At 36.9% G+C, this 144,179-nt stretch overlaps 1 protein-coding gene across 1 annotated transcript; it reads right to left on the minus strand.

Moving 5' to 3' along the window:
• Positions 1-3,561: 3,561 nt before the first annotated feature.
• Positions 3,562-48,895, minus strand: NXPH1 (neurexophilin 1). Its single transcript, XM_026843167.1, has 4 exons — positions 47,251-48,895; positions 26,763-26,921; positions 9,354-9,471; positions 3,562-8,855 (listed from the first exon to the last, which is right to left on the minus strand). Exon 1 carries the CDS (start codon positions 48,893-48,895, stop codon positions 48,062-48,064), a length of 834 nt encoding a protein of 277 aa, XP_026698968.1. The 3' UTR covers positions 3,562-8,855; positions 9,354-9,471; positions 26,763-26,921; positions 47,251-48,061.
• Between the last annotated feature and the right edge of the window lie 95,284 nt (positions 48,896-144,179).

The following is a 144,179-nucleotide window of genomic DNA, read 5'->3' on the forward strand; positions in this document are numbered from 1 at the left end:
AGCTTCTGGTTTTTAACACTTCAAGAGTTGATGTAGAAATTTTCCATTTCAAATCAGATGACCTATAACAAATACACACAATCATTTCTTCATCATCCCCATTTATTTTTCCAAGGCATACAGCATCACTAGTTGGTACTGTTTCCTTTTCTTATTTTTCTTTGTAATTATTCAAATAGTTTATTTCAGGCTTTATTATCACTCTTTTAACTTAATTCTTTTATATTTTAATTCTTGCCTAATAATATGTTGGTTTATATTTTCTCCTCTATTGCTGTTTTAGCACTTTTCTTGCTTTTTTCTTTCTTTTCTTGACACCTTACATCTTACTTTTCTGCTGTTTCATCCCAATAATCTAGAGCAAGTAAAAGATTTCTTTTTCTTTCAACAGAAAATTAACCCTATTACCTTGTGGGCTTTGCCAAAAAAGATAAAGACGTTTGTCAGACATTTGTATACATTCTTTTAAGAAAGCATATTCTGTATATTAACTAACAGATACAGTAAGGCATGGTAGTTGCTAGGAGAATTTTTCACTACAATAACAGAGCAAACAGTGATTTGTTTGAATATAATTTATAGCTACCCTGAGGCCACAGTGAATTATGCATCTTCTTTTATTCACAGAAAATCTTCCAAATGTCTACTGAAAATATCTCTTCTTACACCTGTGTTTTTTGCTGTAATGTTTCATATTTTTAATACAGAGTAGTAATATGTTCATAAGAAAAAAATTACATACTTCAGGTTTGTTTTTTTTTTTTTTATAAGATAGCATCCACAATATGCATGATTTCCTTTATAAGAACACTTGATAAAGTAGCCAGCTTCTAATCACACTTAATGACTGCTAATATCTAATCATTGTGTATGGACAGTGTAGAAGTGGTAGAATGTCAATTCCTCCTTCCTTTTCACCAAGAACATTAATGACATTTAGTAAGCAATGAAGTATTTAGGAGAATAAGTGATAAATTTTCAGAAATTGTACTTCTAACTTCCTTGTGTATTTTTAAAATCTGCACTGTGAGATGTTGAAAAGAAAACTGGAGTAAATTTTCATTTTTTCAGTTGGATTCCTTTCACAAATAAACTCCCTGGAAAGAGAACTCTAATTTTATGTTGTTCATCCTGATCATAAAGTGGAGCATTAGAGTATGTCACTTGCTCAATCACTTTCACATGTACAGTGACTTATACCTATAAGAACACTTATCAGAACTGACTTACTGATATCATAGACCTCAACTAAAATTTCTGAGAAACTTCACATCCTTCAGGTTAAAGAATGCAAATTTACAGAATAATGTTTTCATGTACACATGGAATCAATTTAAGCAAGTTTCAAAGGACTGTAAATTATCTGAATTTAAAATAAAAGTCTTGTGTGAATCACAGATATGGCTTCTAGTAAGTCTGGTCCTCTCAAACTAGGAAAGCACTGGAAAAACAAACTCACAGTAAAGAAATTTTGTTTGTTTGTTTTGTTTGACGTCTCTAGAGTATCATTTGTGCAATACCCAGGAGTTAAGAACAGTCAAGTTCTTTAGCAGGATTAATTTCAGTATTTGTAATTATAACTCACTTTCATGGTATTGATTGTAGAGATTCAGGTACTTGCATCCAATGAAAATGTAACTGTGTTTTATACACTGAGACAAAGAGGAGACTGAAGACAGTGGTATTTTTGATGGATATAGACTGTGATGTCTAAGGCAATGAGTATCCAGACTGACACTCCAAAAACTGTGATAAAAACTTACAGTAAGAAAATGCCTTATTTTAAATGATCAAAGAATTTATCATTGGTGAAAAAATGCACTTTTGACCTCATACTCACAAGCCTATACTGTCCTCAAACTCATGGTAAGACATAAAAGGCAGAGGAAAACCAAAAGCTTATCTGAACTTAATGATTCATTTAAGTCATAGAGCAAGTCAAGTATTATAAGTTATACTAAATACAGAACAAGACAGCAGAAGATAATAATAGCTTAGGAATCTGATTTCTATTTTAGAAGGCAAAATGGTCTCAAACATGTTTGGCAAACCTTGAAGAAAATCCATAACCATACTGTGTAGGTTGGATAGATGATTCCAGTGTCAGACTGTGGTGGCTTGACCCTGGCTGGATGACAGGTGACCATCAAAGTCACTCTATCACTCCCCTCCTCAGATGGACAGAGAGAAAATATAACAAAAGCCTCGCTGGTCAAGATAAGGGCAGGGAGATCACTCAGCAATTACTGTCACAGGCAAAACAGACTCAACTTTAGGAAATTAGTTAAATTTATTACTCTGTCAAAATCAGAGTAGGGTAATAGGAAAATAAAAACTAAATCTTAAAACACCTTCCCCCCATCCTTCCCTTCTTTCCGGGCTTAACTTTACTCAGGATTTTCTCTATGTCCTCCCCTCCCAGCAGCACAGGGTGATAAGGAATGGGGGTTGTTGTCAGTTCATCACCCCTTGTCTCTGCCACCCCTTCCTCCTTAGAGGGAAGACTTCTCACATTTCTCCCCTGCTCCAGCGTGGGGTACCTCTCACAGGAGACAGTCCTCCATGAAATCCTCCAGCATGAGTCCTTCCCATGGGCTGCAATTCTTCATGAACTGTTCCAGTGTGGGTCCCCTGTGGAGTCACGAGTCATGTCAGCAAAAATGTTCCAGCGTGAGCTCCTCTCTCTGCCCACATCCACAGATCCTGCCAGGAATCTGCTCCAGTACGGGCTTCCAACAGGGTCACAGCCTCCTTTGGACACATATATCTGCTCTAGCATGGGATCCTCCACAGTCTGTAGGTGAATATCTGCTCCACCATTAACCTCCATAGGCTGCAGGGACACAGCCTGCTTCAGCATGGTCTTCAGCACGGGCTGCAGGGGACTATCTGCTCTGGTGCCTGAAACACCTCCTCCCCCTCCTTCTTCACTCACCTTGGTGACTGCACAGTTGTTTCTCTCACATATTCTCACTTCTCTCTCATCTGGCCACAGCTGGTGTTGCACAGCAACATTTCTTTTCCCCTTTTAAAATATGTTACAGCAGAGGTGCTACCATTATCCCTGATGGGCTCAGCTTTGGCCCGCGGTGGGTCCGTCTCGGAGCCGGCTGGCATTGGCTCTGTCAGACACAGGGAAAGCTTCCAGCAGCTTCTCACAGAAGCCACCCCAGTAGTCCCCCCCACTATCAAAACCTTGCAACGCAAACCCAATAGAAGAATTTCCTCTTCAATCTTTTAATTTAAAGAAGGAAGACAAACTGTTACATCTAAACATTTCATTTTTTTCCACTGTTGCTTTGATTTTCTTAACTTGTCTTGTTTAGATTCTTCAAAAGGATCATATGACCATCAGTACCAAGACAAACAAAGCAGATGAGAATGTGGCTAGAGTGACCATGGGTGAAGAGTATAGAAATATGGAGCATGGTGACAGAATGGCTTAAACTCTCCTAGATAAAGCCTCTTCATCTGCCTGTTTATGGAAAAACAAAACGTCATCTATGTTTTCAGGACTTGCTTAACTTCTTGGGCCTCTGGTGTTGGGTTTTAAATCCAAGAACACTTCAATTGACTCAGAGTTTAGACTTGTTACTCAAGAAGTTTGCAAATAACAGTTATTTTTTAAGAAAAATTGCTGGTAAATATCATTCAAAGGCATGAGCACTGAATAATATGGTAGTAAATTATTATTTTAGCCTGTGGTGACTCCTCACCAAGCCAAAACTGAGATTTCCGAAGGGTTTGTATGGAAAAAATAGAGAGCCTCTCCTCAGAAGAGGCAGTAGTTAAGTGCTGCTCCCCTGGGATATCAGAGTTGCAAGTTCAAGTCCTTCTTTACAAATGAATCAGAGCAAAGATCTGAGGTCTGTTTTTTCATACTGCCAGTGCATGGCTATCTGTTGGCAATGACAGGATTGTGGGGTTTTTTTTCCAGTTTTGACAGAAATTAAACACTGAATAATAGAAATCTTTCCTGATTGAAAAAAACACAGGCGCTTTCATGTGGAAAGTTCCCTTTCAATGCCTCAGCATTTTCTACTGAAAACCTCTCATTTTCTAGTGTAATTTTTATAAGCTCTGTAACTTAGTTCCTGGGGTTTTCAAACCAATAAAATTTGTCATAGTACATTGTAAAGATCTTCCTTAATAAGAATATCCTTAACGTTTAAAAAAAAAAAAAAAAAAAAAGCCTAGAGCTAGTGATACAAGATACTTCAACTATAGCTTATTACATAAAAATAAAATCAGTCATGACTCCAGTTTTTCTACATCTGCAAACTAAACCATTACATGGCTCAATGTTACCATTAGGTTTTAGCTTTTACTAAACAAATATGTCTAGTCTCTTGTTCTTTCTTCATTTCTAGGTTATAGCCAGTCTTTGATTCCTGAGTTGTGTGACAGTGTTATACTGTGTATGGATTGTCCTCAATTTTATCTAGAAATTATTTTTCTGCAACGTAAATTTTCTTGTGTTTCACAAGAGAATCTTAGCAGGCTCAGAGGAGCTTATAGTAGCAACTGGTTTAGAATATGTTTTTCTTGCAGTTTTTGCTGATTTGCAATATAGGACCTTATGGTACAAGGTCCAAGGTGATTCAGGGGAAAAATTTTCAGACAGTCGCAAGTGTTTTCCAAGTCAGTGGTTGACTTGCTCCAGTATATGGGAAAGTTTTAAACATAGGCTGAGACACCCTACACCTTGATCTCTGACACAAGAAGAAAACGGGAAAAGTTTTGGCCATCAGTTGCTGAGGAATGTAAATGACGTTTGCAGTTTTATTACTCACTTGATTGATATATCTTAAGTAAAAGCACTCTGGAGCACTCCTGTTAGGTAGTGATATTGGGTAAAGTAGCTGTTTTGCATCTCCCCAGTTATCATTATGTTAATTAAATTAATAAAGTTACAGCCTCTAGCTGTAATCATATTCTTATGTGTGTATCTTATTTGCCTGAGGTGCTTGAATCAACACACTGGTCTTATCAAGTCTGACAAAATACATATTTTGTTACATAATTGCCAGTTTAAAGGGAAGTTTTTAGGGTTTGGGATGTATTCAGTTACTGGTACATTGAAACTTATCCATTTTTAGGAAATATACTAAAGAGATATGTACATAACTTTCAAAATACAACTGCAGTCCCCACATACAAACTCACGTTAAATCAATGAGGACTTTTTACTGAGCCCAGGGTAGTGTAGACAATCATATTTCTTTCTAAACAGTATTTTATAGGTCATTACATCAAATGGATTCACCTGTACCTATTTAAATTAGATTTTCTTTCTCTAAATTGGTGAGAGTTTGCCAAATAGCCTAAAATTTCTCATCTCCACACAGTTTTCAGAGCAATCTTTGACTGTATAATTAAGAGGGTTTTTTTTTTCTGACCTTGCTCTGAATAATGATAGTATGATTGGATTTGAAATTACAATGCAAGTGAGAAGAGAAAATTTGCTTAAAACTGAGGCAAAGAAACACATTTTATAATCATTTGAGAGTTCTGAATTAGCCTATGGAATCCAAAAGACATTACTGAAACCTAAGAATAAATCAGTTTATCACAGTTTCAGTTACAGTTTGAAAAATTTTATATTGACATAGTAACATGCATAAAAGAAACAGAAACATAGTTTAGACATAAAACAATTTTTGAGGATATCTGAAACAAAAGACTTGATGAGGAGGTTAATCCAGATTATTTCTACAGTATTTCTTGCCCATCTCTCTGAGGCATCCAATTCCAGACACGATCTGAGACAGGCTGTAAAGTAAATGTCCTTTTGTTTCTAACAGGGAATATTATTGTATGGGGCCAATAGGATTAACATCTTAACCTTTCTAATGATTACTTCTTTATTTGTTTCTTCACCTCACTGCAGACATTCAGTCTACATGCGAATTAGAAGACTGCAACCATCAGACTGACGAATACACTCAATGTAACATTAATCTGGAGGCTTGCACTCCCTTCTGGAAGGCCACACATGCCTTTTAGTGTGGATGAGACAATGGACAAATCAAAGGGACAGAATAAGGGACTGGATGCTGGTTTGAGGGTATGGACAAATATGAGGTGAAATTCAATGTTACTGTGGGCCCTTTACATCCATAACTGATTTGGCAGTTTTGGGAAATTATATGAAAAGGGGATCTTCAGTGGAAGGGAAATCACTTAAATCACTTGTGGATTAAGTAATGTTAAGCATTCCATACCGGGAATGGAAAGTTAAAATTCAGAAACCAAGGGATAAATACACAAAAAATGTTTTCATTAAAAAAAAATTCTCTCATTATTTTGGAACTAAACCCTAAAGATAGCTGACTCATGAATCTCTGATTTGGAAAGGCAGTCTATGTTTGATTTTTTTCCCCAAAAAATATCCCATAGAATTTCAATGGTGATATTCAGTGAGGCTCCTCCATGTTCATATGTGAACTACTGAACATAACAGAACAATCAATGGATAGACTCTCATCTGCAATCAGACTCTCTTTCTCTGTTTAAAATACTTTGGGTTCTAATAATAATTTTCAGACCTGATACAAGAACTGGAAAAGCTCCCAACAGTTAGGGTGGACTTTTCATCAGGTTTATATGCTTTTTTTTTTTTTTCTGAAAGAGAAATTATATCACATTTTCCTCTGAAAAGAGTTCATTGAAAATGATAATTACAGTAGACTTGATGATATAATGAATACTTTGGCAACAGTTTCTCCCAGCTAGTGCCTTTTTTCTCCATTCTGCAACTGCAACCAGCAGTGGTTTAACTATATTCTAAAATTCAATGGTTTAGCTAAACTCCTATATCATCCAAATTTTGCCCTGTAATCTCATTCTCAAAACTAATCTATCATTCTCTAATGTATGATTATTTCATCAAACTGGGTCTGTTTAATTTCAACCAGAAATGCTAACATGTCAGAAAAGATTAACTCAGTCCAACTCATTTTCAAAACTGTCACTGACTTATAAGTTCTTTGTTGGGTTGACATAAAGTGCATGAAGTCAATAGACATTTCCACTTGAATGGCAGCTGGGGCAGACACCGCATGCATACTGACGGTATGAGCGGTTCCATAGTGTGCAGTCTGTTCCAATTTTACTATAAGTGCCTCTTTCTGCATCCAATTCACCTAAAAGCCTCAGATATCAGTAAACAACACAAATGTTTATGATAGCCTATTGTATAGTCATAAGTTTAACAAAATCGTCAAGGATAAACATTTACCAATGTCCTCATCCTCCTTAGATTTAGAGAACATAATTATGGTACAAACTGTGATGTTTGAGTCAGTTTTCACTTTATTTTTAGTTTGGGTTTGAGAATTTTAAGGAGAAGTTTCTTTTCAGTTCCCTCTAGTTCAGCCAAATTAGCAATGCTAGTTCTAGTACAAATCACAAAGTTTAGGTATTGATTTCACAGACACCTCAAACAAGATTTTGAAAAGGAAAACCTATTAGGAAACTTAATCATTTGTAGTAAAATTATGTTAGCTACTACTTGGCAAGATTGCTTTAGAACTAAGGCTTTGAAGCCTGTCACAGGTCTTAAAAATAAAATTGCTTGAGTAGTTGAGGAGAACTGTATTAAAATGCAAATTTCCAGCTGTTAATATTTCTTCAAAAACCAATAATCCCTCAAGGCCACCAATATGTCAAATACTTAATGGAAAAATATCCCTTAGGCAGAATGGCCTTTCTAAGTTGACTTTTGATTAAACTTAAAATACGATATAGCAAAAAAACTTAAAATCAAAAAGAGGATATAAATATAGTACTAGACTAAAATGTCATAGAGAATGCAATTGGAGGGGCAAATTTAAGGTCACTAATTTTTAAGTAATTTTCTACCCTTTTTGAGGATTAGCCAAGGATATAATTGCTAATATAAGGTATATCCTATAGCACACACTTACAAATGGGCCTTGGAGGAACAGAAACTAATATTTTTTAAAGTAATACAGATGTAAACATAAAGTTGAGATATAGTTGGCATGTATAGCACAGAAGTCAGTCTCCACTGCCAAGCACTTTTGCTTCTATTCTGCTGTACAAAATCCGGAATTTAAGGCTCAATATTATCAGGTGAGAATACAACAGATCTTAATTTCCCTGGCTACTGAATTCCAGGACTTTATGTGTCTCTGTCAAACCTAGGAGTCAGATTTCCTTTTAAAAATCCCATCTGAATCAAAGTCTAACCCTGTTCCCATGGAAAGCAGTGACAAAATATTAATGTAAGGAGGACTGAGACCTCAGTCTACTTAAGTCGCAGTATACTGTGACTGAGTACATCAAAATTTTGAGGAAATGAAATTGTCATTTAAACATCAAAACAATCCCAGAACCAATAACTGCTAGCATCTTGAATTACATAATTCCTAAGTGTTGTCCTATAAAACAGATTTATGGAAAAGAAATAACAAAACGGCTCTTTACTGACTAGCATACTCTGTGACATCTGTACTGCTGTAATATCACCTTTTACAATGAAAAATTTGTGGCAGCGAGGTAAAAAAGCATGACAAGTCCACACTGTTTGTAGTGTTAATGAGTAAAGAGAATGTTTAGCAGCAAGAAAAGACAACTCTAGGTGCCTGAAGCATAATCTAGTCTCAGTTCATCTCTAACATACTGCACATTTGGTTTTGAATAAGAATTAGACAAGTGTTTTGGTCAGATCTTATGTGATCATGAAGAAGCAGCAGCTGGACTCTCAGCTGGTGTGAAGCAGAATACTACTACTGATATATCTTGAAGATATGAAAATCTACATCAGTTAAGGACATGACATTGCTTTTGATCTTCAGAAATGTGGTATCATGTGGTATGATGTTCTTAATCTGTAATATAATTCCAAAGAACATTTTTTCAGTACTAAAGCTATTTTATAGTTCTTCAAAATATAATAATCTGTATAGCTTCATTTTAACTTCTGAGGCTTCAGTCACCAGTGCATTACACTAGTGAATGTGAACCATCTAACAGCAATGAAATTACCCTGAGGAAAAAAGTATGAGGCAGGAGCAATATAAAGCCCCTGTTTTTAAATAGGAGTGGTAAAAACTGTAGTTTGTACAGATAGAGAAAAATGTCAAGCAGACATTTCTTTTCTTCTGCAAAGAAATACGAAGAGAAAATTTAGTTACTGGTGATGTTTAACCTGAAATTTTAAAAAGAATGGGTTCGTTTCAGCTCTAAAACATTCTAGATTCTATCAATGTACCCCAGAACTGCAGGACTCAGACATGGGTATGCCTGGGTGAAATCTGAGTTTCACAGAAATTTAGGACAAGTTTTCTCTGACATCTTTTTTTTTCTGGATTTCAGCTGGTACTTACCAAGGATCTTTGGCAGATTCCAGGTTCAAAAAATGTTAACACCTAAGCGGGGCATATAGCAAGTTATATATATAACTCCAGTCTCTATGTGCATCTGCATATTCAAAACAAGAGGTCTCTAGAATGGTTGAGGGAGAGAAGGAAGAAGGGATGAAGGAGTTATAACAGAAAGTGTGAAAAAAGGGTAAGAGATAAGCACCTGTCTGTAGGAGAGGGTTCCAGGGTATGTGTGTCAAATCAGTAGGAACTCTAGTTCTTAGCAGCCCTGATCCATAACCTCCCTGGAAAGTTACCGAGGTACCATGAATTCTGTATTCCTCACAACAAGTTCTTGGCAGCTAAGCAAGCTAACTAGATCTCATCTGAAGGTGTCTGACCATCTTTCCATATAACCTAAACTCCAGGATTCTGGATTTTAAACTGAGTTTAAACAACACAATGCATTTTCTTTCAGTAGTTAATAATCTAACCTAATTACCTTGAAAGACACTTCAAAAAAAGCACCCATCCTTTTGAAACCCCAAGGATTTAGTTTTTGGTGAGCACCTAGAGCAGATAAAGTAGAAGCAGACAAGGACACTTCATGTGATCAGCAGGTTTTCAGTTTGCTGAGTGTCAAGTTCATTTCTGTAAAAATAAATTGACGTCTAAAGAAACAAGAAATAATATTTCAGTTTTCTGATGTCCTTTTAAAAACTACTGGTTTTTTCAGACACAGAGGTCACTTACTGGGTGTTGAGGACACCACATTAAAGACAATAACCAGTCTTGGTTAGGACCAATGATCACATTCCAATCTGGGCTATGACCAATGATCACATTCCAATCTGGGCTGTAACCAATGATCAAAATGTGCTTCCTGACAGTGTCTCATAGCAACATTTGTCAGAGCATCAAAATAGCTATACAAACAGTTTCATTTGCACCAGCTGGAGGATACATAGTAGCACTTCTACATTTTCAGTTTGACAAGTCTGTGCTTAAGAAAGGGTAGAAAATTAAAACAAAATATAGTTATTATAGAAAGACAATAAACAAAGATTACTTCACTTACAGTATTCAGCATGAACAACTTGAAAAATATTTCAAGTACATTTCAACCTAATGTCCTGAACTTGTCTTTCAAGTTAATTTTACCAAATCAGACTGCAATCTTAGCTGTACTTCCAGCCAAAGTACATGTCATCAAGACCATGTAAGTACAGTCATATTGTTATCCCAGCTTTCCATGGTATATAACAAAGCTTTGTTATAATTCATTTTTAGTTGTTTGTGAGTCAAACTTAACAGCAATAAGTAGTTGTGATGAGCATTGTGAAGCTAAAGATGGAACCAGGCTGTGTTCTGTATTCAGTTCAGGAAGCTTTATATCCCTTTCTCTCCATAACTTCAGGTAAGAAGAAAAGAAAGCCTCTTTCAGTATTACCCATATTCAGAATTAAATGCTGTCATACTTTCATTCATTTATTTTTCAGGTTGCCTTGTTAGAAATTTAAGCTCGTGAACAGGTGATCTATGCATTAGTGTTATAATTTTGTTTTATCATCATAGTTATTTTGCCTTTTCTTATCTAGCAGGAGATTCTGACAATATTCTTAAAGTTACCTTGTACTGAGTCTATTTTCTGATATTTCTCTTTATTTTCCCCAAGGCTCACTAGAACTTGAATTTCCATTTCAAATAAATCCAAAAACCCTTATTTCTCTGTTGTCTGAATAGGGTTTTTAAAAATTAATTATTCTTAACATTTATTTTTACATTTAAATGGACAATTGAGAAGGCATTATTTTTTCTCATTTACCTTTCATCTTTGAAAGACAGATTTTTGTCTTTTTTTTTTGGGTTTTTTTTGGGTTTTTTTTTTTGTTTTTTTTTGTTTGGTAAAGCATTGCCAGATTCTTAATGAATTTCCCAAATGATAATGTTGTTTGGGGGTTGTTTTTCGGCTTTTGGGGTTTTTTTACATTTAAATGATTTTTTTTCCTTTGTTATCCAGTTATAAATCAGATGGCTTTGTTATATTGTAGATAATTGTTTTAGTATTCACACAACAATGGAATCAGGAAGGTATTATGCAGTGGTTTACATTTAGACATATGGTATTTTTAACTACAAATTTCAAAAGAGCCTTATCTTAAGTAGCCGAGAAACAATTAAAGTTTCCATCAGAGAAAGAACATGCATAAGTTAAAAGTAATGAGTTTCTGTAAAACATATCCCAACAATCAGGGTTGTCTAAAATTGAAATCCTTTGGCAATCATAAAAATTGTTTAAACTAAGAGCTTTGTTATGTTGTAAAATGAGATTTTATCATCAAAGAAAGACAAAAATAAGAAAGAAAAACCTGGTAACTGATTTGGATTTAGTATCAAGTAATAACAATTATTCTGAATGTCCCCCTTGAATTATTGTAAGTAATGGAATTTTTCTTGTTTGGTCTGTTGAGTCACTTTTGTTTGGTTAGGTGGGTAAGATTATACTATCTGTGAGATCAACCACTATCTTAAAAGATTAATTATTTTCTTTGTCATGAGCTTATATTTTGCTTGTCTTTTGACCAAAGCAGTAAATAGATTTATAACCTGTCTTTTTCAACTATAGTGGTTTGACCTTGGCCAGGTGCCAGATACCCACCCAGCTGCTCTCTCATTTCTTCTCTTTTCACATGCCCTCTGCTGAGGGAGAAAAAAGATGAAAAAAATCTCGCAAGTTGAGATAAAGATATTGACATCACTTACCAATTATGGTTATGGGCAAAACAGACTTGACTTTGGGGAAATTAATTTAATTCTTTGACAGCTGAAACAGATTTGGCTAGTGGAAAATAAGGACAAAAATTAAAAAACCTTCCTTCTATCCCTCCTTTTTCTTAGGCTCAACTTCACTCCTTCATTCCCGACTTCTCTACTTCATCCCTGCCCCAAGCAGCACAGGTGGATGAGGAATGGGAGGTTACGGCCAGTCCATATAAGTTCATCTCTGCTGCAAGCTAGAGTTTATTAACACAAATCCACAAAAAAATCATTTGAATTATTTTATTGATAGGTATTTTTGCATCTTTATTAAGATTTACTTTCTACAATAGTTTTGCACAAGCATGCAATAGTAGGCAGTAGTTTCTTGCTGTTACTGAAAATTAAGGCCATGATATTGAATGGATGAGGTGACAAAAGGTCATATCAACCATAAACAGAAGTGTCAGAAGAAATCTGATTCATTTTCCACCTGTTGGTAAATTAATAAGGCCCATTCATTCATTTGCAGTCAAAATAGTAGCCGTAATACTGCAGTGTCATAAGCAGACACTACATGCATTTTACATAAGTATGTGAGCAATGTGACATCAAAGGGGCAAAGATGTGTGCAGTTGAATGTGGGAGGGATTCAGGTAACAATAAACTGTAAGTAGAGAAGAAAATGAGTGCAAAAGACTGTAAATAGGGAAGATATAATGCCAAATACAACAAAAGGATACTCATATCTAATTTATTAAACGATTGTTAAAGACTCACAGTTCTCTGTAGTGATGCAGTGATAATAAAAAAAAAAAAAAAATTAATGTGTAAGTATTAAACTTTGGCATGAAATGGGAGGTGGGGGTGGTTAATGAATGAATTTGGTATTGTTATAGCTATATCTACATGTAGATATCTTCACTTATAATAACCATCATGGAATTTGTCCATCAACATTTTTTAACATGAAAACTTTAAAAATCTAACATACAACCATTTCCAAAATTTCAAAGCATCACTATACAAACTCATAACAAGTCTGTTGAAATATGGGGAAAAAGGAAAGCCAACATTACTTCAAAAGTGTCTCCTTAAACCCCTTGCTGAGAATATCCTTCAAGCTAAGCTAATTTACCAAGTCAGAAAAGCCAGCAAAAGGAACTTAAACAAGGGATTTTTTTTTTTTTTTCTCTCTTTACCCTAACATGATCCTATCACCTGCGCTAGCAAATTGCAGTCCCCCAGCAGGAGAGAAGCTAAAGACACAGTCCCCTCAGTGTTCCTTCTGTACTGGGAGAAGAAAGGTATCATGGAGAGAAGAATACAGAACTTCACATAAACCCACCAAGTATGAAAAGTCTAAAGGATGAAGCAGACAATAGGAAATCTTTTTTAGGAAGGATGGTGTGGAGGATGTTCTGTTTAGTATCTTTATCAATGATTTGGACCAGGGATCAAGTAAGTGCACACGCAGTCACTGCAAATTGGGTGGGAATGTTAATCTGCTTGAAGGTAGGAAGGATCTACAGAGAGATCTGAGCAGGTTGTATCAATGGGCCAAGGACAACTCTGTGAGGTTCAACACGGCTGAGTGCTAGGTCCTGCACTCCATGCAATACTACTTGCTTGGGGAGAAGTGGCTGGAAAGCTGCCCAGGGGAAAAGAACCTGGGGGTGTTGGTCAACAGCCAGCTGCATATGAGCCAGCAGTGTGCCCAGGTGGCCAAGAAGGCCAATTGCATCCTGGCTTGTATTAGAAATGCTGTGGCCAGCAGGACTACAGAAGTGACTGTCCCCTTGTACTCAGCACTGATGAGGTCACACCTCAAATACTGTGTTTAGTTTTGGGCCCCTCACTACAAGAAAGACATTGAAGTGATGGAGTGTGTCCAATGAAGAGCAATGAAGCTGGCAAGGGGTCTAGAGAGCAAATTTTATGAGAAACAGCTGAGGGAATTGGGGTTGTTAAGCCTGGAGAAAAGGAGGTTCAGGAAAGACATTGTTGCTCTCTACAACTAAATGAAAGGAGGTTGTAGTGAGGTGGGTCAGTCTTTTCTCCCAAGTAACAAGCTATAGGACAAGAGGAAGTGGCATCAAGTTGCACCAGGGGAGGTCTAGATTGGATATTAGCACAGATTTCTTCACTGAAAAGGTTGTCAATCATTGGAACAGGCTGCCCAGTGAAGTGGTTGAGTCACCATCCCCAGAGGTAAAAGACATGTAGATGTGGCACTTAGAGATATGGTTTACTTGTGGTCTTGGTAGTGCTAGGTTAATGGTTTGATTAAATGACCTTAAAGATCTTTTCCAACCTAACTGATTCTATAAATGCATGGTCATCAGCATATCTCTCTGATGCTAACTGAAGGGCTTGTTTTCAGAGGACTCCCTGACAAGTGTCTTCAAGAGCTAGTTGTGACAGAAAATTCCTCAATTCCACCCATCCACCTTCAATTTCCATTATTACACTGGCAGTTTCTGATGATGATGTTCACAGTCTGGGACAGGGAGTCAGGGTGCAGTCTCCAGAGACCAAAAAGTCTCTGCATTTCAACTCTGTAAAAATTTCCATAGAAAACACATATGATGCACTCCCAATGTCTTCTTGGTATAGTCAGGTCTCTCTGGGAATGGGGAAAAAAAAAAAAAAAAAGAACAACAACCAACCCACAAACAGAATGAGCATCTGACTAATACAGCGAGTTATATGGGCAGGACAGGAATCATGATACATCCTGTACCTTGGGATTTATCTGTAGGAGTTGTATCACTTGTACTTCACTTCATAAAGCAATCACAATAGGAAGAGCTGTGTGTCTTTACTATTATCACAAAATCTAATGCATAGGCAGTTTTGGTAATCTTATGTGTTGTGTAGTATTTGGGAAGAAAGAAATAACCAATGTAAGAATATATTTCTACAGTATGTAACAGTATGTTATGTAGGAGAATTTTTACGTAAGAAAGTTCTGTTACTTTAATTTTCCTTTTAAAATACCTTATATTTTGATTTGTTGTTCTTTCAAATGACTGAAAGTTTTTTTCTAAGAGCAGTATTTAATATAAAAAGAAAAATAAAAAGTGTGAAAAACCAAGAAAAACAAAGCTAATGAGTTTAATGTTTAGTATGCTGTCAGCCATTTAAGGCTTATGTTGCCACAACTCCAGCTAGCTGAGCACAGCAGTAGTTATGAGGAGTAATGAGTTTGCTAGACATTTTGAAATTCTCTCCTGCTGTGTGCTGTCAGTTGAAAAAGAGGGAGACAGTGATGGCCAACAATTTAAACACAATGGATTGACCATAACTGGCACCTAAAGAACAATAAAGCAAAGACAATGTGACAGGATCTGACCAACTAGTTCCCTGAATATGACAAGGATTGTTGCATTTTAAGTTTTGCTTGAAAAGCAAAATACATATATAGATAAAATATCCAGCAAACAATTAGAAATCACCATATCCTATTGGAAAAGCAAGACAATTTATGAGAGTATGATGAATGCTAAAGATGGTAACACATTTATTCATTCTTTTCTGCTGCTTAAATTAGAGGCATTTCTTGATAATTTTGAGTAGCAGCAATAGAAAAAGACACATGCCAAATATATTTCTCTAGTTTTAGTGACACTCCTGTGAGAGACCAGAGATTACTTTTCTTCTGCATTTATCCCCTCTGCAAGATTGAAACCTGGATTTTTAGAAAACAAAGTAGATCTTCATAGCTGCCACCATGCTGTACAGTTAGGGTATTCATTATTTTCTGGTAAAAAAGGGACTGGACATCAGATTTTCCACTCCAAAAGAATAAGCGCCTGCCATTTGAAGTTAATTAGATCAACTCTATATGAAAAATTTATCCTGCTATAACTTTTTTTTTTTTTTAAGTAATATTTTAGTGTTGTCAAAACAGAAAAAAAAAAAAAAAGAAAAAAAAGAAAAAAAAATCACAACCATTTTTTTTTAATTTCTGTTCCAGTGAGTAAGATAAAATATAATGCTCTTGCATTATGGAATTGAGCCAAATCAACTTCACTTGAGTTCAGTTCTACTATTTAGCAGGAGCAAGTGAGCCTGGAGAGGGCTGTAAGCTGCTCTTTATTCAGGGTAACATTCCTCAGCTAGAGGACTCATGGATGGGGAGGATTTATCTCCCCCCTAGCAAGAAACCCAAATCTTAGTTTCTGAGGCTGACCTAGTCACCCCAAGATCCTGCTATAGTCAGTGGAGATAAAAAAGACACCTCTAGACAAACATTTATCTCCCTAAAATGGGTGCAAGGTGGATCAGAATAATTGTGAGTACCTCTTGTGATTTGTATTTGCTATAAAGGGAGTCTCAGGTGTTTAAATCTGACTTAAACATCCAGTTTTACGACATCGAAATTTTGTGCAAATATTTTTTTTTCCATAAATGTGTAGGTCATTTGAGCATGCTTCTATAAATATTCTATTTCACTTCCTTTGAGATAAAAAGACAAGGATTTTTTTTCTAAAATCCCATTGAGTGTGATTTCAACAGCTCCCATTTTCAAACAGCAGAACCAGGACTAAATATATACAATTTGTATCATCTTGTACAGTTAAGTCATGCCATACAAATAAATCTAATACTGATCATGCTTGACAATACACCTCTGTTTATCTGTAATACAAGAAATAACAATTTTCTAGTTTCTCTGGAGACTACAACAGTGAGTTATTGCAAGGCATATTCGGAGAACTGAAAGTCCACAGTATTATGAGCTGATCCTCTCCTAGGCCCCTGGGAGCCACTGGAATTAGTTCACAGATCACTATCTTGATCAAATATATATCTTAAATGCCTAACTCTTCTCCTTTTATTTTAAAATATTAAAAAAATACAGGGCAGATTTACTTCAAACTAAGAAAACAATAATTGGGCATGCCAAGCTCAGAGCTTCATCTGCTCTGTCTTCATCAGGCTTCCTGTCTGTAGAAGAGCTATGCAAAGAAGCTTCTGGACTACATGGGTGATGTACAAAGATGTGCCAGATTTGCTTAAGGAAGGTAGTGATGGATCACAGGATTCAAATGTCTATGTCCAACAGAAGCACAGAGACACAAAGTCAGTGTAAGGACTAAGACCTTCCTTCCCAAATCCATTGGATGTAACTGTACTCCTACTTAGGTGATACAGTGGGAAAACGTGGTTTTGTCATATCCCTTAGACATATCATGCAACGGGGTGAGCTAGTATCACAAAAGCAGCAGTGCATGTTGTACTTGTCTGTACACAAAGGGAACTGTAGTTATGTATTGGTCACTTGTAAGCTCCCAGTGTTACAGCATTGAAGCAAATGCTGGCATCTGACTTTCCCAAATAACTCCCTGCCTGCTTAACACGCTGTCTAAGTACCACAGAACGACCGCAGGCTTTGCTACTAGATAAGGATGGCAGTTTACAGCAAGAACAGCAGTAGGTTTAGGTTACATAATCCACAGCCATGGCTGTAGCCTAGACAGTTTTGTGAACTGCATATAAACCTCTCCTGGTCTCACATAGTTAGTGTCCTTGCTGTTCACAACCATTTCAGAAAATTCTTCTACATGTAACACTGTCACCTGCTGTAATGTCTGAACTATATCATCTTTTCTGCTACGTGATTATTTTTCATGTCAAATTCCAGGTATAGTTCCTGCTCCTTGAATGGACAACAGAGGAATTTAAGCAGGGGACTTCTAAGTGAAAAACAGGGGGAAAAAAATGTTTCTCAGGTATAAAAGGCAATATTCCTGTTGAAATTCAGCTCTAGCTTTTAGATTTAGCAATATTTTAATGGGAAAAAATATTACTTTTTAAATAATAATACAATAACACAATAAGGGGAACAGATTTACCTCAATCAGTCAGAAAAATATTCCAAAGCATTTTTCCATACAAAGGGAATGCTGTATTTCACAGCTTGCTTTTATCATTCAGAGAATAGTATCTCTTATTAAACAAGGGAATTCAGGGTATTTGCAGCAGTTGTAAGCAGCCTGTATACTTTGTATTTAAGCACAACTGAGTTCTTGAAGAAATATTTTTCACTTTTGGGAATAATATGAAAGAAACACTGGGTGTTAGAAGGAGGCACAACTTTAATGCTCCAGTTTTTGAAAGCAAACTCTTAAGAGGTAAATCAAATTTGCAACTAGATAAGAATTCTGTAGTTAAACAAATTTAATGTCTGTACCCACATAGAAGTCAGTGCTATGATAAACTCGTACTGAGTGACTAGAGCTGCCAGGAGCTGGTTTATTCTAGTCTGGGGACGCAGCCACTGTTCTGACATTGATTTTAATTGTATTTTGAAGACAGTAAAGCTTTGGGTAGCTATCATTTTCCACAACTACCAGTATAGGACAGATATTTTACTCTTAAGACTGAATAGGAAAGCAGCATGATCTATGTGCTTAGGGTCTCCAGAAAGGCCTGGCTTTTAGCCTGATCATGACCTTATTCTGATATGTAACAGGATACAACTCACTTGTTGTCTATGTTGTCATGATCTGTCCAGATTCAAACATCCTCAGGGAAGTTCTTCAAACTACATATAAATGCAGAAATTAATTCCAAATTGCTATGCTTTTGGTGAGTGGCTAAATCTTAGAGCATACTGACTGCATACTTGGAGGTCTAATTACATACACCTAATCTGAATCTTTATTCAGTTTCATCCATGAGAAATTTTTGTGATGGTACTGAAATGTCTCCACACAATAAAAAGCATTTATTAAAAATCTGTCTAAAATTCAATAGCCATAATTTTATTGTCTGTACTATCTTCCACTCTAAAGGTGATTACCTAAAGGTAACTTCCACTCTAAAGCAGACATAAATGAAAATTTCTGAAAGTTGTATATCACTGTCACAAGATACAAGATACATAAAATCGAGAAAAAGAGAATGATCCATGCCTGGAGAAGCAAGCAGGAAACTTAGGATTCAATTCCTTGCTTTGCCACTGACTGTGTTTAGACATACCAATTAGATTTTCTTTTTGACCTGTGGGTCTTCCCTGAAGGGTTAATAATGTTATTTCCCTATCTCACAATATTTGACAGATAATCTGCATGAGACTGAAGCATTTGGCTACAAGGCTACCACTACTGGTTGATGAAAAAGCATTCAGTAGAGGCTTCTGTTATGGATTCCTTTCATCAATGCCTTTACTCGTAGCTTTTCATTTATATCAGCCTAATCGCCAGACCACACAGCTGCACAAAGTGCAGCCACCCAACGATCAAGAGCTTTTGAACCAGCTTCCACACTTCAGTTCATACAACCAGCTAGACCAGTGTTGAAAGCTTTTTAGATTTTTTTGGTCTCAAATTCCTCTCATAAATTTTTGCTTCTTTTCTGTCTCGTTCCTCCTCCCACCTTTCCTTCCCATTTCCGATCCTGAAGCATACTGAGCTACCTCTTATAACACAGGCTTCTCAGACCTTTCCTAATTGGCAAAACCCTCCTGGGAAGATGACTTTTTAGCATTTCAACATCTCATATTGCTGTGATCTTTTCTGCATAAGAGCTGCCGACACAAATGATTCACATTCAGTTTGCCAAATGAGATGACTAATGGGAGTGGACAATGGATCTGCAGATGGACTTTTTTTGTCTCATTCTACTCCATGCATGTGCAGATATATCACCATTTATTTGACTGTCATTTTGTGGGGGTGGCAGGAGTTATTTATAACATTTTTACACATTCAAACTAGAAAATAATCCTCCTATTTTCAAAACTGTTATCTCTCAGAGATTACATATCCACAAAGTCATATTAAATTTTAGTGTATGGTATAAAGGCTTTTTCTAATTAATTCAATTTGGTTATGCAGATTTGGTTCTGTCTACATAATTTTTTCACATAGCATTTTTAATATTAGCTCTTTTACAAAGAGATTAGACTTCAGAAATTAAAATAAAAATCTATGCGAAAAATAGGATGACATTGGTCTGGCTTTAACCCTAACATCTACTTCTGTAAGCTAATGGCTGCTGAGCAGACTAAGGTTCTTAAGTTGAAATGTGACTGCATAAATCATGCAAAACAATTCAAAGTTTCTAGACATCAAGAGGCTTGCAGACTTGAGGTGTGATTGAAGAGGAATAATGTACTTTTGTCAGTGAGTTAGCCTGGGACTGAAAAATAGACTAGCTGATTGAAGGACTTGACCTAATGATCTCATTCTTTTATCTCTACTCTGTCCTTGTTTCCAGTCCACTCTAGATCTTTGTTCTCCATTTCTTAGTAGACAAAAATTTTTCCTCAGTTCCACTTATGTAAATGAATTTCACTGAGACTGTCAGTTTTGGTGAGATCACTTATTATGGTGCCCTTACTATTTTCAGCTAATGTGACAGACCTAGCTACAGGTAATACAGGTATACCTTTGGCATAGAGAGGACAGGAAACTTTTTTCCAGAAAATTCCAAAGTACTTAGATACAAATCTGCTTGACTAGAATAATATCACTTTAGGGAAGTATAGACAAGACTTCAGAGGAAAAAAAAAAATCCAACAAAAACCACACAACCAAAAAAAACCCTAACCAAAACCCAGCAAACTACTACACCAAAAATTGTTTGTACAAACAAAAAAACTAGTCTCAAATACCAAGAAAAGTGAAAAATATACCTACTTAAATATGACTTTTTAGATTTATCTTGACTGCATCATGTGATAGCAAGTTTACTGTGTTTTGTATGTCTTAAATCATTCCTCATCAAGAAATGATCATTATGGATTTACCAGGTCTTTTCCCAGATCCTATCAATTATACTACAAAAAAAAATGACTGTTATTAACTAAAATCTGTGCTAGAGTACCTGAGATTTCTGTTCATGACCTAGACGATGTTGTACTCATCTTGTTCCAGCACAGAAAAAAAAAAAATCTGAGCCTGACACCTGAAATAAACTATTTCCTTCATTTCACCAAACATTCTGTGTATTTCCAATGCAGGTAAAAAACATTTAACAACTTAACAAATATTGGAATAAAAAATAATTTTGAGGAATGAAAAATACAAGATATATTTCTTACATCTTTTATAAGTTACCTTATCAATAGTTGTCATCTTTGTCATCAGAGCAGAAAGATACTCTGATTTTAATAATATTTATGAGAATAGCATTAGAATAATTCCCAAGTGATTTCAGATTTTGGTGTTCTTTCAGAAAATGCAGGTTTAATTTTGAATTGTTAACAGGGAAATTAATGAAGACACATAACTTAATTCATATATAACTGAAAATGGCTGCTATTACATACCTTCCAAAAGTACATTTCTTCTAAGACACTCTATCACAGAAAATAAAGAGATCACTTTATAATATCTTTCTATTATCTGCATTATCAATCATTTGCCATGTCCTTTGGCTGTTTAAATATAAGAACAAAATCATTGAACTACTGTTGCTAAAGATAATGCTTCTTGAAATTAAAGGAATAGTTTATTCTTTATGTTGTCATTTTCAGAGTGCAGCAAACAACTGATTTATTTTAATATGCATTCATAAAACACTGCTGTAATTTTGTAAATGTTATTTCTCTGTCTATTATATTTGTCTATTATATGTCTCTGTCTATCATATTTGTGTTACTTCCCACACAAGAGGGCATCCATAAGGGAAAACAAAACAAAACAAAACCGAACAAAAACAACCTGTCTTACGTTGTTTATTTTTATAGCTGATTTATTTTTTCTGGAGATTTAATCAAAGTTTCCCCTCAGAAGTCTAATTTTTGAAACCAAATTATATCTTACTAGCTATTCTAAAATACAATTAATCAGCAGAAGACTGATTTTTATGTTTAATTTTCTAGCTGAGAAGGGGATTTTGTAAGGAGAAATTCAGCCAGTACCAAAAGGTTTGCAAAAGTTCTGCACTCGTTATTTGTGTGCTCTGTTCAGGCTGTAAGTTAAATTATCAGTGCTGCTTGCTCAGAAGACTTTAACCCAATTAAAAAGCCCTTGACAAAATAAGCTACTGCATTTCAGGCTCAGCCTCAGGAGAAAACATCAGGGTAGGGACATGACACCATGGTCAATTAACATGATTTTAGATATGTTAGCCTGGCTCTGCAGTGATATTAACTAAAATCAAGTGAACTAACACAATTAAACAGAAGAGCCTCTTTATCCATCCAAATGTACCCCAAAGACTAAGAAGGATGACACAATGCCTGGCAGATCTTTTCAGTGAAGACACAGTAAAACCACCATCTGGAGTAGCATTGCATCCTTAGGTATAGCTATATATTCAAGTCAAACCTGAAATCAGTCCTAAATGTTGCACTAATCGTTTGTGTCTCCTGTTTCTCTTGCATAGCTCTTTACTATTCAAATGCCTTAAAGGTGCAGTGAAATATAATCCCTGTCCTGATATCTTCTGTGATCTATCTACACTGCACACTCAACAGGCTAGTCCTGGTATGGAAACCATACAGCTCTGTTAGCATTGCATGCTCCCTGTTAAAATGACCGCTTCCAGGAAAAGCTTCTTTGGGTTTGGGGTTTTTTTTGCCAAAATTTTCTTTTTATTTAAACCATTTTAATCCGTCTCTGGTTTTTATTCCCCCAAGATAAATATAAAAGATATTTATGTGCCTCTCAGGCTTCATCTTCTATACCACACAGGCCAGACTCTAAAAATCTGCAGTAAGGTAGACTTCTGATGCATTTGCTCATCCTAATAGCCTTCTCTGTACCTCTTCCAGTACAATTTAACGATTCATGAGAACAATAGCTTCAATGTTATACTTTGATTTAAAGATTCTGATTCTTCCATGAGGTTTTCTGTCTGCAGTGACTTCACTAACTGGCATTCTTAACCGCTCAAAGTTCAACCTACAAAAGTCAATACTTCTCAAGTTTATCCAGTCTCCCCATGCATTCTCAGACCGAGCCATCTTAAACAAACTTAAAAACCATCACACAACACCTGCGGGACAACCAGATGCTCAGGCCCAGTCAGCATGGGTTTATGAAAGGCAGGTCCTGCCTGACAAACCTGATCTCCTTCTACGACAGGGTGACCTGCTTATTGGATGAGGGAAAGGCTGGGGATGTTGTCTACCTTGACTTTAGCAAGGCCTTTGACACCGTTTCCCACATCATTCTCCTGGCAACACTGGCTGCTCGTGGCTTGGATGGGCACACGCTTCTCTGGGTAAAAAACTCTGGATGGCCGGGCCCAGAGAGTTGTGGTGAACGGAGTTAAATCCAGTTGGTGGCCGGTCACGAGTGGTGTCCCCCAGGGCTCGGTGTTGGGGCTACTCCTGTTTAACATCTTTATTGGAGATCTAGACGAGGGGATCGAGTGCACCCTCAGTCAGTTTGCAGATGACACCAGGTTGGGTGGGAGTGTTGATCTGCTCGAGGGCAGGGAGGCTCTGCAGAGAGACCTGGACAGGCTGGAGCCATGGGCTGAGGCCAACTGGAGGAGTTTCCATAAGGCCAAATGCTGGGGGCTGCCCTTGGGCCACAACAACCCCCAGCAGCGCTACAGGCTTGGGGAGGAGTGGCTGGAGAGCTGCCAGTCAGAGAGGGACCTGGGGGGGTTGATTGACAGCCGGCTGAACAGGAGCCAGCAGTGTGCCCAGGGGGCCAAGAAGGCCAATGGCATCCTGGCTTGTGTCAGCAATAGCGTGGCCAGCAGGGACAGGGAAGGGATCTGACCCCTGTACTCGGCACTGGTGAGGCCGCCCCTCGATTCCTGTGTTCAGTTTTGGGCCCCTCACTACAAAAAGGACATTGAATGACTCGAGCGTGTCCAGAGAAGGGCAACGGAGCTGGTGCAGGGTCTGGAGCACAGGTCGTACGGGGAGCGGCTGAGGGAACTGGGGGGGTTTAGTCTGGAGAAGAGGAGGCTGAGGGGAGACCTCATCGCCCTCTGCAGCTACCTGAAAGGAGGGTGCAGAGAGCTGGGGATGAGTCTCTTTAACCAAGTAACAAGCGATAGGACAAGAGGTAATAGCCTCAAGTTGCATCAGGGAAGGTTTAGACTAGATATTAGGAGGTATTTCTTAACATAACGGGTTGTTAGGCATTGGAATGGGCTGCCCAGGGAGGTGGTGGAGTCCCCATCCCTGGAGGTGTTTCAGAGTCGGGTCAACAGTTTTGAACTACACCATAACACTCAGCTGAGTGATATGGTGTAGTTCAGAACTGTCAGTGTTTGGTTAATGGTTGGACTAGGTGATCTTAAATATCTTTTCCAACCTAGATGATTCTGTGATTCTGTGAAAATTCATTTCAGTATATTATCCTTTTTTCTGCTGTCCTTCGATTTTTTGTTTCTCTAAAATATTCCCAGAATCTTTTATGCAATGTACTACTGAGATCACATCAGCAAGTCAGTAATTTTTTTAATAATTATGGTGCTACATGTGGTAAAATATTTTTAATTCTTTACTTGATTTTTATGGATTTATTTTATGTTTAAATCTAAAATTTTTCTCTTGTGCAATATGCATTTACTCCATTTTGGAGATGATATTCATTCATATAGACCTGAATTCAGTTCTTTCCTATAGGTCTTTATTTAAGCTATCAATACAAGATAGTTTTTGCATTTTGACTGCAGATGCTAAGGTTCCTCTGAGATTTCTCTGTCCAGATTACTTTCAGACTTGAATGTTCTCCTTTAAAATTATAAATCATAAACCTGTTGTGTTTTTTGTTTTTGTTTTTTTTTTTAATCTTACCATTATTATTGAGTCATCTTCTTTTACTGACTAGCTTAAAAGATCTTTATTACTTATTGAAAGGAAATAGCATGCCCTTTTTTGTTGTTTTTATGATTACTCAGTTAAGAAATCTAATAATATCACATGTGAAAATATATGGGTCTGAGCAGTCCTTATTCTCCTTTCTCTAACTGGAAAGGTAATGTTTTCTGTTGTTCCCACTGAATGTTATATCTTCAGCCTAATTTGACCCCAGTCATTTGCCAGAAACCTTGAATGTTATTATCTTCCCCCAGCCTTTTGTATTGTTTAATCTTTTAAGATTTTGGCAAGCATGTTTTAATAGAATGTGTTTTAATTTCTTGAGTTAAACTGTAGACACAGAAACTGCCATTAGGAGTTTGGAATGTCCATTGTAGGGTCTTTCATCTTCTCTAATTGAATGTACACTTTCAGGTTTCTGATAAAGGTTGAGATTAACATGGAAAACAAAAACGTCATCACTCACGTTGGAAGTTATTTGACCACAAGAGGTGATTCTACAAACAGTTCATTGAAATGCGAAAGCAAAAGTGGAATGTTCTTTTTAAAGGTATTGACAGACCAAAGATACAAAACTAATTTAGTACACCTTGTATAGAAAAGCCTCGTTCATTGTATAGATCTTAAAGAAAAAAACATAGCCAATTTATATGTGAGAACAGAGAAAAACACAAGAACTGCACTGAGCTGTGGTTTTTACAGTGTGATATTGACAACACTAAAAACAAAGTTGTCCAATGTAACAGATGACTAGAGTAATGCAGATGGAGATAAAATTCAAGTACTTTTACAGCATTAAATAAATTCTATAGTTTGTATCCAATGTTAACATTCAGAACCCTTGAAAGTCTTCATGGTTTATGAACCCAGTAAATGAAAAAACTGTAGCTACACTTTTCTCACAGATGAAATCCAGAACCTTTGGATTGACATGTAGCACTTTTACCTGCATCAGCTTGTTTACATACTGACATGAAATAAACCTTCTAGCCAGGCACATAAAACAAGGCAAAACTTCTACATGATTTGTAACTACCAAGTTCTCTGTATGTGTGTGGCAAGCCATGAAACTATTAAACTTTTTCACCCCTATCCTTTCAATTTTTTCTTCTCTCTGACTTGTTTATTGCATTCATTGTGCCCCATCTTAGATTTGATCCTGACCTCTTCAAGGCAGAGATTGTTTTCTCTGTGTGTTTTGTACAGAGTGAAAATTGGTTTGGACATCAAGTAATTTGTTTCAAAAAATATTTGAAATAATTATGAATTGATTTGGATAATCAGTGTTAGATTGTCTGTTAGTGAATCAGAAAGGAATAACTATATTTGCTGAACAATCATTTTAGATTAAGATCTGAAAAGATTTGGAAGGGTATCTGACCAGCTCAAGCAGTTTGCAATTTGTCTCAAAACTCTCCAGAAGGAGCCTTATAGAGGAACTGTGGCAAATGCTGTTTCTTACATCTAAGAAGAGTTTTTCCATCATGTAAGACTTCACAGACTTGTAATGGCTGTCAGCCATTCAGGTACGGATTTCACCTCTTTCCTGTGACTCAGAATAATCTTATAAAGATCCTTTTGTTCTTTCTGGATGGTAATCATAGCTGTCAGCTATGTTACTCTCTGTAATTTCATGGCTTTCATAAGTATAAGAAGCAATAAACCAAAAAACTTTCCATTCTCACTATTATGAACTTCTCCCTCAACTCTTCCTTTACTGAAAAAAAAAAAAAAACAACAAATATTTATTTTACCAATATTTGACTTTTTAGCACATTGCATTCAATGTCAGTATGAACCTCGTAACAACCAGGTATACACAGGCTCCACAAAAGCCCCCCTTTGACTTTTTGGTCAAATAATATAGAAATTATATTTTCGACAGATTTCTGTGCAAGAATGTCATGACTGTTTATAAAAATTCAGCTTACTGCCACAAAAGGAACTGAGCTTGTTCAGCCTGGAGAAGAGGTGGATTCTGGGGGAACCTGAATGCCAAAACCTACAAGGAGGGCATCAAAAAGGGCTCTTCACAGAGGTACATGGTGGAAGGATGACACAGACATAAGTTGAAATAACAGTGGTTCAGTCTAGATGTAAGGAAATAAAAAAAAATATCATGAGGGCAACTAAGGATTGGAATAGTTTGCCCAGAGAAGTTGTACTGTGTCTAGCCTTGGAAATTTTAAACAATCAACTGGATAAATCCCTGAGTATCTTGGACTGAGCTCATAGTTAAAGATGAACAGAAAGCTCCTTCCATCCTGAATTTTCTAATGATTCTTTAATGCTATATCTAACAGAAATATGAAATATGATATAGAGCAATTTGTGTAGTTGCAGTGTACTTGTAATTGTATGGAGATACAATAGTCCTGTTTTTATCCATGGAGAAACATCACTATATGGGCAGAAGAAGAAAGTTCTTATTCAGATGTTTTAATGGTTTGCAACAATACCTAACACAGTAGGGGACCAGGTCTGTGGAGTTTAAGTGATCAAGTAGCACAGGTCATTAACATACTGCACCAAATATTTAAGTATTTTGACTTATTTGCAATGAGATGACGTTTAATCATTGTAAATGTACTACTAATCAAAGATAATTTCACCATGTATTTACACATATTTCCTTATGATCTTATATACCTAAACACACACACCAACACACAGCATAAGACAAAGACATTAAATAACTGAAGCAACCATTTCATAACCTACAAAAGAGTGACTTACCAAGATGCAGTCACAGGAATTTCAACATAAACATACAGGTAAAACTACTTATATATTTCAACCTGTCAGAGACTTCACTAGAGAGATTTAGCATAAAAAGCATCTGCAGAAAGTGTCAGTACTGTTGAAAGTTATTTCATGAACCTGGTTATCACTTCTTGGCAGGCTGCAGAGGAAAACCACTTCACCATCTTCCTTATACACACTTATCGAAGTAGCCAAGTTTTAGTGAAGAAGAAATATCACTCCTTCTCTATGAATGTGTATAAATAACTTCTATATGTATGTATGGGTACACATGAAGAAATAATAACTGGAAAACAGAAGACTGAAGAAATCAAAATGGCATGCTGAGGTGTAGTATGTAACAGTCTCCCAGGAACAGGTATGCTCCATGACCAGAGGCCCTGCTCAATCTTTAAGAAATGATGAACTGAGAACACCAAGAGTTGACCAAATACATCCAAGGCTACAAGGACATGCTGGGATCAACACCTGTGTATCGTGAACCACATTCAGACAGGTGATGAATGCAAGGACTACAGAGTTGCTCACATGCCTCATAAGAGAAGGGACCTTGAAGGACTTTTGAAACACCTATCTATAAGCCACTGATCTAACTGATTTCAAACTTTTTAAATAGCTGGAGCCCGGGCCTTGCAGAAAATGCAGCAGAAGGCTAAAATTAGAGGACTGGAATGATCTTAAATAAAGGTGGCAATGAAATTTAAATATCTTGAATCCACTGTGATTGGTAATGCCTAAGACAACATTTATGGAAACGTTACTTTTGTTCCAGATATTCTTCATTGGTTTATTAAGCCTACCACATCCACAAAGAAGGAAAATATTTTTCAACATCTTGACATTGAATATGTCATTTTGTCTTGTCCTAGATGTCTCACTTTATTTACCATTTCCATAAACAGGAGATGACATCTCCTGTCAGTTAAAGTTATAACTTCTGAGGTCCAAGATAGGCAGAAATTACCATTTTGTTTTACACTCTGATTTTATATTATTGCTTTGATTTGTAATGGACTGCAATTCCATTTGCAGTCTGTACTATCTTTCTAGGGAGATCAATTAAAGATAACCAGACAAATTCTTGATTATATTCAGAAAGTCAATTTTAATATTACTTACAAGAGGGGATTGTAATCTTATCAAAGATGTAATCTCTCCAGTTTTGCTTTTGCTTACTGGGAGGTTTAAGCATTGTAATTCAAACCAAAGTGATATGGAATATGAGCAAAGTTCAATTTATTGGTGTTCCATCATATAAGCTAAATAAATAACAGTGTAATGAAGAAAAATCAAAGCTACAAAAAATATTTCCATTAAGCTGCCTAGAAATGCAATGACATTTCTGATAGCATATTCTAAAAGGCAGTGAATCTTAAAGCCAATATAGAGAGTGAGAGAGGAATCAAAATAATACCAATTTGAGAGAAAAATACAGTATCTTCCTGGATACAGAATGACTTTGTACTGTCTTTATATTCAAAAGATAACATATTAGCCTTGGAAGAGAACAATGAGGTAGTTTGACTTCACTAACTGCTGCCTTCACTAAATATGGAAATGTCAAATACTTTATTTTCACACAGCATTTCATGAATGGTCAATACTAGTAACCTCCAACACAGTTTACAAGGTGGGTGTGAGACCCTTGCCATACTGAAAAACAGACTCGATATCAGAAGGTATAATTTTATACATCTAACTTGAGACTTTTGTATATAAGCTATTGAGATACATAGATTATATTTTTATCAAACTTTCATTTTGTACACATCTTGGGGCACTGAAAATCAGAAATGTTTGATATTGAACAGATGTAGACGTTTTAGGTCTGCTGAAATGAGTCAAATTCTGCTGCAAACACATATTGAGGATTAAATAAGATTCAGATAATAACGTAGCAACTTTCAGAATGCATTGCTAGTCATTATTTACACATAGGTCTAGATAAAGAAGGCTAAGAGAGGATGGAGTAATTTCTTATACTCTGGAGGCCTTATCCATATAAGGCTAGTGCCACTGAAGTAAATGGAACCACCCTGGCATGTAAAGGTACACCAGAGTGTAGTACTGTCTGAGGTTAAACACAAGCTTTGATTTCTGTTTGTTTTTCCCTGAGTGCAAGACCGAGTTCAGCTGGTTTGAAATTAAAAAAGAAAAAATATGCACAACAATATTTAATTATTTGGGCTTAGAAGGTTAGACAAGAAGTGAAAAAACAGTGCATTTTGTCTACCTTTGGTTACATTTTTGTAAGAATGTAAGTGACTTCAACCTTGCAGCAAAGAAGACTAAGGGTCCTGGGCTTCATTAGGAGGGGTGATGCAAGTAGACCAAGAGATGTGATCCTTCTCCTCTGTTCAGCACTAATGAGGACACACCTAGAGTACTGCATCCAGTTCTGAGTTCCCCAGTACAAGTGACATATGGACATGATGGAGACAGACCACTGAAGGCCCAAAAAGATGATTAAGGGACTGGAGCATCCTTCATATTAGTAGAACTGGGCCTATTAAGCCTGAAGAAGGCTCTGGTGGTATGTCAGAGTGCGTAAGTATCTGAATGGAGACTGCAGAGAAGACAGAGCCAGGCTCTTTTCACTGGTGCCAGTGACAGGACAAGAAGCAGTGGGCACAAACTGAAACACAGAAGGTTCTGTCTGAACATCAGGAAACACTTTTACTGTGAGGGTGATGCAGCACTGACACAGGTCACCCAGAGAGATTTTATAATCTATATCCTTTATAATATTCAAAAGCCATATGGACCTGGTCCTGGACAACGTGCTCTAGGTGACCCTGCTTGAGCAGGGTTGGACAAGATGATTTCCAGGGGTCCCATTGATCTCAACCATTTGGTGATTCTGACTCTGTGACTCAGGTATCTCACATTCTTATTGGAAAGCATCTAAAGTATTTAAGGCCTTTCAAGACCAGTTTTGGCAAATACAGGCTTGTGAAACCAGGGTGGTGGGAGGAATGACAAAACGGGAGTCACAAAAAACTGGGCTCACAGTTCAGCAGTATCATCCTTTGGTGGGCCTGCAATGCCCAAGTTCAGCTACATCTGACCTCACAGAAGTAACTTGACATCTTGAAACTTCATGATGCTACAAGGTCCACATCTGCTGAGCACTACTTCCGTGAGCTACACTGACCTGAAAGCCTAGTCAGCCTAGGCTGCCTTGCAGTTAGGCCAGAAGACATCCACAGAAGCACCTAAGGACATGTTAATTTGTGGCAGCAGAATCCTTTATACAAGTCTTTAGGCCTCATTTTTAGAATGATTTAGGGGTCTTTTAGCTGATCAAACATGCTCTCAGTAGTCCTAGGCAGATTTGACTAAGCTACTACATAGGTTTCCAGGATCTACCACATAGAGGGGGAGCAGGGAGTGGAAGGACTAAGGAACTGGATCTGATAACACCAAGACAGATAACTTGTCCCACTGTGGTTTTCACATGAAATTAGGCTTCTCAATCTCTCTTCCCATTTACAATACCCCTTTCACACACAGCTGGTGTCACTTGGTTGTTGTTTATGCAGATGTTCCAGCTGCTAGGGACTTTAATCTGGCCCTTCTGTTACAGAGTTTACAGGATAGAAACCGTTAGGCACTTTATGTGATTTACATATCATTCACAAATTAGATATTCCCACTTCTGTAACAGTCCAACTTCAAGGCCTCAAGGCTGGAACTACAGCTCTGAACAGCTAATCAGTAAGGAAAATTGCAGCAGTGCTTTGGTTGCTCTGAAGCCGTCAGTTGCAAGAGACTAGACACATAACTGAATTGGACACCTGGGAAGTTAGGTTGTGGTTATAGCTGTGAAAACAGCAGCAGTGCCAGTACGATGAATCTAAGCACCAATCTGTTGTTCTGGGAGTCTGAATTACTTTGAAAAGCCCTAGTAAATTACTGTCAAGGAGACTTAGGGCTACAGCTATAACTTGTGATGGGATGTTTCACAGAGGTCCTGAGATAGTCACATCAGTATAGGTTCACTCCAATAAGTGTATTTACCCTCTCAGAACGGGATGGTTGCTTGGACTAAGAACCCTGATGAGACTGGTATAGCAGCTGCCAAATGGGAGAGCTCACTTTTCTGCTCACAGGAGTACAGGGTAGATACCCCAAAACTCCCATGTCTCTCGGTGACTTATGAAAACTGGACTACTCCTTACCAAGTTATTTTAAAGTGGCATTTCACTTCTCTTTCTCAATTTCCAGAATAAAAATAATAACTATTCCACCAATAAAGAATAGATGGCAATGGTGGAGTTTATGGTACATTCAGGGTTTATGTTTCCAAGAGATGTCTGTCTCTCACCAGGACTGTCTCTCAGTTCCCCAAGCAACAAAAACCGAAACACTTTGTTTAAAGCAATACTGTTGAAAAAAACTGTTTTCTGATTTGCATCTATTCCTCATGTTTGTAGTAAAAGACTCTGAAATGCTGAACCCCCCAGTATCAAATTTTAAAGATGAACCAGTATTTAATAAAAAAATACTTCACAATTTTTTTAACTTACAAGAAAAAAAGTTTTGTCTACCTGCTACATGTAGAAAATCTGACATATTTTATACTAGCCTTGAGGTATCAGTAAATGCCCCATATTTATTTAGCAATATTAAATAAAATTTGCCAAACAGCAGGGCTAGCTACAAAACATAAGGCTAACTGACACTTTTTTTCTTCCTAAAATTAGACTTGTAATTCAATTATGTACTCACAGGGGGAGAAAATGGTGCATGTTCCAGCCAGCAGCCCCCATTGTCCACATGTGCATTCTCAGATCAAACAGATCTAATAATTCCTTGTTAAAGTCATAATTTCCCATTAGATGAGCAACTGTGGCTGGTAAAAGGTAATGGTTACAGTGTGTTACACAATTAACACAGTGTGAAATGAACTGAAATATGTTTTATAAAGATGATTTTCAATGGAAATGGAGTATTTAGACACTGTGAATCAAAAATACAGACCCAAATGTGGGCTGTGCTGAATGCTTTTACAAAACTGACAGTATACTCACTCACGGCAGCTCTTCTACTACACATTAATATTAGGATGCTGTCAAAAAAACATATCAAACGTTCTTTAGGGCTATGAAAGAGAAAACTTGCATTAGAAGAAAATCACTTGAAGTTGTCTGGATATACCTAAATGATTGAAATGTTTTCAGGCTTTGTAATGGTTTCTGCCACAAAATGTACTAAAACTTCAGATAATCTCAAGGACTGCAATGGGTAATAGACAGCAAGTTTAGTGTAAGTAGAATTCAGAAAAGAAAATTACATTGCTCTGAAAAAAAAAAACAAAAAACCAAACCAACAACAACAACAAAAAAAAACATGTAGAAAAACCATGAGCGAGCATTTTACCATATTTTCTACATGATATGTGCCAAATTACCCCAGAATAACTCAAGTAGTCAGTGAACCGCAATATCCAGCAGTTCATAGATACAAAAGTTGATTGGCATTTCATGCAGCTTCTGTATGTCAATAAAGAAAGCAGGTCTGGTAGCAGATATCTGATCTGAAAAAAAAATAATAATTCTGAGTCCTTTCATGTAGTCGAGCATTTTTTACTACATGTAGAGTAGATTCAACGGCATAGATTTTAAGGGAATTAGTTTATTTCATATCTCACCTGAGTAATGACACATTGCTGGAAGTTGATAGAAAGGTGCTCTGGAAGATAATGTTGCAAGTCTGTTCTTCAAGTTCATAAATCCTTAGGGTAAACATTTTAAAACTTATGGCCAGTCTCCATGGGCGGCCAGTGACTGTTAAGCACCAGCTTCAAGCTGGAGTCATGAAAGCTAACTGAGACTTCAAAGCCATTTAGACAGGTCTGTGTATGGTTGTGCCCTGCTAACAATCCTTGCTTCTCAGATGCGTTTACTGGTATGAGCCAGTCTGAACAGCTCAGAGGACTGGAAAGGGTAATATACAAGTGGTAACATCTGACCATTTAGACAATTCCTGAGGTACTGTTGTACTCAACAGAGCAAATATCTAACCTTGAGGTGGCCTTTAGGAGTCTTTGGTGGCAAGAAGTTTCATGTTATCCAGGTGCAAAGATATGGTAAAACATGTCAGAAAAGGATTTCAGAAGACTGCCGTATCCTGTGGTAGAGAAAATCAAGCTGAATCTGGAATATGGGCAGTAGAGCTCTGCACAGTCCCTTACTGCAACAAAACTCAGTTCAGCTTCCAGTCAGATCAGGGCATTTAGTAATTAAGTTACAGAGAAAAAGAAAAAAAAAAAAAAAAAGACACTCAGATATGTCTTCCTCTTTGGACAGGAAGACCTGTAAGGTGAAACCAAAAGAGGCTTAGAAACAAGGGTCTATCTGCACTATATGATGGAGCTTAGTACAGAAATCTTCCCTGTAAATACTGCAGGTTTTATGATCTTTTTTTCTTCTATCTTGCTCTCATGCTGGATTTCTTTTTCACAGTTATTCTACTGCTCTCTCTTGAGTGTTGCATTACTATATACCCCTATGCTTGTCCTTGAAGCTTTCATTTTACAAGCCTACAAGGTATCAGGTGTTTAATGAGACCAGCTCAGAGTACACTTATGAGATATACATTTTGTCTTAGCAATAGGGTGCAGCAGCACTTGGTTAGTTTTGAGATACTAGGCAGTATCTCCATAGCTCCTTTTCTTCCTCTTCCTCCCTAACCTTCCCTTTTATCATCCATAATACCCATCTTCAAGCTCCTGTCTCAGTTTAGCTAGTTTTTGGCACAGGGACTGTCTGTATTTGTGGTTGCACAATGGCTGGGATCACATATTCAGTTATGTAAACAGTAAGTTATAAACAGTAAGCAATAAATAATTATATGACAAATGTAAAAAATCAAGAGTTCCATTCCTCTTTTTGCAATGGTCTGAAGGGAGATAGAACTTTTTGTAGGACTGTACCTGCTGCAGTATCAAGACCACACTCTTTATGTTTCCTGGGAGTGGGATGAAGAGGTGTTTAGTTTTGAAGATGAGGAAGACAAACCACCAAGTAATATATCCACTGACTAGATCTTGCCTCTCAGAAACAGAAGAAGGAAAGACTGATTCAGCTATCTTGTCCATCTCATTGAGAAGATTCAGTAATTTTAGTCTATGTGACAGAAAGACCTTTATGTATTCTGTGACGTCTTTGGGTTGTAGTAATATTCACTAAAATCCTGACAGAAAATTCAGTGATACCAATGTGAAATTTGTCACAGATTTCAGTGGGCTTGAAGTTAGGTATCACATGAACAGTCAGGTATTTATCTGAGACATCTCCAAAACTGAATAATTCAAATCATGTCATTACTTTTATTTAAGCAAAGAATAACAGGAAATACAGACCAAACACTCATCCAAAATGAATACTTAGAAGACTTGAATCCCTCAAAGTGTAAATTTGACCTTGTAACTATGATCTCTGTGAAAATGATGCAATGTGACTTGCCTGAACAGTGAAATGTTAGAGCATGATATCTCATTTCATAGTTGAAAATACACACAAAAGAAAATATCAACTCTTAAATATAACACTGTACCCATTTGCAGATGATGTTCAGTTAGGTTGCTTCAAATGATTGGCAGGCAGACAGTTTACAGTCAAATCTCTTAGAACCAGCAATTTATTTTCAGTCTCCAGACCTTCCAAACTACTCTTCATGATTCAGATTGTTCCTGCATGATTTTTTCAATACACTAAGGTCATCTGATAGTTCAAACCTACAAAGAACAGATTGGTAATGATGATGGTCTTCAATAGCTCTTTTCACAAACTTCAAAACTATGACCTGTAATTGTAGATTTAGAAATGTCATCATCTCTTAGCAGAGTGGTTTTTCTTCAAGTGGAATACGTGCAATAAAGGCCCTTACATAATTGTCTAGAGTAGTGGTGAAGGGGACAGAAGAAAGTGTGAGGATCTTCCCACAGGGCATGCAGAAAAGGCCATGGGTAGGAAATGGAGGTAGTACTACCTTTCTTGAACAGCAGGAAGCATCATGAGTGAGAAGACACTATGGATGCAAGAGCTGATATGGTGCCACACAGAAGAGGTGTTCAGCAGTCGTTGTCTCCTGCCCATAGCATAGTCCTTGGAAAGACAGGGTTCCATACTGCCCCCTGCTTAGGCTGATGGTTAACAGGACTAACAACAACAAAAATATAAATAATTAAAGAGTGGAAGAATCCACCTCTGGCAGAATTTCTGGAGGAAATGAGCCCATTTATGCTGGTCAGGCTGTGAAGTAACTGAGAATAATTGGTATTTTAATTCTAGCAGTGAACACTGCAAATAAACTCTGAATATATTGACTAATCAGTGAACAAGTAAATAGAGAGAGACACTGCCCTCCACTGCAATGTAAATCATTTTTACTCTGTTTAATTAAGCTGTAGAGGTTAGGTTTACTGAAAGACAAATGCACCTTGAAGACCATCAAGCTTGTCCTTATGACACTGAACACAAAATTTTACAAAATTCTTGTTTAGATGATGACTGGCCTTGAATATCCAGACCCCGTTCCTCAAAAGACTTCAGGACAAAATCATATTTGTTCAGCTGTTGTCTAACAGGAGAGGAGATAAAAACTACACTTCCCACAATTTTTAATAATAAAACTCCGGGACACATGAAAGCTTCTAAATACTGACCACAATTAACATTTGAATACCTGTCTTATGCTTCAGCCTGAGACATATCTCTTCTTGAATCCTTGGACGCATTTGATTTGGTAGGCGTTTTCAGAGCACACAGAACAGAAAAGAGGATTCATAGGCTTAGAAAATGCAACTACAGTGGGGAAGTTGACAGTGTAGACAACTGAATTCACATCTTCCACTATCTAGGCAAGTGTTGTAACCAGATAGTTCTCACAGGGATAGTGAGGATGAACCCTGTTTGATTCTCTGAAGGAAAGAAAGGACTGAGGGCTGATTCAACTTACACTGCAGTTGTCATGAGATCTGATTCAGAGAAAAAGATAAGGCTGTTTGCAGACAACAGGCCAGGAGAAAAAGAAACAGAAAACCTCTTTTACCAGCAATCTGCAGAAACAAGACCCGTGTTAAATGAAATCACTCCCATTGAGGCTCCACAAATTTGTTCAAGTATTTTTTTACTGCCAGGCTTGAACTGACTTTATTTATCCTGTGAACTTACCTCCCTCCAGATGAAAAGCTGTGTAACTGCATCACCTCAGTATTCTTCTCGCTTTTAAAACCATTCACAAAGGTTTATTAGCACAAGAGTTGTTAATGCAGCTATATGGTTACCTCCTCATATCCATTCCAGTCAGAGCACTGGCAAAGTCTGTATCTGCCTGCAAGTAACCAAATAAATCAGCACCTTTGTTTTCACATGAAACTAGTCCACAAGTTATGATAGGACATTAGAAACAGGTGAAGAGAAAGCTGACAGCTAATAGCAAAACAATGTAGCAGTAGGTGAATTTTGTCTTCTAAATATTTGTAGTTAAAATTTTATAAAGAAGTATCAAATGCAGTTTAAAACTAAATGACCAATATTTAATGATGTGCAAAATGAAATCAGATTTATAAAGGTTAAAATCCTTGTTTTGATGAGGAGATAGTATTAACATATAATGCAACCTTGCATAGGTTCTCTTAGGCATGGGGTACCCATTAAAATGTAGGAACTTGTCTTAAACAAAAGCCGTTTCCCCAAACTAGAACTTCTGATCCAGGATAAATTGTATTTTTAACACTTACATACTAACAGACTAGAGGTAATGGCTACTTGTAATCGATTAGAATCTGTCAGCATAAATTCCAAAGAAACTACAGATATCCTCTAGAGATTTCATTCATTAATGTGAGAAGAACTTAGACCTTTCTTAAGTGCTGCTAGCTCTTTTCTGCTTTGACTTTATACACAAAAATCTACTTACGGTTTACATTTTATGACCTTCATTCTTCCCAAAAGCAGATAAATGAAAAAACTACCTCATTGCCTCAACACATGAAGTTATCTTTTCAGATGAATAATCTGGTGAGTCTTCTGTTTAGTCCCCAATTAATCATTTTTTTAAACTTGTGTAATTGTAATCCAAAAACTGTAACTGTAAAAATGCCATTTGATTATTCTGGCAATGTTAAGACTCCACCTGTGCCATCTTGCAATGATTTACAATATCATTAAAGACTATGAAGAGCTGATGTTGTAACTTTGAAAGGAAAAAGAGGAGGAGAGAGATACATTATTGAATACCAAAATCATCTTGATAAATGGGGGAATGGTGTGAAATCCATAACAGGAAATCCAACAGAGAAAAGTGCAGAGTACTACACTTGGGGCTTGTCTACACAAGCAGGTTAGTACAGCAAACTAAAGCATGAATTTACAGTACACTTGCTGCTGCATACAAACTTGTCATGTTGACATGCTTGCTAAGCAGTAGGTATAGCTCTGCATGGTGGTGTCTATTCCACATGTTGCACAGAGCTGACATCAGTGCAGGCTACAGGTATCCACAGGGGAATCTGGCATAGAGAAGCCAGTGTGCTGTAATTTTTTACCCTATCTTACTGCAGTTTACCAGTTTAAATACTCTCTTAGGCAGAGAAAATCAAATGCACAAATAGAAAATGTAGAATTACAGGTTAGCCAGCATTACTGCAAAATCAAGTTGTAGTCAGCATAACCAACGTAGTCAGTAGTGATAAACAATTGTAGTGATAAACAATCGTAGTGATAAACAATGAAAAGTAATTATGATATTGGTATTGCATACAACACCGTTTCTAGTATGCAGAAAGAAATAGAAGAGTATTAATAATATTCTCCTTTGCTCACTGCTGGTAAGACATGAGCCAGAATACTCTGTTTTATTTGGCGTTTCACACTTGAAAGGGTAGACAAGTTTTAGAGCAGTCATAGGAATTCAGTCAAACATGCTATATGAACTGAGACTACTTAGTCTAGAAAAACTATGGATGATGGCTGAGTCTGGTAACAGCCTTCAAAGATGTAAAAAATGCTATAAAAAACCTGTTTATTTTTTCAGTCCAAAGGAATTTGGAAGGAAATAATTGTTTCATTTGCAATGGTGATTTTTAATACTAGCGGTTGGGAAGCACTGAGGTACACCATCCTGAGGGTTACAAGAGCAGGTCAACAATAGGAGCAAGAAGAAATGGGTTTATTATTTTCATTTCTAACATCAAGAGCAATAGTGAGAGGGAGAGAGAGAGAGAGAGAGAGAGAGAGAGAGAGAGAGAGAGATTTCAAGAGTAGCTTCCCTTGGGAAAAGGGCACAAGAATGTATAGCATGAGAAATACTGCCTGACTTTGGGGGCAGATTACCCTGAGAGAACAAGGAATCAAGCACACAAGATGGATAGTCCTAAAATGGATTCGTAGTTTATACAAACAACATCTAAGTATTCTTGAACTTTTTTCTGGGCAGAAGCTCAGAATTAGACAGCTTTGCAACTCCCTTTCATTTATCTCTTAAATGTATAGCAGTCACACTAAATTATAGACCTTGTAGTGGCCTGTACTTGGTTCAAATACACTCTGCAATTAGCTGCAGGGCAGCAACACCTGTTGATTGAAGCCTAAAAGCAAGTTACTAGGACTCTTAATTTTATGCCTGATCCTTTACCATCCAGTTTTCTGTGTTTCATCTAACTTATCTTCCTCATCTTCTCTATATGTAAAAAGACATTATATATATATAATACTTATCACTGGAAAAAAGTAATAATTAAACATGATGTTTACAATTATATGTAAAATTATTCTTATATTTCTGTGTTGTTTTATTATTCATTTGCTTTCAATTATTTAATTGGCCTTCTATGTGCCTCTTGGATATCCATATACAATTTGCATCACTGAAGAGGTTCTATATTTAATTTACAACTTGCATCTTATAATGGGTTCAACACATCTTACATAACTTTAAAAAAGTCTTTGAGTTGACCACATTTCTCTTCCACAAAGACAGCAGATGGAAAAGATCTAAAACAGGGAGATGAAACATCAGGACATGCTAGAGAATGGGTAGAGAGTAAGTTTAAAGTATGATGACTGGATAAACTAAAAGTTCTGGAAATTTGCAAATTCAAAATGTGAAAGGGGAAATTATGATAACAGGAAGTTAATTGCCTTCTCTTGGCAATGAGCCATCAGATGTTCTAGAGTATAAGAGTAGCAAAGGGTACACAACATAAAATCTTTTTTAAAATAATAATATCTGGGGGAGAATGAAAGGATGCAGAAGGAATAGATTAAACCTACAAGCTGGTAATTCCAACTGCATATTAGCCTGCTACCTGGAAAACGTACAAGAAATAACAGGAAACTAAATGGAAATAGTGTGTATTTACTAGCAACAGTGTGAAACTCTGTTATCGATTTGTTCTAACTCCAAGCAAATCACTTTGCCTTTTAGTGATATTTAGACATTTACAGGAAACAACTCCTTTATATCAGTTCCCAGCCCTATGAATAAAGTACCTATTCATTTTTTAATGGCATACTTAAATCTTTACCTGAGGATTAATTATAAGTACCACTACCACTTGTTACTTAGTATTTCCAAATGAGTTAATGCAATCATCTCATTAGCTCAATTTTAGTAAAATGTGCAATTAAGTATCATCTCATCCACTCCTATTCATAAAACACACTACTGTGGAGCACTACTCACATGTGATCTAAAACAGGCAAAATTACTTCAAACAAAAAGTAGAGTAAGAATAAACACATCAAATGGGGATGAAAGTACACCAGAAATCAGTCAGAAAAGAACCATAAACTATTTCTTTTGTATTACATCAGAGCATTGATCTTGAAGTAGGTCTTAATAATTTGCTAATGAAGTTCACAGGTGATTCTTACATCTGTGAGGTTAGAAGTGTATTAAAAATGGGCCTAAATAGGTAGACCTGCAGAGAATAGCGGTGTGGGAAAGCAGCTACTAAGATATCTGAAGACTACTATTTCGAACTCAAATGGTAAATGAGAAAGAATACTGGAAAGCAGTATAATTAAGGCTTGACATTTTTATTAGAAGTAATAGTGAGCAACTCATTAGAAGGTTGTGGGTTTTTTCAGTTTGAGACCTGAGAGAGTCCATTGTAACTATCAATGTGGAATAATTTTGTTAGAAAAAGGTGGTGAGGCCCTTTATCACTGGAATTCCATCTAAAAGATAGCATTCATTTGTAGTCTTTAATAGAGACTGAGGAAATGGGGGTTGTTCTGAAAAGACTAAGACAGTTCTTCAGGAATGGCTAATGAAAGTCAACTTTACCGGTAATATTTGTGCAATTAGCAAAAATCATCTAAAGGGACAAAATTTGTAATATTCCCATGAATAAATGCAAGGGATACTTTTTCCTCAGTATGAGGAAAAACCTTCTTTCAGAGATTTAATTTCAGTAGCAGTATAGTCTGCAGGGAAAAAAAGTAGAAACATGACCAATGCTTGTTCAACAATGGTAGAAAAAATTTGAGAAAATAAAACTTCATTGGAAAAGGGAGATATTACTTAATAAAATATTTCTCACTGTAACAATTTTGATTAAAGACATGGTGGCCAATAAGTCTCTGATACAGAGAGGAGATATTATCATCCCCTAATATGGAATGATTCTGGAAAATACTTGTGAGTTCCTGAGAACACAGCCCAAAGTTTGCATCAAATATCCAATAAGGATTGTTAATCAAGTTTTCCAAAGGGCTACAGCTAATTTATTGAAGATTATCAGGTAAAAGTTTTCATTAATTGATCTTAAGTCATGGAAGATTCATTTGGAAAGCTTCTTGTTAGTCTCGTGGACACACAAGTTGTGTTGCTGATGACTGTCAACATTATTAACAGGGCATGACCCACAGGTCATTAGCAAAATAGAGTGGTGTGCTTAATGTCACACACCTATAAATCAGTCTGTTTCATACAGTTTATGAGTGAACTCCACACTTGGAGGGTTAAAAGGAATGATTGCTGGGTAAATGCCTTTCCTATACCTCTAGTTTTGGAGAGAAAGAGAAGAGAGAGAAAGAGAAAGAGAAAGAGAAAGAGAAAGAGAAAGAGAAAGAGAAAGAGAAAGAGAAAGAGAAAGAGAAAGAGAAGAGAAAGAGAAAGAGAAAGAGAAAGAGAAAGAGAAAGAGAAAGAGAAAGAGAAAGAGAAAGAGAAAGAGAAAGAGAAAGAGAAGAAACACAAATTCAAGATCACCACAGTACCTTGCCAATCAAGATCTATTATTTCTGTTTCATTCACCATCAGCAATAACAGCTCTAAGTTCTAAATGTAGCCAGTAGAGTCCAGAGTATTTGCCACTGGAGAGAGTATGTTGTAGTTGTTGAAACTACCTTGTAAAAACTTCCAGCTTTATTCTCAGGACCTCCCCACTCTATGACTAATCAAAATACTTCTACCCAAGAAATTCAAGGATGTTTCATAAATATGGCATAATAAATTTCACACAACTATAGCTATTTAATATTGTAAGAATTAATATTACTTTTTTATTCATGCTCCATATGTGACCTCATTATTCTTCAGGTTATCTGTTTTTAAGTAGGCTTTTGCATCTCATTTTAGATTCATTGTGACATAGACAAGGAATTGTAGGTCTCATGTTATTTATGCCTCTGCCCGCTCTGGTTTTACTTATTTTTTATGATGAACAGATCTGTAAGTACACTGGGCTTTTCCCAGGAATTCAGTAGACCTTCCATAAAATATTGGACAAAGTATCTGATTTACTTTTAAAATGGTTAATTTCCACATCTTCACTGATGTGTATGAATAGTTTCAACTTCATAAAATTTTTTTGTCTCTCTAATGTCCTGTTACAGCAGGCAGACGTTCATTTCACAGACCACTAAAACCTTCCCTCATTGCAATATCTCTACTTGCTACATGGTTGAGGTACACTTTGAACTAGGAATAAATCTCATACATGCTCCATCTTCTCAAATCCTATCCTTGACAATAGGACTATGGCGCTCTCAGAATTAAAGTTCAAGTGAATCATTAGTTCGCTCCTGATCTAAAGCACCTACAACAAACTACATTTTTTTCTTTATCCCAAATGCAATCTAAGATAAAGGATTTAAAATTATATATACCATACACAGGACATCAGTCCAAGCTAAAGTTGAGATCTACCAGCTGTGCCTTTCAAACAGCATAAAAAATTGCATAGACATATTCCAATGACAAAATAAACTCCTGTACAAAACAAAATTATTTCCTTGTTAGTTTGGGTGATGATAGTACTTTAACTAATTAGCAGGGAATATAGAAATCAATTAAAAGATTTTATTTTTAGCCATTGGATGCATCAACCCTCTAGGAGGGATCATACTACACTCAGTAGATCATATGAGATCATAGAGCATATTATCAGGTGAGTACTACCCAAGGAAACACAATATTCCCACAGTCTTTAAATTTATAGTATCTTTACAAGTGAAAGTTTAATTTTAATAAGTGCTCCTTTCACAAGCAGCACAAAGCGTTAACATCCATAGATATTGAGTTTTTGAAAATTAATCTAGAAAATTAATTAATCTGTGGAATTTACATAATTTCAGTAAAATATTGCCTATGCTTAAAAAAAAAAAAAAAAGAAATAAAAAGAAAACCACTTTTTATTAAGCAAGTTTGTTTTTCCACTGTCAAAATGTTTTTGGAAATAGAACTCATAATCATACACTGAAGTGGTAACAGAATAACTCATCAAAGAACTTTAGTATATATGATAATCAAGGTTTTCATCTTTTAATACATGTGCAAAATTAATCAGTTGCTTCCTTACACATGAATTCCAGACTGATACAGTGGATTCAAAAGCTTTGCAAAGGCTTAGGAATGTTTGTATTTCATTGATATATTTGAGTATTTAAAAATAGTACTTCTTCAGAACTGTGAATATTTTTAAAAACAAATAATTTCATTAACAATATGCCTCAAACTTATAAATACATGATTTACAGGAACTCTGTTTCGAAATTTGGGAGTTCTTGGCATCAAAGCTTTTTTCAATAGGTATAATATACATTTTTGTATTATGCAGCTCCTAGCACAACAGATCTTTGATTTAGCCATTTGAGGTTTCTGGCAATGTTAGACATATAGTTAAGTACAGATTACTAGAGACAAGATTCTCTTCCATTTCTAGATGAAGCCAGATACAATTTGACCACCTCTGTCACAGAAGGACATGGAGGACACATACGATGCTAAGACTGTGGTTCAGTGTCTTCTGATCAAGAATAATTCTTCAGATCAAATGCCTATACTTTAGGTTGGTTTTGCTCTAAAAGCAGCAGATATTTTGTAATCCCTGTTTCCTCCACAATTCTCTAACACATCATTGTCAGAGTAGTTTATGATATTCCTACAGGATTCCAAGTTACAGCATAGGATTAAGAACACATGAGGATGTAATGATTTAATCACAGTAAAACTGCCCTCTGAGTAAACCTCTTGAATAGTATTGTTTAAATCTCTAGGCTAACATGCAATACAACACTTTCATTCTGCTCTCCTATAAATGGAGTTTGAATTTTTCTTAGTTCATTTTAAATTAGCAAATTTTGAGTTTCTGACACATTTTTTAAGTAAGGAAAACTTTGAAATACAAGGTATTTGTAAAGATTAATTTATTAGTTTGCTTACTATCCATGCATACTTGGGAAAGGTAAGAAAGGGATAAAACTTTAATGGTGACCTCATAAGGAGGGAAGAAAGTATATTTTCTGCCCCAGGCTGAAATATTTTGATAAAAATAACAACTGAAAGTCTGTTTAGAACTTTGATCAGTGATTTTTTTCAAGGTAAAACTACCTACCTGTTTCCTATATTCTGGATTCCTTTTCTCTGAAGCACAGAAGCTGACACATAAATTCTGTCAGTGACAACTATCAGAGGCAAGTTTAATATATTGATCTTTGCTCAAGTGCATAATCTATGTATTTTTGCAACAGGATAATTGTGTTCATTAAAATATCCCTATTTATGACTTCTCTATGTAGTGAAAATAAGAGACAAAACATGCTTTAAATGTTTTTTTTTGGGGGAAAAAAAAAAAAAAAAAGCAAACAAAAACAGTCTCTTCATTTCTTAAAAATAAAGAACTCAATCTTCTTTAATCCTAAAAATATACCTTTAGAGATATACATCTTTATTATATCTAGAATTAGTGACTTATAGTGAGGCAACATTCGCCAGGCCTAGCACTCCATTAAGGCATTGTTCATATGCCAGACCCAGATACCCAAACATACATTGTTTAACGGAATTAACACATTCATGTTCATTAAATTCTTTTCTGAAATGGCAAAACCAAAGACATTCTCAACAAAGTTATCAAACACAAAATATTTCCCAAAGAGATTGAATGAAATGCAGTGAACTAGCACCTAAGTAACACATTATAGGTTTTGATATTAGATCACTGTTTCACAACCAGATCACCAGAAGAACTCTTCCAATTTCAGACTCAGGAATGCTTATGAAGAATAGCAAGTCCTTCAAAGGTTTAAGACTAAAAAATAATACGACTGACTGTGAGAGAGGCAGATAAAGTAGCAACTACCACAATGAAAAGGATCAGAACCACTGCATGACAAATAATTCCTTTTCTATAGATGTTAATGATAAAGTACCAACTACCAAAATTAGAAGGATCAGAACCATTGCTTGATGAGTAATTCCTTTTGTATTGATGTTAATTGAAATGTGGATAAATATATATATGTATATGAAAAGAATGCATGCACTTCATGTATTTATGGGAAGTTTTAAACAAAAAAAAAGAAAATAATGAAGCTGTACCAATAATAATATTTCACATTAATTTTTCAGAAATATAAATGATAACACAAAGCATGTATTATTCAATCATAATACAGATTGCTAAAATTGCTAATCATATCTAACACTGAAATTCTACATAGTATTTAATGGAAAATTGTATTGAGCTCAATAGCAAAATTCCCATTGACTTTAATAGAGCCAAGATTTTACTTTTGGTCATGGCACAAATTACCTTATGGTTTATATTTAGAACAATTACTTTCCATAGAACACAAAGAGGAAAAACTACCAGTATAAATCACAATTCATGTCCAAGAAAAATAAAAATGTATCTCAGTATATTCCTGAATGAGATCAGAATCTGGACTGTATGGCTTGGAAAATTTCTTTCTCCAAATCTACACAGGGTCCAAGGTCACAAGTTTGTCCTGGAAAATGTCATATATAATGACAAAATTTCCACAAGTATATCTATTCAAAGAATCCAAAGCAATAATTATATGTACATCTCCTCTCCTACTTATACATCAATGGGAAAATATTTGCTTGTCAATAATGTTATCTATTTGCTTTGTTTCATTCTCATTTAGATTCTCCACATCTCAGCAAGAGAGGTCCACAATGGGAAGTTGTTTCAAACTTCTCACTTCTTGAAACATTAGTGGAGTGTTTATTGGGACTTTGGAGAAGCTGTCCATGAAGCTGTGCATTTGGAAGCTGACCCATATCTGCATTCACAGTTGTGACACAAGAGCACAGAACCTGGGGGCGAGGGTGGAAGGGGAAAGAAAGTATTGCCCGGAATCATAATTCTGAAAGATGTGAGATGAAATAGTTCTTCTTTGGGTAGCCTTCTTTTAAACACGGACTTGTTATAGTTGCTGGTTATCTGGATGCTGGGGGTAAAGTGTGCCACTACACAGAAAAAAAAAAAAAAAATAAAAAAAATATATATATATATATAAAAGCTATGAGCATTTTATTTATAGGGAAAAAAATTCCCTTGTACCATAAAAAGGGATCTCTTCATTCCATAAGGAGAGATCCATGCCTCAGAGGAGGCTTGAATTAAGGCAAAGACAGGCCTGTGTACGCACTGAGTGGCTTTATGTTTCCCCACTTCTAAATGATAATGAATCATTTTAAACAAGGTCCTGCTCCTGTAATTTCTTATCCGAGTGGAGGTTTCCACTCAAGTTAGCAAGACCCTTCAGTAACAAGATCTGGTTGCTAGGATAGGGCCCAAGAAATTTTTATCTATTCTACATATATGTCTATATGTATTTACACACGCACACACAGACATACATATATACACACAAACATGCACACACAAAAATTTATAAATATATGTGTATATATATGTACATATACAAAGAGACAAGATTGAAAACCATGTCAGACTTGGAATGTTATCCGCTTGTCAAAACCATTTAAACTACTATCTACACAGTACATATTGAAACTCAACTTTAAGATTTTTTTATTTTTATGTACACTTCATTTTTTTTCTCTGGAAATAAAATATCTAAATACAGACAGACTGTAATGTTGTATATGTATAGCTTTCAACAATACTTTAGCTGAATAAATGTTTTGTACATAGTTCTGTCTTTTAATGAAGTTTACAGTTACATTGATAAAATGGATTCCTCATTTCCTTGATTGTTTTTAACCAATAACAAGCAGAGAGACAATTACAAGTTAATATTAATAAGCAGCTCAAATAACACTGGTTAAATTATGTACAATACAAACCATTCATACAAATGAAGACTAGGATATTGAATTTGTTACAATATTTTGTAATAAAGATAAGACAGCCACTTATAACTTACATGTTCTCCGTCAAGCATTTTCCTTCTTAGAGATCAGTTGGAGAGCTTTTAAGTAGCTTAGCTGGCCTAAACTCAACCAGGTCTAAAGAATCAGAGCTTAAGAGTCAGAGAAACATGAAACCAGAATGTCTGCCCACATGTAAATTCCAAATGTTTGCCCATCTTTACTAGTAACAGGCTCACTCCATGGAAAAAGAGCCACCTAACACCACCTCGAATGTGCCTACTGTTTGCTGGAAAAAAGTCATGATGCTTTGCTGTGTTCATATGATAAAGAATACTGAACTCCAGACATATATTTTTCCCATTTTAACAAGTATTTACTCCTGCAGTATTATTTACCAGTACAGCTACTCCAAGTAGTAGAATGCGTGAGTGGGGATTATTGATTGGAGTATACTCAAAGAACTTTCAAAGAGATTTCCATAACAGTCTGTGTTAGAAACCATTCTCTGTCTAGTTAATCCATTTTGCTTGATGATAAGTTATCCTGAAACCTTAGATATCAGACAATGAAAGCTCTCTTAACAGGAATCTCAACATATGTGAGCTTAAAAGAGTGTGTGTCTCTGTGTATGTGTATGGTTTTATTTCAAATCCATAGTGATTTACAACTAGATTGATACATGGAGCTGTCTGGGAAAAAATTACATTAGATTGTTTTCCACTAACATATTTGTAGCCATTTGACATCATCAGCAGCAGGTAGACACATTCCAGGCAATAGATGTGACCTTCCTCCTTGAGGTTACAGCCCTGTCATATGACCTCTTTTATTCCCCAGGCTTCAGTCTCAGATACGTGTTGGTCCTCACCCTGATGGGAAGTAGGGTGTGTCACTGTGGTAGTTGTAATCAGGACACACCTTCTGTACTAGTTTATAATCTGTACTATAAAAGGAAATGTAAATACAGATTACTTTAAAGGGCTTAGAGCAGAGCCATGACACATGGCTCTGGGTCTGCTCCTGGTAACAGGTTTTTGAAGGATCATAGTTGCAGAGTGTGTTCTTGGTAGCCTTGTCAACCTTTTCATACTCAATTCGACAGTTAAAGGACTTGGAATCTTTGGCATCAATCACCGTCTGTTGTGCCAAGTCAAATTCCACTATTTTTGTAGGGGGCACTAGGCTCACAGATACATTCCCTTGACCAGTGGAGTTATGCCTGAAGTAAACACTAAACGTCCCATTGCCATGGTCAACGATTTTCCCCGTTATTAACAGATTTAGCTTCACAGTCTTGATGTTGGAATGAAAATCGCCCCAGCCAAACATTTTCTTAAATTTCCCAGTCTTGACGATGGGCCGTCTCTTTGCTCTGGGCCGAGGCTCTTGCAGGTCTGTGGAGTTCCTCAGCCAGTCCCAGAGATCTTGCTCAGAATAAGTTTCTGGGGCATCGTATCGCAGGTCCAAATCTGTATCATTTTCCTTTCCATGAAAAGTCTGTGACAGCAGTCGGCTGATGGACAAGTCTTTGCTACTTTCTGTCCATATGTGCTTTAGTGTGGATTTGGAGCTTCCTGATTTTAGAAGTTCTGTTTTTCCTCCATTTGTTAAATTTGCACAGGTAACCTGAAAAAAGAAAGAAGGTAAGAAGAAAGAAATGGTGAGATATGTAATACAAAATCTATCTCTGTAATCCATCACTCCCACCTGAGAACAAAATGATCAAATTTCAAAGTCATAGGGATGTTTATTTTAGAAATTATATCTCTGTATAACTTAGTGAAACAAAACAGAAACATTTATTTTCCTCTTCTTTCCAAGTAGTTATTGCTTAAACCTCTTTTGCCAGTGTTTTACACTGGCCTTGAGATTCAATCCCAGTCATCCACAATATGAAGAATATTCACATATTCTTCAGCCTGAAATCTACTTCTGGTATGATGCCTGTAAGTTTTAAGTATGTAATGAAGTACTGCAAAAACTACAGTGTACAGCCATGTCAGCCTCTGTCTGTATGTGGCTTTCACTGACCATTTCTCTTCTCTGGGTGAAGTACTCTTGCTTGAATGTTCTCTTTGCAAAATGACTGTCTTCCACCATCAGACTCACATTCATTTATTTTTGCTGCCCCTGGAGTCCAACTGTCAGGGTGCTGTCTTGGTGGTGCCAGCCTGACCATGGTCAGAGTCCACATCATTATAAATCTAGTAATAATAACACAATTTCCTTACTCCTTTCGAGTACATAGTGGTCTATATTCTTGACTAGGACCTCCAGTCACAACTACAATATAAATAATAGAATAATTAATTTTTTAGTGAGTTTTGCGTCGACGGGTATATATACTGTGTGCTGCACCTCAAATAATGCAAGAGAAGTAACAGGGGTTTTTTATAGTCCCTTACAGATTAGCTACTCATTTGCCTTGTCTGTATCTAAGTATGAAATACATTTCTCCTTCCTCACTTCACTTCTTTTTTCACACTTTCCTCACTAAACCAAAAAGTGATCTGTGCAAGACAGAAAGCTATTTGTGAAAAAATAGGGCAAACAATTTAATAGTAAAAAAAAAAAAATACAATGAAAATAAAAGTAGTAATAATAAAACCCTGCAAAATCACAATTTTAAAAAAGACAAAATCTTGCACCAAATTCTTACTAAATCAGACATATTTTTTTCACAGAATTTAGAGTCAGAGCAATTTGTCTTATTTATATTTTTTGTCTTTGCCTTAATTGTGTGGAAAACAGAGAACAGATGCAGCCTCACAGCTGTCTAACACGCAGCACTGGTACAGAGCTCTGACAGAGCATAGCAGGGAGGGCTGGAATTGGCAGGGGGCAGCGGATGGATGGAAACGGACCGACAACACCCTCAGTCTCATTCCCCCTAAAAATTCACACCAGCCACACTGCCACATTTTTTAACATTGGAATTGCTCTGAAGAGGCCATCAAGTTTCTTATTTCCTTTTTCATGGCTACATAGGAGATTCTAAATCTGCCTGCTTTATTCCTCTGTGTTCTGGCACTGATTTATGTGCTTCTATCATACTTGCAGTTATATCTTTCTCTTCACTTAAATATGAATTAAGTGTATTCTCAACCCAGGAAACCCACTGGAAACCAGCTAGTATTTAAATCATGTCTCCTCCCTACTGGTACAACTGGAGATATATGTCACAGAGGATATCTATCACAGCATGCCCTTTTCATTTCCTAACAATCATGGAATTGAAGCATGCTTTCATTAACCTCAGTACTTTTTCAAGGTCAGTTGAAGGCACATACATAAAATCAGTCTAAATTGTCTTAATACATTGATCAGATAGGAGATATGCCCCCAGCCTTTTACAGTAAACAAATAGGTAAATAAATCTGTCACATCTCACTCTACGCCACCACAGTGCATTTCACATTGGTGGGCCAGTAAGGGTAATAGATAGAATATGGGGTTTATTTAGGATTTTGCCAAAGAGATTACTTCCTCTTCTTTTCAATGGAAGGAAGGATTAAAACACAGACAAGCATCTCAAATAGCCAGTTTGTAGCTGCATCTTAGCATCAACACAGTGAGCCAGGAGAGAAACTGTAATGGAATGCACTGATGGTGCACTGGTTAATGAAGCAGCAATGAAGATGTCACAGGGAGAGAGAAAGAGACTCAGAACGTAATTTTGCTGTGGCATATGGGGAAGGAGTGCAAAATAAGAAAAGAAATGTGGTTAAAAGGAAAAATGTGCCTGTCTAGCATGAATCTGTCAACCTGCTATGAATCTAAGCAGTTAGCTAGCAGAGCTAGTATACCTGCAATCTGTAGGTAGGATACAGATTTCTTACCAGACTATATTTTTCTTTGCTCACAGCTTGTTTTGCCTTTGTTTTCCTTTCTGCATCCAGTGATTTAGATTTCATTAGATTACACTACAAGTTCCATGTAACAAGATGTAAAGGTATAAAAACCCTTCAAAGAGAAGGTGTCTTTTTTTCAGATGTATAAAACTGAACACTCAGGAAAGGAAAGAAGTATCTTCTGAAATGGTTGCTGACTGATCCAATACATGAGGTTATTTGAAAGCCAGTGTATTTCATGGAAATGGATGATTCAGATTTCATGCATGCCATATTGCTACATACCTGATCTAACAAATATAAATTATGTTAGTGTCATCGATTTTGTAATACCTGAAAGATTTCTGGTCCTGCAGTTAGCCCCAAGACCTCTGCTTGTGTTCAGTGTGGGTAGCTAACTGGCTGCATTCATGATTAAAGGCCTGAACCTGCCCTCCCTAGCCTGTGTAAGCACTAGAAAAAACAGCCCATGAGGGTTAATAAAAAAATCTCAAGAATTCATTGTTCTTCACTAACATTTTCCAGCCAACTGCTTCTTCATATACTGTTAGTATACTGTGGGCTATAGAAAGTAGCTGTATGTATCCTCAGAGACTCACACACCCTGTAATACAGAGCATTGCTGTGTAATAGAATTTCTGCAAATGCAGCAGTTATTTTCACATGAACTGATTCACAATTTTCTTCCATCTCTCTTCTTTCCAACACAAGACTGCAATAATACAGGAAAGATCATGCAAATCCATGAGATTTTACGCTTAGTAGTGTGAAAACTAACTTACTGAAACATGAAAAAGAGCCAATTTAAAATTGCTAATGGTGAACTAATGGCGAGCACTGAGCAGCCCAAATTCTATGGTGGCTTTTTTGTTCTCTTCCTGGAGTACATTTACGCATAATTCAGAAACTTGCATCCTCTACCTTATCAATTAGTTCACTACAATGAGAGTTGCCGCCTTTTCCACAGCCAAGTACCACTACTAGGCAAAACACTGAAAAGCCAGGCTCAGGCCTGGCTAAGATAGAGTTGATTTTCTTCATAGCAGCTCATACAGTGCTGTGGTTTAGATTTTTGACAGAAACACTGGTAACACACTAATGTTTTAGCTCTTGCTGAACAGTGTTTGCACAGCATCAAGGCCTTCTCGTTTCTTCCTCAAGCAAATAGATTCAGAGGTGCACAATACATTGGGAAGGTTCACAACTGAGCAGATGATCTGAACTGACCAAAGAGATTTTTCAGACTACATAATTTCATGCTTAGCAATTAAAAGTTTTAGGAGGGGTTAGCCATCTTTTGCTCAAGAACTGGCTGGGGATCCCATGGGAGGTGGTGAGTGTTGTCTTTTCATCACTTATTCTGTATTGTTTTCTTCTCTCTTCTTCCACTTATCCACTTATTAAACATTTCTTTATCTTGACCCCCGAGTATTCTTGCTTTTATTCTTCCTTTCCTCTTCCCCTGTCCCAATAGGGAAGGAGGAGAAGTGAGCAAGAATGTGTGGTGCTTAGCCATCCACTGGGGTTAACCCACACCACCACTACAGTGCAATATATCAATGTTGCAAAAGGGCTGAGGAGGGGGATTTGCTCTGTGACTGTATAGCTAGAAGACGTTTTGAATGATTATGATATCAGAAGTGTCTATATAGAACAATAGTAAGGAGGAAAAGGTTTAGAAATGCTTATCCAATGTTACAAATGTCAGTGGAAAAGCACTCAGCAAGCATGGCAGACTGACCTTTGGTTCCAGTCTTGCACTTTTAATGGAAAGTATAAATTTCCGACACCTAGTAAAGTTTACTGATATCAGAAAGATACAAGGAGCTGACTGTCTGGTATCTCTTTTCCAACTAATAATGACAAATTGTTATTCCATTATTTTTTTTTCTGCTTCTAGTAAGGAGACAGTGATTTCATTGGGAACAATATCCCAAAATATCATTAAAAAAAGACACAGAAATTAATCTCTAATTCACTTTTTACTACATTAAAATAGAATACTCCATTCACTCTGTATCCTCATTGTTGAGGATGAAGAATTTTCTATGATGATATTCAACATCATTAAATGTATTTTAATGAATATGTGTAGTCTATTTAGGACTTCCTAAAGGGTAGGCAGTTTATTTGCCTCAGAAATTCTGAAATTCTCTTTCATGACACTGAGCCCCAAATGTTTAGTCAGGCCAAACCTGAACATTTGGAACAGAGAAAATAAAGTTGGAAAGGAATATTGGGAAGCCATGAAGGCCTCCAGTGGTGATTTAGGCCCTCTTCTTGGTGTAAAATCAACCATAGGTATATTAACATTAATTTAAGACAGATCAATTTGAGACTTAAAAAAATAGTTCTTCAAAGAGCTACAGAATGCCTCTTGATTTCTCACTCTTTTCCTTTTATTCTAGCTCTATTACAGTTCATTATTATAATTACAGTATTGATTTAGAAATTATGCATTTATTCCTCTGAATGTATGACTACTTGAGGGCAAATGAAAATGTAAACAAACAATCTAATACTTAAGGTAGAAAATCTCTCTCTTCAAGTAAATATCTAATCAAAACCAAGATCATTTTTGCTGGTAGGGCACTGTAAGAATTTGGCAGCACTGTGTTTGCATATGCTCTATATAAAATAATACAGAATTTTGTTTCCTTGTTCCAGATATCTCAGATATAGCATGGGTAGGAGAATACTGATGGACAGAACTATAAGATGTACCTTTATCAAGGCAGAGCAATACTCAGAAGATTTTAGCTGGATCCATTTTCCTTATATTAATCCTGTTTATGTAACCTGAACCTAGTTTACCATTCTACTTTGATCAATTTTTCTTCCTGTAACTGTCTACACACTGTACAATGCTACTAGTGGCACAGAAATATTTTATTTAGTAAATAATTTCCAGAGAAGTCAAAGCTTCACATATTCTATAGAAATTTGACCACAAACAAAGAAACTGAGAATGAAAGTTAATGGAGATATGATTATGACAGAGGCAAGTAAAACACAGTGAAGGACTTGGACCATTACAAACTGACACTTTGGAAAGGGAGGATAAACATGGAAAACCACATACATTAATATTTCACAGAAACAGACCTCTGGTTTTAACTTACAAGCCTTTTTGCTACATAACATGAAAAGAATAAAGTTTTAGATTGGTCAATCAAAAAATGCAAACTTAGATGAATCTGATAAACTGCACATTAAACCCTGATCTACCATGTCAAATGAGAACACATCAGTGGCTATGAAGGATCAAACCAAAGTCTCATTTAAAGAAATTTCATGTCTCTAATAGCAGCTATAAGAGATGGCTGAAGAAGAGCAAGAACATGGCAAGTACGTGATAGTCCCCTAATTTCTTCCCACCTGTCAAATATTGCTAGTTTCCTCTGCTAGATATTGTTTCTGTATGTTTTCCCTTTCACTAACTCTCAGTAGGTTGCTTATTCTGTGCATTTGTCCACTGTGACCCTTTGTAAAATTTAACTTCCATAGCATCCTTCAGCAATTAGTTCCACAGCTCTATTCCCTCTTGCTGTTTGTGTCAAACCTGGCTCCTGCTGTCTTCTTTGGGAACCCTTTGTTCTATATCTAGCTATATCTATTCAAAGTAGTAAACAAATGTTGATCACTTTTCCAGCCTTGAGTACCAGCTTTCTGGGTCACATGAATAATCCCTTGTACAGAAGCCACTGTATACCTATATTTTCTAATTTCTTTTTTGCCCTTCTCTGAAGCATCCTCAATTCTACTCCCAGTTCTATCTTTAAGATGAGGAGACTAGAATGGCACACAGTAGCAGAACCATGGTCTTGTATGTTGGCAAATGTCCTTCCATTATTTGTTCACTCTTTTTTCTCTACTAAATCACAGTATTTTATCTGGTTGTGATCAGTAATGAGCTCTGAACTAATGCTTGCATGGAACTGTCATAACACTAAAATATCAATCCTATGTATATATGAAGCTGGGATTTATTTTTTTCCCCGTGTGTTTCACATTACATTTACTACCACTTTCATTCCATACTTTATTGCCTGTTTACTAATTCTGATGAGATCTTTTTGCCATTCCTCACTCTTGGCTGTTATCTTTTCTACTCTGAAATATTTCGTCATCAACAAACTTTCTCATTCACCTTTCCCAGGCTGTTTACAAATATACTGAAAAGCAGAGGTCCTTGCACAGAGCCGTGAAAAATTCATATGATGACCTCTTTTCATTATGGAGCATAGAAAAATAACCATCTGAAGTTTTCAACAATATTTTGTAAAGCAATCACTTAGGATCATTCATTTAAGCACAAAAAATTAGAAATTTTTGTCACACAAAAAAACAGAGGAAAGGTAATTTTTTACTGTCTTTAAGTTGGGATATTGAACAATATACGCTCTTAGTGCAATTTTTGTGTAGATCTACCTTAGGATTCATAAAAAGCAGCTTAATGCTATCAACTGTGTTCAGCTCAGCTTTAAATTCTGTATTTTTCTTGGTTTAATCTATGACCTACCGTGCTTGTTCCAACTGGCCCTTGTTAGAAAGAAGATGTGGCTACCTGAGCTTTTTTCATCATTCACACAACAAAGGTTATGCAAGACCAGAAGCTGATATAAATTCAGCTGATGACAGCTGATATAAATTCAGTGAAATTCAACTTCATTGAAATTAGAGTGCCTATATCTGTTTGAGATCTAACTAAGAATCAAAGACTAATTAGAAAATTTGTACCCACAGAAAGATGAAGGCACTAATAAAACAATAGAGACACTGCTTTGTTTAGAGACATTATAATTCTTAACAGTTGCTGCTCTCAGAATAAAGATATTGCAGTGGGCTGCTCCAGAAAAGAAAATAACTAGCAAATATTACAGTATTACAGTGCTCTTCTACACAATGTATATTGCTTGTTGTAAATAAGTCTGAAAACTAGGAAGTCTCGAACAATTTTCAGCAAATGCAAAGGTGATAAAGCACTTCCAGTGGTTGGTTTCCAATGAGAATACTTAAGAATTACCATGTCAAATTTTTCTTTAGCATCTCATTTCCTCTCCCTTTGTGTTCATGTTGAACTGTGGTCTAAACTGACACTGCCACAGGTCCTGTGAATGGTAACAAACATGAAAACAAGTGGCAGCCTGCCACCACATGTTAGGAAATAGAACACATTCTGTGCCAGCCCAGCCCATGATCTAGGGTGAGAATCACCTCACTGATACCCTCATTCACCTGGAATTCAGGTCTCGGGTCTAAACTATTTATGTAGGCTTATTTCATAAGAGAGAGAGTGAAACAGAATGAACTACCTCCTCTGTCTCCACGAGGTACTGATGAACCTTCAAGGACTGAATAAATGCTCTTCATCTAGATGCCTAAGGGTAAGCAAGAAAAATCTGACCTACAGTGCATAGTTTGCCCTGGAGAGAACACCATGGAGAGAACACAAAGGCTGAAGGCAGAAGCAGCACAACGGTTGCTCTATCTAAATGCTTTCTGAAATGCTCTGGTCACATGCAAGTCCACTACTCCTTATACGTCTGTAAGCATGCTCCAGCTTGTGCGATGTTACTCATACATCAGGGTATGCAGACTTGCTAGTATTGCTCCTCCTTTTGGATATAGGAAATTTCCTGTCTGGAGGTTTCCTTTCAGAAACAGTGTAGGCTTTTACTATTCTGTTATCTTCTGGGTTTAATTGTACAAATAATTTTCACAGGTATTTAAAATTTGAAAAACTAGTCTTCTGTGAGACTTTTCTGTTCACTAGTGACTACAAAAATTGTTTCGTAAGCAGGCTTTAAACAGTGTTTAGTCATCTAAAGATAAGCACTTGAAATCAATCAGACTTAGACTGTAATTATGGAGATATTTCTTCTGGTAGCAGTGCCCCCACTGATCATGTTCTCTTTCTCCTTGTTTTATCTGTTTCACTCTGACAGAGCTGCCCTCTCAGCTGTGGCAGTACAGCTCTTTTATAAGAACCCATGACTATTTTTTCCTTTCATAACCTTCCAGAGTGGAAATCAGACTCAAAATTAAACATCCAGGCTCCGCTAAGTGCCTGGAGAAGGCTGGGAACTTTGAACCAGGCACCAAAACCACAGATCCATGTCAGGAAGCAATGAAAAGCCAGCCCTAAGAAATGTTCCACCATTTTTCTGGAAAGCAGGGGTGAAGACAGGCATTGCTGTCACTCCTGTCTTTCAAAGAAGAAATTTCAGTGGTTTTCCTTCAAAGATGTAGCTCCTAGAGCAAAAGGAAGTGATTGTCATTGTTGTTTTCATTTATAAGCTTGAGAACATTAGCAAGTCAAACCAAAAGTCCATCTAGACCTGTACCATGTATCCAACAATGGCTAAAAGTTGGGTTTTGTCAAGGAATACAAAATTAAGGAAAGAATATACTACTTCTACCAGAAAATCTTGCCCGTCTTCAAGCCTTTCCAGATCAAGGACTTCTTAAGCTGGATTTATGGCTGTGAATTTAATAACTTTCAACAAATATAACTTATGAGAACTTGTTTGTATCTCTCTGAAACTTCCACTATCTGAAACACTCTGTGACCAGTCATTCTACCTCTTAACTTCAGACTGTATGAGTAACCTTCTCCTCCTGTTTCTTTCAAACAAATCACCTCCCAGCTTCATTTGATGCCACCTAAATTTTTGTCCAGCAGGTCACAGCAAAATCGAGCAAGGCGCCAAGTATTTTTCCTGTGCGGTTCAAACAGAAACTTTATGCCTGGGTGTTCAGGTCAGGAAAAGCTGTAAAAGCAAACTCTAATGGCTGGCAATAGAGGAGCTTCCAGGTCAAAAAAAGGAGGGGTTGAATCAGTTACAGATACTTCCAGAACTAGGCAGCTTCAAAGGTGGTAGTCAAGGGGCAGCACAAAATTGTGGGTTTGGAATACATAGGAAATATATGGACACTCTCTCAGCTCAATTTATAGGCCAAATCCTGACCCACCAGTAAAGTCAATTGTAAAACTCCTGGGGGAGCAGAAGAATGAACAGAGTGTTCTATTATGTAGCTTGATTTCATTTTCTTGCCTAGTTAAGGCTGAATGGAAGGTGTTTGGTTTGTAAAACATCATTTCTCTTTCAATTTAGAAAACATTATACTATCCTGTATAATAGTCTGTGAACTGAAGGACCAAATGAGTTACAATACGCTGTGAAAATCTTCACATTACAATTTTACAGCTTTCTGCTTTTTGCCTTAGAAGTGTAGGAATTCAGCCCAAATATTTCTAATGGTGGAGATGCAAGTGAATTTATAAAGATTTGGAAAGGGATTGAAATATAACTGTATGAAATATCCTATTAACTCTTGCCCTACGCTTTACATTTTTAGAAAGATTTTAAACTAAACTCTTGAAGCCTGCTGCCTATGTTGTCATTAAAGATTTTTTACTTCAGTGGATTATGACTTTGGAAAATTCACCCCATCTCCATTCAGCAGGGGATTAGACTTTCATGGAATAAATTAAAGTAGGTTAAAAATGTCTAACAGAGTTTTAAGACCCCTGTATTATACCAGTATCACAGAGTGCTGCTAACTTTGAAATGAAAGTCTAGCTAGGTAAATAAATTTTGTCAAGGATCTATTGTTCTTGTTCCACATTCCTATAAGCCTTCTTTTATTAATATTGGCTTGCCATTTTCTGCATACATGTAGAAAGTAATATTAAATAAAATTAGATTTTATATGAAAGGCCACAGAGCAACATTTTAATCAAAATTTTCACTGTAGTTTGCTTTCTCTATAACACACTGAAGAAAATACCTATTTTCATATGGGTAGACATATCTTCTGCAGAAGGTGAAAAAGACTATCACATGTGATATCCCAGTACTATATAATGAAGAAAGCCACTGTGCACTATTAACATGCTCTATTAGCATTAATTATTTTCTACATACAGTTTGCAATCATCCACTGTTAATGTAAAAGTTTAATAAAATTAAAACACTCTCACATTTTGCCCAAATAGTTTGCTGCTCATGTGTCTGATACCATATTTTTTCCAGAGAAAAGCATTAGAATGTTGATACAGCTGAATCACTTTCCACATAGATATTTATGGGTGCATTCTAGAAATCTGAATCTAAAGAAAGATATCCTTTGAAAAGATTTAACTCCCAGTGCTGTTGGCAAAGTATACTTTTCCACACAAAGAAATTGTGTATCTGTATTAGATGCTCATGGAAAAAAAAAAAAAAAGTCTTGCACGAGTATAAAAAATTCTATTGCAAAAGTATAGAACCTTTCCTTAAAATTGCCTGTTACTCACTATGAGTTATTCATTTACTACAAACAGTTGAATACTTCATAAAAGGCATTTTAAAAGCACAGAGGAAGCCATTCTAAGGTTTAGTCGGAGTTTGGCATATGCCTGCTAACTTTTATTGCCTTCATCTTCACCTTATGCCCTTGCCAGGTATGCGTGCTTACTTCTCAGAAGTCTGTGATCACAAAGAAGGTGAGTTTCTTCTCTTTGAATTTCAACCAGGAGAAGCAATATATTCCCTTTCTGTGTTTGTTTAATAGGCATTGATCAGTCAGTCAGTCAGTCAATGGATATCAAAATCTATTAAATCCATCTCTGAGGAAAGAAGTGTGTTTCTTTAATGTTGTTCTGGTAAGGAAGGGGAAGATTAATCAGCTATTCTATTGCAAGGGCACTCAATTTTTATGGAGATATTCTTGGTGGTTTTGTCAAAGTCTGCTAATTCTTACAGGGATCTGCTCAGTAGTAAGCAGAATGTGGGCACCAGCTCTTCTGGGCAAGTCAAGAGCTGCACATTGTTTTCCAGGCTATGATGTGTGCAAACATGTTGCAATGCTCCCAAAGTGTAGAGATGTCAAAGAAATACAGGTTGTCCTATTAGAAACTAGGAGACACCACATGTTACATATTTACAAGATCCAGGCAAAATTTATTCTTGATCCAAATCTGAACAGAACTCTACTGTCAGTGTACATTTGTGTGATGAAGGGAGACCAAGCAGCCTCAGAAAAAGTACTTCCCCTATTTCCTTATATTGCTGGTCTTTCTGTGACTCTGGACACAGGTATCACAAGAGACCTATTATGCCATTAAGAGGAGTAGAGTTACAGAGTACTACAAGGGGATACCTTACACCCATTGCTCTACCTTTCGTAAAACTAGTAATATTCATTCAGTACAATACTTCTTTGTAGTGATTATCCCTGAACTTGTACAGACCAGTTTTTAGGTCTATGATACCTTTCTGAGTTGATTCAAACAGTCTTTGTGAGGGGACCTAGCACAGCCAAACAAAACAGAATAGAATACCCAATAGAAAATCAACATTGTCTGTGCCTGATAGTAGTCTTGTATTTTCTTCCTACAATAGTATCACACCAAATTAAAAGTGAAAATTAATAGCCAGCAGGATTAATCAAATTCCATATGCAAATATCTGGCTCATGAGAGACATGGTCCAATTGCTAGTACTATCACTAAGGTCATTAATTTAAATTGAGATGAGTTAAGAGTCCTTTGGGTATTGACACATAAGTTGAAGGAGGTTATTCATTGCTAAGTTTTTCACACTGAAATGAAAAACTTAGGAAGAAAATACGTGAACATTGCTTCAGCAGACTGATTTCTGGATAATTAGTAGTGCTGTGAGCTTGTCTGCGGAGAACCATGAATTCTCTCCTGTAACACACAGTAGTTTTGATACATTGCTTTAAATTCATATTAAGATGTACTGAATCAAGTTGAATACAAGATAGTTCAAGGTCTAGTAAACTGACATCTTTGGGATTATTTTATGCCTGCTAACTTCTGCTGAGCACCTTCAAATTACAGAAAGACTTTTTCAAACCAAAACTTGAGTACCAGTTTCATAAACACTCCAGAGACTTTTCCAGCCTTCAGAAAAAGGTCCAAACATTTCCAATTAGCAAGAAATATTAACACAAAACCAGAAATACTGGAGCCCTAGAGCACTGGTTATACTAGTGCAAATACAATGCATTCTCAGCTCACCTCAGAACTAGGTCCAGTGTCTTGATCCATAACTGAATTTCTAGGCAGGGTGACTAGGAAAAATGTAGTCTTTAAAAGTAAATTATAATGGAGTGCCATACACCTATGAACTTTCTCCAAATGCTGATGGCTGAAACATTTTGAGTTCCATAGTTAGAGAATGACTGCAGAGTAATAAAGTAGTGATGGAATTATATTACTTATCCTACATAAAGAATAAAAACATAAAATTTATTATTCTGACCTTGTATCACAAGGACTTCTCAGGTATATAAAAAAATTCAACTGGCCTATCTAAATGGACTTAAAGTGAAACCTGTAAAGCATGGTTTCCAGAAGTTTTTTGAAATTTAAAGAAAACGCTGGAGTCTGAAAAAGAATCTTTGCAAGTTTGGGCTTCAGTATTTATTCAACAGTATGCTTTCATATTCTTAAAGTGTGACAAATTCAGGATTCGAGGAGAATCAGGCATTATTTGTCCCAAATCTGCATGAGTTAGGAAATGCAGTGGTACTGAAGATGGACAGAGAAATAAAAATTTTTCCAACCAAGTTCCAGAGAGCCTTCATCTTTCTTGACTGATACTTGGAGTCCATTCTGCTTTGACCTCAGACTGTTCCAAGCATCACCATCTTGACCACACTGAATTATTTGGGTCAATTCTATCTGCAGTTCCATTCATACAGCCTCCTGCATGAACAGGATTTCAGTGGAGTGATTCAGGCAGGAGTTAAGCTATTTGCCTTTCAGAGAAAAAAAAACATTTCTTCAAAAACAGGTCAAGATGACTGTATATTAATATATTCCTATGTCTGTCCAAAAAAGAAAATAACTTCTTTCCATTGTCTCATTCTCTATATCTGTGTGGCTGAGCAGCAGCACAAGATAATTTAACCTTAGCAGGCAAATTTCATTTGTTACCTGCCAAATGCTGATACAAAAGATAACTATGAAAAAGTAATAAAATCCTCATTCTAAGGCAATAGGTAACATGCCATTGCTATAATATACTTGCTAAATAACATTCAATGAACTCATAAAAGCATTTAATTTAAATATAGAAGCTTAGCAGTTCCATTTTTCAGGGAGTAAATGACACTTTTCCTTGTGTTTCTTTTAAATGCATTGGCAGAATAGACATCCTTTCAAAACCCACAGTTAGTGCGATATAGTATTACTATTACTGCAATGCTCGCAGACTACACTGTGGTCAGGGTTAAGGTGTACTAGAAACTAAACATATATAGCCACTGCCCCAGAGAGCTTTCTCACTGAAACAGATTTGGCAAAAACAAGACTAAAAGAAGAAATATTGGTGATGTCCTAACTCAATCGCAGAGCTAAAAGTACAAATTTCTGGACTTTTCTTTCCAATGTTATATCAATATATATTGTTTTTTAAAAAAAAAAAAAGGTTGATTCCAGTAACGGGTTGAGATACAAAATGCACTAGCTGTTCTAAAAAGGATGCAGGCTCAAGGAAACAAAGTCAGCTCAGAAGTGAGTTGTCTTATTAAAACTCACGAAGTCCATGTCATCAAGAAGCCTGAAACCCACTCAAAGAGCTTTAAGAGGTCCCAGTTTTCTCCAAGAGCAGGGACACCTGCCTTCAGAAGTGAGAAATGTTTGATTCCCTCCTCTGACAGTGAAAGTAATTATATAAATATATGCTGTCTTCCAAAATGTGAATTCCTCAATTCCCCCTTTATCCTTCAGCTCTCAGGCAACAGCAGCTCTGGGTAGTCCATAAACTACATAGTGAACAAAAATATTTTCCATTGTTTTAAATTTACTTAATAAAATCTTAATAATACAATTTTTATAAACAGTGGAAATCAGCAATATCTTATTTAAGTTATTAGCTTTTTATAATGTTTTCTTTCATAGTATGCTATATAGATAACTAAGACAAGGGACTATAGAGCAGCAAGAAAATTCCAGCTGGTACTTTTTATTATATCTTTTAAGTATTTTATCCACCCACTGGAAATTTTTTGTGCATTCATCTTACGGATTTTGTTGCTAAAATAAGGAAGCATTTTTTTCTAGTGGAATCCAGTAATATCCTGAATTAATGAATAGAATGGATTTTCTGGTAATTTCAGAACAGTTTTTCCATAGAGAACATCATACACATAGATTTGGTCTAAAAGACATCATGTTTACAAAGACAGACATTCTATCACTCACAAGTCACAGGATAGTATGAGAACATCAAGCTTTGGAATTTATGGTTTTGCTATATCGTGGTAGTAACCCTAAACAAATGCCTGAAGCCTAAGCCCCAACCCAAAACCCTAATTCCTCATTTTAACCTCCTAACATCCAATCTCTTGACTAACCCTAACTCTAACCTGTTTAGTGCCCAAGAAAGAGAAGAAAGGTAGGGGTTGTATGCGAAATGCATATAATTTAGCTATGATATACTTTTCCTAAATCTACTTATGCATTTTCAGGTATAAACATGTACTTTCAGTAATGCAGATTCAGATCCTTTGCCAGCTTCATTGACTACCACTTAACTAATTTTTCAGCAGATCCATGTCAGATTAATCCATCTGAGGACTGACCACATATATTTAAAATTATCAAAAATCTGTTAGTTTTAAATTGCACGTCCTCCTTCATTCAGAGCACTTAAGATAATCTTCAGCTATATTTGTGGTGCAAAATATGATTTGATATCACTCAGAGTGAAAGATTTTCAAATATATCAACAGAACACAAAAAGCTCAGGCAGAGTGACTGTAATTTTCCAGCTTGTCTTTAAGTCTGAAAATGGAAGCAATTTTTGTTATGGGGAATGGTAGTAAGGGTTGCATGGCAGTCTCTGTGCCTGTTGAACTACTGCCCACTTTAATCAGATTGCCAGAAAGGTATCATTAGGAGTTTGGTGTCTGTGATGTAAAATATCCACTAGGAATCGGATTTTGATCATCACTTAATTCTACATCTGCTTCTCACTAACCAATGGAACAAAAGAGTGTTAGTCACTCTTGAACTTTTCTGGATTTGAACTGGTAATTTAATTGATAATCCCTACTGAGGGACTCTGAAGTACACTATAGAGCCCCTGAGGCATGCAGCTTGATCCCTCTATTCAACATTGGTTTTAACCAACAATATCATCAAGAGTATGCTCAGACTCTAATTATTACTTTGGCCATGATTTCCAGGTGAAGTATATATAAAGTATAAGTGTAGATGAAACTGTCTAACTAGAAACATTAAAAATATCTACTAAGCTCTAGGTGATTCTATATGAATCAAAAAGTATCTCCAGCCAAGAAGATCTTGCAGCCAAGAAGATCTTGCAGACTCACAGTACTGCACTCTGTTTGCTCCTAAGAATTGTCCAACTCCTGGCAATTAGAATTCTTAAGGGACTGGGTGAAAATCTGTTAGTTTTGGCTTGTCTCAAAATCTTTCCCCAGATGGCAATATAATTCCAAACCAGCTGAGATTCACTTTGTGTTGAATTTCATTGTAAAAAAAAAAAAAAAAAAAAAAAAAAAAAAAAAGATCATACAGCAAAGAGATTAACAAAAGGTTTTCCCCTCCTCAAATTTCAAGCTACAGCGTGAAGAACATTTTCTTTGATTTTTTTTTTTTTAATAAGATTAGCTTATTCTAAGTTCCTTATCTCCAGATCTAATCTTTTTTCCTTGGTTATTTTCAAATTTACATTTGATTATATTTCAATCTATCATAACATTTACTAAATGAGAGAGAAGAAACATAAAGGCAATATGGTTTACCATGTACTCAGGTCTTATTGCAAACCTTAAAATTGGAAGAACATGGGGCTCTACCTGTACATTGTCAGACAGATTAAAATGGCATTAAACTGATATTAATTTTCTTGCAAATGTCAGTGCCTACTACTGTTGCAGTTTGTCATATACATTCACGTTTCTTCCATGTGTATGTCAATATATATTGCTTTCTTACAAGATTTAAGATCATACTTGCAACTAAGCTTAGAACCACATTTCTTCTTTAAACTTGTCTGTTGAAGACTTCTCTATATGGGTTACAATTACTTTTCTGTACTATTTAGAGCTCATCATCATTGCAAACTGGAATACAGAGCCTACTGCCCTGAGATTGTACAGATTAATATCTCAGAATATCTCAAAAATGCTAGCAAGGTCCCTCAGAGCAGACAAACTATATGGACATGATGTTGCACAGAAGCTAATTAGACCCACCTATTAACAGAGTTTATTAACTTGGGGATTGTGCTGAGCTGATGCAGCTATGAGTTTTCCGATTCAGAAGATAGCTTGCAAAGTTCTAGCTCAGAGGTCTGCACTATATTTGTTGCACAGTATTAGAGAGCCCTAATTTTCTTCATTTTTGTCCATTGAAAAATGTGAATCTTGCAAAGTAAACACAAATTTCAGTAGTTGTATGTGTTCGCTGGAGTAATTTCCTGTATGATCTGAGTTCAGGCTTCATGAATCCAGCTGCATGATGACTTTAGCAGGCACTAGGTAGTTCACACAGTGAAAGTTCACACATGAAAGGTACCTCCCAGTTTGATGGGGTACCGGCCACTCAGGATGCAAATCAAGGGACAAAGAGAGAGGAATGATTTCCTAGTACACAAATAAAAACAATTCCTAGTATGAGTTCACTGCACTTTAGTGGAGTTTCTCTAGAACTACACTGGTGTGACAGCAGTTCTAATCTGCTCCACACGGTAACTGAATAGTCCAGTCGATATCAACATACTGAAATGAGTAATTAATATTTGTCAGGACGGAGAACATTTTCTCTTTCCTGCTGTCTTGGTCATACTGGGGCAGGCCTACACAGGTAATAAAAATTAGTTTTTAGTTAATATTTTGGACAATTTAAGTCAAGAAAAGAAAAAATTCCTTTCAAGTCTTGCCCTAAGATCTCAGCACGAGACAAGTGAGACCCCACAGAAAGTTGACTGCAAAAGTGTGCTTTGTGTTCTGTTGGCAATATATCTTGACTAGGAATTTTCAGACTTCCATAAAACAAACCACACATTGATCTCTCTTAAGCACTTCAAAGAACCAGCAAAACACAGCAAGTGTCATGAAAAGGCTCAGGACTTTTGAATCATTCCCAGCCCTCTTTCTGTTGCTGCAGCTCCTCCAGGAGGTCAGCTTGCCAGCTTCCACAAACACCCTGCATGAGGGGACTGAGGTACTGGATGGACTCAGTCAACAGGAACTTGTGGCCAGTGTGCCAGGCCACCTGTTCTAGGGGGGATCAAGCCATGGAGAGGAGTTGAATTCAATTTCCTTAGCAATTCTCTTTACATGACTTCCCAGCATTTATCAGATCTCTGCCACCTGGAGAAACTGTGTCTAGCAAAGAGAAGGAATAATGGAACAGAATGCATGTTTCCCCATCTCCATCAGATTTACACTGGAAACTCGTAAATCACTGCTACAAATATTACAAAGGAAATACACCCTTTTCCTGGGAAGAAGATGAAGAAAGTTCTGGCAGATTAAAAAAAAATTCCTCATTCATTTCTGTGAAAATTAATTACAATTTCAGGGGACTGAAATAGCAAAACAGCTACAGTTACTCCAGGGGGAAGTTTCTACCCATTGTTGTCTCATATTTACCAGGCTAAGGCTCAGATATTTGCAGGAACCTTAAACCATGCACTAGCAAGACCTCTTCTTCTTAGTTACTAATATAGTCAAAAGACAATGATCTCAGCAGCATATCAACAACAAATTATGCCACAGACAAATACACATGCAAGTCACTTTTTTCCTTCACTTTGCAACATAGAAAATATTTCTTTCCATATTTGGGGGAAATATTTAAATGATTCATTGCTAGTATTGACCATTTATAAAATGTAAGATAAAAAATATTTATTGACATGACTTTTATTATACTGGGAAACACTATATAAAAATAGTATCCTGTTCAAATACAACACTTTTCCTTAAAGTTTTCAAAGAACTTTACAATAGAATCAAGTCTGTCTACTACATAGGAATTATTATAAACATTTAAAATTGTAAATGGCAAAACCAAAGTACTGAAAGTTATGCAACTTCCTCAAGGGAATTCATTTTGACTGCCAAATTGTAGCATCACCAAAAATCCATCCAAGAATCAAGAACAATTACACTGCATTTTTGGTGAGGGTACTAATGCAAATGTGGTTCTAGTAGAAAAGAAGAAGCAATAGAATCTGTTTAAGTGGAATCATTTTTAAGCTAATAAATATCTGCTTTGATCAGAAATTCAGGAAATAATTGTAAGATTAAAAATAGAAAGTACGAATAACTAATATATATTTTGAAAGGAAATGTGTACATTGAAATCCAAATGATGCCAATTTTTTCCCCAATAAACCACCTGAATTAGGCATAATGAAAAATGAGACAAGACAGACAAGAATACAAAGCTTCCCACTGCTGGTCCATCAGTGGAAAGTTGCAGAGAGAAATGAAGGTTTATAGTTGGTGTGGACCCGTGTGACAATTTCTGGAAAAGCAAGCTTTTTATTCAGAAAAGGAACAGATGTTTTGGCAGATAGCATAGAAAGAATCCTGTCAGAGACTATAAACTAGACTTGAAAAAAAAAAAAAAAAAAAGAGAAACTTATCTCTCTTCCCCTGACACAGCTCATTGCAGCATGAGACTGGGAGATTAATTTTATAACTGCAGACAGAAATCAAATAAAAGGAAGAGTCAATGCCCTTTTTAAGCATCGGTAGAGAAAGATCACAAGTACACAGCCAATATTAAAATGCAGCCAAGGTTTATGGCCAACATTTAAGTAGATTTGTACTGGAAGAACAAAAAGCAACCAACTGTGTAAATGGAGATGGGTATGCTACCATAACCTGCCCCTGCACCCAAAAGTTTTCCTCTTTCATTTGTTTGCTATAAGAAGCTCCTTCTGAACAAAACAAATGTGTTTAAGATTTTAAACTCAAACTCACCACTCAATTCCTGTGAATACCCTTAGCCTTAATAAAGATATTTGTCAAGAAATTCTCATCCTACTCTGTTCTGAAATCTGCTGCTGCTGGACAACAACATTTAAAATATCCTCTTTAACCTCTCAGAATAGCCTTTTCTGAAAAATGTTAAGGGAGCTGGTATCAGAGTAGCAAAGCCAGTTAGCCAGGGCTCAGTCCTGTCTGAGCAAAGTTCTAGGAGCAAAGTACGAGCTCAAGATACTATGGCACATCTTGGTACAAATATCTAAGTTGCAAAGAAATGTGGCCATATGCAAGGTGTGCTCCCAGCTGTGCATCTACTGTGATCACACTGATACTTAAACAAGTAGTCATCAAAGATTCAGATACTACATGTCAGTAAGAGCCCATATGCCTGTCCTTAGCATGTAGTAAATTCAAGGTAGTTCAAGACCACTTGTGCATAAACAACAACGAAATTTTATTACAGGAAAAAAGCAAGAGCATAGATTTTTACTACAGAATACTCAATACCACACCTTAACTTCCTCTGCAGCAATCTTCCTACATCCCAAAATAGCACTAGCCAGCCAGCAGGGATGAAGCTTAAGATGCAGTTCCTAAAGATATCTTAAAATCAAAGACTAAATGTAGCATTTAAATGTCATGAATAGCTGTTTCTATGAGGAGAGACCCATGCAGTAACACTGACTAGAGGAAGAATTAGAAATGTAATATCACAATGAAGTGTTACACACTTTTGTCTTTTGGATGGTAACCCCTATATTAAGACATTAAAGAGGTGCCATTTCTTGCACAGTAAGAAATAGAATATATCTGGAAAAACAAGAAACCATGAGAAACATTAGCATCAGAGGAATGTACAAGGAAGAGCAGCGAGGAAATTAATACAAAGTCCCAGTAAAGCTAACAGTAAGGAATAAGAAGCTTCATCTGGATAGAAAATTGACCATATGAACACTTTTTTGTATTCTATATATATTTCCATCAGTGGCTTCCATTTAATATGTTCTCAGTCTTCAGTCAAAACCAGATTTTCCTGTCTGATGGACATGAAAGCTCAAATTCACATCTACAAATTAACTATGTTCTTTCTGCTTCATACATCAACTATTATGTGAAACATTATTTCTGGAATTGTATCTTAGCCTACAATTTGATGATTATGGTACATCAGGGAGAAGAGAATGCACCTTGCTCTACCACAGCTACATTTTTATTGACTCCACAGTACTGAATGGGGATATTTCTTTTTGTCAGCAAACTAAGCAGGTCTGACTTGGACGATCTAAAGGGTGCAGATCTGGCATCAATGATCAGTTGATGTTTGCAATGACAATGGAATGGCAAAAAGTACCTGTCTAGTCTAGGAAGATACTGTAAATATTCAGTAGCAGAAACAGAAGTGTTTATGCCAGAAATATTAAGAGATGTCAAGGAGCAGACTTTTGCCAGCTTTTACTTTGGGAAGAATGTGCTTCTTCATGAATGGGGAGACTCTGCGCTCACCACCAACCCACCACAGCATTTCCAGCCTGTTATTCATCACTAAGAAACAATACAAAGTAATCTCTCCAATGGCTCCCACTGACTCTATAGCTTTCAGGTTTTTGCGATATATGATCAGTCTTCCCTGGGAAAGTCTCTCAGTGTAGTCCTTCAAATTCCAGAACCATGCAACAGGAAATGAAGCAAAATCTTTCAGCTCGCTCTCTCATAAATTCTCTGAGACACTGAGCAAGGTCTTTCCTCCTCCTCCCCCAGACTCCTCAAAATCTTCTTTGACTTTGAAAACTGGGATTGTGTCTTCTGAGAAACAAATTCTTCACTGGTGAAGTCTGATTAAAAGTAAATCTCCCTTGCTCTGTAAAGAGGAAACAATTGAAATAATTTCTTACTGAATGGAAAAGCCACAAGTCCAAAATGCCAGAGGACAGATGGATTGATCAAAAATGCAATGAAGTCTTTCCATTAACTTTGGTAGACTTTGGTCTTAAGTCATTAATCAGCACTGTAAGAACTGTGAGTCTTGTAGAGAGGTTTTGTACTAGAAAAACAGAGAGAAAGAATACAATTTTGACATCTTCAGTAGTCAAGAAAAACTCATAGGATGTACTCACAGCTATACCACAGTTGCTAGATTATATAAATCAGTGTTATATTTAAACAGATCGAGATGACGATAAATCAAGTATGGAACTAAAGGCATTTTGTTCATCACCAAGTTTTTTGACTGATTGCTGTCCTGAGTGGTGGCAAACAGATAATTCTGTTTTCACTTTAAAAATAAATGCTGTGGCTACAATAAACACAGATCCATACGTTTTCCTTTGAAAAATTGTTAGCCTATGTATTCTTATATGGACATTCTCTATGTATCAAGATATTATTAGAAGATTAAAAATGACAAAGACAATGGAGATTTTTGTATCACAGATTTTGCGGGGTTTTATAGCATGATAATTTATATTCAATAGCCATATTTATGTATTCTTGATGTTGCTTGCTTTGTTTCCTGCTATGCCTACCATTATTTCATCTAGATCATCCTCATGATTAATACTGATTTTCATGTGACTATGGGGGGTTAGTAATTTTTATATCTTTTTTCTTGTTCCTCTTAAAATTCTCTTACATTTTTCTACCTGGTATGTACAAACCAGTTCACCGAACAATATTCCTGAGCTATCCTAGGCAAGTGTGAATGATTTTGCTTACTTGTATTATGACACCAAATTCCTCACAGCAGCAAATCATTACTTCTCATCATTTTACTCACCCATGCTTCTCCTTCTTTGTGTTGCTCTAGTAAATGAAAATTATCATTATGCTGATCCTTACAAAATGGCTGAAGTCATTGTTCTTAATTTGTGTTTGCCATTACCTGATACTCTGGGAGTCTTTCATCTCCTGAAGCTAATCATCTTCCCTTATCCAAATAAGCTGAAGTTTTCAGGGGTTGCTGCAGCTGACACTGACCAATATTTAACCCAAACTGGCACCAACTGTATTTTGGATCTGATGGGTGCAGAGCCTTCTTGGTACCACTGAACCCTCAGAACATATTGTAAGCAATGACCAGATCCGCAAAGGAATTCCCAGGGACATATACATGCAAAGACATGTTGATGGTTAGAAAAGCTTTTAAAATTATGGCCTTTCTTTCAGACTGTGGTATAGATAAAGCTTCTTAAAATCATCATCACTTACACCCCTGTCTCACTCTCCCTAGTTAACTTTTTATCTAATTGAAGTTGACTGCTACTTAAAATAATTAAACATCGTCCTTTCCTTCATAAATTCTGCCTGTAACCAAATAATACCCTTCTGAAAGTGAATGTTTAGCTGTCACTATCCCCAAGAACAGAAGTGATGCTTAAATATCAGTAATTTCCTGACTCACAGCTTCTAGTCACCACTTTTAAGTCCACCAACATCCTCCCTCTATTATTATAATACGATTTTCCCTGTACCTGAACAGATTCTTGCGTTTTTCATCTTCGGGACAGACTCTGCCCCTGGAGCCTTGCTAGACTTTAGACATTCTAATATCCTGATCATCTGTTCAGGTATGGTCTTGATTTCCCTCAGTATTTCTGCTTCCTCTCGTAGGAAATTTACATCCATTTCCAACATCTGTCACCCACTCTCTTGTGAATGTTAAGGCAAATCATTAATTTAATGTCTAGAAGTTCTGTACATTAATTATGCTAGTTTCTTACTCCTGCTACCTTTATGGGCTTCTCATGCAAAGTACTTCAAAACTACTTCACAAAACAGCTCAGCATGTCTTCTCCCATATTGACTCTTTCTATAGGCTTAGGCTTCCTGCAAAGAACACATATTTGCTGCCTTCTAAAAAAAGCTAAAAAAGAAATCCATTGTGTGCACTAGTCTCCCATTCACTACCTGGTCTCCACTGTGTCATGTGGTAATTGCTTTGATCATCTGTATTAAACCTCTGATTTTCGGGGAACCTAATCTTTTTATTTGCAAGCATTTTGACATAGCCAGTCTTGCAACAGAACTTTTAATGGTGAGGATTATTTAAAATTCAAAGTAACCAGCTAAAGCTTTTGGAAAAATTTAATGGGATGGCATAAGTATCTGTCCAACAAAAATGGAAAGAAGTGAGTTTCTGTCATTATGATGACTCACACTGTATTTTTGTATGCAAGCACATGTATTTGTATGCATGTGTAATATTTTTTAACTTCTTTTATTGCCCTAATTCAGACAAAAGATTCTTAGTTTTCCACATTAGAAAAGAGGGACAGACTGCATCACTGACACAACTTCCTCTCGACAGCAGCCAGTGCTTCGCTTTTACCCATAAAAATTTGTCTCACATGCCTCTAGAAATTGAGATCACATAATCTGTTTTGTAAACACATCAGTGTTCTATGTGATACTCTTCAGTTTAAATTTTGTAGATGTTTCTGCGTAGCATCTTTAATGAATGGCCGTTCAAATTCACTCACAAAGCCAAAGGTCTTGTCCAGTGTGTCATAATCTGCCTCAAATCTCCATCATCATAACATCTGTTCCTCTGGTGAACTCTGAACCCCTCACACAGAATCCAATGGAATGTCAGCCTCTTTGACCAACACCTCTTTATGATTTTCTAAAGAATCAGATATAACTTATTTGCCTTCATCTTCAAATTCCTTCTCATTTTTATCCTACCTATCATCTTCAGTGGGCTCTGTCTCCAGTTAGACCATAATGTTGGTTTCTATCACCCATTTGTCAGATATTTTTAAACAAGTTCCTCTGTGATTTTTTTCCAAGCATCTGCCACACAACCTCATTATCTTCCTTCAAATCCCTCATTAAAACTCTCTTGCTGTGATGCCTACAAAAAACATGAGAAAATGTTTAAACTAATAATGCACTGAGATGCATTCTCTTATACTGACCAACACTGCCTCATTGTTTCCTTGTGCTCCTTTAGCTGTCTGGATCCATGTGTTGTCTCTTATCTTACATTTGAATCATAGCCTCCCCATGTGGTCCTGGTTTATGACTTAGAGCTCTTTGGTGCTGATAATATAAATAATAATCAGAAGAAAAGGCTTTTCCTTCTCATTATACTTTGCTAGCTCCTGAAAACATGTTCACACTTCCCTTTTGTGTTAGTTTCTAGCACGTAATTATAGAAGCACTATAATATAATCTCAAAGTCCTCTCTCCCTTTTCAGAAGGGAACACACAAGCAAAGGACTAATTCATCCTCTATTCAGAAAAAAAAAAAAAAAAAAAAAAAAAAAAAAAAAAAAAAAAAAAAAAAAAAAAAAAAGGAGAACTATGGGTAAGACGAAAAAGCTCATGTTCCAGTACATTTTTTTTTCCATAGAGGACAGAGAAGTTCAACCCCATTTTCTCTCCATCCTGTTCCTGCCCCTTAGGACAGGACAAATAGGACTCTCTTCAAGGAAAGGATGAGATCTTTCTTGTGAATTAGTAATTTCCTTTCTTCCTTCCATGACTGTCACTGCTTGCTGGGTACAGTCCAAATCCCGCTGCTTTTGAAGGCACACAGTCCTGCTCTGGCACTTCCCATGGAAATGGAAATGTTTTCCTTCAGGAAGGAAAATAATTATCTTTCCACTGATGACAGAGAACAGAATGAAAAGTAAACGTTAATCCCATCACACATTTCACAGCCTCTCAGCTCAGCATTATTTCCATGCTCAGGTCTTAAAGTTATTTGTAATCATCCATAACACACACACCCAAAGCAGTTCTGCACCTGCACTATAAGGATCCCTTCCTATGAACGAACCTCTTCTGCAATGATCTCAGAGTGACAGTGAGGGCTGATGTTCCCAGTTTGGCTTTTAAGTCCCGTATATATATAATATGTCCTTAGCCACTGTATTTTCCCTTTTATGCTTTGTCTCTGTCCTTTTTACCAGATGAATCTAACACTCATGCATTGCTCAAACAATAACACCTGTTCACAAGGAGGGTAATTATTTCTCCAGTCTGACACATTGTTGATGTGAATGCTACACAGAGATGTGGAAATTACTTTAGACAGATGAACAATTCAGTAACATGTTCAGCTGATAATTGTCACAGAATCTCAGAATCATCTAGGTTGAAAAAGACCTTGAAGATCATCCAGTCCAACCATTAACCTAACACTGACAGTTCCCAACTACACCATATCCCTCAGAGCTATGTCAGCCTGACTCTTAAACCCCTCCAGGGATGGGGACTCCACCACCTCCCTGGGCAGCCCATTCCAACACCTAACAACCCGCTCTGTAAAGAAATGCTTCCTAATACCCAGTCTAAACCTTCTCTGTCTATCACCTAGAGAAGAAATTTAGCACCTTTCTAACAAGAAGAGACACCTATGATAAAAATGTGTAAATATATACACCTATGAAATTATCCACAGACATTAGTAAATCATACAACAGTTACTCATTTTTGTAAGTAGTTCATTTTGACATATGTTTTATATAGACAAAAAAACATGAAGTTATAGACTTTGTGTGATAGGACTTCCTATCAAGTGTGATAGGACTTCAGGAAAACTTGGTACTAAATTTCCCCTCTGTGTTTCCATTCCAAAGACTGCTAATAATGTAAGCTGACAAATTATATCAGTTTTGTTCATGAAAGACTAAATCCTGTGTTATATCCTTTTAATCAATCTGAGTTATGGGAAAATGGTTTAATTATGGGAATTTAAGCAGTCATAGAGATTCAGAGGTTCATTAATCCCATAGTACATCCATGGGAGGTAAACCTGGTACTGCAGTTCAAGCACTAGGTAGAGCCAGAGGCTATTTATTCTAGCACAGAAGCAGTTTGGAGACAATATGGAGCAGGTGTAATCTTCACTTCTTGAAGAAGCATTTCAGAACTGCAGCCATGGAGGATTTTTGTGCTCCTAGGGGAGTTAGGCAGCTCCATGCTATTAGCATAATCTCACTGTACAAAGACAGCAAATGCAAATGTACTGTCCCCCTTTGATTTCAAGTTGACAACATTGTGTCAAGCCTGATCAACCAGTCTGCATCTAATTGTAAAATATTATCTCAAGAGAAATTCATCTCTTTACAACTTTCACATCAGAAACCTATTGGAAAAATAATAGTGAATAATGCCATCTATTAGGAGGCTCTGTTTCCTATAGTCAGCACCTGCTAGTGCCTTACTAGCAGCTATGCAATTCTAATGGATATATGTCATAAAGGAATGGACTTTCACTCTATGAAGATTATATAGAGAAGTTCACTTGTTCTAAACACAGCAGAAGCTCAGCTTTGACAACTCACAGTGTTGTAAGGACTTTCTTTTCACACAGATATTGCTAGCAAACTTTTTGACTTAGTCTATGCAGTTTCAGAAAGCTATCCAAAGTGAACAGTTCCATCTTAAAATGTTGAGCCACCTAAAGAAGAAACTCAAGTGTTCTTGGGAAAAAAAAATATTAAAACTATACAAAACAAAGCAAACAAAACCCCACAAATCCCCCCACAACAACAAACCATAATGTTCCAGAATCTCTCTTTTCTGATTTTCTTCAGTGGGTTTTGATCACTTCCCTAATACCATTTTCAGTGTGTCTCATATCAATATCAATTTCAATCTCTCTCCAAATTCAAGCAGACATCTTCACCTGAAATTGTGTTCTGATTTAGCAAGAAATGACCTTGCAAGACAGCATGAAGGGTAATTTAAGTGATCTGAAGAAATGTAAAGTAACAACAGATTGAGATATTAGACCTTGTTTTAGATTGTTTGTGTAATAATATGAGTTAGGAAAAAAAAAAAAAAAAAAAAAACTTCATGAAAAAAGGAAAAGCAATAATGTGATCATGTAACAAATGAAGTTAAGGAAGAGAATCAATTACCTGATCTACAGTCTATGGACCCAATTTAAGGTTATGCACCATTTATGAAGATCTTTTTGAATAATTCACTCAGGGGAAAAAAGTTCAAAAAGTGCTGTCCAATAAAGCACAAAGCTTTACAGTTCATTTAAGCTATGTTTCTTTATGCACAAGCGGACATATCTCCATTATGCATCCAAGGTTGCACAATCACAAAACAAGGTGGACTGTGACAGAAAGGGACATGACCTGTTCCAGTACACAAAATGTATGCATTACCAGTGCTCATTTAGTTGAGGAAAAGTAAAATAGGTATAAAATGTCAAAGTGCCTCATGTAGCCTTAACTTAAAATAAATGCTCTTAACCTTTGAGGGTTTTATTCTGAGACTTGCTGCAATAGAAATAAAGGATTAAGGGGGAAAGAAAGAAAAGTAACTGTGTAGAGAAATTGCCCAAGGGAAGATATTTATGCTAAACCTGAGACACAGTCTGCAGGTTTCATGGCCCCACATTGTTTACAAACATCTGTCACTGACCTGCAAAGTGACATAAATCATCACCAATAAGGACTTTTGATTATGTAGATTTTGAAGGAAGTAATAGGTAGCAAACCTATAGATAACTAGACAATACAAATCCAGTGGGACAGTTTAGTAAATTGAGCAAAAACAACTGAGGAGATTTTCTAAAGCCCAGGTGAAAATAGAAATTTTATGAATAAAGAATTGTCAGAATCTTATACCACACCATGTACTACAGTGCCTAAGACCACTGGTGAGGAGACCGAATCAGTTGAAAAATCCCATCACTGTGGCATCTTTAGGGATTTTCAAGGAAAAGGAAATTTCAAGGAAAAGTGTAGTAATATTCTCTTGTATATATGGCAATGGCCTAAACACTGCCAGAACATACTGTCCCAATCTGCTGTCTACATTTCAAGAGAAATGTTGATAAACTGTAGTCAGTTCACAGAAGAGCCTTGAGAATGCTTAACAGATCAAAAGATCTGTTCATAGCTAAATACTTCAAGAGCTCAATACTTTTACAGAAGATTAGGAATGATTTGATCTACAGCTTAAAAGAACGTATATGGGAAACAGAAATTTTAAATGGCTTCTTTGATCTACAGCCGAGCACACTTTTAAGGAGACATGCCAAAAATCTTCAGAAAAAAACATAGTTAGTAATATGAAAACCATTAGCTTTGGAAAAGACTAGGAATAAGAAATGTGGAACATCTGATCTTATGTTGGTCAAAGGTTCCCCACACTGTTATAGCACAACCAAAGCAGAGTTGTGCACAAGTCACAGCCTCTTGGAGATAAGATACATAGAAATACAGAAGAATCTACATTAATAATGGAAGAAAGACTACGAGACATGAAATGGGAACAGTTAAATATATTGCCAACAGGAATACCTTTGAAGCCATTAGGGGAGAAATACACAATTAAGATTAAAAGTAGATAACTCAGTAGTGACTTCAGCAAGATATCTATTTTCAGAGAAGAAAAATAAAGATTATTAGATGATGAATTATCTGAATATCTTCAAGTGCTGTAGGACATCTTACAATTCCTACAGTTTCTGAACAAGAAATAAAGAAGTAAAAACAAATTGAAAGAATACAGTGTTTCATGATAGTGAAACAATTATTTGGAACAGACTTTGTAAAGTGCCATTATGGAGTACTGTGCTTTCTGCTACTACTACTCACAAACATCCATGAATAGCACAGATGGAGTTGCTATCAGCTAGACTGATCATGCACTTACTAAATCAAGATAAAAATCTTTGTGTCTTGGCATCAAAAACCTACAGGGAGGCAACTGTAACTCATATGACTATCTTGCAAGAGAAATGTAAGAAAAAATTGACATAGTAAAAAAATACAAAATATATGAGTACATATATGAAATATTGTCTTCAGATAATCCAAATTATACACACAAATATGAAGTATTCATTCAGAAAAAAAAAAAAAAAAAAATCTGGAGTTGTTAGTATTAAATTGGAGATGTGTTGATACCAAAAGGAAAGACACCAGAAAAATAAACTGCAGTACAAAAGCACAGATTCCAGAAATATATCCACATACTGAAGTCTGTAAGGAGTAACTTTAAACTAATATGCAACATGGAAAGTGTGCCAGTGTTATCAGTGTGATAGTGAGGAATATGAAAAGGCTAAAGGAGAAGTTGCAAGTCTACAAAGGTAATACAAAAGTTCAGGAGGGAAATGAATCAGAATAAATTTACAAAAAACTTGAGTAGCCTTTGTGACTTCAGGACATAGTTAATTGCATGTAGAATACTATGGCCACTCTTGGACCTCTTGGTACAGGACAGATGTCAGCAATCTGGAGGCAATTCAGTGGAGTACCATGAAGATAGTTAAGGTGCTAAAGCATATGAAGCTGAAGAAACTGGGTTCAGTCTGGAGAAAAGTCTAAGGAAGGATATAATTCCCAGATTTCTACTACCTAAAAGGAATCTATAGAGAGGATGGAGACAGACTTTTCTAGGAAATTTTGTCTAAAGACAAGAAGTAGCATTCACAGAGAAATTCCTTGTGAATATGAGAAAAAAATTCCTCACCATGAAAATAGTCATGCACAGGGACAGGTGTTTGAGAGGCCATAACATCTTAATTAACAACACTGGCCTAAACACAGCCCTGATCAACCTGATTAATTTCAAAATTAGCTGTGCTACGAGCAGTAGGTTGGGGGAAATGATCCCAAGTTTCCATAAGGGTGTGCTAGGTGTGAAATTTGGTGTGGTCGGTGAAATACATTACATTCCGGGAAATTAAAATACAAGATTCAGGGCTGTCAGTGGTTCCTTTGGAGGAGATACTTACCATGGTGAGCATTTGTTTCTCAGGCAAGAGTGGGCATATTCAGAGGTTATATTTTCTAAAGAATTTGCTTCTCATGACAGAGTTTAGGGAAGCTGAGAGTGTGCAAGAATTTTAAAAGGGTACTAATGCATGAAGGAAAGAATATCAGTAATGACAAAGTCTAATAAAATATAAAAATGGAAAACATTTTATTACAAGGAATGCAACTACAGAAATATGGTAGGAGTACTTAGACAAGCTCCATAAAGAGAATGAAAAGGCTAACAACAAATGGCCACTTTCCAGGCAGCTGAGCCAAATTTTGAAGAAATTCAAGAGGCAATCAGAATTCAGGAATAACAAGCACCTGGTGTTGACAGTGATGCTACTGAAATGTTAAAAACAAGAAGCTGTAATCTTAGAGACCTCATCCAATAACTTGTTTGGTATGGAGGTCTGTAAAAATGCTAAAGGAAATGAAGAAAGTAGGCATATTTCTAACTTCAAAAAGGAAGACAAAATGTAGAGACACTGTTTTCTCTACTTATTATGATTCATAGAATCCTAGCTTTAATAGTTTAATATAGATTTTTGTCCTTAGAGACAACAAATAGGAAAATGCAAAAGTTTCCAGACATATACAACATAAATCTCATCTCTATGTATCAGACATTTTCAATACTTCAGTGACAAAGAAAAATTCTAATGTGATCAGCATACATATTTTAAATAGATTTTAAGAACTGTGTGATCGCATTTTCCAACATGGTCTTTGTACTGCAGTAAAAGAGCTGCCTATTAAAATTATTAGGGTGGTACAACAGTGTATATGTGATTGAAAATTAGACAATGGCATGGGAGATTCCTATGCAATTTTCCAGTAATATGGGATTATGAAAGGCAAAACTATGTGTGGAAAAGTTCTGGTGGGAACCTGTAGGAAGTTTATGAAGAACGTAGGTTAGAAAAAAAAAAAATATTAGGTCTCGAGCAAATTTAGTAGCAAAATGTAGTCAGAATTCTGGGAAGACATTCCAGTCACAAATCTCTTGGAAAACCATTCTTAATACCGTTACTGCATAACCACATAAAACGCTGACCAAGGAGAATGCAGAAAAATATGGCAAGCATTGCTAAGAATCCTTAATGTCAAGGTGATGAAAGAGAAGAAATGAGAATCTGATCTTGATTCATCACCGTGATACTCCAGTTTTGTGTACAGTTAGCCTTCATTGAAATTGATAGTTTTGTGAGTATAATTTCAATATTGAGTCAGGCTGGGTATAAACTCACTAGTGAGTTGTGTTTATTCATTGAGATAGAGCTTCCTTTGTTATGGTTGTTATTTATGGCCTGCCCTTGGAGTCATACCTTGTTTGAGGTACATTTCTAAATTATTGCCAGTCTTGACTTGATACTGTGCTTCATTACATTAAAATTTTGCTGATGGCTGATTTTAGTATTCATATGCAAGATGAAACTGTATTTTGTCTTTATTTTGTTTTGATTTAATTAAAGTTACCTAACTAAATCATTTTTGCCATCCCTTTTGCTTTCAATGACCATTTCATGCCCCTCTTTATCTAGTAATTATCGCTCTAGGCAGTTGTTAGATCCAGTTAGATTGAGTTCTTTTGTTACTAGTTTTGATTTGATGATTCATATTGTTATTTCAAAATCAGCAGAAGAGGCACCTGATACTCTTATTGGTGATTAGCATGTCTTGCTATAGACAATTTCTTATTCTTGTTCCTTTCTAATAAAAAACCTCTAATAGAAAGAAAGCTGCAAATTGACATCTCTGAGCAAAAGGAGAGTAAATAGGTCATTCACCTTGGAAAAAAAATCACATGTAGAAATCAAGGCTACCAGGTAGCATTCCATTATTACGACATTTTCTTCAAGAGGAAAACTTTGCCCCTGCTTTCCTTTCACAGATCATCAGTAGCTTTTTAATCAGTAATAATTTGCTGAAGCTAGTGTCATTTATCTAGGGCTATATAATGATCTTTACAAAAGTTTCCTGAATAAAGTGTCATAACTGAAAGATCTCTGTCCCAGTTTATTTATTTGTTATTTCTGCCTATCTTAATGTCTGGCTACTGTGTTATGAAAATTACAACTGAATATTACAGCCGAGGAAAGAACTGAGATCATATCTTTTGAAATAACGGAATAAAACTCAGCTACTTCTAGTCCTTTCTTTAAACAAATACTGAATGTATAGATCAATTTACAGAATGCCATAAAGCTCAATAAATGTAGTTTTTGTTGGGCCAAGAAGAAACAAAAAAAAACTGTGTACCAGTAAGATTTTTCTAATCCCTCAGAATTCAAATCAGAAATTGCTCAATTAAATCTCCTCCTTTAAAATTATACATTTTCAGAAACATTACTTTAAATGTACATCTAAAAACATAAATTGCGTTATAGAGAGAAGTCAACTGTACCTGCAAATGAACAGTGTCATTTACAAACAAAGAATACATGTATTCAGAGAATCGGCTCAATGGAACCAGGAAACTCTGTTTAAATGAGCTATTCCTGAATAAGCCAAAAAAAAAAAAAATAGTGTGACTTACAGGGTACTTGTTCAAACTGCCAGAGTACAGCGATGAGGCTAAAACAGAAGGAGTTCGATGCTTTAAACAAAATCGCTATGTTCATCCAACTTTTGTTTTGTTTTGTTCTGATTTTAAAAGTTTCCCTCTAATCAAAGCCTAGACATTCAAAGGTGTAATCCAAATCTATAAATACAATATAAATTATGCAGATGCATTGTTAGATCATCTAAACAAATAACACCAGTACTGCACTATTATTCTAATCTGAATTTTAGGAAAGACTACCTAGTATTCACAGCATTTGGCAACACTGAGAACTGGAATTTAGGAAAACCACATAGATACTATAATACACGTAGAATTCTTATGTGTACCTTTATGACACCACCTTCTATTGATTCTACGACATAACTATATAATTTCACTATATTGTCAAATATTTGTGATTGGTTAGTAATTCTACTTGTGCCTAAGGACAACTGTAGCTGAATAATGAAGAGTAATTACTTGTTTGTCGGAGTTTGAGTTTTGAGATACTCCTATATACTTCACATTTAGATTCTGACTGCCTCTTAGCTGTCTTCTGTATTCTTTCTTTATACCTATTTTTTACTCATATCTCCATATCATAAGATCAGATTACCTGGAGCTATGACTTCCCCAGAGAGACAGAAACTGAAGATAACTCTTTAATATACAGGCACAACAGCGTACACACAGCTACACATATACAAAGCAAATTAAATAAGTATAATGCACAAACAACATTGTTTCCAAAGCAATATTGCACCTGATGTCAAACTAATATGCCTAAGAAGAAATAATATCATTGTCTTGTAACTACACATAACAGGCTCTGCATTTAGGGAGACTGAGAAATTGAGAGAGGTTCACCTGCTTTGGAAAGGCTCCAAACTTTGATTTATCTTGTCGTCAAAGCGTCAGCAGAACTTCAAATGAAACTTCCTTTCCAGTTCCAAACTTTTTGCAAGATTCCTCTGACTGACAAAAGAATGACACAGCACAGTGTTCACCATGAGCCTGGCCAGCTTTGCAGACCACTACAGGGTTTAGGTGTCCTGGAGTTCTTGGACTGATCTACCATGTCAAGGGAGCACTGCCTGGACGCTTCTGAACATAAGCTGTAATTTATGACTATGGCTGCCATAGAGGACATTTCAGTGAAAAAATGAAACCCCAGATATTTTCCATATTCCCCGGTAAGCACTGTTTACAATCTGGTCCTATTTGACTTCTACTAAAATAACGGAAAACTCACATGTGATTAGGTTCCACACCCCTTACAGATTTGAGCTGTTTTCACTCTGAAGTGGCAGGCATTTGGAGAGTGAGATTCAGGTTGGGGTTTCAAAACTATCACATGAGGGAAATGCTTGCATGAATCCCAAAAAAAAGAGAAATGGCAAAATGCTGAATTCTCAATCATTTATAATGTCTTTTCAAAGCCTGGAATTAACACATTCAAGATAACTGTACAAAATTTAGCACTTCACTATGCAGTAGTCCATCAGGGCACAGCTCTCTTCTACGTTTATATCTGACATAGAGGTTAAATTTTTTGCTTGTCAAATATAACTGTGTGATGAGGTCATACAGATAATTACATAGTACTGATTGAAACTATACCATTCTAACATGGATTTCCCTGCTTCACATTGTAAATAACCCAAAGTCTTTAGTGGATTTAATTTCACAACACCTATGAGATACACAAAGTCTTCTTACTTGTTTTTAACAGCTGGGAATGAAAGGCCAAGTTTGTCGAGTTATTGAGACATCTGAAGAAGTAGATTCTAGCTTCCCGTTGTTTTTTAAATATTCAAAAGTATCTGTGCACTAAGGTATGAAGAAGAGTTGTATTCAGAAAGTAAAAAGAATATGAACATCTGATAATCTCACTTTACTTAATCGTATCTTTAAGCACGTAAAAGCCTGTCTTTTTAGTTCAAAGCAATTTGTTCAAGATTTTATGGAAAGAAACACTCACTAAACAAAAGATAGAAGATGAGATATCTTGTATGTTGGGTTGCTGTCCTGTTCCTGTCATACCTTTTTCTCACAGATTTTAGAAATGCACAGTTTGCCTATGCAAAGGCATGGTCATCCAGGAACTACGCAACCAGGAATATGGAGCTAACTAAAGGCTGCCAAATGTATCTGAAGCACTGCAAAAGTGTCAAACATACATTATGTGTTTAAACATAGCCATCTAGTGTCATTTTAGATACCCTAAGTTATCCAAGATATCAGATAACTTAAGGCAACAAAAATGACTGTGCAACTAAATTTAGATATATGAATCTGTCTCAGGGTGACCACCTGCACAAGTAGTCAGCAACAAACTCCATTTATCCCACAATGTCCTGCTGATACATTTCATCTAACTAAAGCTACCTGGGCTGTTTCCGCTGAAACATAGACATTTTGAAAATTGTCACAAATAACTGTGAGATTATAAGACTTCTCATTCTGTTTCCTGTGATTCTTGTTTGTTCAAATGCTGTTTATCCTAATTTGGGTCTTGATCTTACAATTAACTGTGATAGACTTTATTTCCATTCCTATGGAGAACTGCAGCAGCTCTGCACTGGTCTAGGGATTCAGTCACAGACCTGGTCCCCCCAGGGCAAGTTACAAGTTATTGTGGGTCAGGAATAGATGACACTTAGGGGTCTTTAGATTTAATACATAACAAATGAGCAGTTCTAAAGTTGCTGGGCTTTTTTGATAAAACAGAAACTATGGTTCTTGAGAATTTGATCTCTAAAAAGGAGAAATTTTCTTGGAATTTCATTGAGTGCCAGCTTATGTCATTATTTCAGATGGATAAATTAATTTTATAACACCCTGGATACTGCCTCAATTGTAAATCAATCGTAAAGATTCCTATCAGTTTGTGGCATCAGACAGCAGTGTGCACTTCAACTTGCAACTACACAGTTTGCCTGGAAGATACAGTATCACACTGTTGACCTGTTAGCAAAAGCCTGAACATATATCTGCCAATGCATCTCTATTATGATCTCACAAAATCTTGTCTCTAGATGATATCAAGATCAGACTGTAGCATGGAATATATTGCAGCTAAAGGTGAACCACAGTGGTAAGATGAAACTGGAGTAAACCCTAGAAATTTATCCTGAGTGTCTTTCCTAGCCAGACTCCTTAACAGGCCAGCTGCAGAGAATGGTCATCACAGAAACCATTTTTAATTATTTCAGCCTCTAGGGATATCTGTATTACTATCTGGTTTTCTACAGAGACAGTGCACCACTGTAACACAAACAAAGATCTCAGACCTTGCAGTTAATGCTACCATCACTTAGCTTTTTAAATCACCCTGAATCCTGAAGAAGAAACACAGAAAAGGCTAACATGAAGGTATCAGCTGCATAACTCAGTCAGTCAATCACTTTAAGCATGTAAGTAACCCCCATAGACCTATTCTTAAAGGCAAGATGAAGAGAAAGAGTACTCTTTTATGAAACAGGACAAGAGGGTGTCGCAATTGCTATCTAGATTAGAGAAGAGCTTGGTCAGTGCACGTTCTCAGAAAGAATTCCCCGCTAGCACAGCCTACCTTGGAAGAAGACCTTTGCTGAACAAAATGTGGTACCTGAACTAAAGAGTCTCAGGATTTAGAATTGCAGCCTATGCAGAAGGGAGGGCCACTTGTCATAGCAATAACTGAAGATAGATGAAAATTTTACATAGATGTGTAAACTAAGAGGATATGGTGGAGAAAATGCAGAAGATCCATATTATTACAGTGTCCCCAGAACTCTTCTCCCCCACCCTGTTCTACTGCCCCCTAAGTGACCTTGGCATAAGATGAAGGGACTCCATGCAGAGCACTGCTCTCACCTGGGTAGGCTTACTTAAGGTCTCCATGCAGGTTTTCTGCACCCACTTGCTTTTGCTCCAAACTGCTTCATTAGTTCAACTGCCGAGAGAAGTAGTTTGTGAAATTCCTTTTAAATTTGGGCCACACATAAGAAACAAAATGTGGAGGACACTATCCAGACATGTTGTCCACGTGGATTTGCACCCCTCAGGTATATTAACTTGCTGGCTATTCCATGTCCTTTTCTGCTTGGAAGGTGAAGATCAGCAACAAAAAAGGACAGACAATATAGTTTGCTCTTCTAATGGAAGATTTGCAGTGTATTGTCTGGAAAACATCAGCAAAGAACAAACTTATCTGACTCCCAATTCACCATGCATTTATACAGGACCAAGAACAGCAGCACAGATGGATAGTGATAACAGTCCATAGAAGAATAGAGTGCCACCAAGATACAGGGTCAAACTTGGCGGAAGAGGGAAGGTATAAGGAGTGATCAAAATAAGTGAGAAATATCAAGAAATCTAAAGGAAACTTGCTGCCCTAAGTATAATGGATGAGCTGTGACTGTGGATAGAGGAACAATCTCAAAGGAAATGAAGATTATCCTCACATCATACTCAGAAAACAGAAATGTTCTATAAAAGAGTTGACTTGAGGTATCCACAAGATGAAGAACTGCATACAGTCTTGATGGCAGGTATCAGAGGTTGGTTGTTGCACTGAGGAATGGGTCAGAAGACAAAAGGAACAGGATAAGAAGGGGAGGTACCTGCTCCAATAGGTAAAGCTCCAGGGTGGCTTTGAAGAGACCTACCTGATCACAGAGCTAGCTGTGCTGCTAACTTTGTGTCCTCAGGCGGTTAATTTTGTTTCTTTGTGATTCTGTTTCCCTTCCTGTCTTCCCTGCCATCTTTTTTGATCTGTATGCTGTTTAGGGTAGCAGCTGTTCTTACACAGTTCCTAGAACAATGGTGCTCTGATCTCACGGGAGTCTTCCAGACACTCCTAGAATACAGATAATAAATAATCTTAATTTGGCAAATATTTATTGAGTTCTCTCAGGTATTATAACTAATTACTGCCATTTTCCCTTAAAGAAATAATCTGTCACTCTGCTGATGATAAAAGAGCTTTTCAAGCAATGGATTTAAAATCTATCCCGAGAAATAATTTGTTCTTGTATCTTTCCTCTTGCTTTATGCAAATTGTTTGCTTCCTTGTGGGATAACTCTAAACTCTAAATAGTGTGAACTAAACAAGTATTGAGCAAGTATTAGATTCTGCACAATATAAAGATACAGAGATATTTTCTACTTCTAAAGACATTGTGTACATACAAAGTCTACATTCCACTCATAAGTCATTAATAAAAGAGATGAACTATGCAGGATATGACTATATAACCACCTAATTTGACAATGACATATTAACGGTAACATTTTTCTATTTCTTAACTTTGTGATTACACTCCAGTAATTCTGTGTAATCCATTTCTACCTAATCTGTCTTTTTGGAGTGTACGATATATCTTAACTACGCTTTTGGTAGGCAAATGCACATTTTTAGGAGTAGTCACTTATTTCAAATGGATCAGTTGAGAGCCTACTTTCTAATATTCAAGGACTTCTTTTCCAGATTTAAATGAGACCTCATGGTCCACTCTCAAGAAAGAGCCAGAAATTTTCACTATTTGGCACTCTACATGAGAGGTTTGCCTACCTAAAGACTGTTTACTTCAACTAGCTAGGAAGAGCTTGCTCTTGTTATCACTGGAAAGATTCACAGGAATTTCAGCAGTATTTACCACAGACAGATAGGTAAAAAGTAGAAATTTTCCCTCCTAGTAGAAATAATAGCCTAAGCAAACAAAAAGTTTTATCTTTTATCTACATATTTCAAACATGGGATGCATCAATGCAAAAACACAGAAACCAATCTTAAGTTTCAGCTCTACAAATATAATGTCATGTGATGTGACTGAAAAGGAAATGTTATAAATAAATTCTTTCATTATTAATTTATTTTGTGGAGGTTTGAAATCCCATATGCAACAATTTGAAATATATATTATTCTGATATTAAGCTGCTGGTATACCTGCTGTAACTGGAATGAAAATTTTGGTGAATTTTCACAATTAAAAATTAATTTAGGGTAAAGGTTTAAGGAAAAGGCTTTAGTGTAACAAAGGTTGATGGCAATTCTAGTTGGAATTTTAGAATGTTATCTATCCTTTATAGACAGCTCTATCATAGTCCCAGATGTTAAACCAAATCAACCTGTGGAGGATGCTAAAAAGAGAAAGATATTGATAAGATAATTTAAGTACTTCTTTGTTTACTCTATTCCATAGGTATCATTAGTCTCAGAAACCATAATTGGATACTAATCTAATGACAGAGGACTGAAAAACCCACATTATTTGGCATATACTGTGATGAGTGTGAGCACACAGGCAATAACCACAGGTCAGGTGATGATATGTTGGTTTCAGTGATTGGTTTAGTCCCTGGACTATTGAGCAACTGATGGTCCCTAAAGTTACATCCATTCATCCCATACAAGAGTATTCTTGGTGTACAAGGCAGTGTGTAGCAGTGGACTGAATTTCAGGGATTAGGAAACTAATTCCAATTTGGCCACTCCGAAGTGTGTAACCTTCATCATTTCATTGCATGACTGACTTATCGCTTTTGGCCTTATGCTGTCTAGATTTCAGGCTCTGTGTGGCAGATACTGTCTCTTTATGTACACAGCTCCTAGTACAATGTGCTCTCAATCTCTTCTGAAGCCCCTGCACACTTCTAAAACTAAAACCATACAGAATCAGTGGCTCCATCAAAGAAACTTGCTACACCTCTAGAGGCAAGTTACAAACACACAGACCTGGGAACTTCATTCACTTCCCAAGTTCATATGGAGACAAACCCCCATAAATGTGCTGAAATCGCATCCAGCCACTGGAAGAAGCATCTGGTACAGTCACAACTGTTTTGTCGCCACTGATGTCCATGTGAAGAATATAAAGTGAAAAAAAAAAAAAAAAAAGAAATAGAAAAAAAAAAATGCACATGGAGACTGGAGACACAGGTCAGAGGAGGTCTTTCAGTGTCCAGCACTATGGGCACTGGGAAGGTGGTACAGGATTGTTCTTAGTAAACAAGCTCCTGCAAAATAACAGAGCCATCATACTGCTTATGCAACACTTTCTTTGGTTTCATAAGATGTCTGATGGCACAAACTTCTACACTTTAGACTTGCCTTAGGGAGATGAAGTTCTTATGAACAGCCTCAGTATTAGATTTTTTTTTCAGCTGATCAGGTTTTGCAGTAAGATCAGAATCAAATTGCATCAAATTAACCAGTTCCAGAACAGTGGTCCAATCTCCTGAACTCCTGTTGATTGCAGTGAGTCTGTAAGCATCAAAACAGGACTTAGAGCTTTTAATTACCTTTGAGAATCTAAGCTGATCCCTCTGGATCAGTTTAGCATAGTTCCCACACACTCCCTCTGCTCATAAATCTGACTTTTATCCTACTCAACAATACAAATTAAAAGAATAGAAATAGGTTTGCACTTTCAACCATCGCTTTCCAGTATCAGCATGACAGTTACTTGCACTTTTAATTTTGTGTCTGCTATTACAGGAAGTGAATCTGCAATTATGACAATCTATTAAAAAACAAGACCAAAGGTCAGCAGGTTTTCCATGACAATAGTATTGTTAAAATCATTCAGTTCAACAGAGACAATAACTGATAGAAGATAGATTCTAGATGGACTAATGACCATTTTTAATTTGTATTGGATCTGTACAATATAAAACTGTGCTTCTAAAGTGATGCAAGATAGCAGAGTATGAGACAAACAAACAAATAAACAAAAATAAACCCTACCATTTGAGCATGAAGCTTGCTTAAAATGTCCTTTTTCCTCATTTGTACAAAAAACATCACCAGATGGAATGTTTTCTTCACTGCAATACTCAAAGGTACTCATTAAGTCCAGGAAAAAAAGAGTTCAGATGAAATTTGTACATAACCTTTGCCCAAAACATTTCTGAGGTTCAGACATGTTCAGATAATTTGGGAGGAGGCCTTCTTTCAATGTTCACTGGTGGTTTTGTGATTGTGCTACTCTCTGTAAGGTTGGCTGGCAGGCTGGATATTTACTTAACATAGATCACAGTGCCTTAGTAGTCAAGCAGTTTGCAATAATTTGTCTTCAGAATATTTTAAAATTAAAGGAGTGTCCTATTGCACAGCTGGTGGATGGAGGCACACATGACTCGACTCTGACTTGTGTTCAGTACAGACTTAGAATTTAGATCCTGTCATTGAGTGCAGGATCACAGAGCATCATCACTGGGAGCACCGAGATTAAATAGAGGTAGCAGAACTGCATCCAGATTTATTAAGATTGAAACTTGGAATGTAGAGTTCTGCAGTGTTTTAAAGGAAGAAAGAACTTTCCTCATAACCTTGAGAAAACTGCTTCAAATAAGAACATAAAGCCCACTTGCTAATACCCTTTCAGACCTGGGCTAGTTAGGTCTTTGTACCTCTGTTCTGCAGCAGGTATCCTAATTTTCTGATCAGCAAAAAATTTCCCTCTCCACCCCTGGAGCAGGAAGGATGTTGGACAGGGACTGTGAGAAGCTGGTCTCTGCTTCCAATGCACAGCATCTCAGAGCTACTTCTGGAATGATGCAGGTACTTAAAGTTATCTCCTAGTGCAAAATTACTTTCCCCAGTGTACATGGGACATCACAGAAACAAATCCTAAATTCTTGATTCCTGATCCTATACCTTTGGCTTGTGATATCATCTTTCCGACTGGTTCTAAATAAATTTGAAACGCTGATCTCAGACGATGTCCAGCTAAATTCTGCAGAGAGCTTAAAATTAAAGGTACCTGATCTAAGATGCACTGAAAACACTGGAGAGTAATTTCCTACAGATATTGCAGAGCAAGTATGTACACACACCTGCTTGCAAAAATAAGAAAATCCTTTCCAGATACATGTGCTCCTTGTATCTTTCAAGGCTATAGAGTTAAAAAAAATCAAAAACACCACAAAAAAACCTCAAAACAAACAAAAAACCCACAAAAAATAAACCAAAACCAAAAAAATACCCACCAAACTCTCTTGTTTTATTAGAAGATTTGTAAAAGTCTTGTTATAATTTCAATTTTCCATTCAGGTTGATTTATGGATTTCCCCCCTTGTTTATGGTTTTTTTAATGCTCCACTTTATAGAAGCCATGAATACATCAGGATTTGCACCAGGGACCTCATATAAGTAGCTCAACATCAGCTGACAAAACAGCAGTCTGATTTAACAAGATTTTTCTGCAGGTTCTCTCAATCTGCTTTAAAACAATTACAGAAAGAAGGGTCAGAAAGAGGGCTTAACCTAGAATTTTTTGCAGAGATTTTAGCAATGCCGTGTTCAGAACTATTCTCCTGATCCCTATTATGTTGTTAGCCCAGCAGAGGGAAGAAACAGTTTAAAACATGTCACAGTAGGAGCTGTCTTAATATTAAGTATTAGATCACTGATGGCAGATGTGAAATATTCTAGCTTTGTTGTAGTGTTTGAAGGCTTGTACAGAATTGTTAAATAAATCAACATGGTTTTACTTTCTTTTTCTTTTTTTAGAAAAATAAAATAAACATGAAGGGATTACTGCATGCCCCTGTTAACACAGAGTCAAAGCCTGTGAATGTATCATGATGGTAGATGCTGTAATGAATAAAGGCCTGGTTATTGGACTATTTTTTTTTGTAATTGGGTCATAGTAGGTCATTCCTAAATCTCCAGGCAATCAACAAGATCTATTTTTACACAGATGCAAAGGAGTATTATGAATATTCAAATATGATCTAATTAATTTTCTAACAGCCAATACCTTTTCCTGCCAGAGCACAGATTATCATAGTTTCATCCTTCAAATTTGAGAAAGAAAAATCATAAAAATCTAAATCATAAAAAAACCCCTTCAAATTATGAAATGGAAGTCCCCTGTAAGGATAATAACAAACAGTTCACAGGCTTCTTAAGCTAGAGGGACAAAAATACCTTTAACCTTGTAAAACTTTGAGTTATAATCATCTAATGTTTTTTTTTCCCCATAAACTGGTATGATTTTTATCAGGACCAGAGAAGCTTATAATCTATTTATAAAATTATTTAGTCTTTCACAACAAACCTTTTCTGGTTCTTGATGTTTTGATCCTCATGTTGAAAAATCTGTAAACTAATATATGTCACTACATATGTGATAACAGTACACAGACATATCAGCAATATAGAATTATCTCCCTACATATAACAGATGCCAATTTTTATGTTTTGTTCCTGGTTACTACAAAAGAGAAAATGCCAGCCCTGTGTATGACAGCAAGCAATGTGGCTTCTAGTAAATATACCTGGAATATGGACAGAAGTGGCACACAGCCTGAATATCCATCACCATTTTGATAGTTTGAAGTGCATCTGGTCCTTTGGAGTATATTTGTTGTGATTACCCAGTTCAAGTCTTTTCCAACTATTGTATGTGTCATCAAATGACAGTAATGAAAATAAGTGCAGCCATTATTATAGGGTTTAGGACTTTGCCATCTGTTGAATATTAGCCTTTGCCTTCCCCCAACTGGCATGTTGTCGTGCCAAAATCAACACATAAGCAGTGTCACCATAGTACACTTGTATACAATTGTATAGCTCTTTTGTTTCCACATATCCCAAGAAACGCCACAAACCAGTGTTAATAGAGCCAGTAATCACCAAGAAAATAGGTCAGACAGAATAAATGTAGTTCAAGCACTGACACCCAAACACCATGGAGTGTAGAGCTGGGGACTGCAGTCAATATTTATCATTGCAAGATATGCATGCATGCAAAAATAATGCAACTCTGTGTTAAGCATAAATTAAGATCTGGTAGTCTCAAACACAGATCCTAACAGTTTTTTTACTTTTCAATCAACATCTGTAAAGAGTCTTAGGTGCAATGTAATGTAGGGTATTAGCATAGTACTCTGCAGGACAATTAAATAGTGTATTCATAGAGCTATCCTATAAAACATGAATATTTGCCCTCATATACAATAAAGCATCAGAAGTGTCCCGGCATGTGAATGCCAGAAATGACTGCCCAGACCGCAGGCCATCAAAATTTCTATTGTTTTCTGAAGGTTCAAGTCCCTTTGAAGATAAAAGGGGATAAAAATATTCTGGTAGCAGAAATTTCCTGAGCTTAAAGATCTCATCAGTCATAAGACTGATGGAGCAGGCTGTATCATCCATAGCAATATGTACATTCCCATTGCAGCTGCCATGCAAGAGATCATTCTAAAAAAAAAAAAAAAAAAAAAAAAAAAAACCACCCTCACACATTATCACTTGCTACGCCCCAGATGATTAAAATGATTTTGTAACATTCACATGGTACTTTCTAGCAAATGCTTTTAATGGTAAGTTCTTCAAAGACAGTATGTGACCATCAGTTCGAAAAAAAAAAAAAAAAAGTCAGGAAAAAGCACTGCACTGAATACTTTCAACAGGTATTCTAGTCAGCAGAAAATAACTCTATCAGATATAACAAACCAATCATCAAAGACCTTGTGAGTATTCATTGCCTGGTTTGGACTGACTAGGAAGGGAAGGCGAGAGAAAGATTGTTATATGAGGATGAAAAGATCTTTGGGAACATTCATATTAATCATTTCCTGCACAATTTTCTGCTTGGAATGTATCATCTGCATTACATTTATTTTCAGAGGTTATTATTTTGGGAATGTTGTGACACTATGGTTTCCTTCTCCAATCCGCAAAAACAAGTTGAATGGAGGATAATGTCTCAATCTATCATCTTCAGCCAAGGAAGCCATCTTAAATAATGGTGTCACAGTAGTGAATTTGACTGAAGAGGAAACACAACCAGTGTGAAGGAGGTTTTTTCAAAATTTTTAATTACAAAAGCTATTACTTCAGAAAAGTCATGTGATCTATGAACGTGCATAGCAAAAGAAGTCCCACCTAAAACCGAAAACAGTACTAAGAAAATCAAATTATCAAATCATAATTCCACAACCTCCAGGCAGACCACAGAACACAAAATGCAGCCTGATGTTTCCTGAGAAACCGCCTCCAGTTCTATACTCAATTAATCAGAGTTGTTATTGTCATATTAAAATAAAACTGTAATAACTTAGAATTCATAACCTTACCAAGAACGTATTATTACTTGACCTTCCAAAAAAGCAAAAGAATATGGTACTCCAGCAAACACTCTAACCATTAAATACTTAGTATTGTTCTTTCAGAAACAAACCAAAGGCTACTATTAGTATTACAGTCTTCAGTTGTACAGTGAAGTTATTAAGAAATGTAACTGCAAGTCCCCGTTTTTTAAGACTGCTGATCTAGCAGCATATTGACTGCTCAGAGAGAAAAGAGGTTTAGAGCAACAGAAATCAGCTTCTCTAAATCTAATTGTTTCCTTAATTCAAGACTCTAGTTGACTTTCAAGTCATCTTTATAACCTTGAGTTTTTAAATTACATAAACTGAGCAGCAGAGGAAAAATGCATTAAAACATATGTGGAACCATGGCCAAGATTTTATTTCCCTTCCAGACCCTTTTCAGCTTTCTGATAAGTCTGCACATTTCATTAGTATTTTCCTTATTATCATTATCTGAGTTTTTAATTTTTAAAATAGTGTAGAAGAGAGTAGCTTGCTTCTTTCAGCCCCACTATTTTTGGAGCGCATGATTTTCCAAAATATAGGAGGTGAATCCCCTGTCAGGGAGGTTATAAAAGAAAACAAGTGAGCCTAGAACATCCAGAAGAGCTGATACCTTGAGGAATAAAGTGATAATGCACCAATATGGTGAAGACTCATTTTCAGTTCATTTTCATACTCTCCCTATGTTAATGCAGTATAAGATAGTAGCTCTCTTAGGTTTCAGCTCTCTCTCCATTTATTTCTCTGGTTTTAATCAGAAGTTCAACCCTAGAGAAAATAAATCTTCTCAGTTAGGCGTACTGAAATATTTACTGTGAAATTTTTTGGTTTCAATAAATTGATATGTTTTTTAAGACATACCATTTCATCAAAATATGCCTGAGCAGTGGAATTTTTCAGAATCAGCTGGATCAGAAAAATGCAGGATAAACTCGGACGCTGTACTGGATGCAGAGCTACATGCAACTCACACTTCACCATAGCTCTGTGGGAACTGTAATCAAGCTAAGTGCTGTAAAATGTATCTGTAATTATTTGTAGATGAAAAATTCCAGCTACAGTTATTTCTTGAATCAAAATAGAGGATGAAGAATTTGAGGGTGCTCTGTTAAATTAAGACCGTGTAGTGTGATATTTGTCAAGGTTGTCTTGCTCAGGATTTTTGTAGTTGCTTTCATAGGATAGAGTAGAAATAACATTCTGCACACAACTTCTTCATATTCAAATGCAAAGCCGTGGACAATTCAAAATGCTGCCAAGCAAAATAATGCTACAGGCCATCTTCACTGATAGAAGCACAGCTGGATTGAGAACCTTCACTGAGATCTCCACTAGAGCATGGGAGTACAAAGATTGGAGAAATGGCCACATAAATGTGAAATGGGCAATCTGCTGTGATTTCTAAGGATACAAAATTGGACTAAATTAGAGTCAATTATAAATCCAGACTATTTAGCCATCTGTGGAGTCAAAATGCAAAGTACTGGATTAGACAAAAGTCTAATAGTTTCATCAGACTTTGAAGCTGATTTACGGTTCACTATTTCCCCCATCCATCTGGGAATAACCTGGAGACAAAAGCCTTTATCTCATGTGGAAGGACACTAGGCTATATCATCTGCAGCTCAAAATACAGAGAGCATGTTAGGTGAAGGGGAAATGTGATAGAAGCTACAAAGTAGATAAGAAGCCAACTAGAAGGAAATCTGTCTGGGGAATACATAAGGGGAAAAAAAAGGCTATTTATGCTGCTACTCTGAAGAGGTGTATACTCCATGGTTTTGGTATACTGCATAAACATATATGAACAATTCAGCTTAACATTTGTTTCAACTCTCAGCTGACTACTAGCCATAAGATTAATCCCCTATTACACAGACTTTCTGAGGCCCACAAAATAGCTTCTGTTAACTGAGCCTGATTGACATCCAGACCCTCATTCTGATCTGATACTGAAATATGTTTCTTCATTTCACACTGAAAACAGTTTTACGGACCTCAGTATTGCTTCTTGAAACAGAATCAAAGCTTCTATCAAAAGAATTACTGTGATTCCCATCTATTATAGGCAAAAGCCTATAGAATAAGTTGCATCCAACAAATATACCATACAGTAGGACTCTGTGACAGGTAAAAGTCTGAAAACCGTATTAGCACGATTTAATGGCCATGAGGGGTGACATGAAATCAGACCTATCTGCAGCAAGACTCACAAAAATTATCCTGAATTACTTAATAAATGCAGAGTTATAAAAAAAAAAAAAAAAAAGGCAGCATGTTTCCTTCTCAACTCTGAAAGATCTTGAGGCCCTAATAGACACAGTGAATCAATCAATACATCTATACAATCAGGAGGTATGGTAGTTATTACTCATTCATTATGACAGAGCATTCTCTAGAACCAAAATTAAGAGAACAGGAGTGAGATAATAAGAAAGGGCTGGCTAGTAGATTGACACATGCCACTGTGCTATATTAGATCAATTAAATCATCCAAATAGTCCTTTGAGGATAAATGGGTAGATGCTCAAATAAAATATCTGCACCATCTGAGATGGAGACATTGAAACAGCAATTCATCATTGCCTTCAATAGGAATGGCAATAAAGACTGAGCAAATGACAGATGTTCTATACAAAGTCAGTCACTGTAGAGGAATGCAAGAGACTTTAACTCTTTCCAGTACTGACTGAAAAAACACCAAGCCAAAATTCCATGATTATAGACATATTATTCCTCTAGAAATAAATTCTCCTGCTGTTAGAATGGGCTAGTCTGCTCTGCCAAATTGCCCTGAGCACACAGCCTTGCCACAAATAGAGTATAAATGAAGTTACTTTTACCAGCAGCAAACCTTGTAGTAACTACTCACCACAGGTCATTTTTTTGGTTAAAGAGGAATGTATGCAAGCACAAGAGCCATGGCACCACTGGAAGTGGCTGGAAAGGGTGAGGAACATACATCACTTATCTGCCAACTTAATTTAAAATGTTGCTGGGAGGAAGTTTGAAGAATCACAGAATCGTCTAGGTTGGAAAAGACCTTGAAGATCATCCAGTCCAACCATTAACCTAACACTGACAGTTCCCAACTACACCATATCCCTCAGCGCTATGTCAGCCCAACTCTTAAACGTCTCCAGGGATGGGGACTCCACCACCTCCCTGGGCAGCCCATTCCAACGCCTAACAACCCATTCGGTAAAGAAATGCTTCCTAATATCCAGTCTAAACATTTCCTGGTGCAACTTGAGACCATTCCCTCTTGTCCTATCACTTGTTACTTGGTTAAAGAGACTCATCCCCAGCTCTCTGCAACCTTCTTTCAGGGAGCTGTAGAGGGTGATGAGGTCTCCCCTCAGCCTCCTCTTCTCCAGACTAAACACCCCCAGTGCCCTCAGCTGTTCCTCGTATGACGAGTCTCAGGTTCACACTAGTTCTACCAGTGATTCTCAGAGACATTAAACCACACATGCCTGCTGAACAGCTCTTGCATTGTTCATTTTCATTATGTCACATCTGCTACTTTCTTTTCCCCAACTGTACTCTAAAACTGTGAGTTGTGTGTTCCCTGAGAGCCAAGAAGTTATTTAGAGGGGATCACAAGGTCTGAATGGGGTTATTTCATGATGTTTTAAGCCAATCCAAGTTTGCCCTGCTGTAAAAAATAATTATCCCCCTTCCTATGGCCATAGATTGCAATTTCCTCCTTTTCATCTGCTCTAACACTAAATGGAGTCATGCAAGGAGCCACATCAGTTTACTGACCCAAAGGAAAACTAGTTTTTGGAAGGTTAGTTTTCAGTGTAAGCCATCACACAATCACATGTTCACTAGTGCCAGCACAACAAGCAGGCAAGGCTGGAGGGAAGGGCAGGACCACCTTTTTCTTCATGCTTGCCATAGACTAGCATAAGTTGAACATACCACTACCATCTTTGAAGAAGCACTGTTATTTAGCAGCAGTTCAATTCTCCCCAGAGCAAGGAAGTGAAAAGCTACTGTTAATTAGTAGCTGCAAGTGTTTACACTAGCCAGGGAACTACTAAATGCTTGTAATTTCTGGCAGAAGCTCAGATCCTACAGGACCAAGGGCATATTTACAACATCAGCCAATGATTAGAATTGACTGTCATTCCCCAGCCTTGAGGAACAGAGCTACTGCCAAATGCCCAGATCACACAGGTGCAGGGGCGCCCAAAATTGTCTCACAACTTCAGAAAGCTTCAAATAAGGGTTCTTCCATCAAATGAGAATCCCTCTTTCCACGGATAAGGACCCAGAAAGAGGCAGAAGCTGAGTGCTCCTGCAGGCTGTGGAATATCAGCGATTTTCCATCTCTGAATAGTTCTGGCAAAAGATGGTAACTATTTGCATATAAAGGTTAGTAGATGTTTCAGCAGTCAGTGATACCTCATAGAGAAACTTAGATGCCCTACAGTAACAACACTCAGAGCAATGAAGAGTATTCTATAAGCTAGAGACTTTCTGACAAGGGAAGCTATTAGGTCCCCATGGTCCATACATCACCTCTGCAATGGGAGGATAACTACCCTGGCTCACTATCAGCCATTCAAACTCTTTGCAAAACTACGGACTCAGGTTTTCCAGGTAAAATTGCAGAGTTTGAAAGAAAAATAGGATCACTAGTGTGATAAGCAATAAGATCTTTGCACGTTTCACTGAAGATGGCAAAATCCCAAGTCTTGACTAAGGAAAAAGTTGTTGGAACTAAGTCAGAGAGGAAGTCAAACAAAATATCCAGAGAATGTTTGTACACGCCCACTTGAACGCCACCAAGACAGTGTCAATAAAACTTGTTGTCAGTGCATCAGTGTTGGGATTTTCTCATTTATGCAGAATATCAGCATCTTCCAAAACAAACTCTCCTCCTTGCAAAAGAACATGAAAATGTTTCCCTTCCTTTAATTATCCTACAAATTAAAAGGTAGAATATTTAAATTAACTAGAGAACATTTTGTGCTTTCCCTATTCCCAAATATTCCGTTGCTTCTCACTTGTTCACCTCCTTTTTCATGGACATGTAAGCTAATTCTTCAGAAGTACTCATCAGCAAAGATCCTTTTGAGTGCCAAGGTTTTCAAAATCTCATTTTCCAGAATCTCTATAGGCATGCATTATAACACTTGCCAATATCACCTCAGATGAGAATTTTGGTAAATATGGACCTTAATTAATATTTAAATAGAGTATTACACAGTGAAGGTGTTGATTTTAGTCTACAAAGCAGTCTGCAACTGTTCGGACTTACCAGCGAAGAGTTATTTTTCCTGGACAAGCCAGCAGCTATTTCCATATTCCAGATTTCTCCTAACTATGCACTGGGTTGGCAGAATAACAGTCTAACTGTAGTGCTATTGTCAACATAGAATACAAAAGGGGAGTCAGCTTGATAAGTTAAAGAGACAACCAATGGAAAGAAACATAAGCAATTAATTATGGAGTGTTGAATTTCCTGAATTTATTCATCGGTTAAATATAAAATGATGGTGCGCTTTCTTTTTTTTTTTTTTTTTTTCACAAACTGATTGCTTTATTTTTTTAAAAAAAATATGCTTACGGAAGTTCTGTGTAGACTCTGATAGTCCATTTATCTTTATCATATATAACAACAGCATCAACGTGAAATTCAGGATTTTCATTATATTAAATATCATTGCAGAAAAATTATTTGAAGTCAGACCTTTTGGTCACTTGGTCATCATTTCCATTATCCATCAGGAAGATTCAGTCACCTCACCTCAGTCACCTCATTTGTCTTAGCTCTGTCCCTGTATCATACAACTGCCATTCTGTATCCTCTGGCAGAGGCAGTCCTTGAACTCCAAACTGTTGGAGAGCAAAGATGTGTTCTGGGGAGGCATCACCGTATGCTTGTATTAGATATTTCTAGTTATCTGGTCACTGTCTATATGGGCAGATGCTACAGAGCCAGATGTACCTTTAGATTTGATGCAATATAGCATAAGTGAGAGATCTGCCCTCTGCAGCAACCTGCACTGACCATAACTCAAAGATCACAATCAGGGCAATTTCAGTAGTAGACAAAAATTAGTAAGGGTCCCAAGAGCAGCTGACCTGTGGTAGTAACTGTCAGTAGATACACACAGGTTTAATGTCCTTAGCCTACTCTTCATGCTACACTGAGAGTTAATCTTAAATTTTTCACTGAAGTATGGCATTACCACAAGCTAAGGACTTTCTAGGCAGTTAGATGTTTCTCAGCTTACACCACTTTTGCCTCACCACAGTTACAGCGTGTTAGAACTGAAAATACTTTACTTTCAGAAGTGGAATATATTTAATTCTGAAAAGTGTATATTAGTTTTTCTTTCTGTTGTAGACCTATGAGGCAACAGCATAATTTGCAAAAAGGACTGAAGAGTGCAGGCTCAGAGATGTGTATAGTCTTCCAGGTAGATTAGCAGGGACAGATGTTAGGCCAGCTATGGCCAGGCAGAGCAGTAAAGACTGCACACTCTAAACAATCCTGGAGAAGTACTGCAGGAACAGCATCTGCAGAGATAAATGGGAGCTTTGCAGAAGCTTGTCTGCAAGGAGAAGGGTCTCCCATGTTCCCAGTCTGAAGTACTACAGAGAATTTCTCCATGAAGCATGGTTTCTTATGCTTTACACTGGGATAATTGACACTTATTTTTATTTCTATTCACCATTAGTTGACTTCAAAGGTATTTTATAAATGAGAAGTTTCTGACAGTCAAAGCATCTATTTCCTTTATGGTCTGTTTTTACTTGCTGAAAGATTTTCTTATGAAAATTCTATTTCAAGATTTTCTTATATTCCTAATTTTGTACATGTGAAAAGAAAATCATACACAGAATATTAATCAAGCCCTAATTCTGTCTTTAAGGTCAAACAGGATTTCTGAAGTTGATATATCTGACAAAGGATTATGACTAGAAGAGTCATATCCACATCTTACAAGCAGATATGAGAAATGCCAAATGATTCCGATTCTAACTGCAAAGCCAAGAGAAAACACCTTTGCACAGAACATTTCAGCTGTTTTCAATAATTTACTCAAGTTCATTTTCCATGGTAGATAGCGAGTATACAATAAATATAACGGTTTCAACTGCAATGCCGTAAGTGTTGTGTTACCATAAATTAACTCACCTACCAGTCAGCAACATCTGAGAACGTACAAATTATTACCAGCAAGTAACAATGACAATTTTCTACCCCTCCCTCAGCACAGCATGTAAGAACAACAACCTGCCCCACCTACTTATGACATTCAACAGCTCTAGCAGAGGTATATCACAGTGCATTAACATTTCACTATCCCTTTTTGGCTTCCTTCAGGGCGGGGGGTGCATGGAAACCTGCATGGTTTTGCCGTGCATGCTATTGCTCCAGATATACTGTTATTTCACTGTTCATGATTGTATAAGATCAAGACGTCCTCTTCAGGAAAAGAGAAGCCAGCTCATTGGAGCAGAATATCATTGGATGGCCCATGCATCTGGCGTTGTTGAAGTCCCCTGACAAACAAGAGTGTTGAGTAACCAATGATACTTGGACTAAGAGTAGAGAACATTATTTCTCATCTACTGAGCCCTAGAGAATCATTTCCCAAAAATTTGGTGGCCAAACCTCACTTCAGAAATTAGACAACATTTGCACCTTGCAGTGTATTAGTGTGGACTCTGTAGTCCACTCTTATCTTTCAGTTTCCTCATTGAGACTACTGTCCTAGGGAGCAAAGAACAGACTTGTCTCTGAGTCCAGCTGATAGCATGGTACCACCATATTGATTAGTGAAGGAAGAAATCATGTTCGGCCCTGCTGCTAGCTTCTCATAGGAGAAGGATGCATTAGTACTAATGCGTTAATCTCCTTTGGAAAGGAAACAGGAGATAAGAGCCTCCTCCCAAGGAGAAAACATTGAAAAGGTCATATTTTTATAGCAAACTGAAGAGCAAATATAAGCATGGAGGCAATTTTGTGCCAAATCCTATTTTGAGTGCTTCTTTTTTGTTTCTCTGAAGCAAAAATATCGTCTGAGCCGATATTTTTCATTTTTGTGCTCAGACCATGGTTTACCACCTTTAGTGATGAATAAAGTAAAATATGGCTACTTCTTATGAAAAAATTGCCTTTTGTACTTACGAAAATGTCCTTGTCATTTTTTGCATACTGCTTAGTTCAAAAGGAGTTATTTGGCAAGCTTCAAATGCTGTATGTATGTAGTCAAAGGGGAAGATTTCATACTTGAATGAGTTTAGAAGTAGTAGATAAGACACAAATGCATTAACACATAAACCCAACATATTCTAGAACATGAGTCATAGCCACATCTATGAGCCTATATGGAACACATTATTTATAAAAATTCTGATTTAATGCTCCAATGCAAAAGGACTACAAGTATGCTTAAGGTACTAGAGAATGTCAAGGCTTCAGGTACTGATCCAGTTCCGTGAAGGCAAGAAGTCTCTGGGTATTGAATTAACTACTAAACATATAGAAAATGCATCCTGGCATTTTGGGAAGTGCTAAAATGTGTGTAACAATCAAAACAATTTCCTTGTCTTTTCAGCACTTCTGATCAAACCTTACCACTATGCAAACACAGATGCAGTTAGGTTACTGATTACACAGTCAACTAATTACTAATAAAACTCCACCACCACACCATTTTCTTAAAAATATCACACCAAACATCACAGTTTGCTCTTTTTGCTTTTTACATGTTTACATTTTTGAAGGAAAGCACTCTTTAATAAAAATCCTTTAAAATAATATTTTTGTGACATTAGGTTAAGAAATTCATACTCACCAAAACATCAAGCAATTCAATGTTATGATTCCCATGGCAAATACATCCACATTGCACACAGGACTGAAAATAGCTGCCAAAGGAAGTGTTAAAAAATTCTCTGCAAGGTAAAAGGGAACTAAGTTAAAATCCCTGTGAGAATCATCACTTTGAATTCCTTGGCTTCTCTGTGCATGTACATTCTTACCATGACATTGCACAGACATAATTTTTTGCATTTCATACTACACTTCCACTACATTTGTAACACCAGAATATTTCACTGTGAATGTTAAGAACTAAATTCTAATACCTTGTTCTTATGGAAAAGGCTTACAAGAGCAGAAGCTGAGCTGTATTAAATTATTGTCATGATGAAGGGAATAGTGAGAATCAGAACTGACACTAACTCTTTCCATTTTCTTCGCTACTTTTTGATTGCAATCATTGTGGTCTCAACGGATGTCATATCCATAACAGGCACACCAGCATTTGAAGCAGTTTATTGAGGCTGGAAAACAATTCTGTAAAAATGTGCTGCTGCCAGAACTTGGCATATTAGTGTGTCTGAAAAGATTGCCAAGATTGGCATTTTGCCTATGTTGCCCAGGGCCACAGAAGATTGACACAAACTAAAAATAGTTGAAAAGATCAAATGTGTTTGTTTCTATGAGGTACTTTTCTCTTCTTTTAAAACACAATTTGCCTGTCAGACCACAAGTGCCTAATACAACAAGGTGCTGATGAGTTCAGGAATGGTGGTGGGGATTAATGGGTTTTGTATGGTTTGAAAGCACTCAACAGAACTGGACCTATAGCACATGTTGATATGCAAAATGTTATGTACAAAGTCGAATTCTAAAAAGAGCCAAAGGAGTCAGAAAAGCATATTTCAGTGAAATTCATACATCGTCTAGAAGTTGATGGAGAAAATTAAAACCAGGGGTTAGTATTTGGTCAGGTTGTTGATCAAGTATTAAGTGCTGTGGCCTTCCTATACCCACAGAAAATTCAAAAATTGAGACACACACAATCTGAGTAATAGTACATGGTATGCAATTCTCCCTGGTTTCAAAAAGACCCTCTTCAGATTTTTAAAATGTTAAAATTGGGTTTGCCCCATGTGTCATGGGACTGTTTGGATGGATGCAGACAGGCATACACAAATTTATTAATTTCCTTTCGATTTTTAAATCATTTTGTTTTGAGTTTTTTGTGCTTTCCTTCTGTAAGTCATCATAAACCAAAGTTATACAGATAAAAATGTGTGTAGAATGCCAATTTCCAAATCAATTACAATTGCCTATTGAGACACATGTAACAAGATCACAACCAATATCAAGAGAGAATATTTCAGAATGTAAAGATTACATTTTTAATTGGTTATTCTAGGATATGAAGGAAAGATAAGCATGGGACAGAATTCTAGTGAAGATTTTATAAATAGAAAATGTTCACTCTGAGTTCAGATGATTACTCACTGTGAACTCTTTAAAAATTTGAGAAGTTAATGTAGTCTTGGAGAAGAAAGAACCTAGACTATGCACAGAAAGTAGTAGGTTGGGCAGTCTTCCAGTATTTACCAATTCTGACAGTTTCTTGCCCAGACCTTTACCTAAATTCCTTTGAACCAGAAGAACTTTGTAATTTACAAATTCATGTTACATAATCGCAAAAACTCATGGGAAATTCCTTATAGTAGGTTTTCATAGAGCTGCCAGAACCTCCTCTTGGATATTGTACATACAGATGGTATAATTGCTTCGAACTAAAATCTGAAGGTTTCTGGCACCTGAAGGAATTAAAAGGATAGCAAAACTTTAAGTGATTTCAGAGAGGTAGAACTGTTGATCAATTTTCCTATCAATTCAAATTAAATTTTACGTGGAATTAATACAAAATGAGGTCAATAGACTACATAATCTGTCTCTGTGGAAGGATACTGTGTGTTTGACAAGCAAGAAAAGCATTCTCACTAGAAAGCTGTTTCTAGCAACCTGTTATAATGGGAGCAGGACTGTATCTGAAAGACACGATTTTCAAAGCCACTGCCACTCAGCTGCGGAAGGTTGTGGGTTCAGTTTTTTTTTTTTAATCTGATACAGACCAAGTACTGAGTTTTTCAAGAGAAGTAAATAAGATTTTTTTTTTTCTGAAGAGCCAATAAAACTTCATTCCACAAACTTCCTTCAAATGCTGATCTACACATTTCTAGTTACTGGTTGTCGGGCAGCTGCCGAGTCATCACAGTGACTGACATCTTTTTCCTTTCCCTGTATACTTTTGACTTTAAAAAATGCTTATATGGTGCATCACTAGCAGTTTTCAAAACACTGGTTACTCTGCCCTACAGACCTCTGAGTGGAATTAGACTCTCCTGGCCCATAGAGGCAGATTCTCCATTTATTAATTCTGCAGTATCGGCTGTCCCAGCCTCTTTCAGAACAACAGAGGGGTGGATGCTACAAAGCACAGACCCCATCGAACTTTCATATTTACAGCTCTCTTCCCTGATGCTTGCAGATATTATGGCATAGAGTAATAATAAGTAATGCTGTTGATGTTGTAGTACAAATAGTTGTCCAAAACTCTTCAGTTAGCCTTCTCTCTTTTTCCCTTCCTCTCAGGAAGGAAGATGTGTTCTGAGGAACACATTCGATATGTCCATCAAGTTTCCTTCTTCATTACACTAGCAGTAGTGGAGCTTGTCTCTGCTGGTGGCTGTGATTGCATCTGCGTGTTATTGACATACTACTTAGAGAGATTGTTTGGCATATCTGGATGACTTACTACTAGAAGTTTCATACTGAAAGTTGGCCATATGGGAAATAACTCCGTGATTACTGGGAAAGAGGTTAAAGATATCAGTGCAATTTTGTTGTCTCCACTGAGGGATGCATGGATTGTAAATGACCTTTCTTGTGTCTCAGTATCTACATAGCTAGAAATATATGTTACCAGAGAGCTGTCGCCAGTCTCGTGCAGTAAGAGACATCCTGATCCAATTAGATTGTCACTGATGGATTCATGTTTGAAATACATTTTGGTTCCCAATTTGTACTCTGGACAAAAAACTAATTCCTACTTTCACCATACCTTCATAAACAAAAACATACTAGCTCAATAAATGCATATTGTTAGTGAAACAGAGGATACAGTAGTACTTCTTCCCTGTCACTAAAATAAGAGGAAAGCTATTTGAAGGGACATTTTCACTTTGCATGTGCCAAAGAGGGAAGTTATTAGAATGTTCTCTATCATGAAAATTTGTAGTATATCTGATTTTATGCCTTCTCTTTAAAAGTAAAGAAGAGTTTTCCTGTTAAACCAAATGTTTTGATCACAAGGTGAAGCAGAACAAAATTTATCTCATGCCGTATTCATGAACGGCACTCAACACAAAGGTTTCTAGGGCTGAAGTCTTTACTTTCTGTCAAAATACAAATATTAATGCACGTAGATCTTTTAAGCAGTTACACATTTAGACATGTTCCAGTTTTCAAGCACATTTTCACAAGCAACACTTTACCTATCTACTCTTACACAGGACTCCAAACTGTGACATCTACCTTGGAGTCAATTACAAAACCTTACTGAAGTGGAGGGCTCATACCTAAAAATCTAAAAGCTACAAAAGCTTTGTAAAGGTAACAACTATCACCTGAATCATCATAACACTCAACACGCACACTCCACCTCAAATCCAACATAATGACACTGAGCCTAGACTTTCCCTTGAGTTTTAATGTAAATCCCATTATCTTGCAATCGGGATAGGTTAAGAATACACACGCTAGCTGTGCCTGTTGATCAGATAACTTTTATGACTTTTGATCACTAAAGCACATAGGATCAGGACCAGGTCCCCAGGACTCAGTACAAAGCCTGTAGATAACTGTTGGAGCTTTACTATTAACTTACATAGAACCTAACTGAATAAGCATAACTAAGGACAAAACTTACATGACAGTTTTTCAAATGAAAATATTTCTGCTGGTTTGTTTGTTTTTTAATTTCAAAAGCAAAGCCCACCAGCTGGGTTTATTAACACAAATGTAATGGTTATCCTTTCCCAACATTTCAGCCCCTCAAACTTAGCCTAAGACCTAGAAGGCTCACTGTGTGCATCTGACTTAAAAATTACACTAGAATCAGATCTTACATGCTTAGATTCCTGCTACACCTTGCCTTGCTGCACACTCTGTCATCATCACTCACACAACACAATGCTAGGTACATCTTCCTCTCCATTGTACTATGCCTTCAAGTATGTTCTCTGAGATATCATTCTCACACACTGGAAAAGGAAATTTTCAAAGGCTTCTGAGAACATTTGAGACCTTCACAGAAAAGTTCTCCTGGTATTGTTGGCCCATTGTTCTCCCTTAGCTGAAGGCACTGAAGGTAAAACTTGGTCTAATCAGTAAAGCAATCAGGTATATCTATTAAAATACATTTTTTTCTGAGTTCAACATGAATAAAGAAGTCACTTGATCTCCTGATAGGACTTGTTTGGTCTTATGAGAAAGGGACAGTTTATAGAGCTATTTTCAGTCAAAGTGTTGGGCAACACAACTCTTCCTCCCTATAATTTTCTGTTGCGGCAAGTACTTAATTCTTTCCTTTGTAAACAATGAATACAGTCATGCACTACTGCTCTACTTAACTGGGTTCTTTGTCAATCTATTATTTAACAGAAAAAGAAGAAAATATGAGAGCACTTTATCCTGATTTATCGCAGCCCTTTAACAGCATTGAAAATACTCCATTAAGAAATAGTAGTCACATTATTTGCTGTAGGATGGATTAATCACAAAAAGAAAATTCCTTTAAAGGCATTAACCTTTGCAAAAAATTGCAGATGGCTGTAATGACAATTTACATGCCTTATGTATTAAACAATGCATAAAGTGCCTGATCCAACAAAAAATATCCATAGCCTTATGGACCATGCAAGCTCTGGATGGTGGTTCCACAGCAGGTGAGTTGACATATTCAGATGAAAGGTCAAACTGCAGCATACAGCAAGTACCTCAAGTACACATTGTGAATGGACTCCCTGTGTCCATCTGCCACCACCCCTGGTCTCTAGATGGTCTGCCCACTGAGAGCCATGCGAATTACAACACTCTCATTTCCCTGCTCCCCTCCTCTCCTCTCTCACTCCTTTCTTCTGTTCCTCAGGACTGTGAACAATGCACTGTTTCTTCACAACCTATCTTCACAACTATCTTCTGCTTTCCTGCTCCTTGAATATGCAGAGCCAACAATAAGCACACCCACTGGCACAGTAATGACCTGGGTTTCAAAGCCAGCCGATCACCAACTCAGCATAATTCATGCTGATACCTCTTTGTCCCTGATGACAATAACTGTATATTTCTCCATACCAAATAAGCTTTAAATGTCTGGATGTTTCATTGTCATTATTTGGGTATTCAGAAGAGATCAACTTTGTCTAACTGTTTATCCTCATCCACTTAAACTACTTTGTGAGGCAACTGACCCAAACTTTATCCTCATAGTACATTTCCTGTACGGTACCTATACCAACACCCCATTTATATTTAGCAGTAAAAAGCAGAAGAACTTTGGAAAGGTTTGAGAGTAGTTCATATTGGCTCACAGAAGTGCCCATTATCCACATGCTCAACTGGTGTCTGTATGAATGACCCAAATCTACTGTCTACAAAAGTGGACTAAAAAGTGAGGTTCAGGGCATATCATCCTTTAAAATGGATTAGAGTTATTTTTAAAACTGTGCATTTCATGACATATTTCCCCATTTCTGCTCTGTCCCAGGTGATAAAAGGAAAAGAGAAGGCAGTAAAAAGTGAAGAAATACAAAGCACAGCTCATGAGAAATATTAAATATTTGCCCTAGGTTCAGTTGCAATTTTTTGGTGGAGGTTGGTTCATATCTAGTTCTGTTTGTTAAAGATTGATTCTTACAGGGAGGATTTCTAAAAATAGATACAAGAGAATATTACTTTTCCTTTCTCTAAATTCATGCAAACATTTAATTTACATGTTCTAGCTAGCTACTGTGCATGCACATGCTTCATTATTGCAACTAATCATAACTGTACAGGTAATATTAAAAATCTTGTCATGTACATGGGAGGCTTTAAATCAGACAATTAATTACTTTTAGGAGTGGGGTACTTTTTCTAAGATGAAAAGAAATATTTAAGTTAGTCAAGATATCTTATTACTTCTCCATAATATACAGAGCTTTACGGAAAGATTAGGTTTATTAAGTCAGACTCACAATGCAGGCTTTCAACACTGCCATTTCCAATAAGTACACATTTGTTTAATATTAAAGTTCCCTTTCAAAACAAAGTAGTTAAGCCTACCCTCACATTTATACATCTGCAGTTTGTTTGATAACTTACAACATAATTACAGGCTGTCCTCCCACTAAATGCTGTATTCAGACTTATGAAACAAGGTGGTAAAATATGCGCTGGAGTCTGAGTACTAAGCCCGTAATTTACCACAAGCACTAGGAAGAAAAGAAACGGAGGGGAACCCTGCTATTTAAACTGCTCAGTTATCATGTTTCCCTCCCCCACACATGCAGTAGCATATAACCCATTCATATTTCAATTTTACATTTCCCAAACTGTCATCTTCTCATGTTTCAAGTTCATTTGAAATGCAATCTGTTTATCAGAGCAGCAGTGAATGCTTTTGCAGATCACAAGAGAGCTGTCTCTCCCCACTAACAAATAGGTCTGTGGCAAATGGGTTAGTAAAATAAAGCAGGCCTTGCAGGGTTAAGAAAAGTGCCCAGGGAGTTATGGAAGGGAGAGGTGTTCAGCCCCTTTCTTACCTCTGGTGTTCAAGCAGTGAGAGTGTATCCTCCCTCTCTGTTGGAGATGCAGCTAAAATAACTAAGTAAATTCCCATGTAGAACTGGAGTATGTGGAAAATGAGAGATTGACTTAATTTCAGCCAAGTTTCTCACAGAGGGTGGCCCAGACCAGGGGATGCACTGAAGAGGCCAGCCACCCAGTGCCCTGTGATGCTTACTGGGGGATGCCTCATCATTCCTATCCTTTCTCCAGGGCTGCTTGCTCAGGCAGACAGCAGGGCTCACATGGTACCTGGACTTTACCCTGCCTTTCCCTCCAGCCCTGGCTTGCAGGGTCATTGGGGCAGGAAGATCTTGTGCTCCCCTTTTCTCAGCAACTGCAAGCCATTAGCTGGGAACAGTGTTTTCAGGCAATCACATTCTCTTTTTGTTTTTTTGGTTTTTTGGTTTTTTGGTTTTTTGGTTTTTTGGTTTTTTTGGTCTGCTTTACTATCCCATCATACTTCACTAGCAGTCACAGGTTCTGGATTGTGATTTTCTGTGATATGTACATGTAAAGTTTGCCTTGCAGCAGCGTCCTTGGAATAACTCCATTCTGTAAACACACCAGTTCACTTGGTGCTGCACCAGAATTTGTCTCAGTCACTACCTACAACTGTAGCAAGTTATCAAAGTTTTAGATTTTAAAAACTGAAAGTCACATCTTTACATATACTATTCACTAAACACATCTGTACTATAAAAAATAATTACTATTAAAGGCATACTTACTTTTCACCATGTTTTTTCTAACTTCTTTTTGCCCCCCAAACCTGCACCATAAATATCAATGAAAACACAGACACATTTGATTTCATTTTAAAATCTCTAAGCTACATTTGACAGGTTGCAAACATGAAAGAAGAATAACATCTTAAATGTAGATGTCTGACTTTCATAACAATAGCAGATTTATCATGGAAGGGAGGGAGATAATATACTGAAAGCTGGTGCTTTAGTGTCCTTGTTTGCTAAAGCATATCCATAAAGTGATCCTAATAAACGTAGGTCCATCCTCACTTATTCTGAGTATTGTGAAATGTCAAGAAAATTAGAAAAGCGTATTTGAACCCATTTACTCACTGAGCTTCCTCTTAGTTCTCATACTGCTTTACTCAAGGCCATCCACCTCAGATTTTTTTATGAGCTTTCAAAGATAAATAAAGGATGTTTTTTACATGCTAGAATCCAGACTGGTTATTTCAACATGCAGAAAAAAATGGTAAAGACACAAACTACCAAGAAGCTACTGAAATCTGTTGAAATTTTGTCTCCGGCAATTACATCCAAATGTGCAGCCTTACTGAGAGTCTACCTTCTACGGGAGCTAAACCAAAGTGGTATCTGACAATGTCTGAAATAATATGAGAACCTTTAAAGCACAATTTGAAAAGGTACAGCTTTGAAAAGGTAACAGCTTTTCTGCTCTGTATGGATGCAACATCTAAAACGTGACTAGGACACTAGGCTCCCAATAGGTGTCCCTATTTCACTACAGTCATTTGAGCCAGGGCTCGTGTAGAACATTCAAGTCCCATCACCTCATCCAGAAAAAAAGATTGAAAGGTGTTAATGGAAAAGACAGATATAAAAATACAGACAGAGAAAAGGCAAAACCAGATAAGTCCATGCTACTCTGTTTCTTCCGGTATTTTTTGCGAGCTCTTTCTCAAACTGTGTTGAAGAGCTGAGAAATTCAGTGCAAGTGTTGCAATATCAGCAGAAAAATATGGCACTACTGTAAAAGAAAGGATGTAAGGGAGACTGTCAAAGGGCTTGATTCTTAAAAAATAAATCGGACTTATTTTTAAAGTAAAGTTCCTATATAAAATACACTACAATTTACATATGTGTACCTCACTATTATGTGAAAAGCTGGCCACTTGTTTGACTGAGTGCCTATATAATCAGAAGCATAGAAGGTATGATTTATGCTTCCTTCCCTAAGCCTTTCCCCAGAAAAATGACTCCTTGGACATATAGTACAATACTACAGCTGTCCTTCTCTTCTTTTCCCATCTATCAATTATCCAGAAAATATTCTTCAATGCAGTGGTGAAACATGAGCTGTGATGTATTAAGGCCACCTAGAAGAAAGACATTCTCTATGACACAGGTTTGTATCTGGGCACTTAATTCCTTTAAGTATCATTGTTTGTATCATTGCCTAATTAAAGACTGTCTATATTTGAAATAGAATCAATTAAAACAAGAATGTGATGATGTCCAGAAAAGGAAAGGAAATGGATTATAAGTAACTTCTGAAAAGACATTTCACATCTGTGAACTGACCCTCCTGTCATGAAAACAAAAATAGGAAGGCACACACAACACTTTACTTTATGGTCTGCCTAATTATCCAACTGTACTTTTTGTCCCATGTAATTAAGTCTGCTTTGAGGGAGGGAAAGGTGCTAATGCCTAGATTCACAAGAAGGTCTACTGAACAGTGTGTTTTGATGAATGGCAGCATTTTTATTTTGTCTAGCTTTCTGCCAGTAATAGGAATCAGCTGCTGACATATGTATTATGAGAGTTAAATTACTAGATGGCTGGGCACTATACTGCCTGTTGCTTCTTCAGAGTTCAACAGCAATGATCTTTGGCAGCAGAGCACTCTCATTTCCACAGCTAATGCACTGATTTGGTGTTTAGTCTCACTACTCTGGTTCATGATGGCATCTTAAGTATTTCACCATGGTGAGCTCCAAGAAAAATTGTGATATGACAACAAAAGTGCAGCTAAATTCCCTTTGAAGTTCTTTGATCTTGAGAGCCTGAAGTGAAAGGTCTGGTCTTGCTGTAGCAGTCCTCACTGCTCCCAGACTGAAGTGCTGGTTGTAGCACCCATTAGCTGCACTTTGTACACATGCCTTCTCTCCAGATATGGCTCTTTGCCAAAGGGAGGGCACAAGAGCGCCTACAAACTGGAGAGATTATCCAATTATTTATGTATCATGATACAGGCAAGGGTGGATGCTGTCTCCACAGAACATCCACGTGTAAGGCAGGATTGGTCAACAAATACTGCTTCAAAGACTGGTAGTGGGAGGGACAGGGTTACCTCTCAGCACCCTGGGTCCACCCCTTGACCCAAATTAGGTTGTGAAACCAAGGTCCTATGTGGCCTCCGATGTAAAGAAAGGTTGCTGCAGTGCTGGGGAGAAAGAGGAATTAAAATCATATACAATCAAGGTTCAGAAACTTCATAAAATGCTAATGTTTTGGAAATCCTGATTCAAGCTTAGGGAAACCCTAGTGCCAGGGGATGATATACCCCTTGTCCTATTACAAGCCCTCCCTTTTGCCGTTAGGAAAGAATTCTTTCTTTTAATGTAATTATTATAAATAAATCTATAGTCCATGAAGAGTGGAAGCATGTTTATGAAAGTAATATTTTTGCATTGTAACTTATCAGCATACAACTGCACTAGAATAGAGACCCTACGGTTACATACTCACACAAATAAAAACCAAAATTTTCCATGCCACCTACTGACTTGTCTGCTCCTGGGGTGCATCTTATAAAGTATTAACTTGAGCTAAGAAACTCATAATAGTTAGGAGTGAGTTTTCAATAATTTCAGACACTGTCAGTTACAGTAGAAGCCTGAACACAATGCTAGACCTACAAAAATATAGTCACAGGCTACATCCAGTACTACTGATGTCTTCCATTCATCATCAAATAAGTTAAGAATGTTTTCTATTCATCATTAAATAAGTTATGAATGAGGATGGAGTATGCTGAAGAGCTGTTAGGGAAGGCAACACTACCACAAAGTATTCATATTCAAAGCAGACTTCAAAATGGATTACAAGTGTGGGAAATAGTATAACATAGCAGTCAACAAGGCAAGGATAAAGACAGTAGTCTACACCCTAAATGCTCCTTCAAAACAAGGTTAATCAGACCATTGCCAATACTTAGCAGCCAAACTATTTCAGACGGTGTCAGCTTCCCAGACAGTCACTAATGCTGACTGACATGCAAAGTGACTGCGGAAATATCAAATAATAGTCCAGTTCCTGAGGTCCTTACTCACACATTTAACTCAGTTGTTACTAGGGCAATGTTTTTATTGAAGTCAATCCATTCTGACACCCTGATCTGAATGCTTGTTGGACTTGGCAATAATAATTCCTTCTGCTTCTTTTCATGTGTTATCCCTTCAGCCTTCATCCTTTCATCTGTGTCCCCTGTAGGAATGATGTGAAATCCCTACTCTATTTTCAATTATTGAGACATCTGGAGATGGCAGTGAAGAGTCATGACAACCAGAATATAACAAGGACCCTAAATTTAAAATGCAATTTGACCTAATAATTTCAGAGAGAACAGATTTCTATGATTATAAATATATCATCTGATAATCTACTGGTTCTCACTATCCGAATTATGTTTAATTCAAGTGAATGCAATATCTTTTCTCTTGCAGACATTTTGCATTTAAGTAATAAGATTTAAACAGTGATGGAAACTCAGGACTTTTTTGTTGAAAACACCTCTACCATTTGAGAAATGAGTAAAGAAAAATCCCAGGTCTATTTCAAACTACTACTGCACAGATTTTACGTCAATTTTAAATTTCAGTGAAGTAAAGATGGGGTACAAAACATAGACATACAAACTGTAGAACTTTTTTTTCTGAATAGAAAGAGTATTGATTATTATTTTCAGACTCATATAAACAGTTCATACAGCATAACTGAAAAAAATAATAAAAAACAACATGGAAATATTAGATGATGTTTAAATTCAGGATGATAGAGAAATACTGACAACAAACATTTTGGTACCTTGCGTCATGGATTACAGTGAAGGCTACAGTCCCAGCAACTTAGCAGAACATCTATGTTCTGATTGCAAAAGGGGAGGATTGAATATGTTTTGTCATGCTTCCAAGGCAAACTGTCTGTAAATCAGTGTATCAGCCAGATCTATTCCTACCAGCAGAATAGAATATTCTGAGTGTTTATGGTTTTTATGTAGCCCACTGTAAATTCCTTTTCTCCAGCACACTGGGTCTCATTCTACCACCATGTGATGTAACATCAGTAGTCTGCTCCACCACTTGTCAGCTGCGACCTTGTAGGCATGAGAGGCACCCTGCCTAAATTCTCAGCAATCATCTCCTTTCAGGGTGAGTGATTTGAAGGTTCCTGGAAGGAGGGAGGAAAGCCTGTTTTATAAGCCCATATCATGCTGTGCAACCAGCTCACAGCTTTGTGTCATGCAAACCTTAATCTCTTCACAACCTGTCTAGTTGCATCTTAGTCTGTTCTGAATATGGTCTCTCTGCCGAGGAACCTGGATTTCTCATGATCTAATCACATCTCCTGTCATCTCAGTACAGGTTATTTCCCCTACATGTTTGTCATAGATGCACACTTAAAAATGTCAGCTAAAAACAATGTGACAGTACTAGCAAAAGGTTTTGTTTTACTGAGTGTAAACAAGCTAGCCTGTTGGGTATTCTAGCAAAATGGCATGGTCTTCTTTCCTAACTGTTAATCGTAATGTTTACCTTTTCATTGGGACTAGTTGCTTCCTCCCTGCTTATCTTCTGAATCAGATAGTAACAGTATGTTTTTATACTGCACTGCATTTTTGTAACTCACATAAGCTGAAAAGTTGTTACTGTGTCAAGTTTTTTTCTGTCATTGACTGCTATAAATGTTAAGTCTTCATCCACTGATATTCACAACGCATTTTTTTGTGAATATCTTTGAATATACCTTCAAAAGCAATCATTCCCTCTTGCACAGAAATATAAAGGCCTTTCAAGTATATTACAACCAAAAGAGCGCACATCCTTGGGCTCTGTGTGTGGTTCCTTCTTTCCTTTTCACTGTGTTTTTATTTGAATGTTTTATTGATTTTTTTTCTCCCTCAGATCCAAGCCCATAAAAACAGAGGAAAAAACATCTACTTGCAAGTGACAGAAAAGGAAAAGGGCAGCAAGAGCCCATAACAAAGTCTGAAAGTCAGAGAAAGGGTCCCAGTGAGACGACCAGATACAGCTCTGTGTATGCAGGGCAATAAAGAGGAGAAAGAGTCTTCCTTGTATTTAACCCCGCTTTGTAGGAAGAAAAGCAAGGGCAGCAAACCCAGGTCTCCCCAGTAAACAAAGAGCTAGAGTGAAGGAGAGGAAACCAAACCAAACCTGGGACTTCACTGGGAATGAGCTGTCCCCTGAGAAACAGAAAAAAGCTCATCCTTTCCCCAAAATGGAAGGGAAGGAGGTGAGATATTGCCCTAAGGTGTGCTTGAGGAGGAGCACAGCTATACAATGTTTACACAGACATTTCAAAGTATGTGCTGTTGCCTTCAGTGACACATTACTGTGAACGCATTATAGCACAGCTATCACCCTAACACAACCATTCATAACCAGGCAGGCTGAGTACTTCATACATCACTCTATCTAGGTCTTTGCCTTTAAATCCTCTTATTTCACTACCTCAAAGGCACCTCAGTGTGTCCTCGTCAAACTGGCTGCACCATTTATCAATAACAGCAGCAGCTGCTGCCACATCTTGCAGTTACTTGGAACTGTAGCAATCCACCTGTACGGAAACAGTTTAAAAATCAGCAAGATCATCTCAGATCTGCACAGCTTACAAAGACAGGGCACTGGTTTAGAGAGGCCAATAGCATGCTCCAATATGTCAAATTTAAAGGAACATGACACTGATTTCTCCTGTAACTCTGTCCTGTAATTAAAACTATAACCAAAGCCTCTTAGTCATTTTTCGCTCAGGCAAATTCTCACTGCAGTCAGAGGAATCTATACAATAAACGAGCAGTGAAACCTAAGTAGCAGCCCAAAGATTTAACCCTACTTTGTTTATTTCTAATCACTCCCTTTTAGAAGAATAATTAAAGTCACTTCACATGTGAGGTGCTGTATAGGTGCTCTGGCCTAGTAAGGGAAAGAAACAAGATAACCTTGTCTGTTAGAAAATAAAAATCATGAACCAGAAGCCGTGATCTCATCTTGGCTTCTGCAGCATGCTCCGATTAAAAAGTAAATCTGTCTACCATCCACAAAACAAGATGAATGAAGTCCACAGCACAGCATTCAGAGCCCAAAAGTTACAGGGGCACAGCTTGTGAGGCCACTGCAACCAGCCCCAGTGCCCAGACCTTCTTATCCTCTCCCTTTGTTACCCATCCTCCCCAACCATGCACCCCTTGGTGCTCTCCTGACCTGCCTCCTCCCCTGCCTGGAGCTGTTTCCTCCACCACCGAGAATTGGATTGTTGCCCTTATTTATTTGATTCGCTTTTTTCTAAGTGCTGGAGATGACTGCATGGGGTTGTCTTTGTCATGTTGTTACTGCTGCCTTCTATAATAACAGCACACTGGTCTCCCTGTGTATTTTCAAATGTAGTTTAAACATTAATGCTTTACATATCCTTTTCTTCTGACAGAGCTAGATAGTTTTATTCATACTATTGCATATTTACAATAATCTCTGAAATTTCAACTGTGGAAGGTACAGCGCCATCAGAAGCAATCATCAATTAGTGATGTTATACTGTGATATCAAAGTGCCCTTAAAATAACGATAAAATCTTAATGTTTAAATCTTTACTTTCTTTTTGTAAACATTCAGAGGTCATTTAACACGGTTTAAAAATAATGGAATAGGTCACATAGAGGGAAAACAGTTTGAGAAGCTATCCGCCTATACAGCAAAATGCTAATGCCCTTCGAAATACAAAGGCAAGGGAGTTGTTCTCTTTATTGTCTAATGTTTTGTACATTTTCAGACCCAGGTCCAGAAGTATTTATCTTTCACCTCAAAGTCTGATTGCTGTGCTAATGCTATTTAAAACTAAATGGAAGGAAATTATATTCTCCACAAGAATTTGATTGATTCCTTTCTTTGGATAGAAAAAGAAATAATAGTAATTTTTATTCACACAAAGTCCTGTATAGAAACCTCTGTGTGCAAATCACATTGGGCCTCTATAATTTGTTATTAGTTACTGGTTATAGCTGGGATAAATGCATGGGAACACTATTTATGTAATTGTAAGCAATGTCACACTTGGATTTGGGACTCAGACATCCTGTAGCTTTCTACAAATCATTACTCTTCGTCCAGTTTGCTCTTTTCTCTGAAAATCTTTGAGTTTAAGCCAAATAGGAGCACTGCTCTCAGTCACAGGAAGAGTCAAATTAATTCTTGGAGTGAGGGAAAAAAAAAAAAAAAGACAACTCTCCATGCAGCTGTATCAACTTTGTATACAAAGTTTAAAGTGGTATTTGAGGAATTAAATGGGCTGAAATATTCAAGAATTATTCAAGTATTCAGTGACCCATATGATGCCTGGGTCAACATGAACACTCTTGACAGAGAGGTCCAGCATGTTTTCCTGACTTCTGACAAGCAGCAGTCCAAAGGAGACAGTTTAATACCACACAGCACTCTAATTCTAATTTTTTTCTCATACACTGTCTTGTGATCTTCCCTACCATGCTGATAGCATGCACAACATAACACAGGACAATAGAACAAACTCACTGATTTGCAATGATGAGGACTTCGACTGAAAATTTTAATACTTGTGTGTGATGCTCAGATATCACTTTCCCAGGTAAGGTAGGAAAGCAGTTGAGAATAAAGATCTCATCCTATTATGCCTTTTCGATGATTATTGTTAGTGCATCTAGAAATCCACAAAATAATTTTCAAGATTTCTTTTCAGAGAACTGTTCAGATAAATCATGGAGGGATATTTTAAGTTTTAGCACATCATAGAAATCCGAAGCCATATTTCCTTTGCATGAAATAGGGGTCTAGAACAATGTTTCATTTGCATATGCAGGTACCACAAATATATGTTCATATAGCTTATATGTAGATAGCTAGCTGAACACCCACTTATGAATTAAGTTTACATGCTACAGTTCAGAAACACTGCATTGAAATTAGGTACTTAATTGCATACTCAAATCCTTGACTTTCTGTTTGCAATTCTGATCTTTATTGGATTTTCCCTCGATAACAGATTCCCTAAGCACCTCAGCCACTCTATTGCAAGTATTTTCTTTCCCTTCCCAATCTTTAACTTTTATCACAGCTTCCTTGGAGCAAATTAATTGTTTACTATCTCAAAGCATGTTGCAGTTCTCCTGATCTTTCTATTTGCAAAAGCACAAGAATCATTCTGTAGACCTCCCAGTTGTCACTAGCAAGGAACAGTCCCTTCACATGGAAGAAATTAGAGCCTGCACTCATGCCTAGGGTCTGTAGAGTGGGGCCTGTATGTAAAGAAAGGTTCCTTGCTCCCTCACCTCCTGGATACATGTGCAAATGCCAGGCATAATACAGATTGCAGCAACTTTTTTTCAAAGCAACAAGAGAAGTTACTGGCTGAATCTGGACCTGGAAACAGACTTTCCAGTTTCCTCTCCCAAAAGAAGACCATGCCTCTCTGGACTCATTACTTTACATATACATTCAGATTTGGGCCTCCAGAACTAAGAATACCAAACTGTCTCACACATTTTTCCAGCTTATGATGTATGCTACAGACCACTAGGAACAAATCTGAAATAATTATATTTCATTTCATCTCACGTCAGACCACAAGTTAGCTTAGCACATTTTAATGGAGTGGTGCACAGTGTCTCTTTCACTTAATGAGACCATATTTTGATGAGAGACTCTAGTGGGTTAAGGAATCATAACCATAATGAAATCCAAGATTTGGGGTTTTGGTTCATTAGGCAACAAGGATAGCTATTCAGAATACTTGCTTCCAAAAAGAAATACAGATGCCAAGATTTTATATCCCTCTGGAGAGTTTTTCCGTGAACTGTCATTACTGAAGAAATGTACTTGGAGGGAGAGTAAGGGAAAGAGGAAATTCAGCTGTGCCACAACACATTTATCCATCCAAAGAGGATAAAAAGTTGGTTCTCAGTCATGGAAGAAAAAATAGTTCATTAATCTGTTTAGATAATCTTATACTGGATAAAGAGCAGTTTCTATTTCCAGTTATCTCACATACATTCAAGGTGTACATGCCAATGGACAGTTATATGCATTCCTTTCCACCATGTATAAAAAAAATACAAGCAGAAGATATGGGCAGCATGCATTTCACCAACCTCTGACAGATGTTTTCCTAGAAGAAATTAATAGTGTACCTGCACTAGGATCAGACAGCAAGAAAACCAGAATAAATCAGCAATTTTGCACTGTATAACTGCATTTCTACCTCACAATGAAAATATGATAAAGAAAAAATTGAAGGGTACTTGTGGGACATTCGATAGATTTTCATATCAATTCTCCTTACTATTATAATTTGCATAAACTAGCAAGCATCCTAGTAATAGAGGAGGGAAAGGTTATGGATTATCTTGTGCAGAGATGGTCCCTCTGGGAAGGTAAGTTAAAAGCTGTACAATTTTGAGGAAGGTTGAAGCAAAACAGAGAAATGAAGGCAGGAGTTTATCCTCTGGTACATTTGCATCCATGTTTTTCCCAGGAGGCAAGCCATACACATGCAGTGGCTAGTAGCTGTGCTCATTTTAAAATTATTATTAAGTAGCACAGGAAAAGAAGAAAGAGTTTAAGTACTGCAAAATAAGCAATATGCCTTCCATCAGCAGTAAAGGAACATTATTAAATCAGAATGGAGAGCTGGAAGCCCTGGGCATTTTTTCACTACAACAAAATGTTGAGTTTGAACCTGGAGTCTGGAAGAGGAACTCTGGGAGCTCTGTTACTCCTGACGTGTGCATGCCATGAACCACACAAAATCTCACAGAAAATAAAATGATAATGCCTTCAATTTGTGAACTACTAAAACCAAAGTACAGTGGATGTAGTCAAAGCATTCATTTCAAAGGTTAACATGCAGACTATACCAGTCTTCCTAGGCATGCTCTTGTGGCAGAAATTATTATTAAAAGTCATAACACATGTTTTGGGGTTTTTTGGTTTTTTTTTTTAAATCCCACATTTGACTATGATCAGAGTATCAGATTACAGGGGAAGAATTATCAACAATACTGTAAATTGCATCAAAGATTGCTGACCTTTTGGTGCAATCTTTCGGGTAAAAAATTACAGTACACAAACATGCTTTAATCTGTGTGAAACATCATGAACAAAGAAAGGTAACTTTTTGACATCAACATAATTAGCCCTGGCGTATTGACTCTACATGTCAGCTCTTGGCTGTGAGCTAACTTGTATGAGATCTTGACATAATCATGTTAAGTGCTGCCAGTTTGCGTAGCTCTCATGGATTAAACAAGAAAAATGGTATCAACAATGTAGGCGTATGTTCTCTGCCTCATGTTAATGAAGCCATTTGCACTAAAATTGTTGATATTTAGAATTTGCTTCCATTTAATTATGAAAACAATCAATATTATAGAATCTTTGTGCTTTTTGAAATAGGCCATTAATTAACCTATTGATTATTGTGGAGAGTGAGAGAAATATTCTTCCTTAAAATATATTCGCTTTTTCAAGGTCTTCCTTATCCTTTCCAGAATGCTGTGATCTACTGACAGAATAATGTTGCCTTTTTACCATATGAATAAATAGCTACAGCATAATTTACAGATTATTTCAGTTCTCCTTGAACCAAGGTCTGAAAACTGCTAAAGCCACCTGATAAAAGAAACGCCATCAGATGAATTTTGGATTTATAGCCGCAGAAACACTGGATTTCATTTCTCTCAACTTTATCTGGAAGTTGCATACTGACAGCGGGGACCTCTAAAGACTTTTCAACTTGGCCTGTCTCCCACCTTTTAATTTGCATACTTGATATCCTGCAATCACCTTCTGAGATCTTAGAGCAGAGCCATTTCTCCTAGCAATAAGAGATAAGAGGATGTACTTTGCACATTCCTTAAGCTTGATAGCATTAAAACACTATATCTTGGCATCAGTAGAAACTTCATTGCAAATGTAATACTGTGGGTTTTAATACATGCAAGGTTATTGCTATCCAATTTTTATTTTTTTATTATTATTATTCTGGATAACACAGTATTAATGTTTATTTCAGCATGTGCCTTGGAGCTTTGATCATCTGGAGCAAAGCATCACATTTTACCACACATACAAAATAAACACGAGATCACAGTTTAAGGCACTAAGACACAGTTTCAATTCTCCTCTATTTATATCACACACAGAGGAAAATTGACTGCTGAATATGATGATGTCATAATCACGAGCTACAACCTCAGCATCAGCAACATCAGTTTGAAAAAAATCAGCATTATCCTTTATTGTTCTAAAATACATTTACAAATACTAATCAGTTATAAAATGACATAGAGTTAGGAATTGGCCAACTCTAGAATTTTAAATGTGTCCACATCCCAGTGCATTGCAGGGTGAATAATTTTGAATGCCTAGATCTGGGGTCCTAATGTCTATCTGGGGTCACTTTAGGGTCCTAAACCAAGTGCCAACTTGGAGGTGAATTCTTTTCCCTTCTGTTTAGGACCCCATTAAAGTAGAACCATGGTTTTGCCAAGATTTAAACACAGGAGAATAGAAAATTGCATAAGAACAACTCTTTTCTCAGTGCTTCCACCATTTAAAAAATTTTGATTCTGCATCCCTTGCAGCAGGTGTGTGTTCCTGATCCAAACCCGGCTCTAACCCTGATAATGAGTTAACCTGCACTGTTCTGGTTACAGATCTCATCTGGAGCTGGATCCTGTTACAGTGATTTTCTTCAGAGTCCTTTTTTGTATGGAGTTAAACACGGTGTCTTTAGAAAGTACTCATTATTATATTAATTTTCTTCCCTTAAAATTAGATCTGAAAGTCATTTAAATCTTTGAACAAAACTGATCCTTTTAAAAAGGAGAATTGGAACATCCTAATAACCTGGCTCTGTTCTGATACAGGTGAAAGAGGGGGGAATTGTATAGCTCCCTAACAGAGCATTTTAGAGTACTTGCTAACCTCTTGTTCTGATCTTCACAGGTAAAACAATATTCATTTGCCTAGAAACAGGTACTTACAGCCTAGGACTGCCTGCTTTGCATCCAGCTGCCACTCCAGAAGGTCACAAGCATACTGCGAGTCCTGTGCCATTTCTGCCAAAACTACACACTGATATCACAGCTGCTTACAGTGTCTCCAGTGGCACTAGGCATCTTGATGTGAGCAACTGAACTGAGCCTCTAAGCACTGTCCCGGTTGCATAGGATAGGATTCAGCATGGGATTAAAACAGATGGGTTTAGGTGTCTACATGCTAACTACGAGTCTCGGCTTCTGCTGTAGTCAATGAAGAGCTAGTGAAAATAGGTGGGGGAGACCAGGCAACAAGGGACACCTTGTTGATCAGCTTGATACATCTTTAGGGTCCAGTAACCCTACTTACTGCAAGCTCAATTCAGTTGCCTGAAATTTGTGCTTTTGGCTATTCAGATGTACAAATGTGGTAAATATGACATAAGACATGAAAAATCCAAGCCCTTCTCGACCAACAGCCTGCAGCAGAGAAGTCTGAGTTTCAAATGGCACTAGATAGCTACGTTTAAGCAACTGATTTCTGCCTTCAGCCCTGCTGATTCTGCTGGGAACATAGACATGCAGACACCTACTTTTAGTTATATGATCTGGAACTAAATACAAAAATGGTGTCCTATGGCAAATCCCTCTTCTAGGGCACAGTTTTCCTGTAACTCTCACTAGTTTAAATGAGGAGCACAAAATGAAAATTAAACTGTTTTGATATACAGCTGAGAGGAAAACCACCTGTTTGGCTTCTTTTTATATTACAGTCCAGTAATAGTATAGATTTTACAATTCTGCAAATCATAGGCTTAGTTTTGCCACTCCAAGCATCAAAACAAACTCAATTCTAGATTAAGATTTGAACATCAGAGAGGTACTTCCACTACTCCTCCTTCTTCCTGCACAGTATCTTACTCTGCCATTTAGAACATTATCTGCACAGACCACATACACAGAAATAAATATCTGCAATAAAATGTTTCTGTTCTGCTTCTTCCACCTATTTTGCTTCTGCTTATTCCTTAGCAGGAATGAACCTTTCAGAGGGAGTTGATGTACCTTCCTATGTTGCATTACGTTTATAAAAAGCACTTCACAAACAATCTTCATAGTACCAATATTTAGTGAAATGCATTTCTTTTACTTTTTGCATTATTGCACAGGTTCTGGGAACTAAATTTAATTTATTTAGTGTATTTCCAAGTATCTCAGGCATTTCATAAATCACTTTAGTATCCCTTTCTCTCATGAACACTAGACATATTTATACCTACAGGGCTCATTATACATCTTGGACATAAAGAACAGGTATTTTTTCGCTGCACAGATTGAATCTAATGCTCAAAAAAATTCCACTGTGAAAATGTTTCTTCATCTTCTATACAAAGAGGCTAATTTTAAAAACACAACAAATAAAAATAAATATTAATTGTCCATTTTCTCTGTGGATCTGTGTTTGTTTCTGCCTATGCTTAATACACCAACAGATTTAGATTCTCTGATCGGACATTGTATTTAATCCCTTGCTCTTCCTTCTCCAGGATTTCAAGTAACCCTAGATAACACAAGTAGCTGGTACCAACAACAGGCATATGTGTCAAAAACAAAGTTAGGCAATCCACTCATTTTTTCTGGCACTATATTCTGCACCATCATAAAAGGTGTCACTACTGAGCAGAAGCTTATAATTCCTCTTGATTGATCAACTAAAAAGAAAAAAATCATTTGAGATGTAATAGTAAAATGTGCATTATGGGATTTCTAGAACTTTCAGAATTTCTCAAGCAGCAATAGCTGAGTCCCTTGACATGTAATAACATGAGAATTTTTTCCAAGTGATGTCATACCAAATCCTCTTTTTTCCCAGTTTCTTTTCTTAACCAGAAAATGCTGAATGTTCAAGAAACCTCTAAGTCTCCTCTGTGTTAATCCCATTTTAACTTACCTCTTTGATCTGTACTGAAAAACAGTATTAACATTGGGAACAACATTCCAGACCAGTACGAGGTTTGTATCTAGTATTCCAGACTAGCTTTTATTTGCTACCAGATAATTTTCATATCTGACTTCAAAACATTCTTCATCAATTGCTGATTCCTTCCTCCCTACCATTGCTTAAGCTCTTTGTGTCTTCTTCTTACAAAGCTTACACATCTTGTCCTAATTCTTTTTGACCTGTGTTTTGTTGCCTTCCATTCATCTTTAATTTCTGCTGCTTCTGTTCAAACACATAGAAACCTACAACCCAGAATTTCATTTCCTGGAACTCTCATCTGCACTCTTGGCACCAGTTAGCCTTGCTCCTGAGTGATCAGGGAGAGGTTTTGCCCATATAGTAGTTGTTTAGAAACTTAGAACGGTTTTAAATATTATTTCCCAGTCACAGTTTGCCAGTACAGACAGGTGGTGTGAAGGCTCAATCTTGGAGCACAAATTTCATTAAGATCAAATACACAACCCAATATTTGATGCTTAATCAAAGACATTGACTGAACATGGATGTATGCGCCAAAATGTATTCACTACAGATTTTTCCTGACCACCATTATACTTATACTCCATTAATAACTGGCACCCTGCAGATACTCATTCTATCAGATTGATTATCCAGATATTTAAACATTTTTAAAGTGTGTTTATATGTGTACGGTTTATGACCTTTATAATAATGTAGACTGTACCATAACTTGAAACATATTTAGCAAAATTTCTTTCCTCTTACACTTTCTCATACTGACTTCTCCAATGTCAGATGTTTCATTTCAATTCAAGTGTGCAAGCTATGTGTTGTGATATTACAGATCAGTTTATTTCTGATACACCACCAAATGCTTATCAGAAACGCAGCTAAACAGTATGTATGGCCACATCTTTATCTATTGATTCAGTAATTCACTGAAGAAGCCAGGCAAACATGACAGATATTGTTCTTTTTATAATCATTTTTAACCACCTCTGTTAGACTGTGAATTCTTCCAAAAATTTCAGTCTGCTTTCAACATGCCTGCTACAGTCTTTTAGAGGCTTACGATTAAATCCTTCAGAGCAACTGCTCCCTATATACTCACTCACTGTCAGGAGGTTAACTGGTAGATCTGCATTCGCCACATTTTCTCCCAGTCCCTAAAGCCCTCATTCCCTCTGCAACGATAAATGGAGACCTTGAGAGCACCACTCTAAGTACACACGACCCTCACTTCCATCTCTGCATGAGCTTTCTGTTGACTATTCCCTAACCACTACATACAGCAAAGCCACATACATTTTGCTGTTATTCGGGCACTGTATGCCTGCTGAGGGGATGGAAATGCCTGGGTCTTCTTCATAATAGTTATTGTCAGAGAAAAGCCCACTGGACAAAGCACAATAATTTCACTTTATAAAGAATAAACACTACTATTCACATAGAGGAAGGAAATGCAGCTAAGCCCTGAACTTCTTTATTATTCAAAATTCATAGCAATCCTTGTACCCAAAAATTGTATCAAGACTGAAATTTCTTATAACTAACCCTGGTTTTATGGGGATTTCAGACATTTGTCATGACCTTCAGAAAATCAGAATTTCCCTATAGTTATTTTTAGACATGAAGGAAAAGAGGATTTTGTTTTAACAAGCTTTAAAGAGAAACTTGTGAAACCAAAAATAGTTTCCAGTAATAATATGCTGAAACTTCAAAACACTTTATGCTAAATCCTTAAAATATTAGATGGCAAGTTTTAGTATTTTAGTTATATAAAGAGTATATATTTGCATGAGACTGCTGTGCTCTTCATGAGCATAAAAAGCCAGTTTCAAACTTACCATGAAATGTCATAACAGGAAAGCGCCTCATTATTCTAGATATGAAATTTGTTTACTACTTTATCCTTAAAATATTATTTCTAGAGAGAAATATGAGATCTTCAACACTTGAAGTTAATTTTCTTTGTTATTCTGGTGGTCAGTATAGATAGGTAGATTCTCGTGTACAGAAGGTGTTCTGGTGTCCATTCTTTTTTTTGTTATTTACAGGTCTGAAAAGCCTCATTTTTTTTTTACATTTCAAAAATCTTTTCTTTTACTCTGATCAAATTTCATTCACCTGTTACTGGATACGATATTAGTAAGTCTCAGTGTGGCATTACAGGTGAAAAAACAATACATGTAAAGGTATTCAATTTGCCAAAAGACTTTGTATAATACAGTTTTGAACTAGATTGCTGGGAAATTTATTTCCTCAGCAGCAGTCTTCAGAATTGACTTGTTCCTTCCAGTAGATTTCTAGTAGATCTAACAAAGCAAGTTTCTTCTTCCTACACTGAACAGTTCACTTTTTCTCTATTGAAGAATAAGGGGAATGGTTAGCAATGAAAGTTTTATTGAATATCATTAATTTTAACATGGTCTCTAGACCCATGGACAGCTTTTGAAACCGCTGAGATAACTCTGAAGGTCACTGCAGGATATGTACAATCAGAACAGCTTTTTAATATGTGGTGAGGCGATGCCATTTTAAAATTTGAATTATTGTTTTTCTTTGAACATATCTTATTTTGCCATCTCAACAAAGGAATTCCAAACAGAAGACCATCTACAATGCATCAGCATATTCTAGCACAGAGTACTGAAACCTATTAGAAAGTTTGGAGGTCTTTGGAAGAATATACATAATCTGATATTTCCTACCAGCCTGAAGAGTTGATTTTTCAACTTTAATAACCCTTGATAAACATCATTTCTTCAGAATGTATGAAAAGAAATCCCTTTTATACCAATAGCTAGAATCTTCCATAAAAAGATTTATATGCATTCTTCTAAAGCAATATCTTGTTTCACACTCATAATGTTTGTATTCTAAATAATATACGATTAGTAGATATTACACCAGGAATAAATGTACTGCATGATACCATAATAAATCTCTATACTTCAATCCTTGCACAGCACTCTACCAGAATACCTTGTAGCAATCAATAATATGTTTCACACTATCAATGAACAGCATAATGTAGTGAAAGATGCATGGAAGTCTTTGCTATAACAAATAAATTATGCTTCATAGCCAAATATTGTTTGTAGAATAAGCTGCATCAAAAACATCTCCTGGGAACTATAAGTTCAGGATCATTTCTAAAATATCTGCAGATAAATTTATGTCAAATCTGGAACATAAGGTTCCAAACTGATTTGATACCTAAACAAATTGGAACAAATACTATACCAAGGGCATTTTCTACATCATCAATAAGCCTGACATACAGCATACCACAGAGTTATGTTAACAAATATATTTTCAAGGATGATCCTAACTGCAGGTAATAGAAAATACCTCGAATGTAAATGTTTTTATGCAGTGGCAACAGCAAACTTAAAGCACACTGTATGACTTTTATACTCTCTGTCCAAGGTAAATATAACTTTTACCAAACTCTCCCTGACTACTAGTGGTGAGGTTTCTTTATAGCACGTTAACAAAATGCTTGTAGCTGTGCAGGTACTTCAGATGAGAAACATCACTTATCTCAGCTTTTCATACCATATCTAAATCACCATGCCTCCCTCTCTTAAGAAGTAGTAAAACATACCCTGTTACAAGCTCCTGTTAAATTTTTTCAGCTGTTTCCCACTGCTTCCGGAGGGCAATTATATTTACAACTGATCAATAAGCTAGCAATAACTGGGGGAAGGAAAAAAAAATAAAAATAAATAAATAAAACGAGAAACCAAAGAAAACAAAAGCTGTTTCATGGAGGAAAGTCTCCATGCCCAGGGACTGTAGATCAAGTCACAAGTTGAGAACTTCTGTTTCATTTATTTGTTCTAATATTATGCTAATATTTCAGGTCTACAAAAGGAAATAGCCACCATAAATCTAAGCACCCTCCTACTTTTTTGGCTGTCCTATCACAGACCAAAGGAACACAGACCATTTGCACAATGCAAAGGCAAACTGGGCCACTCAGAATACAATCTATAAAAACAGCATCCCAATCTACAACAGAGGAGATGTTGAGGACAAAACTTCAGCAACAGTTTCTGAAGAGATGAAGGATGCATGTTTGAGGAAGGCCAGTAAGCAAAGATATGAAACCCAGATTCTCATGGTCTGGGTAAGTTCTATAGACGGCAAATGAGTCTATAAGGAGGCCCTGTTTTGAAGGAAAAAAAGACATATCTGTAATGTTCAGCCTTCACAGTTTTTCCAACAGAGCCTTTCCGGTAAAACAGGCCTTTTCCATTGGCCTCATCTGCATATACATTTTGTATTTAGTGTCCATTTGGATCAGGGCTCAAACCTGCAGGTCCGAAAACAGCTTTAATTGCCTTAGAGTCATCTCTCAGATTTAGTGAAAAGCTAAGGGAAGGGAAGAAGGAGAAGAGAGAATTCCAAAGGTGTTAGACAAGAAAAGTGACCTTGTGAACCCTATTTCTCAATACACAGGGGCATCAATTTTCAAAATTATTGTAGGAGACCAAATAAAGACTGTGATGAAATTCACTGAAATTTCCACGAGAAATGGACCATCTCTATTATATAGAATTAAATTTTAAAAACACAAGATTACAAAGATAATGAACTTCAAGCATCAGTCTTTTTCAACTACCATTAGGTTCTCAACAATTATTCTCAATATTATAGTGGTATTGAAAACCACTGAAGAGGAAAAAAAAATACATAAAGAGCATCTGCTAGTTATCACAATAAAGTCAGAGCAGATGAAACTGAAAAAAAGACATATGCACTAAAGTAAGAAAAAAGTTGCTAACCTGGTTATCACTGTGGCTGTTAAGTCTTTTAAATTGGAACAAAAATGGGCAAATGACACCCAAACAGTACAGAGACATAGTAAAGGGATAGTTCCAAGTTATTTGACAGTAACCTTCAGGTGAAAACCACAGAAATCCAACAAGAAACAGGATGCAAAACCTATCCTGCTTAGCTAAAAGCATGTCCACTCAAAAGCAGCCCCTTTAAAATACAGGAAAGAAATTACTAAAAAATTACTTAAAATCACTGCTCAAGCACAAGCAGTGTAAAAGATGTTTCCTGCTCTTTGTAATGCTACACAGTGGAATCAGTTCTAAAATATCAACTTCACTTTCAGTACTTAATGTGATTTATTCTATATGAGACATCGATCAAGTTGTTAAGATCAGGTCTCAAGGCTGATTTCTTACTCTTTTTGCTTGGTTCATTCTTTGACCACGTTGATTAAGAAAGAAAGTGAAAAATATTTGGTTTATATTTTTCAAACAATTTACTCCAGCACGGTAGTCTGTACACTTTCCTAATTTGTAGTTTCATTTCAAATGGTTTAAATATTTAAATAACTGGACAAAAACTTTATGGGTTTTGCTCAATTTTGCACTATAAAGTCAGGTGAAGAGTAAGCTATATTTGCTAGCCTGGTAAATATTGCAAGATTTCAAACTTCCTGTCATTGTGAATTGATACAAATAAATAAAATTTTTGAAATCTTTTCCCAAGCAGAACTTTATTTCCATCTTCATGAGTCAATGTTTAAATACAGGCATTAATGGGACTTCAAATACATTTGATATGTGAAGATAAATTTCTAAGCACAAATTACTGTTTCAAAGCGAAAAGATTAAGACCTATGTTTCAAATGTGTCAAAACATGACTTGTGAAAACTTTCAAAGAAATGGATTGTATCCTTTTTTTTCCATATAAGAGTTTAACAGAATTACACACAGCAAAAAAAAAGCTTTGCTGAAATGCCACTGTCATTAAAAAAAAAAAAAAAAAGTGCTTCAGCATTTTTTTTTCAAAATTGTCCTAATTCCAAGGCATATTTGTAAAGAGTGAGCATTCATCTCCAGAAAAAAATTTTCAGATCAGTAAATGTTTTATTATGTCAAAAGCAGGTTTGTTTTAGGTAAAATTCAAGTTGTTTATGTCAACAGATTGACAGTAACAACAGAACCAGACATTACCTCTCTACCTACTTTGACAACAGCAGAGCTCTGGAAACCCAATCTACATGCTGCTGCTGCAGGGCAAGTGGAAATACATTGAGCAGTACCCTTCATTGGTGGAAGAGGCTCCACCACCTCAGAAACTGCTTGTGACAGCAAGAGAGGTAAACCTAGTTCTCTGTAGGTCAGTATCCTCTGTGTACCTCAACCTCCCTCATGCTCTGGCCCTTCTCTCCTATTCACTGTTCTTCTCCTTCCTGCAGAACAGTGCAGAAGAGGAAGACCAGAGCTCAAGTATTGATGAAAAAAAAATCTCAGTTTTTCCTAGGTCTCTGAGTAAACTCTCTCTTCACACTCACCTGTCATGTCTCTTCCCTGAGATAGTATGTGATATCTGGAACATGTGCCTTTTATGGGACATGGGCAGACTTCCTTCAAACCCAAAATACAACATCGATAAAATTTAAGTTACAAAAATCTGGAAAGTAATTGAGGAAAATCCTACCTAACTCACTTAGGTTTCATGGAAGAGCCTCTCTGGTAATTCCAGATGGAAACTCAGAGGCATCTTTACTGAGCTGGCTGCCTAGATAAGTCACCTCTTATTAACAATTCAGAAAGATGCACTGATGTCTGAGACCTTAGAGGAACCTAGCTTTCTATCCAGAATCTGACCAAATTTAACTCATTCAGATAGCTTTAAATTGTGTGAAAAAACACTGCAGTGGATGGTATTCACTTCTTACATAGCAGCTGAGTATTTGCTGAGTTAAGTTGCCTCAAAAGCAGGACCCCAGCCTCAACTAAAAGGGGGCTTATCCAAAATATATCCATAAATGGTGTTGAAGGAGCTTGCCTAGCATGAAAAATCCACTGAGATAATTCAAGTGAGAGCTCTCACAACTTCATAATAACATAGGAATACTATAGTATTTATTAGGTACCATCCTGCAAATGAGAGGTCAACATCTTGCATCACAGTGATACTTAGGTGCACAATGCAGTTCCAGACTCTGATTCTTGGTTTGATAGAGTGTAGCCTGTGACACCCCTCTTTTTTGGCATAACCTATTGGGTAACTTAAATACCCCAGTGATTAGCCCGTGAGCTTTTGTGACTCCCAGATTAAGCAACAAAGCTAATTCACTTTGTGTGGGGGTAACTCTGGCATTATGAATACGATTTGCTCAGCAAAGATCAAGTAGCAAGGAGTGTAGAAGTTAGGGCTTAGATAACTTCTTTTACATGACTAGAAAGTTTTTATAGTCCCAGAATCACTTGGGGCATGTAACCTATATATTGGTCTGTTGCTAGAATGTTGAATGGAGAAAGTGCATTCCCTGAGAAAAGAGAATAGCTGATAAAGAAGTTACTCTGCCTCCTTGCTTATTTGTCTGAGCATATTTGTTGTACATTTAATTCCATTTTTGTTTGCACTTCACAGATACTGCCTACCAGCACAGATGTCCTATGTTGCAAAACATGACAATTTTGAAATTAAATTACTCAGCATATATAATGTCAACAGATGTTTTGGAAATATGTCCAATTTCCACCCTCAGCAGGCTTCTGCTATCTTCTCCCACGAAATGTCCAAGGTAACAGAAGTCTCACGAGGTTAATGGCTTCAGAGCAGCCATTAACCATCTTGGAGGATCATTGCTTGTGAATTTCTGTGGTAGTCTCAAACATGTTCAAAAGAAATCCCTTTGACAACCAGACTGCCCATACCAATATCAAATGAGGCTGTCAATGCCAATACCATGACTGTTTCCAGACACTCTTTAAAACTACTCTGCCATGGTTGTTACAAAAATGTGCGTCAGCTAAAACCTATTTAATCACTTACCCATGTAGGTTTGACTCATTTACAGGAGGCCTCTTTATGCTACCTTAGCAGTGTAGAGCAGTCAAAAAATTGATATAAATGCAAAAAAATCTTCCTCCATGCTGTGTCCATGCCATTTTTGAATAATCTCCCTAGTCTTAGTGCTCTGATCTTCCCCATCCCACTGTTCTGTTGTCCCTCTTAGAGTACACTGTGTGAAAGTAAATTATTAGCTTCTTAGAGCAAGGACATGTAATTATTGGTATTGAAAGCATTCAGAGAATACACTGAAAAAAAAATGCATTCATAAGAAAAATACTCTGCTAAGGACTGAGAATTTCCTCTCATTCCCAGTGAATGGGAAAATCTTAGCTGTTATATCTCCACTATAGGGTTGCCCAAGAGTCACAGCTCCCTTTCTAATCCCTTCTTCATCTCAGGGATGACAGCTCTCAGAGGATGCAGATTACTTCCTCCCTTTTCCTCCCTCCCCACACACATCTCCTGTCAGTTACATTTCGTGAACTGATTCTCTCTAAGGAAGAACTAAGGCTTCCTCGCCTCCAGATTGTTCACACCCAGGTAGCAGCCCCCAGTTCTTGCCTTTCTATTATACCTGAGGTGGGCATGGGTTCCTGTACTTCCCTGGTCCTCTGAGTATCCCCACAGAGCCAAATGATGACCTACACTGACATGGTTTTAAAGTGCATTATGTGTGATCTCTGAAATAAGTTTGCAGGGTGTGAACTAAATCTGTAAGAACAGTTGTTAAAATACACATTTTTATCTATGAACACGGTAATCGAGTTTTGCATGTGGAAAACTAACATAGTCTTAAAAAACCCTCATTTAAAATGCATCCTTAACCATATATGTCATTAAGAGATATGCAAATAAGCCATACCCAGCAGTTAATACAAAAAGACATTACCAGGGAATCCATCACAAAGCACAAAAACCCAGTAGTGAGAGAGTCCTGGTGTTGTGCTTGAAGTGAGTCAACTTCCTTATGGACTTCTGCTGTAATCTCTCCTGCCTTTCCCTCAACACACACTTCCCCAGCCAGTCTGTGTAAATGCAAACTAGGTCACAGGAGTGGGGAATTCAAGGACAGACAGATAAGATACTAATCACATCACCTTCCTGCCTCTTATTGATATTCCTCAACCATACCAGTCCAGCAAACCATCCTTAACAGGAGCTGCAACCTCAAAACCTGAAACAATGTTCAGATTCAGGGGAGGTGGTTCTGGGCCATCACTTCCTTTATTTTTCATGTTGGCACATTTCCCAAAGAAATCACAAAATACTTATAGGATTTTCTCTTTTCATTCCATCCCTCACCCACATATATGGATGATGAAAACAGATATGAACCAACTAGTACCTACTGTTACTGTCCCTTACTTTGGGACAGCAAAATATATTTTTAAGTCAAGAAAATGCTACAAAAGTATATGCTATCTCTCCTATATGAGTTTAGAAGGGCTTTAAAAATATTTTATCTTTAAGATTTGGAATCTGAGCTTTCAGAGAAAGCTGGCAAGTCAGAGTACTTGATGCAACTTTTGCAGGGGGTATTTTTCCATCTTACTTTTCACCTCTTTTCTGAAACCAATGACTGACAGATTCTCCAGTAATCTAGACAGCATCCAGTGCATGAGAGAAAATAAAAAACAAAAATCATAAGTGACAATTTTTAAAAAAGGACTGTCATGGTTTAACCCCAGCTGACAACTAAGCCTGACACAGCCACTTGCTCTCTCACCTCCAGTGGGCTTTAGGAGAGAATCAGAACAGTAAATGTGAAAAAACTCATGGGTTAAGATAAAGACAGTTTAATAGGTAAAGCAAAAGCCATGCACAAAAGCAAAACAAAACAAGGAATTCATTCACCACTCTCCTTTGGCAGGAGTTACTCAGACATCTTCAGCAGAGCAGGGCTCTATCATGTCTAACAGTTACTTGAGAAGACAAGTGCCATCACTCCAAACATGCCCTGCTTCCTCCTTCTTCCTCAGCTTTATATGCTGATTGTGACATCATGTGGTGTGGGATACCCCTTTGTTCAGTTGGAGTCAGCTGTCCCAGCTGTGTCCCTTCCCAACTCCTTGTGCACCCCCAGCCTGCTCGCTGGTGGGGTGGGGTGAGAGGGAGAAAGGCGTCTACTCTGTGTAAGCACTGCTCAGCAATAACTCGTGTTATTAACACTGTTTCCAGCACAGATCCAAAACATAGCCTCATACTAGCTACTATGGAAAAAATTAGCTACCCCAGCCAAAACCAGCACACTTGCCCACAGAGGAGATTTTTTTTTCCCCAGGTTGGCAAACATGCTGACATCTGAGGGATTAACTCTCTGATTATATTTTTGTTTGTTGTTTCCTATTTAATGTACTGTGGATGTTTGCATTGTTTGCATAAATGCCACAAGTTAATTAAGTATTATCTTTAAATGTATTTCCTTTTATCAGGTTGTGGGTTTTTTTGCAGAAGCTTTCAATTTCAAACCAAAGTCCCTTTTTGATGAAATCTTTAGAAAGTAAATAGAAGCTTCAGATTTAGCTTCTTATTAATATTCACTATCTTGTATACCTTCATTGTGTCTTTTTTCCTTTCTAAAATTCATTACTTCATCTCTTTCCTCAGATTAAAATTGCTTCATGCTTCTATCCGTTTTTGCAGTGTACCTATTGGCCTCTTCTCGTTTATATGTATATGGCTCAGCTATAGAGTTAATAAAGTGATGGTATTATATCTTTCTATTTCTTCCATGGTATGTTATTTCTCTTTGCTGATTACTGTGGAGATTTATGGTGAGCTGTCCAAAGTAGCCTCCAGTACTGTGCTTCCAACTCCACGGTCACTTAATAAATAGGACTTAATTATATCAATGTCACATCTGGCATCTCAGCTGCTTCCAATTGGACTAAGACTCATATGTTACAAAAAGTGTATGTTTTATTCATTGGAGTTTAGAGCCATGTACCTAAAGTCACCCCTTTTGTGGTCTTTAACCAGTTGATATCTTATTGATCTCTTTTATTTTTTCATACAAAATAGCTTGGTCAGGATGCTGGTAATGTAATAAATGTAATAATCTGTGAGATAAAACCAGTATTTCTGTAGGCATTTCCATATAGTATGAAAGTGTACCTCGCTGGAGAAGGTAGAAGTTCAGGTGTAGCACGAATCAAACATTTCATGACCTAATCTACTCATTATGATAGTAAAAGTCAGATTTTTAAACATCTTAATTTTAATTCCTCCACGTTTCAGGAGTCTCCTTACCACATGGCCAAGCAATCAAGTTCACCTACTTAGCCTTCTCAGCTGCGCACAAAGATATATAGGTTTTATTTAATTTTTTGGCTCTTTTATTTAACTTTGTGTTCTGACATACCATTAACTTTCAGGATACTCCTTTGTGAGCAGCACCTGTTCCTCTCCTAGTTCAATTGTAATTTTCCTTATCTCACATGACTGATGTCTTTGGCAGATGTCTTTGTCTGACCTGAATACTCTTTAGCACCTGTCAGCCTTCTCCTGTTCCTGCTTTATATAATCTCCCTAAACATTGTCAGTTCTCTGTGGTAGCACTTTAGCGCTGTTAGGCAAAGAGGAAACACCACTTTCTGTGGAGGCTTTTTGTTCTTCAAATCTTTCTATGGTTCTGAGTAGATTTAAATCCCATGTCTTTACATCAGCTCTCCCACCGCAGTTCTGAGATTTCACATACTTCCCCTATGCTGCGTTTGTTGGTAAGCTGGGATACAGTTCATGAAAATGTTGCTTAGAGGTGCATCATTTTCCTGGCAATTTAATTTTATTTTCTAAAAGATTGATTTCCCTTCCCACTTCCAAAACCATAGGTAGAAGTTCAGGCTCTGGCCAGAAGAGTCTCCCAAGTCTTGCCAGAACTTTATTGACATCTCAAGAAATCACCCATCTTGATATCTGTCTCACATACCTTCCCAAGCATCACCTACCCAGTAAGCCACTTATTCAGACTAATAACTGAATTTCCCACTGCCAACTTCATCTCCTGGTGATACAGGAGTAAAAATTTCACCACTTGTAGAGGGTCTAGTCTGAACATTGACAGATCATTGACATTTTCCACAGAAAACAAATTACAATGAATGAGCAAAGGAAATGTGCAAATTATCTTTCCAAATTCTTTCTTTTAGGAAGTCCCAATTTATTATGACTAATATGGATTGCACATTTAAAAATTATTTTGCATATTTAAATGATTTTGTATTCACTGAAAACATCACAGACAAGGAACTGAATATTAAGTAGTAATGGCACAGTTCTCCATTTACATCCATTTTTCATATCATTTTCCCTCATGGCGGTTTCCCTCCGGCTAGAGTACAGGCAACTAATCATTCCAGGAACAAAATTTTGGATTAAAAGATTTCCAAGTCTATTACAGAAGTCCTAATGAAAGTGTTTATTTTCAAAGTCATATCTAGCAATCAAACACAGTTGCTACTCAGGCTGCAGTCAATCTTAGATTTAAGCCAAGGAATGACTCGAATATAAAGCAAATATTCTGCAAAAGTGTTCTGTACATTGTAAGGTCAGAGTGGTCTTCAGTTTCTCCAGTTACAAGTGCTAGCTAAAGGCTTGCTACTCAAGATCACATCTCACATGCATATTCAGAGTGACTGCTTTGGAATATCTTTAAACAAGCAGTAAAATGGGAAAAAAAAAAATGTTCTTCAGGACTCAAAGACACCATTAAAAATAGACTAAATTGGCTTACTATTCCCACCGGTTAGGCTGACATTTTAAATTGCAATTTGGAAAAATGAGGGAAGAGATACCATTGACAGGAAAAGGGATGAGGGGGACTGAAGAAGAAAGAAAAGAGTGAAGCGAAGCTGTGGTAAAAAGGCTGTGAAAGGCAAAATGAACAAATTTCCCCTTTACCAGTTATCTTCAAACAAATAAATCACTGGACTTTCTCCTGCAGAGATAATCTTGATTTTTTTTCTTCCTCTGTAAAGGCCTATAAAGATTCAATAAAACCATCTGCCAGGCAAACTGTAAGTTTTTTTCTTTACGGGTCATCTTTTTAAATTTTCGTTTTCTGATTCTTTTTATTTTCCGTCAGATGCAAACAGAAACAGACCAGATCTCAGCTGTTACAAACACCATAGGCTGCAGAGAGCCTCATCAGTAAAATCTAGTTAAAAGAAACTACCCTTGGATATCCCATAGATGCCATTCATCTATTCTTGCACTGGTTTTTGATACTGTAGCAGAAATAAAGTTGCCCTTGTGCATGTTCTGAAAAGCTTACTCCATCACTTCACAATTAGTTCCTAATGTTGCAAAGAACTGAGGACCCTCTGCAGTCCTTGAGAACTAAAGTTTTTCTACACCATGAGGGACTCGCATTTTTAATTATCAAAGCTAGAGTCCTTGGGCAACATCATTCCCTAACTCAGAGCTATAATTTCCAGCAGTTCTGTTGAAGTATAAGCAAGCAGCTCTAGAGCCTTCTACATGGTGGGAAATTTATAAGAAGTTTCACTGAAAATTATATCCTACAAGTAAAAAGACACCAATAAACACAAAACTGTGATTTTTAATTTTCAGAAATGACCTAGTGAACTGAGACAGTGAAGCTAATGTGCCCCAATTATGTCGGGGAGGAGAGGGGGGGAGGAAGAGGAAATGAAAAAACAAAGAAAGAACTTGTATTGTAAATATTATAATTATTTCACCCTTCTGAACACCCCATTTTGATTCACAGTGATCTAGTCAGCAACTGAAAATAGACTGCAATTTTATAGCCTCTGAGCTAGAGAGTTTTAAAGGTCAATGGAAGGAGTATGCTTTAAAGGCAGTGTGGAAGAACACCACAGCTAGTGTTCCTGAAGGCAGGGTCCCTGGAGTAGGAAAAAAAAAAGTTGTGTCATCATCGTCTTCCAATCTACAGTATGCATTTCATTTGTGAAGAGCCTGCTGTACAATGCCAGACATGTCACTCAGTGTGGAACATAGCTCCAAAGGTGCCACCTCTTTTCTTAACACTTTTCCAAACTGTGCTCATGAGACATACACCCTCATCTCCACACTGAGAATTGACAAAACACATCTAACTAGTATCTCTTTTCGATTTCTTTGCATGCTCCTCTCCTACTTTATGGCCTTAAATTCTAGATTGCGTACAGTTAGTGACATACTGTTTGACAGAGACAAAATGGGGACCTCTTGACAGACAGATAACATTACACAGATTAGGTTGGACTTTCTTGGCTTGTCTTTGCCTGACTTTTCTACAGTCTCCTCCCTTCATCTTCATTCCCTCTCTGTTGCCCTTAGCATGCTCAGTTGCCTTCATTTTGCCTCTCTTCAGTGTACCTTTCCCCTACATTTTTGCATTCCATTTCTCTTATCAATGCTTAAATAAGCCCTTCCACAGAAAGTGCCAAAAAATGAACATGTGTTTTGTCACCTTTCTATTATGTGTGAGGGCCTTGTCTTTGTTACTGGTTTCTTCTGTTTAGGTTACAGATTTAGCAGGACAGGAATGATTCACTGATTCATACGAATGCAGTACCTAAAACAAGGATCCTCCTGCTAAGGAATGGGAGTAAATTTTTCTCCCTTTCCAAGACAAGTAATGGAATGAGGAACTGTATATGAAGCATCAGAAAACAGTTTCTAACAGTAGGATAAACTTGTCTTTAGGCTCTCCTGTAACAGAAGATGATTATTTATTATCTGAAAGCATGGACTCATGCCAGCAGAGATGCGGTCATTGTGCCTTGCCATCCCAGAGGAATACAAGTGGAGAAAAGTCTGATTCTTTCCTGCCTCCTGTGTTACCATACTAAACTATGCACGATGGGCTCTGAGGAACGAGACCTCATTTTTCACTATTAAAAATGAACTTGGCAATTTGAAGAAATGGTCTGAAATCAATAGGATGCAATTCAGTAAGGACAAGTGAAAGTGCTACATTTGTGTAGAAGTAATCAACTGTACAAATAGAAGGTAGGAAATGAGTCAGTAGGAAACAGTTTGTGGTCTATGGGGGATCACAAGATGAACAGAAATAAACAATCTCACCTCCCTGCAAAAACTATTGCATCAATTGTATAGGCAGCATCATGTGTAAGATTTGTCTGTAAATACTCCAGAATTAACAATCAGCTAACATAGTGTATGCACCTTTAGGCACTGTACTTTAAGAGGGATGTGAACTTCTTGCAGCAGTCCAGGGAGAGCAACAAGGTGGATTAGAGGGTTGGAAAAAGTGATCTGCAAGTAAAGATTGAACAAAATCAGAGTTGTTCAGTCTGCAGAATGAAACACAGAACTGTCATAACAGATTTGAACAGTATCCTGCTGAGGCATCGGAATCAATTCCTCTCCATGTCCACAGGGATTAGAACAAGAAATAATGGAATGTGGAAACTTTAGATTAGGCATTAGAAAAAAATTCTAATATGACAAGAGCAAAACATTGAAACAGATTGCCTGGAAAGACTAAAATCCATATCATTGGATTTTTTTAAGAGTAGGTTCTAGACATGTTTTATCAGATTCTGTGATAAAAGTTAAAATAATAACACTTTATGCTTCTCTTGTTTTATAAGAAAGAATCCCAGGGTGCAGCTCCCCTCTAAGTAAAACATGCAGACAGGGAAAATTTACACTCCATTTTTCAAGCAGTGAGAACAATGTCTCTAAGTAGTTGAGTCTCCCACTTAATGAGCTGTAGACAAGCCCTAAGAAAAAGCTTGTATTAGTAATTTGGGGTCTCAAATCCAGGCTCACATCAAGCCATAAAGACTCAATTGAGTGTGACTCACCTGTTCTACCTACAGATGTCTACAAAGTAAACATCTACAGCTGAACTTGTCATAGTGGGTTCCCTTTGTAGTCAACAGAGAGAAGCAGATATATTCAGGCAGTGAATCACGTGGCTTACTAAGGTATAAAAACATGTTATATTTCCTTGTCTTCTGGGATGGGAGTGGATGATCCACCAGTTAGGAATCTCAGCTTTCTGACTGCTCACTTTGTAACCCAAGACTTCAAGTAAAGTACTCTGGAGTCACATTTTTGCATCTAGAAAAGATGCAGGTTGTAACCATCCTCAGTACTTGGTTGAGGTTACTATAGAGTAAATTCTATATTTAGGAGCAGAAGCAGGAAACATTTCCCTTCTACACTGATTTTAACATGTTAAGATGATGGCTCAACTGTAAGAAGATGAACTTCCTGACAAAGGATATATGATAGATGAAGATGGTTATAGAGATATGATCTGTTCAGCTCTCGTGCGATTCTGTAATTCGCCACATGGTCCATCCTGCATGTATAAAGTGGAAAGGATTTCTTCAGATGTACTAGTATAAAAGACAGTTCCAGTAACAGCTTTCATATTGCCTTTTTGCCAGAAATCAATCTCCTTTCACACTAGATTTATTTCTCAAATATGAAATCTTTCTCCTGGTCTGCTCCCCAGACTTTTTTTTTTTTTTTTCCTTACCTCAGAAACATCATCTCTTTAACTTCACAGTGTCTCTCTCTCTTTCTATCTCTTTTTTCCCTCATTCCTAGCATGAGGTCTCACCTTTAACTGTGTCAAAGGGTTTTAGACAGACCTGCCTAAACCTGAGAAAGGTTGGCTTGGCTTGGTTGGCAGAGTCAATCTTCCCCTTGGGACAGCAACACAACAATTCAGGAGCTTTATTAGCTGAGCACGCTACCAGAGGTGTTCAGGTTGAGGACAGAGGCCTCTGCCCCCAACCTCCCATGGTGCAGGTGAGAGAGGTCAGTCTGCAGCCACAGGGTGGAAGGCTGCCAGGTCAGCTGTGGGCACCAGGCACAGCAGCAGACAAAGAGAGGTTAGAAAGAATTAGCAGTGTTTAATACAAGCTCCAGTGAGGTGCTGAGCTGTCACCGTTTGCTTCTAAATATCTCCTATCATACACTGTGTAATAGCAAGTGGACTCCCCTAAAGGGGGTGACTGATCTGACCAGGGCCCAGCTGCTTAACAGTCAAGGCTAAATTGTTAATTTGAAGACCATCTTGCTTCATGGATTATGAGATTTGGGGAAGGGGACGGTGTCTATTTTTTATTTTGCCATTGCCCTGGACTGGGATGGAGTTAAGAAAAGCAGGGGGAAGCTTCTGTTTTGTTCTTACATTGAATCTCGGGCCATCCAAGATGTGCAGATGCAACAGGGAATGTCTGAATTGGGATTCTGCTGACAGTGACTCTTTTTCTGAAAAAAAAACAGTACAATCACAATACTTGCCTGGCTTTGTTTTAGTCCTGTAGTTGGAGAATTGCCATTACTTGTCCCTTTGGCCGCTTTCTGTCATCTCCTCCAAAAAAAGCCAACTAGCTTGGCCACTCTGAGGGCTAGTTTGGCAGCTGTCAAATTCCAGATTATACTTCTTGAGCACTGGCATCTGCATCTGTGACCGGCCCTTTCTTTAGCCTTTGCCCTGGCTTTGTTCCCAGCAGTGCAACAGCCCTCAGGCTGGTGTGGGGCCAGTGTGCTGCTGGTCTCCCTTCATATCCTGGTGGCTGCTTTCCTTTGCGTCAGCCTCGATAAGAGAAAATATGCTTCATAGTAGCTGCTACACTTGCAAAAAAACCCAACAGGCTGCATCTTGTACTCAAGGCAAGCACAGGCCTAATGCTCTTCCAAACACACCTGGAAACTGTTGTCTGTCACAATGCGGCTGGAAGACATACTTGTCAGGTAAAAAAGGGTGTTCAGCCTTTACTGTGTAATAATAGAGTCTTTTTATTTTTACTTACTGAAGCAGAATATACTTGGGCAAATACAGTTAGTTTGGTCTCATTCCAGAAGCTGAAAAGGTGGCACAAGTAACCAGTTCCCTGATAGCTCTTCCACTAATAGGAAATTTCCAAACAGGATAGCATTGCATAGTCTCCACTATGCCCTCTCCTGCATTTCCTGGGCAGTATGAGTAGTAAGTAAATAGATTGTTGAAGGAACATGGTTGCATTTTGTCAAGCTCTGGTTCATCTAATGTTCTTCTAAGAGATTTTAGCTTCAAGCTAGTCTAGTTGAATTTGTGTCATCAGAAAGATCACAGATAGCTCCCTGACCCTCTCTTAGGCCTTCACCAGAGTGAGTTCAGATGAATTCACTAACCCTGGTTGTAATTAAAACTTATTTAAACTTTCTGTTCTCTCTGCTAAGTATCATTTACTTTTGAGATTAAGTGCTGCTACTCTTATAAGGCTATGCAGTCAGACTGAAGTCAGCAGCATTACATCAATTTCAGTGAGTGGATTTAGCATATATAAGTTAAAAGACATAGTTAAAAAAGAAGAACAAGGACCCTCATGAGCTACTACAGGCACCACATCCCATCATGTCTTTTAGAAACTGATTAAAATCCACCTTAATGATAATTAAGGTCTTTATTCAGCCCTTCCAACTGGCCAGATGCTCCAGACTCCACTTCTCTGATGGCTAGATGACTTCTAGCCTCAATTTACTAATGTGCAATCACAAGGTTTTCATTCTTACGGCAATGCTGCTATTTAGCTGAAGAAACGAAACTGTCTCCTTCTTCCTTTGTATTTACCCCAGGTGTATTTATACAAGGCAGACATAATGCCTTTCCACTAGGCTTAACAAGACATCTTTTAGTCTTCTCTACAATAAAAAAAAAAAAAAAAAAAAAAAAAAACATTTCCCAGACTCATTTATTTCTTCCTCAAATATGAATTACTAGAATTACACGTGATTTTCCAGGTAAAGTACCAGTACTATAATTTCCCATCTCACTAGAAGTACCTCACCTGACTTGCCTCAGGAACATTTGACCTTTTTCATGGCTAAATCATATTGTCAGTTGGTCAGTGTGTGATCATTTGATTCAACCAAGCTTCCTTTCCCTCAGCAGTTTCCAAAATATGATTTCTCTAGCTTATAACATAATTTCTTATTGTTAGTTTGTAAATGTAGTGGCTGAGTTCTAAAAATGTTCACTTCACTACCCTTACTCTCTGGCTTTCAAATGAAAAGTCATGCTCATACATGGAGTAAGAGCTTGGTGTAAGTTCATTCATGGTCTAAGAAAGCCCTGCATGGATTGGACTTCCACCCCATACTTGGGCTGGAGTACCACTCTGTATCAGGAACTTTACTCAGTTCTTTTACTCACATTATCTCAACATTAAAAAGACAGTTTTCTTGCTAGAGTGGACAAAACTTTACAAAATACACTGCAAGAAAAAAAAAATATTAAATCAGCAAAGAAATTAGACTAGTTGATTTGCTTCCAACTGTAGCAACCCTTTCATCTTTATTAAATACACAGTCAAGCTTCATAGTCTCAACAGATGTTATTTTCAAGCAATTTTGTCTTTTATCTTCAAGCAAAGATATAAAGCATCTCAAAGCTGGGGAAATTGGGACAGGAAGACATGACGAGACTTTGCCCAAGCAGGTAACAGTGCTGACTGAAGAAATCATAGCTGTAATCCTTGCTCTGAGGAATGCAATAATAGACCAGCATTGACTTTACTGAGGCTAAGTTTTCATAATAATATGATTAGTAAAATAAAAGGCATTTTTAAATCAAATTCAGTTTCCAGTTTTATTTTCCTAAACTGTTTTGGTTTGGTTTCTTGGTTGGTTTGGTTTTTGTTTGTTTTTTTTGTTTTGGGGTTTGGTTTTGGTTTGTTTGTTTGTTTGTTTGGGGGGAAGTCTGTATATTTAGTGAGGGTATTGTGTTTTAATTTGCTCTTTATTCAGTTTCTACTCAAGCACCACTTTTAGATTTCCAACACTGATGCAATAAGCTTATGCTTTGTTGAAAACCCCACCAATTAATAGATGGAAAGTATCCCTTATTATGCGTTTTCTACTTTGAATTAGTTTAGGCCAATTTGGGCCTAAATTATATTGCTACTGTTCCTTTAACAGGCTATTTTTCTCATTTTCAATAAATATTATTTTGTCATGCCCCACTATGGCATTCATCAACTACAATGCAATCACAGTAAGCAATTAACTTTTGTCAAATCCCAAAACAGGGGGTTTATGTCAGAACAAGGTTGAACTATTTACTGTAATCATATAGTAGAGAAGCTTACCCTGCTACCCAGGTCTCTGCCCAAAGCAAATTAAACTCTCCTGAACTCTCATTCTACGAATACTCTTTTTTTTTTTTTTTTTTTTTTTTTTTTTTTTTTTTTTTTTCACATAGTACAGCAAATTGCTAACACCATTGCAACATCTCAAGGAAGATGAACTTTGAAATGAAAACTGTCAGGTCAGAGACACTACTCAACAATTCTTTACT

Source organism: Athene cunicularia, assembly GCF_003259725.1.
Source record: "Athene cunicularia isolate RWA chromosome 2 unlocalized genomic scaffold, athCun1 chr2_part1, whole genome shotgun sequence".
NCBI classification, from domain to species: Eukaryota; Metazoa; Chordata; class Aves; order Strigiformes; family Strigidae; genus Athene; species Athene cunicularia.

Excerpts from the sequence above, each read along its gene's own strand:
- NXPH1 (XM_026843167.1), bottom strand. The coding sequence starts at position 48,895 with ATGGATTACAGAGATAGATTTTGTATTACATATCTCACCATTTCTTTC.